Below are 143,679 nucleotides of genomic sequence, written 5' to 3' on the forward strand. Positions count from 1 at the left end.
TAAAGTCTGCAACTTTATGATTTCTACCAACTAATATGAACACACCGGTAAAACGGAACAATTTTGGATTATATTTATCTTGGGAAAACAGTGTCTTCAGTCAGAGGCCTCTCCAGATTCACTGTAATACAGACTGCTGCAAAAGATCTGTCCTTCCAAAAGCCGTAACGATCTACAAAGCCTTTTTGAAGAATTTGAATTAATATGACTTTATTGATTCCAAAGTTCCCTTTACAATCAATAAAGTCTTTTTTTAATTGAATTGAATTGGTGAGTAAGTTACAAATCCATTTTTAATAAAACTAACCCATTATAGATTGCTTAAAATGCTCCTAATAAATCTTAGGAAGGCATCTTTTTATGATTAGCAAACAAAACAGAAATAGATTTCTCTATTTTCTTTTGACCAATTAATCCTTTTTGAAAATGTTTTACCAGTTTAAATGTATATTATTCTGAGTTAGATCATGAAATATTATTGCGCACGTGTTGCATTTTAATTTTACATAATTCAAATTTCCCTTCGAGAAACAGAAGTGCAATACTGACTTCTGGCCAGCAGATGTCGCCCTTTATACACAGCCCCTGGAACAAATTTACCTTATTATAATGTTATATATATTATAACGTGGTCAGAAATATACATCAGCAGCAAACATTCACTCAGAGTGTAGATGAAAGAGCTGGGCATCATTGTCCACCATTTTTAGATAAAATCTCTCACCATGATTCACTGGAGTCTCAAAGTCTTGTATCACTTTTGAGTCTGATGTCGACGACTCTTCCTCTTCTTTTCTTCAATTTCTTATTTTACTTCGGTTATCTTTGTAAGATATTCAAATCTGACAAAAAGAAAAAAAATCAAGGACAAAATAATGAACAAATGTGTGATGATATAAAAATCAGATCAGATTTAATCAGTTAGTTGGAATTAGTTTGAAATATTATTTTAAGACGCAATTAAAATTAAAGCCAAAATTTTCTGACAACCTATTCTGTAAGCCTTTTTTGTCATATATAAACCTCAAAGCAACAAATTATCTGGCTTTCTTGATCTGCATAGTTGTACAATGTAATATAATTAAGCAAAATTACAGCAGCCTGGGAAAGTAGCTGAGATTTTTTTGTATAAAAAACTGAATATTCCTCTTCCACTAAAAGTGTGGAGTGTTCTTGTTTATTTTGGTTTTCTTCGTCATGCAGCCATGCCGACTGCTGAAAGATATTCTCAGTTCATTAACTCTCCAGTCTACATTTTCTCTGGAATTTCTGTTTTGCTTCAGCAGCAGAGTTTGGCTCCTTGTCAAGGAGAAATGCATCCCTCCTGCCAGGCTTATCAGAAGAAGGGAGGATTCTCGTCTGATATTATTTATGTATCTCTGAAGGTCCTAATTTACCACTGCCATGTTCTCAATATATTTATTAGCCCACACACAACTTACTGTTACCCAGTACATGTTTTATCCACATTGGCAATAATTACAGTAATTAATTCTCTAGTCTATGGTTGCCTTTACAGAATAAGAATTATGCCAATTATACAGTTAAAAATAAAAGAGTTAAAAATTACTATAGCAGTTTTTATTTACATGCACAAGAATTCATTAGGTTTCCTGCACGTACTGTTCAAAATGAATCAATATTGAGTTTCTCTCTGCAGAAAGTGAAGAAAGAGGAAATAGAGAGTTTAAATTTTATCTTGGCCTCAAACATTTTCTGTGGAAATTGAAACATGCGTTCCTGTTGATTGCTACAACTGAGTCGTGAAATTACTGTTCCGAGAAAAGCTTCACACCAGCATTCCATTGCTTTTTTTATTTTATTTTCTTCTCAAAAGCACACATTTTCACCCAACTTTCTCAGCTCCGGTGTTTTGTCCCTCCTGATCTCCAGCCGACCTCTCGTGTTTCACTACCAGTTCCTGAGGCTTCCTGTTGCTCTCTGACGTTGGCTCCTGCTGCCTTCAGGTCGCCCTCCTGCAGTCCGTGCCTCGCCGAGGCTTCAACCCCAAACTACTCATTTGTGCTTTTGTACCTGGCCCTCCTTCCAAGGAACTGTCTCAGAAGGAACGGGATTGTACTTTGTACTTTAGTACTTTGTCTTGGCATTATGTGATTTTTATACTTTGAATCTTTGCACTCTTTATGTTTGAATATGCATATTTTGTCAACCTGGTTTGTTTTGCATACTGTCTTTACTTTTTGTTTTAAGTGTTCCCTACTTTTTTGGATCCGTTGCCATCCTAGCCACAGTTGGGTTTAATCATGCGTTGTTTAATTACTTTGCTGAGCTACTTTCTTTTGCTTTATCATTTTAGACTCAGACATCTTGCTTGCTCTATTGTCAACGTTTTGTCTTCAAGAGATCCTGGGAGAGACGAGTGTCAGTCAGGCAAGATGGTGTAACGTTTAGCAGATGTTATCCATCAGAAGTTCTGCACTTCTTTTGCATTTGTTACATGTATTAAGTTAAGAATCAAAACTTAACACTTTAAGAAATACCATATATATTGTTTATTCATAATACTTTATTAAAAATAGGTTACAAAAAGCAATATATACAAATCTCTTCCAAGCTTCACAAAAGCAGATATATATTTAACTCAACTTTATTTGTCGAACAAAATCTAAAATGTTTCACATCTGAAAATCACTGATATGTCTGACATAAAACAAACATGAAAAAAAACCATCCTTAAATTGTCTCTCAATAAAAGGTAGCATAGGAGCATAAATAAAAACCCCTTGTTTAAGTGCTAAATTGATAAACATAGAAACAAACAATTCATCCCCACAATTTGATTATGCAACAAACCAAGATTAATTGTGAATATGAAGGCATACATTCATTTAATCTATACTTCTATTTACATTTTCAGGTTATTAGAGCCATAAAGTAGCATTAAAATTCAAATGAAACCAGGAGGGAGTGTGGTGATTTTTCACTCTTACTGTCAAGGCACCAATCACGTTCGCTTGTGTTGGAATAAAGCAACCACGAAAAAATTCCTGTTGGGGTCAATTCCCCAAAAATGGCAAAGTCTGTGGCATTAAAACACTGACACACTCATTTCTTCTGGTCATGTTACACTTTCAGTTGCATTAGAAATACTAGGCTGGTGATTAAAAACGTCTCTGGTTCAAAGTGTGCAACAGAGACGGTTAAAAATACATTCTGAACACTTTAGCCATCACATTTATTTTTTTGTTTTTTGTTACATAAAAAAAATACTTGTTTTATCAGGTTTCTGGCAAGGTTTGAGGCCCATATTAAACAAGTAAATAACATGATAAAATACATAAATGTACATGTATATACAATACACAACAATGTAGGAACTTCTGTTAAGTAAATCACCTGGCAAGAGATTTGGCAAACTATAAAACATCCTGGTTAAGTTACTACAGCCTGTTTAATCCTCCAGCAAGAGCTTTGGCAAAAAAAAGTACACAATAAACCGAAAACTCTTGATTTATTGTCTCTAAAGTAGCTTCCTAGTTCTGTTTAACATATTTGTTGAATGCTAGACAGTTTTGTAACTAACACACTGTACAGAGCAGTACAGCAATTTACTTATCTGGACAGGCAGCGTCAGACTTAAGTAGAAGTGCAACAATAACAATGAACAAAACAAAAAAAAGACGAGTTCCGAAATGTTTTTAAATGACAACATCAGTGCAGATTTTGTTGCCGCTGTAGATCTTTGAAACTCTCTGAGTCAAGTTGTTGGTAAGCAGCTTGGGAAGCAGAGAGTCCACTTTCTTCTGTGGTCCAGATTTCCTCCTGTTATGAAAGTACAGTTTGGTCTTTAGTTTATTTTATATTCTGTTGCCCTGCAAAAGTAACGATCCTCCTTCAACATTTATTCGCTGCAAACTTCAACTTATTTCGCAGGGTTTTTCATTTCAGTTACCAAGAACAACTAGTGCACACAATTGTGAAGCAAACAGAAAATGATGTAAGACTTTCTAAATCTTTCAGAAATAACAATGTGGATGATGTGGCATCTGTGCTCAGTCAGTTTCCAACCAATTATTATTAAAGATCACTAGGTTATAATAACAATATAATGTGTTTTGGACATCTTAATGGATCAAGTTTTGCACTGTGCTTAACTATAAACCTGTCAAGACAAAGCACATTGTTAGAATGACCCAGTCAAAGTCCAGAGCTAGCTGACATAGAGAATCTCTGACAGAATGATGTTTACAGATGTTTTCCATTCAATTAGACTGAGCGTATTTTGCTCCAACAACGGGCACAAATTTTAGTCTAGACATAAACCTGGTAGATATTATAACCCAAAAACCGACAGGGAAAGAATGAAAAACAAACAAATAAATCATGTTAGAAAACAACAGCAAAGGATAACGCTTCACTTTGAGTTAAAACATGTAAACTCACCAGAAAGTAAGAGGAATAAAGAGTTAAGAACCTTTAATAAACATGAGCAAGCTGTTGTTTGTGCTTATTAATATTGTCAATCTTTTTGCAAAGCCCTGAAATCACATGTGTGTGTGTGTGTGTTTAAACTCACATGTTGACTGCTGCCCACACACACAGACACACCACCAGGACGACGATGATGACGACAGCGATGTAGATGTAAATCGACACAGAATTCATTTCTGGTCCCAGAGTGGTTTCTCTGCTATCCACATCTAGAACAAGAGCAAATAAAACCAGGTTTGTTACAAAGAGATACTTGATTTTAATATTTGATTAAAAACACATGTTAATAAGTAACAAAATCCACAAAATCCTAAAAGCAAATCAGCGTGATAACAGTGTAATATATTAATTTCAATAGTTTTGGAAATCCAAGATTTTGATCCAGTGAAAGAGAGAACCACCTGCAGGTGGCGCTGTAAGAAAGGTTCATGTAACATGCTGGATTACATCACACAACCACAATAATCTGAAACCTTACAGCCACATGTTGTCTGATCGTAGAGGAATTAAGGAACAATTAAAACTCAAATTCAGGCGCTTCACACAGAATTTTGCTGCATTGCCCCATGTAGCCACAAACGGTTAAATCCAAAACAGATCGCATTCAAGCAGCTGAAGCAAATTTCTGATTTATTATAAAAAGAATCACCCCAAAGAAGCCAATCCAGATATTTGGCAGATTTGGTAAATGTAGGTTAAGAAGGGAAAATTATATTTATGCTGAAGCCTAAATCATTTTAGGGTAAATATGGTTTACAGCGTCATTAGGACTTTCTGAGATCAACCCACTCTGGTAGCAACCATTCAAAGTTTAATGGCTTATTTCCAGAAAACATAAATGTTTCCCATGGATTTAAAATGCTTATATTTTCATCGCTGCAGAGCAGTAAATCTAACTGTTTAGAGGAGTATTTTACACTTTCATTTAATAAAAAATCTGCAGCACAACTTTGGTAGTCGTCCATCTTGCCATTTTTATGCACAACAATTTTCATGCACAGCATCAGGTGCGTCTGTTGCAGCTTATTACATCAAAAGGCAATTTCTCAATTTTAGTACCTCAGACTGACTCCATCTGTCTGGATCATTTAACAGTAGCTCAATAAACTTAAAGCGTAAAACAAATTACATTTCAAAAGATTGTCGGTATTTTTATTTATCTAAATAGGTTTTCATGCAGGGGTGCACAGATTTTAGAATCACTAACCTGGATGGCAAGTTTCATGGCTCCAGTCACTCCAGAAGCTTTGGTCCACACAATAAGAGTTCAGTCTGGACCGAACCTTGAAGCAGTTTCTCCTACTGCTGTTGCTGAAAGGCAGAGTCAGGCGGGGCTTCTCGGTGTGAATGTGGTTCTGTCACACAGGAAAACAAGTAGTCGTTTTATAAAAGAAATGAATGACACAAGGGGAAGGAAGTAATACGAAAAAGTGTCATTTTAAGAGCTTAAGAACAAGTATCTGATGTGATTTAAACATTTAAAAGTGGCTCAAGCTTTGGAAATTCCTCAAAACATGAGACATGAGATTTCAGGGCTCTAATGCCGAATCTTTCAACAGGATTTCCTGAAAGAACATATAAGCTGATGCAGTGAGTCTTATCAGAAGGTTCATATCTGATCAACCATACCAAAGATATTTTTCCGTCAGCGCCCACATGATGGTGTCTCACTTCCCACTCCAGGCAGTGTGCAGGAAGCCTCCCAGTGGGATTCTCCCAGTGAAACTCCAACTCCGTGTCAGAACTCGTCTGCAGATGCAGCTTATCTGGAGTTGTAACCTTCACTGCAAAAGCAACAACATATCACCAAAGGAGAAAGGAGGGAAAACCTGATCTGGTTTAGAAGAAGAAGAAAAAACCCCCAAAAACAATGACAGAGTCAAAATATCACTCTGTCTTTATGACAGAGTGATATTTTGCTGTAGCAGCTGTCATGTACACACCCTGGTTTTGAATCTGCAGGGAGAAGAATGTTGCCTTCAGGGGCCCTTCACGGGAGGAGCCGTTTACACAGAAGTAGATGTCAGTGAATTCAGGAAGAGATTTTCCTGGGAAGTTGCAGCCCTTCCGGACTCCACCTGACAAAATGTAGCTGGGGCATTCAACTGCTTGATCCAGGGACCGATGCCTGGGAGAAAAACAAACAAAACAATCCATTCATCCAGGACATAAGGTTTATGACTAATAAAACAAAAGAGTTGCAGCCAAAGTACACAACATTTACCTGCAGTGATTTACAAGACAAGTATTGAGGTGTAAGGTGGGAAAATTAAGGAGTGAAAGTGGAAGAACTTGTGGGGCATGACAGATGAGTCACATTCAGAAAGTTTCCAAAACGTTCGTATGCAGTATGCAGTCGTTTTTCACTAGCGAGAACCGCTAGCTACAAAGCATTCGCAACAAAAGCAATTATTTGTGAGCAAGCTAGCATCCAGCCAAAAAGCTGTCTTATTTAAGCAGGTTACGTACCAGACATAGAGGTTCTGCAGTGCGCTGGGTGGTGTCTTCAGGCCGCGTGTCCAGCTGCACTCCAGATTCTCCATATTATGGTACACGCAAATAAACGCTTTGGCTTCTGTACCCAAAAGTCCTAAACACAACGATAAAAAACACACACAGCAAATGTTTCTTAAAACTTACAGCCAGAAATACCTTTGGATTTTATGTGAGAAATCAACAATAAAGTATCATCATTGTGAAGTTAATTGGAAATTGATGCATGGATTTCAATTTTTAAAAAAGGAAATGAAAAAAGAAATCACAAAACAGTGCAGAATATTAGTATTCACCCACTGGGAGTCACTATTATTTTGCTAATTTTGTTTTGCAAAAGAGTCCAACCTAATATTTGACTTCTATCAACTCTGACCAGCTTCCCGGACTCTACTGCAGCCCCACTTCATGTTTCACATGCCACATGACGGTCGCATGTTTTACACGCTTCTTGCATGTTCTACATGCGACCGTCATGCGGCATGTGAAACGGTGGGAATGTTGTGTTGAAGGCATCCATTTTCCACCACAGCATTTCGAATCTGTCTCAAATTGTTCCATTGTGTTTATATCTGCTAAAAAAGTTTTTACTTCCACTTCCTAATTATGCACCAATATATTTTGGCCTATTACATACATTCACAATGAAATGCAGTCAAGTTATAATGTCTGTGATCAAATTCAAGGTGTGTCAGTGCGTCTGCAAAGCACAGCATTTAGCAGCTGACCTGTGCTGGGAGGTTTCAGAATCATCTCAGTGCAGTTTTTGCTCATGATCATCGTGTTGTTGGTACACTCTCCATTCAGGATGGTATAAACTCTTATGTGGACGTCTTTGGACGGGTCAAACTGGGCGCTGTAGGTCCTGCGCGGGGTTCTGAGAATCTGCCAAGCCAAACATCCAGACATGTTGTTACACATCAGACCTGAAGAGTTTTAACACTTTGTGTGCATCTACGTGCAAAGACAGCTGAACTAAAGGGATTAGTGTTAGTTGTCTCCAGGTTTTGATGGAGTGGCCTCTAGTCCAGAATTGGCAGCAACGCAAAGAGTTTTTTTGTACTTTTTATCAGGAGGTAACAGTTGAAGTGGCGAATATCCAATTACTTTTCTTTACCTCAAAGTTACAACGCCAATCCTTCAAACGGTTGTTCAGAACAGGTTTGACAGTAGAGCCTTAGGAAATAATCTCTTCCAATATTGTACTGATGTGCCATTATCGTCCTTGACGGTGATTGTAAGTCCTGATTACTTGCGTGATGCGTCATCTAACTATTGTGTCATTATTCTTTGGAAACAATTGTATGACAGCATGTTTGTGAGTCAGCCTGGTTCAGATCAGCACTAATGACAAGGTTGTGAAGGCGTCATTCATGACATCTTAATGGCCCAAACAAGTGTGAGTAATTTTCCATTGCCAGACAAGATCACGTTTCAAGGTGCCAAAATGACAACATGACTTTAAAATATAGCATTAAACAATTCAAGTGTTTCCACTCGATTAAGCGCTGCGTCACCAAAATATTTTCATTTAATTCATTTATGTATCGTTTTTACTACATTATTTTAAAGATCAATATCCAGAAAGTCAGTCCAAGGCTCTGTTAGACCCCAAACAGAGGTGCAAATTTATTTTAGATGCACTTTGTCCTTTTTTTTTAATCTTATTTTTAATCTCCACATCCATATCCAAATCTATAATCTTACAATTTATCTAAAAATGTGATTATCTTTTGTGGGGTACGTCTATAATGTCACCAGTATCATCTCTCTATTTGTTAAACCCCTATTTTTGATTTTGCCGTTGTATCAGATTGTTCTCTGATCAAGGATGAAGTAAATAAGATCCTGCGGCCTCAGATGCTCTGCACCAATTTGGCTCTTCAGCAGGAGAGTGGTGAATCATCACGTAGCGAATGAAGTTGCAAACCCGTAAAACCTGAAGGAATTGTAATTAAAAAATTGTAACAACAATTTGTACTCCTGCAGCTACTAATCAATTTCAACACCACTCTCCAGTAGACAGTCACTGACACTCTTTACGTGGAGGGTAAGCCACAAAATGTCATTGTTTAAAGAGCTGGTTGTTCACAGTTTTGCATCCAAGCATATTAACAGAAAATTTAGTGAAAGGAAGAAGTTTGGCAGGAATAGGTGCATCACCAACAAGGAGAGAACTGTAACCTTGGGAGGATTGCCAAATCCATTCCAGACACAGACGAATACAAGACATGGGATGCAAATGTTGCATGTTTGGGGTTTCATATCATCTGCTGGTTTTCTGAAGTCCACATTCACAAGGTTGTGAAGGCGTCATACCAGGAAATATCAGGAAATTCCCCCAGCTGACAAGCTGTTTTATTTTCCTGCAGAACTTGCCACCTGGACACAAGGTACCAAAAGCTGGGACTGTGGTGTTCCTGTTCTTGATTAGCCAACAAATTCCTCTGACCTTTAACCCCATAGAACATCAACCATACCTAATAGGGCAGATACTATCAAAGCAATCTGGGCTTTAATTACACCGACGCACTAATAAGCCACAGCCATTGATGCATTAATTCATGCAGGAGAAAACCCAACCTAGCATTGAGTGCATAGAAATGTACATACTTTAAAACTGACATTGGTGCTTAAAACCTCTGTTTTTGGTTGGGCTGATGTGATACTCTAAATTTTGGGTCTTCTGTAATAATCTCTATAAAATGACCATTAAAAAAAAATATTGCAAATATTTATACATATGAAAATGGAAATGGGATCAGCACTCACTTCCCAGTTGTTCTTGTAGGTGTTGAAATACTCCAGCTGGTACTGAGAAAGGCACTCGGTCATTTTCGTCAGGCAGCTTGGTGGACTCCAAGTAATCTGCATTTGTCCGAGGCGACCAGAGTCCAATACTGCAAGATCCTCTGGGGGATCCACTACAAAATAAAGAGGACATCTCCGCTTATTGAGCCTCTACAGCATTTATGTCCTTTCTTTTTTTCTTTTTTCTTTTTTTTTTTTATCACAGCAACAGCATTTTAGACATAATCATCCATACTACAGCTCTCTTAATCATGTATATTAAAGGATGTTAACCTGTGATTGCACAGCAGCGCATGCTCCCCCTCCAGGTTATGAAGATCAGCATCAGTGAATGAAGAACACCGGATTTATTAGCCATCGGTGAACACCAACAAATCAACAACAACAACAACAACAACAACAAAAAAAAAAGAAGAGTAGAAAACAGAAAAATACTATAAAAAAATAAATAAAATCCTGAGAGTTGTGATGTGACCGTGAGCTGCTCCTGACTCAGCTGGATTTAACGACTATGAGGTAAATGTGCTGAAGCTTTATAAAAGTAGGCGGGTTCCGTCTTCTTTTTTTTTTTTCCTCCTTCTGCTGGTTTAAGGTGAATCTGAATTGTCAGCATGACTGTCTAGTCTTCCGTTTGGACCGAGAAACAAACGCATTTTACTCTTATTTCCCGTCCTCCCGTATTACTTATGTCGCGTAAATCTCCCGTATTATAATATAACGTAAAAACAAAACATCCCTGTGCCTCTCCAAATTGAATTATTTCACCAGCCTCCTGAGAACTGCCACCCAGGCTGCTGCAGGTGCCGACAGCGGGAACAAACCAGGTGTTGTGCGCAAAGTGGTGACCTGAAAACCCACTGATCGGGTGAGAGCGGCCGGGTGCGCGCCAGGGAAGGAGCGCGCTGCGGGAGCGCATTCAGCCTCTCCTCCAGTCGGTTTTAAAGTTTTTCTCGTTTATTTCTTTAAGACAAATTATGTTAACGCCAATAAATTCACATAAAGCTATAAAAAAAAGGTTAAAAGATACACAGTTTCTGCATGGAATGACTTTGTTGAATATGTAAAATAAAAAAATGTACTTCAGTTCCCGTCGGCTCTATGATAGGAAATGCATGTGAATTTCCACAGTATTTTAGGTAACAAAGGTAAACTTATCAGATTTCAGTTTGTATGTGGCTGACATGTAGATATTTTAGATTTCTTGAAAACCTGTCTGAAAACGTAAGGAAAGCTGGACCTCAGTCGAGTATTTTAAAATCCAAAACTTGACAGGCATGTGAAAAGATGTATTCATTTCCATATGAATGCGTGGATTATGACGAAAGAGAAAGAGCGCGCTCTAACCTCACCCCCTTTATTATAATAATATTGATTATTATTATTATTATTATTATTATTATTATTATTATTATTATTATTATTATTATTATTATTATTATTATTTCTTTTATATCCTGCCCTGCAGGCACTTCAGTTTTTCCCCTTTTCCTTATAAAGACTTTTGTTTCTTTTCAGCTGGTAAGTAGGTCATAAACTGAGTGAAATGTATGATGTCACTGTGTCCCAGTTCATTTAAGATGTCAAGTCTTGGCAGGTTTTAAGTGGAGAAGCCATGTATGCAGCAGGTTTGGTTCAAAGGCAGAATGTCACCACAGGGTTTTTTTACTTATTTATTTTTATTTGTTGTGGGGTGAGATTGCTCCCCTGTTTCACTGCATTAAATCAAATTAATTAAAAAGGAGCTTCAGCTAAAAGCCCAATATGACAGGTTGCTGTGCTTTCACTCATTTCATTAAACAGACTTAACCTCCCAGAAAAGCTCTGCCAGAACTCCTCTTTACAATCTCATGGTCTTAGTTCATCCTTTGAAACGATGAATGCTGATGCTGATGCTGGACTGAATACAGTAATCATGAAGACATATATTTAGCATGCTAACATCACAACTTTTTATGTATACGTAGCCTTTTCAAATTTTAGAAAGGTGGAATTTTTAAATGTAAAATTCTGAATTTATATCAGTGAAGTTTGAGAGAGGGCAATACTGGAAGAAAGCTGAAGGAGAATCGAGCTGCTGCAATAATTATACAGGAAAAGTTAAATAGAAGATGGATATAAAAACCGGTCTGCTTCTTCCCTCATTTTAAACTAATTTCTGTTATAAGTCTTTTGAATCTTTCACATTAATATGGCCATGTTCTCTTAATATTCAAAACAGAGATTTTAATCATTTATGATAAAAACCTGAGCCTGCTAGTAACATACAAGCAGATAGAAAAGAATGATTTAAATTAAGAGTATTAGTGTGTTAATGGTGCAGGTAAAGCACAGACTTAAATTAAACCAAGATCTGAAAACCAATGTTCTGGTATCCGTCTTTAGCTGCCAATAATAATCACATTGCATACTTAGAATAACACTAAGATGGATAATTTAAAAAAAAAAGTAGAAACATGTGGAAACTTTAATTCATCCCAAGTTAAACAACTTCTATAAAAACAACAGTTCAACATGTTAATTACACTTTGTCATAAACCAGAACAAATAAACGCACATGTTTTCTACCTAAGTAAGGAGTGTCAGTTCCTTGTGGTTCAGACTTAATGGTTCGTTCTAGCTAATTTGTCACAATGATTGCCACTCTTTTATTGTGTTGTTTAAGTATGTGGTGTGACATCAGGGGAAAAAACAGATCCGGATTTTTATCAAGTTTGCGTGTAAAGCAGCTCAGAAACCGGACAGATGAGTTGAACATCTCAGCGGTTGCTGAAGGTCCAATCAGGACAATGTTGATAGTTAATCAAACTTTGAATTTCAGGAATGCAATTTGCTTTACGAGAAAAAAAAAGCAAGTCCAAAACGGGGATAGTCTGTTGATCCATGGGACTTTCTCTGCATGTTTTGAGTTAGTCCTGTGTTTTGTTATTCGACTCTCCCTGCTTCTCTATAGTTTAGTTTCTTCTTATCTCTTCATGTTATCCAGTTTTGTGTAAACTTGCAATATTATAGACTCCCATTCTCTTAATATAGAATGAACTTTCATCCATCTTTGTCTGAATTTCGTTTCGACATCTATCCAGAAGTCTTTGTCAATGCTGGCGGCTCGCGGTTGAGCAACGTGGAGACGGGTGCTGGTGTTTTTCAAGAGGCCCATCCTCCTGGGAGCATGCCGTGTCACACATACATTAACACCCAGTTTGTCACTCACCTGCTTCGTGTGGATCTTTTATGTACCGTAACAAGCCTGTGAAACTTTTCAGTCCATCGAGTCACAAGCTCTAAATGAGTCAGATGAGTGATGAAGTTTGTTTTCCATCTGACTGGGATTATTCCAAGGAGGATGAGAATATTCACATAAATAAATACCAAATGATGATTTCCCTGAAAGCTGCAGTATGTAACTTTTTTTTTTTTTTTAAACAAAAAAAAAAAAAACATGTTTCTTTTTAAATAAAAGTTACATCCTGCAGCTTGAAAACGATTCTAAGAGGAAGTGTGGGCTTTAATTTCCTTCACACTAATGAAGGAGCAACACTATTTACCATGCATTGCAAACTGGTTAAAGCTTTTTGGGGAGTATTAATTTTTCAGATAGGGACAGATTAGTTTGGATATTGTTCTGACTTTTGTCGATGTTTTCATTTTTTAACCTACAACAATTTATCAGAAAATGCTTGCTGCAGAGATCTAAGCGTTGCCCTCCGTTCAGTTCTGTTGAGACTGTTCACTTAACGACCTTTTGGAAATAGTTGACAGGGTTGTAATGTAAGTCCTGCCTTTAAATATCTTCAAAAGATTCTGGGTCATAAATCAATCCCTCGCTTTCTGTCAAATGTCTCAGAGCGCCTAGAGATCTAACCACTTCACTTGTCATGTGCTTGAATAACAATGTTTTTACTGCGTCTTGCCATGCAGTGAGATGATCTGAGTTTGTATTTAAAAGCCTCTAATTGGGTCATGCTTATTTGTTGTCTCGACTTATTTCATGACACTTTTTAATCCGGTTCTATAAACATTAAATGCAAAACAGAATTTTATTGTTTGTTCCGATTTTGATCTCTCTTTTTTTTTTTTGCCTCCCGTCTTCTTTAAAATGCACATAGAAAATGTGAACTGCAAACAGTAGATCTGAGAAAAACATGGTCTTTTATGGAATACAGCAACACAAACTGGTGTGTAATTACAAACAACAAGATGTTTTTATTAAAACTAAAGAAAAGTGTTATCTGCATTTGCTGCTTTGTAGAATCATCTGTTTGTTTCTGTCAGCCATAAATTTATAAAAGAGTGATTTTTTTTCTCTCCTTTACAAAAAGCTCAGGTTGGATGGAGAACAACCATCATAATTTTTGAAGTCCTGCCACAAATTTAATCGATTTTAGTCCTGGACTTTGACTGAGCCATTCTCCTCCCAGCAGGGAGTCTTTTGAACCCGACAGATTTTCTTGTGACTCATATAATTTACACATCTGCCAGTTCTGACCTCATCAGACCAGAGAATCTTTTCAGAACCACTTACTGCTTTTTCAACACCAATTTTCTTCAGATTTAGTGCCAGATGGTGCATGATATTGAACATCAAGATCTATTTGGTGTTTGAAATGACATGTAGAAACCTCCAGTAGGTCCAGGTTCAGTATTGGTGGCCAACCAGGATCAAGAAGTCAAAGCAGACACACAACAAACTCCAACACTTAGTATTTTCAACACTGGGGCTGGTGTTGAGGTTCTCTCAGTTTTGGACTGAATATTGTTCATATGTCGTCTCTTGCTGCCAGTTCTGCATGGTTACCACCCTGTGCACACTCTTTATTTACTGTAAAGTGTTGAAAGTGGCCAATGATAGCTAAGGACATCATTCTCATTGAATACAATTATCATTCATCCTCTGTGTCACTGTCTGCCTGATGGGCTCAGCCTGGAGAGCATTTTTAAGAATCAAGAATCTCAGTCTGTTAAACTTCAACACAATCTGAATTTTCTAATTATACAGCTGGTGATGAGAATACATATGACTTTTATATTGTAACATAATTCAAGCAGATTATGTTACAATATAAAAGTAACATAACAATGGTCAATGTGGAGCATATTCCTACATTACTTATCTTTAAGCTCCGTCTCATCTTGATTTCCACTGTTTACGGGCCAAAAAATGTCCTAGGGTTTTGTAGGACATGTATTGACCTGAAATGGAGACTGCCTCAATTAGTGGGAGTTTTACGTATGTCTTTGCCCCACCTCAAGACTCCTGCCAGTTCAGAGCACCAAGGAATCAGAGTTCAGAAGATCTCTGACTGCTGCTCTTTCATGCACTATGTCGCTGTTATGTGATTATCTGTTCACTGTTTGTGTTAACAAGCAACAAACAGGTGTAGCTGAAATTTCTCTAATAATTTCTACCTCTACAAGAAAATGTTTGTAGCTACCACAAGCTCCAGAAGCTTAGTAGTAGCTTGAACTCAAAGGAGATAAACACCTTCTCCAAACTGAGATCTTCCAGCTTGACTGAAATTTACTGCTGCCCTCATGGACTCACCAAATGCTTTCAGGAGAAATGTTTATGACCAGATGAGGCAGAAAAACAGGAAAAAACACAAAACTAGACAAAGTCTTACATTACCTAATGAACCTGAAAGATGTAAGCCCAGAACAATCTAAAAACTCAGAGCTGAACCTTCAGAGGTACATAAAGACTACTACAAATCCGGCCTTTTATCACCTGAGGGACCCAACAAGATCTAAAGAAACTCATTATCTTTAGTCAGATTTGTTACTGTAGCAGTAACTTCACAGGTCTCAAAGGTAAAACTGTTGAAACAAAATCTAAATCCCACCTGTTTGGAGTTGCTTTGATTAATAATAAGTTTCTTTATTCTGACTCTGTCATGTAATATTTGTTTTTTTTGTTTATGTATTGTGTTTTTTATTATATAAAGCACTTTGAGCTGCCTTTTTGCTAAAATGTGCAAAACAAATAAACTTGACTTGACTTTACAACTGGATCAAGAACGATCAACTTTTAAAATAAGTTTTAATATGGGAGCTTTCTAACCTTATTTTTGCAAATTACACACATGGGCAAAGTTGTTGGTACCCCTCTGTTAGGGAACCAAAACCCACAATGGTGACTGAAATGACCTGAAACAGGTAAAAGTAATAATAAATACAAATAAATGAAAAATATCCAGTGTGAATTGATGAAACAAGCCTGGTTTTAATGGATATTACAAAAACGCAACGATGAGCAGAAGACGTGAAACCTGCTTAAAAAAAATGCATCAAGCTAAAATGTTAGAACCAAGTTTTAACCTGTATCCACCCGTGCATTCGCCTGTCAAGCTACACTCTGGCTAAACACTTTGTTTATTTTACTGTCCAAACACTGCATGCTTGCTGCATTTAATGACAATAACTGGATTAACTTTCCTGCCTGAGTAAAACCTCTCGGTCATCCTTACGCTAAAACATCAACGTGAGGCGTGAGTGAAAACTTTCAGCAGCTTAATGAAACAAAAGATGGAAATATAAACACTGAACTTCTGTAAATATTTCTCTGCACAAGTCTAAGTTATTCTGGATGTATTTTGTCATCCATCAAATAGAGGTGTGTGTCATTTAATCAGGATAAAATCAACACTGGAAAGTGTTGATATTATCTGGCATCCATCAGCTACATGTGTGGTACATCCACCACCTATTATTCTAGGAGAGGAATTATTCTTGTCAGGAGTTAAAATTGTGTTTTTCAATCTTTAAATAAAACAATTAACAAAAATTATTTGTAAAAAAAATAAATAAATAAATAAAAAAATACAGTATGGCGTAGTTATGTTTTGTTTTATGAATTTATCTACAGACTTAACGAGACTTTCTTGGAGAAATGTTTTAGAAAAACATACAGGAAATATTCTGCTTCTTTGAGTTTGATTATGTTTGGGTGTAACAAAATGTTCCTACTTTTTCTGACAATTTGTGTTCTTGCCATTGACAGCAATTTAAATACCAACTACTTTTTTCTCGGTTTTTTTCCAGTATTGTGGGGTTTTTTTTTTCTTTTTGATTTGAAAATACCTAAAAAATAAATAAATAAACATTGCCTTCCACACAAACATGTAGCTTACTCTGCACGTTTCTTAAGGTTTAAAGGAGATTTAACACTGAATCGTGTTCACTTATACGTGACAAGAGATACTATCCGTTTTGGTGGAACGTGATCAACAGAAACAAGTCTGAAAACCGTGAAGGATGACGTGTTTATCCAGCTGCTGTAAGTCGTTTAACTAAAAACCTTTCAAAACTCTCTGAACTCAACAGAAGTCTAGAGATTGGTCTGTAGCGGTAAAAAATAAAGACGTTTCCGAGATGTTTTTGAAGAGGGTGGATAATAGCAAACCTAAAAGAGATGAACAGAAACACACAGAGAAAGAGAGCAGGATTTCTTCTGGGGACAATCAGTCCCAATGTCAAACACTTTCAGTCCTGTAACTATTTAATATAAAACAAGCTGAATTTGGGTTTTACCCTGTTTATGACAGATGAGTATCTGAAATTGATTAAGAAAAATATATTTTGATTAGCGAACTGCCTTCTCAAACGTCCAGTCAGTCATGGCAGATGAGCTCTGCTGGAGGTTTCTCCTTGTTAATTGTTAACTAGATTCTTCAAATAAGAATGGGCAGATTTCTTCTATACACAGCAAATTCAAAAGTGTTCAATGTTTTGGTGTTAGTAGACTTTGTGCAAAAGCAGAGTTAATTTTACACTTATAGAGTCACATTCTGTTTATGTAAGTCTGGGGTGTAAATTATTAGTAGTTAAAATCCAGTGTTAAAACAAAGTGTTTCCGTATCAAATCTAGAGGTGTTAAAAGAGAATCAATAACTCTTTACTTCTTAACTCTGAAGTAAAGAGAGTTAAGCGGCTCTAACACTGAAGGAGTTAATTCACTGACTCCGCCCCCAGAATCAGATTCCCACCGAAGCGAAGCGGCAGAAGCCAAGTCATTTCAGGACTATTTACTTTCCACATGTCTGAGTTATTTACTGCGCTTGGTAAGTCATTTTTTTCTGAGATGGTTTATAACTATTATTTTGAGTTGAGCTCAACCTGTATGATAGACGTCACGTTCGCCACATGGCTCGGTGTTAGCATATTTAGCTTAGCATGCCGAATGTTAGCGGAGTATAAGTGTTGGAAAAAATCAAGCCGGTGAAAAGAGTTAATATTAAGGTCTAACACTGAATTAGTGTTAGTAAGTGTTAAATGATTAACTCCAGCAGATTTGATATTTGACACTTTATAAGAGTTAAGGTACTAACTCTCCAAAAAGAGTTAAATTAACACTTTCTGGTGTGGACTCATATAGACACTTTAAAAGTGTTGAAATCAAATCTGACAGTGTTAATCTGGGCCTCCTGGATTTGCTGTGTACCTTACCAGAGTACTTTAATAGAAAAAAAGAAGTTATATTGTAGGTTTTTAAAACCAGTCGATGAAGGGCCGAATACTCAACACTAACTGTATCCTTACTGTTCATATGAGCTCAGAGAGGTCACATGAGGTAGGAAGGAAATACCAAACAAGTCTCAAACCTCTACATATAAATTCCATGTAAATATACTGTCATTAAAAACCTAAAGTCACCATCATCAGCTGTATCATATTTTGCGGCACAAAGGCCAGCCACGTTGTAATTAACTCGCTCCGGTTTCGTGTGTGAGAGGCATTCGTCTTTTCCCTCTGACAATGCAAACACTTTGACACATTCCCAGGAAGCAGCTTTAGAAGCCAATTGACTGGGATCACACTCTGACAAAGGGACAGATAAAACATGCTCCAACACAGAAATGGACAGCCCTCAAAAGAAACACGCAGAGAGAAAAGCGAGCTTATAACAAGCTTAATTATGTCCAAACATTAAGGGCTTGGCAGCAGATGTTCTGGTGCGTGTAAGACAAACGGAGAGGCAAAAATGTTTTAACGAACAGGTTCAAAAGAGTTATGGGGCATTCATGCCCTGCTGAGCCATGAATGCCTCATAACTCCTGAACATTTTTATAATTTATTATACGGATTGCACGTAAAATGTAGTTTGACGCTAACAACCACAAATTATTTCAAAGGCTGCTGTAGTTCCTTCATAAATCACTAGCATTAGGTTTTTATGATGGTTTTTTAAAGTTGTTTTATAACCCAGACGCAGTGCTGTGTGTAATAAAGACACCCATAACCTGAGGTTGCAAAGAATTTGATTTATTTGTACATCAACATGAACTGTTTTAAGAAATCCTTGGATTTTTATACAGATTATATTTACAGGGGTTCATTGTCAGTCATTCAGTTGTCTTGCATGCATCAGATTTTTAATAGAAAAAAGGTTTTTGTACATGAAGTTTGACTTGTCTTGGCAGTGTAGTACTCAGACATGACTCGCTCTGTCACTTATGGATCCGTTAAATCACAAAGTGAAAAAAAAGGCTAATTAAGTTGACAAAGATGAACTCAATGCATAGAATTATCAGTTATTAATAGATTAGCACCAAAATAATTTATTCTGTTTTCTTCCTAGTACTGAGATTGCAGCTTGTTCTGCGGTAGCTGCTGGAAAGAAAGCGTAAACCTGGACCCAAACCTCATGCAATTCAGAAATGAGTATAAAAATATGTGATAAAAGTTGCTTTGAACTTTTAGAAGTTTCCATATTTTGCTATCTCGACCTTTCTTTAGATCAGGTTTCATTTTTCTGCCTACAGAAACCGAGCCAGAGGCTTAAAAGTCGCTGATTTACAACAAAAAGCCCAATTTCACACGTTTTTTAATTTGCCGTTACTTCAAAGTTTGTGTTTGATCAAATAGAGGTTTTTTTCCCCACATTCCATCACGTATTGCACGCATTTAAAAACAAAACCTTATGCGTGACGACGGAGTCAAAGTAGATATTTATCAGTCGTTGCATTTCTCCAGTCACTGCTGGCCATGATTTAAACACGGATTTCAAAGAAGTGCAAAGTAATAAGTCTTTGTTCTGCGTGAAGCTACTTCCTTGCGGTCTGAAATTTCAGGGTTTTGTCTTAGTGTCCCATTGTTTCCTAAACTGCTTAGTACTTGTCAGTACACGCAAAACCCCCCCCCAAAAAAACAAGAAAACAATGGACCTTTTGGAATACACCCTGTTCTTTCTAACAAAGTGCAGGTCATATTGATTTCGTCTGGAGTTTGGAAACCACATTATTTAACATTGTTGTTTTTCTTTTACTGTCTGGGCAAAACTAGCCGTCTTTATAGCCTCAAAAACATCCCAGAGTATTTGTTTCTCCTTTCAACAAGCCTAATTATGAACGTACACTTACACACTTGTACATCTGTGGGTTTGATTGTATGTTGCCAAGCTATCTTGGCACAGATGTGCAGCAGTTTTTGATACGATTAAGACGATCACCACGGAAAGCGTGTTTACCCCTACGGAAAGGAATGCATGAACAACCTGCTCGTGATTTTGGAGAGCGACTGGAAGACGGTTGGGTAAGCACCACTGGAAGTCACCAGCATGTCTCGTTCTCAGACATTTGAAAAAGTGATGAAAGTTTTCCGCACAAGCAGCAACTGACTTTGCTTTTTTATTTCTAATAACCCGATAAGGTGACGACAATCCATTCATTATCGTTTCCACACCACAGTACAAAATGCTGCTGTGAGAAAAAAGGTTAGCTTCACCTGTTTAGGCTCTACAACGCAAAAAATCATTCAAATGTCATCGTTTCACTTTGAGTCAAATGGGATTTTATGTGACACACCAACACAATGTAGCAAATAATTATGAGATAGAAAGAAATTAATACTAGTGTTGTTGTTTTTTTAAAATAAATATCCATTTACATTCAGCTCATCTGATGCCAAAAGACTTGCAGGTGCAGTCACAGAAAAAGTGGGTTCAGAAAAGTACTGACTCAAGAGTTTTATTTTTAAGAAATTTTGAAAACAGTGTTTACTTTTGGCTTCCTCTTCTTAATCATGTGCTGCTTTGTGCATAATCACAAAAAATCCCCTTAAAGCGTAACAAATTTTGCAAGACACCGTTAGAGAGAAACTGAGCTAAACTATACTAAGCAAGACTGGAATTTGAAATCTGCGCCACAAAACATTTTGTTTTAGGTGAATCAAAATGCATGTACCAGCAAGTGACGATTGACAACCACAAAGAAAAAAACAGAGGAGCACAAGTACTTCTATTAAAACACCTTAGCGGTGTGACACACCTTCTTATGGGCTTTACAGAGAGAAGTAAACGAACACACTCAAACACAATGAGTCATCTTTTACAACAAAAAAAAGCACAAACGCAGACCCAAGTTCTGCCCCAGTACTGGCCTCCAACACCAAGCAATTACCTGAAGTTCTTCCGGTAATTTCAGTTCAAGCAGCTTGTACACTGCTCTCCTTTTGTCTGTGCAGAAATGTCAGAATAATTGCACTACTTAATCCTTCTGGGAAAGTCATCGCTAATCATACATTCACACATACAATTTAATGATGATTATGTAATGTCACCATGAGCAATTATTATATCTTTTTTTTTTTTTTTTTGCTTGACTCGGATATGTTTAACTTCCAATAAATCATTTGAAAAAAGAAGCAATGATGGGCCACACGCAAGGCATCAGAACTGAAGTATAAATCAGAGCTGCACATTGTTTTCTTGTGCCGTAAAAGTCGTTTTGCATGGCCTGGCAGAGCTGAGACTTTGACACAATGTGAGGAAATACTACAGTTTATATTCTTATCAACTGATGCATTAGTTCAATGATGCACCGATGAATATGAAAACTTCACTGTAGTCAGTGGGAGGAATTACTCAAACTGTGCAAAAGAAAGTGTTGACTTCACACAACCATAGCACAGATAAGAATGATAACTTTTAAGATTTTTACTGATTTTCTGGTAAAGTTAAAGAGATTCTGTGGTCTCCATATGTATGATAAGCAGGATGCTTTGCATTGTTTTGTATATATACAGCTGCAGTTGGAAGAAAAGGTCATGCCATGCACATGAGCCTGCTGTGTGATGATGAGAAGAGCTGCAGCAAAACATAATTTGGCATTTTGTTGTGTTTTTTTTTACAAGACATTTATGCAGGAAAATTCTACAAACATCACAACACTTCAAGCCATAATGAATCACTTTTTTCTCCTCACTGTTTTTGCGTTTGCTTGTTCGCTGACTGTTACTATTTTACAAATTGTTAGACACAGTAAAAGACACAAATGTGTGGAATTAATAACACCCAAGAATCTGTCTGGGACGGGGAAAATAAGACTGGCATCTGAATCAAAAACCAAAAAAAAAAAAAAATATTGCATGCAATGCATACAGAAAACACATCTTTCTTACTGTCTCACATCAGTCTTAGTTACGTTCGATGACCAAAATTAGTTCTGTTTGCTAAATGTGAGAATGATAAGAGAGAAAATGCTTTTGGAGAATGTTTTTCTTACTCTCATCAATTTCAGGAGTTTATATGTCAAGATTAGTTCAACTTTAATAAACAGCTTGGGAAGCCAACATGATGTCAGAATGGATTTCAAATCAGGCACAATGTCTGTAAGACCGTTCACCCCTGGACAAAAGCAAAAGTCCAGGCTAAGATGTTGACTGAAGCTGATAAATGTGTAATTATTCACAGAGAAATGAGTTCTGGCCACTCAGCGAGGAAAGAAGAAGTTATTACTACAAAAGCAAAATAAAAAAGTTTTCTGCAAATGCGAAAAATAATCTTCGTTACCATTTAGAAAAAACGAAGACGCTTGCGATCCTGACATTACCAACCCAACTGTGAAGTAAAGAGGAAGCAGCACTTACTGGTGCTCTTCACAAGATAAATGGAATCATGAGGAAAGAACATTACATGGAAACGTTAAAATCTCTCAAGACATCAGCCAGAAAAATGAAGCTGGAAAATGATCGTGGGAATGTAACCAACTTAACTTCAAGGTCGATTAAGGACAACAAAGTCAAGGCTGTAGTGCGGATCACAGATCTCAGAGTTAAAAGGTTTGTGGGAGAAACTCAGCTGAAACTACTGACAGAACCCAAAATGTCTGGATCAAGTCAAACAGCTCAGACCCAAATCAACCAAAAGGGTAAAAAAAAAATAAATAAATGCAGCATCCAAACTATACATACAAATATCTCTTTCATTACTTGCATAATTAGCAAACAGAAATATTTGTGGTGTGAAACAGAAACATTTGAGTGAAAACAATGAGTAACAGAAGGTTGTGTATCTTTGCAGAGTGTAAGCTGTGGTGTAAATTTCAGCTGTGTTTAGATCCAAAGCCCCTCCTGAATAGATCTGAGTTATGCAGATATTAGAGGAAAAACAACAAAGGTACATTTTAACTGACAAAAAAATATAAATAAAGCAATAAATAATAAATATCCCTCGATTAAGGCACAGTATTCCAGGTTTTTAGATGCTCTGATGGTAAATACAGGAAAACCATCCTGACATCCTTGGATGTTTTCAGGAGCTGAAGCTTTCCTACATTAGAGATTTGGAAAACTGATTTGCTACATCTTCACTCGATTCCAAAGCAGCTCTTCGCTTTCTAACATTTTAGTTTGTTTTTTTTTTTGTGGTTTTAGTTGCAAACATTTGATGGAATTAGCAAATCAGGTGATGCTGAAGATGAAAATCAACGAGTGGCACGAGAGAATATCACATCTTCTACAGATCATGAAGTGTTCGGTTTCAGAAATCAGTATTTGACCAGGACGACACTTTGTTCTCATTATGGTTCAAAATAATCTGACAGATTATAAGTGTGCCAAACATACATACGGCTCCATCAACAGGCAAAGATGTGCACCGTGCCTCATAAAGGCATTCCTACTATTTACCAGTAAAGCTTTTTCTAATATATTCTGTCCCTTTTAGTCTTATAATTTGAAACTAGAGCAACCAGTTGACTGTCTAAATATGAAAATACTGAGGAACAGCTACTTTATTATAATTTTTTATTATTTCCTGCCCTTTATATAAAGTAAAACAAACGTGACTTGTTGGAATGACTTTTCCATTTGTGAAAACGACTCAAAGTGAGCAATTCTGTGAACAAATTCGAAGGTAATTTAATCTAACCCCCTCTAGATGACCTCATTTTCCAAGGTAATTCCTTTTATTTGTGTTGTGATGTGCTAATTATTTCCACTGTACCACTTGTGCCTGAGGGAATGCTATCATGTAGTTAAGACATGTTGCTGCAAAGGCGCGCAACTCCCAATGTGAAAGAAGGATTCTGTTTTATCAAACATGTCGAGAAGATAGAAAACACTTTTGAATTTATGCTGATTTGATTCGTTTCATATGACAACCAGTGTCTTATTTTTGCTTTGCTTTCCTGAGATGACAGGAAACTGTGGGTGTAAAGGTCTGACATCTTGGTGTAACTACTAAAAGCCTGCATCCATAATATTTAAGTCTATTTCATTTTTTTAATCCATAAATGCTTTGTTCAAGCTCGTGTTTGCCATATTTGCATATTTGCTATTTTCATGTTTTGAGGTGTTGCTACGATCAAAAGCTATTCTTCCCTTTTGATTTGTCAGGCAGGTTTCTCAAGCTGCAGGTGAGCTGAACCTCAAGCCGCTGGAAGAGTTCAACCAATGACCAGAGGAATCGGTGTGTTTGCTAGCAGCTTATCATAGCATTTGGTCAAAAATAAATGTTCTGCTGCACCTGAACAACTCGAAGAGGTCACGATGTCCGACCGAAAACATGCACAAGTAAAAGGGTTAAATAATTACAACAAATACATTTCACTGAAGTAGATCTGAAACCGTGCACAGCAAGCTGCCTCGCTGTGCACGGTTTCAGAGCGGGAGCTTTGAAGGAGGATCTCTGAGCAGCAACATTAACATTGGCAACATTTTCTCAATTGAGGTCAGAAAAACAATAAAGATTCCAAACTGATTTGTGTGCAAATCATAACAGGCAATCAGATACTTAAACATTGAGGAACACATAAACTTGCACGTACATTAGATCGCCTTGGCAAGGACCATGCATGCATAATCACAGTGGTCAAAAACGTCACCTCCCCTGCAAGCAAAATACAGTGCCTTGCAAAAAAAAAAAAATATATATATATATATATATATCCCTTGAAACTTTTTCACATTTTATCACATTACAATCACAAACTTCAATGTATTGTACTGAGATTTTATGTGATGGAAAAAAAGGAAGCATTACTTAATTGTGAAGTGGAAGAAAATATCTGGCTTTTCCTTTTTTTAGTAAAAAGAAAACTTCAAAGTTCATGTTGTATTTAATCATGATAGTCCTAAGCAAAATCCAGTGGACAGAGTCCGTATGGGCTTTATTTAATTTCAGTATAAATTTAGCTGCTCTGTGAAAACCTCATGGGTTTGTTGGAGACCATTAGAGATGGAGCAGCATCATGGAGAACCAGGAGCACAGCAGACGGGTCAGTGGAGAGGCGGAGAGGTTTTAAAGCAGAGTTAGGTTCTAAAAAAATATCCAAGGTTTTAAAGTTATGTCTGCACAAGACCCTGAGCAAAAAGCTGGTAAGGATCAATAGAAATACAGCAAAGAATATCATTGCTTCATCAAAATAAGATTTTTTTTTTTGTCAAACATTTCAAAAACTATTTATTAGTTTTTGTCCAACTCAAAATTATGCCCTACTTTGGTGTGTTTTGGTCCATCTCGTAAATACCCAATAAAATACAAAGAAGTTTGTTGAGGACAAATTGTGGAAAAAAGGTGTATGGATACACTAAGCACTGTAGCTCCAGTACAAAATAATTAATGGCTTTTGCAGCCATTTAAAGACGCTGAAATGAATCAGAACTTCAGCATTTGTTGTTGGTTTTCTACAGAACAGCACCAAATCCTACTGGAACCTGAGCTTGATCTGAGAAAGAAAAAGCAGAGTCCAAAGTTCATGGCAGCTATTTCCCTGACTCAGGGTTTAAGACGTAAGAACATGGCAAAAATACAATAAAAACTAAGGAAACCAATGAAACATTTCGATAAAAAAAAAAAAAAATCAAAATGTCATCTTAAGTGAAACAGTGAGTTTTGTATGTTATTTCTTTGCCACGCTGTGCTAGAACAGCGTGAACGTCCAATCTGAAGTGGCACTTGCAGAGTTCGTGGTAACAGCTGAGAGGGAGGTAAAGGTCTTCTGATTAACCCATTGTCACATCCGCCTTTGCATCCAGGTTAGCAGTGCAGCTGAAGAATCTCGCCGTCACGTTACAAATCCACTCTCAGCCCAGAAACGGGCAACAAGGAACATGTGATAATGCGTTGGACTGCAGCCGGTTGCCGACCGACTTCATTTAAGGAGAAATTTTGCATAATCCCGTCTCCTTTCTCAGTCAGGCAGAAGCAGACCATCACAAAGCCACAAGCCACAGAGTCCTCGCCCCGAAAACAGGGGTCCTAAGTCCCTGGCAGTGTGGATGTGGGCTGATCACTGCGGGATATGAGCAGCATTTACTCTCCGGGGTCAAACAGAGGACAAGTGAGTGGACTTTGACGTGGGCAGGTCCAGCAGAGCCTGGACGGTCACGCCGACCTTTACCAGACCTCGCTCCTCTAAGATGTGATGTGGCAGACACAATTTGTCCTGAATTAACAGAGAGATCATTCATCAACATCACTGGCAAACGACTAAGGCTGATGTCACTCGGCATGCGCTTGATGGATGCATATTTGTCAGACAGATTTTCCTAAATGATAAAATGCACTTTGGGGTGAAAACACCAGTCAGAGTCTCAGCTGCAGGAAACTTGAACGACAAGTGCATGAAAGAACTTGTAGGCCTCTTTTAGGCAGCTTGGTAATTTTGTCATTTATCTTCTATGCTCAATTATTGATATCACTTGGCACTCATAAATCCTAAATAACTAAACAAATACAGAGTGAAAAACATTTACAGTAAAAAACGTGTTACCTGTGAAACTCCAAGCTTCTTGCACGCTTCCAGGAAGTTTTCAACATTCCTGCGGCATTTTGCCATGCTTAGCTTTGGCTGGAAGCCACAACATTAATCATGTTAGTTTGTTAAACTAAGCATTTAAGCATTAAAATGTCTGTGAAGCAGTTTAGATCAAATAATACATTTATACAGTAATATACTTACTACTGCAGGTGACGGCACGTGAATGCTGGCAACGGATCGGGGACAAATGTGATTGGCTAGATGGCAGAGGACCACTCCATCCATCAGCGCCGCACCGACATCATCTGGGAGGAGGACCTTCAGTCGGGACTCAATGTTCTGCACACATTAAAGATAACACGATAATGTCGAATGTTGAATAAGAGAAACGTAAGCGGAGCTGAGCGAAGTACGCCCGAGCGTGTGGGAGTCTTACGGGAATCCAGGACAAATTCTCTTTTCAAAAACAGCGGGGGTTGAGCTCAATTAATCTGTTTTGGATTCCTTGTTTTTACCCCTAACATGTCAGATGTACAGCGAACTGCTTCCACCTGCTTCAGTCGTCCAGTAGCCGCAGTCAGAAATACCTCGTCCAATTCCTCTTGCAGAAGTCACTGTAGGTGCTTCTTAAATACGACAGAGATTCATCGGTTTAGCGTCTCAGGATGACCTCTGGTTCACCTCTGGGATTATTTTGAACATGTCTAAAAACACAGATGAATTAAACTCTTCTGGACTGTCTTCAACTATTTCTAGAAGTGTCTGGAGTATTTACGTCGGAAAGCGTCACCATCTCATAATAAAATCTGTATTTTGTGACCTTTGTCATTGGAGGTGAGGGGAAGGTTTAAAGGTTACATCAGAAAGCAAATTTTTCTGTAACATGAACATTTTCTGTCACATTTAGAGTTTCCTTCATCGTACTGATGATTTGTGCAGTATAGACACAACTTGATCACGGATTAAAAATTTAAAAAAAGACTCACAAGCCAAAGGTTGCTTTTTGCAATTATTGAAACATGTGAATGACGCCCAAAAGTCAGCATGTTCGAACCACGCTTGGTTTTTTTGTAAAAAAAAAAAAACAAAACAAAAAAAAAGAAAACGCATCTTAGCTGGTGTTTGTTTGGAAAATCTGAACTTATCTCACAACTCGCCATCATCGTGGGAGGACAGGGAAATGCCTTCTTGCTCAAAGGTGAAAACCAATTCAGGACTTTTCCAATTGCTAACAAACATGTTAGACAGAGACATTTTTTAAATATTTGCACCATTTTACCATTGTTGTTCATTTGTGGTATTGAGTCAATGAAAGAAAGTTTGGTTTCCATTAAAACTAGGCTACAAACTCCATGAAGTTATAATTTTAAACATTTAAAAATGTAAAAACAGATGTAAAAGCCTCATTGTTGGTGAGTTTGTTAATGACCATTTTGAATGAATATATTTAAACAATGGCTGTGATAGCTACTTACAGTAGGAAAGCATCTTGTAAAAACTAGTGAAAAAAAATACATGTTGAAATGTTTTACTGCAGTAATTCCATATAATTTTTCTACTAGTTGTTGAGAAAGTCATATATTCTTTTAGCTGTGGCATTTTGAGGAATATATACAATAAACATAAATATATATTTCTATTTTATACAGTGGGAATTTCATGATTGTGAAAGAGTTGCAGAAGATAGTTACAAAATGTGTGAATATCCAAACGAACATCCTGTTGACAGTCATTCATTGAGAATACATTGTCTATGTGGACATATTGAGCAACATCCCTTTCAAAGACTACAGGAGGGTCAAAGACAAAACTGACAGAATTAATGTCTCTTCTTTTTATGTGACCAAGTTTAATGTATCAGAAAGAAATACTTGAACCTTTGTTCAGTTGCTCACTGACTCTGGAGAATGATCTCTACACAAATCAACTCTTTTATCAATGTGAAACTCTCATCTGCAGTGTCTTTGTCCCTCCATCTTTTGTGACCTCCAGTTCTCTGCAACTCGCAATTTTTCCCTGGGACAAGAACAATGAGACTTTGTTTTGTTTTTACCAGAAATTACAATGATTTGATTCAAAGTGAAAAGAAAGGGCCTTTGGAAGGAGAAATAGGGAATCAATGTAACTACAGTCAGGAATATGTCAGAGACCTTCAGAGCTACTTTATGTGGACAAGCACTTTTTGAAACTGGTTGAAATCGATGCGGTTTCTTGTTCTACTCATGATATGTAACAAACTCTAACGCATGGTAATCGAGACAGGGCGAGTTTGTTGTTTCCGATCTTGTTCTCTGTGATGTGGTGAATGGCATGTTGGCTCTTGTATTTTTTCGATCAGAACAACAAACGCTGCAGAACTAAATAAGATTTAATCTGTTGTTATCTTATGACAAGGTGGGACACAGCGCAGGTGAGTGGGTCTGGTCCTTTTGTTTTCAGAAAGATGTTAATTCCTCAGAAATCTTGGTTTATAACTCGATAGCATCTCACAGTTATTGCAGAATTGTCAGCTGCTCATCCATGATGGAAACCTCCTCCCAAAGGTATTCCAGTGAATTGAGATCTGGTGACTAAAGACGTTATTTACGGAACCACAGATAGTTCATTCTCACGTTCAAGAAACCAGTGTAAGACAATTAGAGCTTTGATTATCTTGCTGGAAGTAGACATTGGTAGACTGTGGTCACATAACTGCAACACATAAAGCAGCATTAAGCTGTGGTGTTTAAACAATACTGAACTGATATTAAAGAGGCAAAGGTGACTCCTGCTTGTTTTCCGGGGTCCATGCTTTCATGTTTACACCAAATCTTGATTCTACCATCTGAATCTTGATGCTGAAATTGACACTCATGAGATCAGGTATCATTAATCTTGTATCGTCCAGCTTTGGTGTTTCTCAGTTTCTTGTTTCCCAGTGTGGTCATCTGCTGTTCAGCCCGTCTAAGGTCTGATGTGTTTGCCAGTTGTCATATACTACCTTCGTGGCCCATCATTTCATTTCACACTGCAGCCTGAAGTGACCCAATTCAGATTTGTTTGATGTAATGAGACCTGTATCTGATCTCTTCATGACAGTCTGAACAATAGAGGTCAAATTTTTTTCGAATGCGACCCAGGCCACTTGGGTATCCGATACTTATCTGATTCAAATGTGGCCTGATGTCCAGGGCGCATTCATCCGACCTGAACGTGATACTCGCAAGCGGGAAGAAACACTTAGAGAAAAAACTTGTTAAAGTGCCGGCTGCGGTCGAACAACAACTTCAAAATCATAAGCTATGCTCCACCGTTAGCACCAACGTTTACTTCCGCAAACACTGAGCACTTCTTCTTCTTCTTTATGGTGGTTGGCAAAACACCGAGCACGCTGACGTTATTGCGCCCTCTACTGCGCATGCGGGACACTTCCAGGTCGTTTGCCGTTCACACAGGGGAACATGTACAGCTCGCATATGTTTGGAAGTGTGAACAGCCACGCAAAAAAATACGATTTGACAAAAAATTGGTATTGGGTCACTTTAGGCTGCAGTGTGAACGCAGACTCATTCTGATATCTAACGTCAACCACTCATTTTCATCGACACAACTGCAACTCACTGAACTTTTTCTTATTTTTTATTACACAACGGTGAGTGAAAATCCCAGTAGATTGGCACTAACTACGATACTATTTAAAAAAAATACAACTTAGTCCCACAAAGCGCAAATAAATCCTGATACTTTATATCTTTTTAACTGGTATTTGTGCTACGAACCTCTCTCTCCAATGGTGCAATTATGAACCACATCAAAAATCACAAGCATGCTAAATATCAAGCGCTGGTCTAAATCCTAACTGTACAAAACAATTTTTATCTTTTCAGTGTTTTAGTTTTTTTGACTTTTCTTAAATGACCTGCAGGTCAAAGGTTTTCTTTTTCAAATTTTTAAGACTCTTTATTAAAATTGTTGGCAAATGAAACTTTGGTCCAACAGACTAAGAAATTCCAGATAATCACCAAACTGTGATTGGATAACTGGAAAGCGATGCTCGTGGCATGTGTTGTGAAAGCGCTCGTTATTCCTGGCAGTGTTGCTGTGAATAAACCCGTCGCTGATAACAACCCGACTCCTGGATTCCATTATGATGCTTCACTATGGCCTCGGGTTGGATTCAACACTTCTTTTCCAGATAAATGTTTTCCAAATGTCCCAAACAGTCAGAAAAAACAAATAGTTGCAATTTACCTCTGTGTTTCATTTGGAGCGTTGGCTTCTTAGTGGCTCTATTTTGTCATAACCTTGTCAAAAAGTGTCACTCCCACTGATGTGCTGCCAACTTTGAGCAAGCTCTGCACTGGTGTCAAAATGATTTGGACCATTGCTAGATGCAAATTAATAGGTCTAATCTACTTTGTATAATTGCTTTCATTTAGCCAGACTGAAGGATTTTTTCAATTTTTAGACTTGACTCAAAGACGTAACCTTTCATTTTGTTTTGTTTTTTTTAAATTATTTTTATTAAGCTGTTCAGTGGTGTTCTCGGTAGAGTTTTTCAGGTTAATGTCTTGCTACATAATGCAGGTAAGCTTTAGCTTAAATTCATGACATAACATTGTGTTCCAGAAAGTAAACTGCCTGGTTCAAGTTGTCCACATCCAAAAATAGCAACGTAGCCGCAGATCGTCACAAATGCTGTCAGGTTTACAGCACATGTATTGGGTACATTTGTCAGAATACTTTCTCAAAAGTCTTGAGGATCGTTAAAAAAACTCAAGTCTAGGTAAAAAAAATCTTAGCTAACAAAAAACTTTGGTTCAGAAAAGTCTTTTTTATTCACCCTTCTCATAACGTCGGGTGTCTGCAACTGTTAAGAAATAACATAAACTCTGCATGCAGGTTTTGATTAAGGAGACACGCGTCAGCTGATTTCTCTGCGGGAAATTAATTAGATGTATCAGCACACAGGCGTAAAGGTACGTCAAGCTGGAATCAGGTGCTGCCCTCCCTGCCAGACTCTGTAATTTTAAACTGAGATGTCAAGAAGATTAGATGGGAGACCCAGAGGTATGACCCACTTCATTATCATTTAAGACTGACTGGGCATTTTGCTTGAGAGATGCATAAGAGCCTTGGTGTGTCCTGATGAGCGTTTGGGAAATGTTTACGCTTCCAGTTCAGCGTTTTCCCCCAAGCGACCTTCGTTTCTCCTTCCAGCTGCTCTGTGGCTCCGCAGAGATGAACAGAGTAGAGATGAATCTCTACTGCCTAACCTGCATAGCGTTGGAAAGCTATGGAAAGTAGCGTTGGCTCCTTGAACTCCTGAATAACTCATTAATCTGATTTTAAAAGTAATTTTTGTTTCCACTGCTGGGAACGTTGCTCCGTGTTTTCCATGTTTTTTTCCATTTATGAATAGTAGTTCTCAATATGGTTTGTCCTAAAATAGTTTAATCTTCTCAAGATGTTTCAAAGATTGGGTCTGGCTTTCTAGACCCAAATGTAACCCGGGTGTAAAATTCTAGCTTTCACCTACTAATTTTCTCCGGTTTCTCCAACTCTTTATCAAATCACATGATAATCCTGATAATGGAGTCGCTCTCACGAGACTATGAAGCAACCAATCACTGCTCAGTTTCCAAGGTCACGTGTAGTATTGGAGCCTATCGGCTGGCTATATTAATTGGAGCAGAACGTTTAAACACTAGATGCATTGAGGGGAGCAGAGCTACAGGTTTGTCGAGCGTCGTTCTTTATATTCTTCGCCTTATTTTATTTTGTACAAAAATCGTCCAACTATAAGGACACCATAGGAGCTGACCACCACCAGACCAGACAGGAGAGATGTCAGTTATATGTAGAACAAATGGCGGATCTGGTGAGTGTTGTTTTGACGTAGCGAATAGCAATATGCTTGGCTGTGTGGGACTGAATGAGTCCACACTGGGTTGAATAATGAAGTGTTTTGAATGTTAATGTTTGGTTAACATTCTTAAATTGCATATTGATTGACTTGATAATGAACTTGATAGTTATTGAATATAGATTTGTGTACACATTAGAATGATTGAATTGGATTTCAATGCTTATTGGTCCTGTTTATTTATACAGGCCAGAAGATGGCGAGCTAAATGTCCAGGCCTAGAGCCATAAGAAAGGATTCCACTTATGTGTTTAAGATTTCCGCTCTCTTGCCAGGATGGTAGGAGGCTCCTTGTAGCCTGAGAACACTTTCTGTCTCCTCCTGTCTCCTGATTTTCCACCTTGGACCTATACCACATCAAGTCAAGCACCTTACCCAAAGCCAACTTGTCTTGGGATTTGTTTACCCTAGCTTGGGGTCAAAGGACTGAAGGGTGTGGGTTTAAAAAACGGTGGGATTAATTTACTTTGGTTTTATTTATTTTAGTTTTTCTTTCCTAGTATTGCGCATATTTGTTTTATTTTTATATGGCCTTTTAGATGTCTGTTTTCCTTGTTGAATTTGTAAGTATGTATAATCATTGTTGTCTTTCACCGTGAATATAACGCACTGGCACACTGCAAATCTTCAGACCCCGTGTCTCTTTCATGAGCCGAATGCTAGTCTTCTGAGAAACCAGCACAATTGATCCATTTATTTAAATTGCAGTATACTACATTCTTTAAATATACTACACAAAGCCAGACCCAATCTTGGCTTTTCTCTACTATAAAAGCTTTTCACTACTGAAAAGCTTTTATAGGCTTTGATTTTTCTCTATACAGAGTAACTTTTTTTTTTTTTTTTTTTCTTGCTAACTCTTTCTTACTAGCATTGTCTGGAGCTCTTCCCATTAAAACCAAGGAGGTTCTGTGGGTGAATTGCCAGATTGGGCGTCTCAAGCAGTTCTGTGGTAAGACAACCAGTTTCCTATGCCCATATTTGGTATATGACAGAGGCTTTGCATTTCCTTTAACAAAATTAAAAAATCCTAGTTCTTGCTCCAAACAATAAACAATCCTAAGTTGTTATTTGATACTATTGCCAACCAGTTTGTCCAATTACTTCAAATGATGACTGTTGAAATGGTCAGAAATAGGATCTCTTTCCCCTAACTTTTTAAAAGGTACTTAAAGGTTTACTTTTCTCTTAGTCACCTCGCTAAACTAGTGCACCGCTGATCATACTCGCATTCAATTTCTAAAGTATTTGTTCCACAGAGTTATAGAAAATCTATTGGATCCTGTTTGAGTGTACATTTTCTCCAGTTCAATTAAGAAAAACCAGAGTAAACTCTGTTTACTCTTTGGAAACTCCAGGCGTTGCAACACAGACAGGATTTGGCAGACTGTACTCCTCGTATGACTCATCGACTGGTGAAAACTAGAAAAACATAAACAGGCTGGGAAGCGTCTGACCTGCCGTAAAAGGCCAATCTGCTCAATTTCCTCTCTCAAATGCTCCATCTTCCTCCTCATGGTGAAGCTGGGATCTGTCGAGCTGATGTCCTCACGGGTTCCACGAGTGAAGGCTGAAATGAAAAATAAAGAGTGCTGCTCCAAGTTCAAGATGATACACAGCGAAAGGTGTCAAGGTCCAAGGATGAAATGTTTTTGTAAAAGTTCCTAGAAAACTGCAGTGATTATGCAACACACAGATCAGATGCAGAACATCTGGAATCAGCTTCTTCTCAGTGTGATAACAGTAAACAGGTTTTCACACACGTTTTACTTCTATAGATGAGTATATTAAAACATTTTACATTATATACAAAGCAGATATAACAAGGCTAAGAAAAAATTTCTTTCACTTATAACCTTGCTTAAAATTGTATTTTATCAGCTCTAATCAAAACTACAACATCTGGACATCTTATGCTTCAAACATCCACGTAGTTATTGAGTGAAATGGTGAATTTGTATTTATTTACATATGAATACGACCGTTTTTGACCCTTTGTTCATTTACATAAACTCATCCAAAGTGTGAATCATATTAATTTGGGAGTTTTAATGATTTATGAATAGCAGTGGAATAATTATGCAACATATAAGAAAAAAAGAAAATTGGGACTTTTGGTTAAAATTTCTCTAATGCACAAGTGTGATTGCCAACTTCAGATACTAAATATATCTTTTAGAAGCAGTTCAGAAACGGTTATGTGCATTTCCTTCCCATGCAACCTCACATCAGAAGAACCTGGGACAGCATGGAAAAACCATTATCTGTAGACATGAAATTCAACAAAACGCTCAAATGGCATTGCATCAAGTCCGCCATTCCATGCTGACACAAGCTCTTACGGAAAAGCATTTCGGTTCTGCTTGCAATAAATCGGATCTTCTCTCTGCTGGTATAAAATAGCTGATCTGTGCTCCAGATTAAAGATAAAACGGAACATTTTGGAAACTAGTGGCAACAAGCCTGAAGGCATGACAGCAAAAGATGCATAAACTGAGAGCAGAGTTTTAAAAAACATATGTACCGTTGCAGAGCAGACATGTTTGAAAAAACAATGAGTCAAAACGGCACACCAACAATTTTACAGTTGGGTTTGGACATAAATTGTTATGACATGGACTGGAACATTTATAAAGTTTAAAAACTGGTAGGATTTGCTCAATAGTTAGAGTTAAATCCATACATCAGGCATTTCCCAGATGAAATCAATTTCTGGTTTTCCTTGATTGCAGACAAGTTAATTCAGACTTTGGTGGATTTTAATGTTTGTTATTTTTGCATGGGGAAACACAAAGCAACATCTGCAGAAGGTTTCAATGACTCGGGTCCTTCAAATCCAACAGAAAATGAGGGAAATTCAAGATGATCCCAATCAATAAATACAGCCAAAAATATTCCCTCAGCAGATTTATTTTTATTCAAGCAAAAAGTTTAGATAGAAATGAGTCAAACAGCAGAGGAAAACAGAGATCACAGCCGGTCAAAAGAAGATGCTGCTAGAGGTGACATGGTCTGTATCTGACACTTTTCTAAAAGATGGACCAGAAAAGTTAATGACATATTGTAAAGTATGAAATCCTGCCATCCTAGCAAAAGTAGCTCTTTGCAACCTGGAAGCCAAGTCAGAAGCACCAACATGATTGGATCTTATTTAACACTTTAAGGGGTTCATGCAATATGTGTTGACTCCTCTCCCGCTGTGGCTAAACCCCCAGGTCAGACATCAAGAAAGTTTAAGTAATCTAATTAAGTAAAAGGTAAAGACAGAGTTCATGCTGCATTCCTTCCATCCAAGAAAGCTGAAGTCCTCCATCAAGCCAGAGGTTGAGAAAAGTGGGGCCTATATTTATCTTCAGTCAAGAAGTTCTTTAAACCCTTTCCTTTCAGAACATCTGCCCCTGCTGGGGTATGAAAAACCTGATACGTCCTCCAAAAGCCTCCATTAAGAACTCTTTTGTTGCAGCATTAGGAAAAGATAGGTTAGTTAGATCTTTCATTATTATTTTTCTGTGCTACTGAATCAAAAGCTTAGAAAAGTATGTGGGTCACTGTAATCTTATGATGTGTTCACACCAAACGCGTTTCGAGCGTCTAGCGCAGCGCGATTTGAACCGTTCCGAGCGTCAGGCGCGTCTGGTTTACATTGAGAGTCTATGTGGAGGCACATCGAAGGCTTGTACAGTTTTGGTACAAGCCTTCGAGCGTTTGGTGCGTAAAGAGCGTTCGACGCATTCAATGCTCCACATAGACTTTGAATGTAAAGCAGATGCACCTGATGCTCAAAACACTTTTGGTGTGAACGCACCTTTAAGTTCTTCAGTAGAAGTAAAACAGTCTGAATGCATGGATTGCAAATTTGAGGTATCAATCGGTTATCTTAGCCCAGAAGGATTTAAGCAACATCCCTGGGACTCCCTACGAGTCACTAAATCACAATCTGGTTCAGATCCAAGAGCCAGTTGCAAAAGAGGGAGAGCAGCTGGCTGATGACTACTCGGTGTGATTAATCCATGTAAGGAAGAGGTCTGAGACATTCAGATGAAGGCTTGTAGAAATCCAGGCAAGTCTGAAACCAGCTGTTCTGCCCGGAAATGTAATAATGAATGTTGCTCCGGGATGAATAAAAAGGCAGACAGGATGTAGCACAAATAAAAACGCTTATTAACAAATAATGTGTCTTGAGCTTCTTGAAAGAAGCAGGTTAGCACATTTACTAGCGTAAAATCAACAAACAAATGCCTTCTCTGAAATAAGTTTGTTTCGTTATAGAGGCGACATGGTCTTTATCTGACACTTTTCTAAAAGATAGACCAGAAAAGTTAATAACATATTGTAAAGTAGGAAATCCTGCCATCCTAGCAAAAGTAGCTCTTTGCAACCTGGAAGCCAAGTCAGAAGCACCAACATGATTGGATCTTATTTAACACTTTAAGGGGTTCATGCAATATGTGTCCAAAAACAAGCTTGGCAGAACTGAAACCAGGGGTCACAGCAGACGTGCTCACCTTCCTCTTCTTTGCTTTTTCCACACGTCTCGCTCAGAGCTAACAGATATTTTATCTCCACAACAGGAGTAAGCAGAGACTCAGACAGGTCAACACTGGAGGATTTTTCAAATGCCTGAGATCCTGTCACCGCACAGACAGGAATCCGATCAGGAACAGTTTGTTCTAACTTGTCCATCTCTATAAATCGTACCTCTCATCATATCATCGCCCTAAATGGACATCATCAAAAGGGAAAGACGTGGGAAATATTCCAGAAACTAACCGTGTCTGTACATGACGGCGATGGAGGGAAGCAGGCACATGGCTCCTTCCTACCTGCCCATCTCACAGTTGCATGTGAAACTCACTAGCATGTTGCCACTGAAGTGCAACACGCTGCACATGATTAGGGACTGGAAACTCCCATAGTCCCGCAGTACATGAGTCAAGTGCGGATCCTGTGAGAGAAATCAGCCCTTCAAAAACAAGCTCTTTGAAACCATCATCCAGTTTGCTCACTGTTCTGTTCCCATTAGAACCTGTGAAATTATCTGGTTTTACACTCAAGAAATATGTTTCCTCAGAAGAAGAAACCATCTCACTGCTAACTTTATATGGATGAGCAGTGAAATCATGACTACTCAGGGTAATTTCATGAGTCAGGTCAAACTCATCTGCAAGAATCGCAGCTTCTTTGGAAGTGGCTCCTTTTTGCCAATTCATCCAGACATGCAATTATTAAATGGTCCAATAACATCAACTGCAGGCGGGGATCAGCATCCTTATCTTGACATGATGACAACCAGCGTCAAAATGCAAGTTTCTTTCAACATGGTTTGCCGTTGGTCCCTACTTAAGTGGCAGAAACGCTGCCTGCAAGGATCTGGTACCAACCCAAAATAGCAGCTTTCAATTTGCTGCACAATATTCCTAATAGATAGCGAGGCACAAGATTTCTGAGCCTTTCCTGTGAGTTTACATTGTAAAAGTGCAAACCCACAAATCCTGTGGCCAGTTCAATGCAGTTACTATTTGTTCGGAAATGTTCAAATATCTAGCAACTTCTGCCTCACGGATCACTAAAATAAGGTCCAATCTGGCTAACTTTAACTAACCGTGCATTTATCCGAGGAATCACTGATGACTCCACAGAGAACAGATGGTAAAGTGGCAAAGTAATCAGTTTATCCTGCTCTCTCAGGAGTTTGACTCTCAGCCCGCCACCGACTGACCTCCACCCTCTACAGCAACTCTAGATGTTTCCCCGACATCAGGCAAAGAAACATCATCTTCAGACAACAAATGTTCAGCAGCTGTGGTTTCCAGCTCAGTTACACTATAATGCTAAAATCCTTTGGAAACAAAGTTGCGAAAACTGGACTATTTAGCCCTTCACAAACCATAGCTAAAGCTAATAATTTTCTCATTCAAGGATCCCGGACGAGCCCCCATTTGTTGCGTCCCAGATGGTGTCTAGGAGGTGAGGAAATATGTTTTGGGATAAATAAAACTTTTATTAATAAACAATGTGTCTTGAGCTTCCTAAAAGAAACAGGCTAACACATTTACTCCTCAAACTAGAGTTAGAAGCTCTGCAAGCAGCACGTGTCCCTGAAAAATGGCAAAAGAGAAACGGTTCAGCTCCGGTCAGCGTTCTGTCAGAGCTGCAGTGTGAAACACCGGATCTACATCTGCAGTTTTTCTTTGCTTGGATTTTCTTTTTAAATAAAGTTCACTCGTGCATATTGACTGCATCTTCTGACTGCATTACCTAAATACAAAAGGTTTCACATATATATATATATATATATATATATATATATATATATATATATATATATATATATATATATATATATATATATATATATAGATAGATAGATAGATAGATAGATAGATAGATAGATAGATAGATAGATAGATTTATATGTGCAGCAAAATAATCAGCTGACCTGAATTTTTTGTTTCATTATGTTTGGGCCAGTAATAAGACAAAATGAAATATCTGGGTTCATTTGAACCTCTAGGTTCTTGCTTGCTGAGGGTCGCTGCAAACGTCATTGGAGAGTCGTACGCAAATGCTACGTGATCCCAAAGACACAGGCACAATACTGAGGAACAGACCGTAATGGAGAAGCTCACAAGTGAAGTAGAACAGGACCACAAATTAATCAGTTGAAGTGCGAGATTCTCTGATGACAGTTTAAAGAGCTCCTGAGCTCCAAAATAAATCCTTCCTGTATGTTTTGGAAAAGACAGGAAGTGCCACTTTTGATTCATGTACGTGGTATTTAGGTGAATGTCAAAACATTCACCTAAATACTGTGACTTTAAAGCTTGTGCATGTGAGGACTGTGGCAAATGATACAAGTTTTACGTGTGTGGAGTCGGTTGGAGCCCATTTGTAAACACAAGGGTTAAACAGTTTCACAGCAGAAACAAACTAAATGATGCAATCGCTGTTCCTGAATTGTCACCACTTCAAGTGTAGATGTCAGCTGTGGTTGTCTGCAGAGGTTTGTGTTGTGATTTAAGAGTTTTTGAAGCTTTTCTGTGGTAATATGTCTGCTTGTACAAATAAGAGGAACAAATATTTGCTAATGCACTTGTACTACTGTATGACTCACAAAAGCAGTAAAGATAGGATGTATTTGTAATCTGATATTGAGAGAAGGAGCAAAATAAAAAAAATAGTCTGCAGTGATTCCACAGAAAACCCTTCCCACTTCCAGAGAAATGCCGCCTCATTTTTGCTTCAGGTAAAAATGAAACAAACCCGAGTCTGTGCTTTGACACTTTCACTCTGCACTTATTGTTCAAACGTTGATCTCTACAGATGATAACTAAAGCTGTTTGCTTTTACATTTCCCATTAATCTTTGCAGGGTGTGATTTATTACAAAATGCATACCACATAAATTCAAATGTTATGTTAGAGCCACAAACTATTTCATTGGATTTATTTTATTTATTTATTTTTTAACCAAAATAAATTGTAACTGACAGTTACAGTTTTCAAAAATTTCAACATGTGAAAAGTGCCTGCATCTGTGTCAGACATTAAATAAAATTCAGTTCAACCACTTAAATCTACTTTGTGCACTTTTTTGTTTTTAGATTTGCATATTCAGAGACAAGATTTTGCACACTGCTCTTTGCAAAATAGCTCAAGCTCAGTCAGACTGGACACCAATTTTACGTACTAGATTCCTCATCTAGTTTTTAAACTCTCCTCGCCCTGTTGGATTTATAATAGAATTATAAACCCAACAGAGTTGCAAGTGCAGTAAAAACGGAAAAAGAAGGAAAATTGAGGCAGAAGCTAAACACAGCAGGAGCTTAGCACTTTTATATTACCTGATCTTGGTTTGAGTCCAAACACCGTCAACGTGGTGCTGAAATCAGCGTTGCGCAAACCCTCCTAAGGACACAGACGTTAGTTGGACTCAGAATAGATAAGCATTAGGTGGGATGTGAGCACACCAGACAACCAAACCCACCTCACAGTCTTCATTACCGCTGGAATTTTTACGAGCGCTCTGACACTTGTACTGTCAAGAAAAGCAAAACATTTTTATGATTTGTTTTTGTATTTTCTTTTTTATCACAACTGTATTTGACATGCACAGGAGGAGACATATGTTTTATTGCAGTAACAACATTTCCCACAATAGAAAATTATGACCTTTAATATGAGGATATTTATGTGGTAAAGTAAAAAAAAATCCACAATTATTTGTCTTTGCACAGTGTTTTTAGATTATCTAATCTTTTGATCTCCTTTCCTCACTCTTGTTTTCAATAGCCTGATAAGTTTGACTTTGATTCTGGCGAAATATTTCTGTGTTGATTTGGACTTATGCTTCGGATCTGTGCTGCAGAAACACTTAGAAGGACCATTTTTTATATTTCTAGGAAATAATAAAACAAGAACACAGGGAAATAAAAAAACATTAGAGAGGAAGAAATCAAGAAAAAAGTAGAAAGAAATGGGAATGGAAGCATTAAAGAAAAAAATGAAAGAAGGAACGAAGAGAGACAACAAAGGACAAAAGAGGAAATAAAGTCACGATGAAAAAAAAGCGATTAAGGAAATAAATAAAAGAAGGAATGAAATACGGAAAAGTATAAAGTTAGAATGGAGGATAGAAAAAACAGGAGGGTCACAAAGATGTGACTTTTAGACAATGAGAGCGAATAAAAACTGTAAATACAAATCCTTTTTCCAACTCCGATTGGCAGAAAACATAAACATCACTCTCCAGAGATTGCACTTTTTAAATAAATACTAAATATTCAAGCTAAAGGTTGGCTTGCCCTAAAATTGTCCATGTGATTTTCCGCTAGTACACAAAAATAATCTAATATTTGACATCTTTGCATGCTTTTGTTACTAGATGGGAAGAGATGCTGTAACCACTACATGACAGCGCACTGTTGAGAAGATGCACATTAATTAATTAACCACAGCGACTGAAATCACACGACCGTGACAAAATACTAGAAAGATTCAGCCGGCCTTGCAAAGACAGGCGTAGGTAACTGGATGCTGTTGCATGGCCACACCTTCAGGTAGTCCTTCCTCAGGTACTTGTTCCGCCTTGTTCGATCTTCGTTCTGGTTGAGGACGGGAGGAATTTCGGGCCACTTTGGATCGCAGTCTGACTGTTCTGATTTCAAGCTCCCATCAAAGGAGCAGGAGGAGGAAGGCTGAAACACACAAAGTTAACATTTAAACCACTCCCGCTGTCAGACCAAAACAGACAGAAGTGCATGAATTTTGGTATAATTGTGCGTAAGATCTCTCTGTACCTGCCCACTCAGCACTGAAGTGCCGCTACTTCCTTCATCCAGAGAGGCACTGAAAAAAAAACAGTACGAATAACATTAAACAAAAACCTTTTCACTCATCCAACAGAATAGAAAACATTGTGTGTTATTTGCCTAATTTTTAGCGTCACAGGAGGCGTAACAGATTAACCGGATCGAGGCTTTGAGAGGAAATTAAAACATCAATATTGTGCAGATTAGTTGTGTGATCAACCTTGAATCAAGTCTGAGTCAATTTCAGCTTGTGTTCATTCGATGTTGCATTTATTTAGTCTTTTCTTGTAATATTTTATTCATTTTTATCTCTTTTTGGTTGGATAAAATCAGCTGCTACCCTTTAAGGTGAGTAAACTTCACTCGGTGGATTTGTGGCTTTTCTGGCCAACTGTGACTCGTACCTTCTTGCAGCCTGAGGTGGGGGCCTCGGTTTGCTGCTGGAGCTCCCTGAGTGGCTCAGAAACCTGCAGAGAAAAACAAGCGCATGCATACTTAAACTTATACCAGTTTACTTCGCAAGTAAACTGGTAAAACAGGCGCGCTCTTATGAAACGATGCAAATCCAGTAATTCATTGGCAATGACACAATACTTTTCCAAATGGCTTAAAATACACACTGTCGGATATTCGCTGGAAACTTGAGCAACATGGGACAGCACCTAAAGAGTGAAAGTGATAATGCCCCCTTTGTGTTTTATGTTTCTTTTAACAATGGCACTGATTCACATCACAACAACTCAGATACAACCGCCGCGAGGAGACACTCCTTGGCAAGAGTGACATGCAAACCGGCTGTGAATGATCAAGAGGGAATAACCTGCGTACCTGTGCGCCCTGCCAGTCACCCTCCGCCGGTGGATCAGACTCTCTGCTCTGCAAATTAAGGACCGTCGTCTAAGACATCACACAAGCCAAAGTAGAAGGAAGAGAGAAGTAGAGGATCATCAGAAGTAGGAAGAGGGAGATTACATTTGACGAGACAAACGAAGGAGATAGAAATAATGCAGCAATGTTTGGGGAAACGAGGGGAAATATCGGCCAGAGTGATCAGAGACAGAATGACACCAAAACACTTTGGCTTGATACAAGCACACTTTAATGGATTTCTTAAAAGTTACTTCTTGTGATAGAGCAATAGAAATAAATACATTTCTTTGCATGAAACAGATGTGAAACATCGTTTTGAATATTCTTAGACGGTATCTCTGCAAACATCTGAACTCTGAGATTTATGCTCATTTTGTTCTTTGTTAAATAACAGAAGTTCAGTCAGAATGGATAGTCTGTAAACACAAATGTATTTCTGTGAGCAGATTTTTCCTTAACTATTTTGACGCTTCTAACGTTTAGGTCCATCCATCCTCCTGTTAACTCTAACTTAGGCTAAAAATTGGAGTTTCTGAAAGCGAAGGAGTTTTTAAAGAGACAGAGGCCTAATTTGAGGGCATTAAATCAGAAAGTAAAATTTATGTAACATTTTGATAACTGAAGAAAACATAGCTACTTGATTATGCCATAAAATGGCACAATGAGAATGGAAAACACACAATACTCCCCCTTTAAAAGGTTCAAGAGAGAAAAATATTCTTTACCACCCTTGTGCTACAACCTCAACCTCATCTATACGCACCTGCTTGCAACATAAAGTAGAGCGAGGAGCGAGGAAAAGAGTAGAAATGTAGGATTACAAAAAAAGATGAAGATCTGCCATGTGTGTCGTCACGGCGACTCCCACCCACCTGTTCTGCTGTTCCTGCTGCAGAAGCTGCACAGCGATCTTCCTCAGATCCAGCACTTCTTTCAGCTCATCATCCTCTTCCTCAGCAAGCTGGTCCTTATCAGAACTGTGAAAAGATGAGCTTCGAGTTTACATTAAAGTCTTTATTGCAAACTTTAAAAAACACGCAATTCTGGACCTGAATTATAATTAAATGAACTCATTCTGTGTTTATCCATCTAATGTATGGTTTCATAAGACAGAAGGACTTCACATGACTGCCTCGCAGCAGGTTGCATTTGTTAATATCAGCAATAGGTGGGGTTGTGTTTACATAAAGGAAGCCAAACCGCCACATTAAATTAAACTTGGCAGCTGCAGAAGCTGGAGCGTGCAATCTATGTCTGAACCAGACGATCAAATGAGAAGACACCTTCAAGGCCACTAGATAACTGACCTGGGATTGAAAGCGTTAATCCTTATGATCTGGGTTTTGTTTAAGTTTATTTGAGTAAACGCTCATGCGTCTGAAACTACTGCAGTATATATAAACATCAAGAGAGAGCAAGAATAAACATGTTTTAAAAAAACAATGCATAGCTACAGTTGCCTGGTTCTGTTTATTCCCATTACTCCACCCTGGTGCAGCAGACAAAGGGCCAAAATATAAAGAAAGCAAGGCTGTCTTGCTTTAAGCCATATTTAAGCAAATGAAAAAGCAATAAAAATCCCTCCCTCCACTTTCATGCTGTCAGCTCGATTGCACAAGCATTTCAGTTTCTACATGTTGCTTTTGACGCAGTGTGGATTCATCTTGAGCAACTAAATTTGCTTTTGAATGCCGAAAAATTCAAAATATCGCTTCTGTCCACAACTTTGAAATCAGATGATCTGAACGAAACATCCAAAAATAACACCAGAAAACTACCGGAGTTAATTCAATCTGAAAATCAAACTTTGAGTGACAGAGGAACGCTCCCTGATCCAACAAGGTCAAGTGGAAAACCATTTTCCCAACCAAACTGGAGGCAGAAACTTCCCTTTTGTATCAGTCAACTGCTCAGAGAAGACATTTGTGGTGACACTAGTTTGGATTAGTGTTTAAGACAGAGGTAGAGTTAAAACCTGATATTTACATTCAATGTATACAAATTTGACTAAACTTTTAGGGTCTTGGGTTAGTTTTTTAGAATTAAAAAATATATATTTCTTCTTGTCAAGTGTGAGAATAATGAAAGGCCAAACATTTTCTTGGTATTTGATATAAACCCCTTTTGAATTATACAACTTGGGTCAAACTTTCTTGTGTTTTCTTCCACAAGCTTCTCACAGCAGTTTGCTGGGATTTTGGTCCATTCCTAAAACAGAGCTGGTGTAACTGAGTCAGATTAGCAGGTCAACTTGATCACAAACACCTCTTCAGATTTCATCACTAATTTTCTAGATGAGATGTTGAGATTTGTGATGGTCACTCCATAAACCACTTTGCAGCTAACATGGCTGTATTTTTAGAGTTATTGTCAATTTGAAGGACCCATCTTTGCCTGAGCTTTGAATTTCTGGCCGATGCCTTCAGATATAAACTCCTCCCGACACTGACAGAGGCAGAAAACACTGAACTAAAACCCTTTTTAAAGAGCTTACAGGGTCCGGCTGTGTTTGGTTTATCTCAGTTTGAATCCCAACTGTTCTGCGAATGCCTCCGAGGTTTGATGGACTCTTGAGATTGCAAAGATTATTAAGTTGTCATAATAAAATCTTTAACACCTTTTCACTGGAATTAAAGAGCATATGAATACAAGAGTTAAGCTCTTCATGGCTCCAGACTGGTTTTCTTATCTGGTGTGTTGAGAAGTACCTGTCCTCTCAAACCGTAAACACAAGCTCTCTGAAACAAAATGCGCTCTGTTGTTCCTCACGGTTAACAAAGGCAGATGTGTCACAAACTCTCTCTGACTTCTGGAAGTTGAGTCTGCGTGCGGCGGAGAGGAACGTGAGATAGTGAAGAGAGAAACAGGGATGGACATTTTGGCTCCGTCCAGATGAGACGCACCAATGAGAAGCACGTCCAGCTGAGTTAACGAGCGAGTTCGACCCTCTTGTCTTCAATGCAGCTGGGTGTTTTTATTCACAGAAGGACGGTTTCTGGATTACGTCCAACTACGTTCTCAAAAAGAGGAACTGCCTAACAATCGAATCCGTCAACGCCCATGTCGAGACCACGGAGGCCCTCCTCCCCAGGCGAATTCTTTTGAAAACCTTCGCCAAAGATAATTCAGAGAGAGATTTTTTGATAAGGTTAAAATTTTATTAGCTGAATAAAACGTAAACATTCATTCTCCAGCATTCTTGGTGTGACTAATAGTTTAATTACTGATTCTTTTAGCGACTAGATCCAATATAATCACTGAATTTAGAGCTAATATCGTCACAGTAGTTTCCTCTCGTTCCTTTCATGAAGTGCACAGTTTAGGCTCCCACACAAAGAAACTGTTCCCTTCAGAAAGACAAACTTGTGATAGATTTGAGATTTATCACATATAATTAGATTTAATGAGATTATAAGATGTGCTGACGCTACCCAGGCATTGTCTTCTCTACATATGTAAAGTTCTGAATCTGAGGAGTGCTGTAAAGTTCTCTCTCTCATTTTTCTAATATCATTTTTATTCTAGTGACTGGTAACATTTAGGTCCTGTTTTACACCTGTTTTATGAAAAACTACTTAGCAGACAATCTGCTAAGCAGTTTTGAAAATAATATGATTTCTGTAAAATTAACAATAACTGGCTGCTCACCAGTTGATTACTGATGATGCATCATTAGAAGCATTTTCTGCCAAATGTAATGGGTTTGTCCTGTAGTTGAACCCTTAGCAGAGGTCGTGCTGCAACGTGCAGAAAGCGGTTTCACGTTTTCTTCTTCTTACTTTAATTTAAAAGGCCCTCCCAGAAAGGTTACCGGAGCTGAAGTCCCTCTGTCTTGTGTACGAACGCAGACATCCCAACGCATCCCAGCTCGGGGCAGCATGGCGATTCAAAGCTTAAGTTCAAGTTCAAACAATTTTATTTCTGTTTTTAATATCGTTTTCTGAACTTCAGCCAACACGTTTAATTTTCCTGCTTTCTGCCATGGAATACTTTGCAGACACAACACATGACGGTGACTTGATTTTTGCGGATGCTTTAAAACCAGTTTATGTAAATGAATTTCCTAATAAAGTCTACATGTGCTTCTGTTTTGGCCAGTGACCTGGATGCAATGGCCGGATCACACTCCGGTGTTTTACTGGAACACTCTCAGTTTTGCTCTGCATTTGGCCGTGTGTTGTTTAGATTCATCATACAGCGTCTATTCAGAGTTTCGTCCTTTGCCCGACTTCTTGTAGATCTTGAAATAACAGAAGAGCATAATTCGTCTCCTTTAGTAAGCCTCTAAGAGGTTTTGACATTTAGATATCATGTGAGTAAAAATTATGTTTATTCCTTTCTGATCTGCTGCTTCCTTTCATCAGGTTGGGCTTAATAACTTCCCTGCAGTCCTTTGCCTGTTTCAACTCATGTAGCCCTTTGTTCATACTGTTTACATGGACAAAGTTATCTGACTTTTATCAAAACAGGAAAGAACAGAATCAAACTCCAGATTTAGAGTCATATATATTAGTCACTAATGTTTACAGCATGTCAAAACAACAGCTGCACAGCATCTGTACATGCTGGGTTTTTCCTTGTAATGGTGCTGCAATTCACAGTGAACTTTTTCACTGTTGTTATGTAATAATCCCAAACTTTCAAGAATTTTATTGGGATTCTGTGAAGCAGACCAGCAGGAAGTTCTTTAGTGGTTTTAAATATTATGAGAAGAGTACTAAAAAGGAGAAAAGTTTATTTTATCTACATTTCCTAGGCTAAATAAAGAATAAAATCCAACGCTGCTGCAGTTCATCTCAGTATGTATGCAGATGGTTTGTGAAGGATTTAGAGGTTTGTTGGGAAATATTAGGAACATGGATACGAAAAACAAGGCTGTAGAAAGCAGAAGCTGAAAATCTGGTAAATACTCCTGCAGCTGTAGGTATAGAGTGTTAAAGTTTAGATTAAAGTCTAGCACATACCGCAGCCAAACTTTACACACAGATGCTGAATTTCATGTATGACCAAGTATGCACTAATTTGCATAGAAAAGTATGGAAAAATGTGGAAAGGTTTGGTAGCCATACCCCAACAGGCTTGCATAAGTAACTAAAATGAGTTCTGACTCAGGATGACTAAAAAAATTCAGGCCACACCTATTTTTTATTTTTTTCTGTTAAAACATGTATTTTTTTCTTCTTCACATCACTATATGTGAAGTTTGAATGAGTAATAAAGATAAAAAAAAAGAACAGATGTCGTGCCGTCCTGTAAGCCTGCGTCCACAGACAGTGAGTCACTGATGTTTTAGGCATTTATTGTTTCCAGAGAGCCCCAGCAGTTTTCACGTAAAAGTGATGTGTGCTCATTTGCTGAATAAGAGAGTTGAGGGTTCAAACTCACCCAGACTCCTCCTTCCAGCTGTCTTTTTCTTTACATTGTTGGGACATGTTTAAAACTTTCTCCAGCTCCTGAAACACACCCAAAGCAACACTGCATGAGGATCCGGACAGCAAAATTTCTAGATTTATTTCTTCTTCTTTTTTTTTTTTAAGATCTCGAAGAAAACACAAACAGACAGAGGTACCTTTATACAAGACACATGGCTGCTTTGCTGCCCGTCATTCTCTAACAGAGCAGGATCCTCGTCGGGGTTGGGCTCTATAAAGTCATACAGATCCTGATCTGATAGAGGGAGGAAGCATCCGCGTTCGTCACACAACTGTCACATTTTAGGCACTTCATTCTATAACTCCCACGTGTCTCTGCTATTGCTGTCAAAGGGAATGTGTGATACTTATTTTGGGTAACCTTTGCAGGAGTCCATTTTGGAGAGCAGGGACAGAGCGTCGGCGCGGGCCGTCTCTGAGACCTGTGAGTGGAGGCTGACGGTGTCGTCGTCTGAGGGCTGCGGACGACATTTAAAAACAAAAACAGCCTCATTAGAAATGACTATTTTGTTGCTGGTGATGCAATACAGAACATGTGTTAGTGTGAAAATGATACAACGTAAAGATTCTTTTTACTTTGTGTATAAAACGTATTTATTTGTCTTAACCTCCATCGATCACTAACAGACGTCTGTGCTACGCTGCCTTTGACATGTTGCAGTTCCTTTGCTCCACCGCACAAACTGAAATATTACCAACAGGTGGATTACATGTGGTTTGATTCCCTCCAGTCTCTCCTGTCTGTTCTGATCAATTTTATTATTCCAGTAAATATTTTCCGCTGCCATCTGCCGTTTCTCCACGCAGCGTTGCAGTCATACACAGTTGAAACCTGACGTTTGCTGACACAACATACAAAGACACATATGCATTTTTTTCCCACACTAACTGATGTGAAATCAATACATTTTCCAGTTTTAAGTGAATTACCAATATTGTTTTTCTATTTGCTAAATCCCAGAATAATGAGAGAGAGAATTTGTTAGGCAATTTTTATTACTTTCTTCAAAGTCAAAATACAAACACACTTCATTAGTATTTGGTACCTCTGCCCTTAAACTGTATGATTTGGAATATTTTTTATAAAAGCTTCTCACAATAGTCGGCAGGAATTTTGACCCATTCCTCCTGACAGAACTGGTGTCGGCCATGTTGGTAGGTCGCCTTGCTTGAGTCGCACATGATTTCAGTTTTGCACATAATTTTTCATTAGGACTGAGATCCGGGCTTTGTGATGTCCGTTCCATAACACTGACTTTGTAACCTTTGAGCCACTTTGCAACTAGTTTGGCTGTTTGCTTTGGATCGTTGTCCATTTGGAAAACACATTTGCACCCAAGCCTTTACTTCCTGTCTGTCCAGAAATGACGGTCTTTGTCCCTGTGTGCATTTTCAAACATGAATCTGTTGGTTTTTTTATGTTTGTTTTGAAGTAATGGCTCCTTCCTGGCAGAAGTAAGGGACTCATTTCACTGAGGATAATCACACATTCTTACCATCTTGATAGGCTCATTTCGGACCACAGAATGTTCCTCTCTGGGATTTCTTAAAGTGTATTTAAATTTTTGATTTTGAAGAAAGTAATAAAAACGTGTCTTCTCATTATTGTAATCCTTGGTAATCCTAAATGATCAAAAACACGAAGCATTTTATCTGATTTCATGTCAGACAGCGTCAAAAAAACGCAGATGTCTTTTCATATAATGTATGTAAACTTCTGATTTCAACGGTGCATGTTGTGTGATTGACGTTTGATGTCTCTATTATTTCCTTTTTACCCTCTGGTGGTTCATTTTAATAACCACCTTCCATTTTTTTTTTGCTTCAGTATTTCTGTGCCTGCTGGTTTTGTTTTAGCAAGTTCAGAGCTAGATTGACAACTTAAAGATAACAATGTTTTTCTCTTCAGCTCTGTCTGACGAGACCTTGTGTTATTTCAGCTACCGCAGCCTTGGAGTTTTTCCGTTAATTATTGTAACCATGAAAATAACAAACCAAGTGAGAACAACAAACCTTTGACATCAGAGTAAAACACTCTAGTCCTAAAGTGCCTTGCAAAGTATGTATTGCACTTTTCCCACATTTTGTCATGTTCCAACCACAAAGTTCAACGTACTTTATTTTGATTTTATGTGATAGATTAATGAAGTTGTGCATTATTAAGTTAAAGGACAATGAGAAAAGTTTTTCAAGACTTCCTACAAGAAGGAAAATTGGTATGTGAATTTATTTTTGCCTCTTAAAAAACAAAATAGAAAGAACCTTAAAGCTGTTTGGGACTCCTGTTTTTATCTAATAATAACCATGACCATCGCCCTTCAATGTGTTTGAACTCTGACCTCTGTTGTAGACAGCCTCTTGTCACCATTGTCACTACCAATTCCAGAGTCAGGCCCATGATTCTTACTGGGATAAAAATCTTCCATGCTGGAAATACACAAAGCAGATTGAAAATGTTAAAACGAATAAACTACTAATTAGGTTTGGACACAACATAATGATGAATCTGTTGTTGCCTGTCAGTGAGGGGCTGTGGAAGACATCGTTTGCTGAGAGTCGGGAGGTCCAGGGTGTCTGGTTTCTTGTCCGTCCTACAAGCCTGGATGTTCAAGTACTTGAAGATGTGCACTTTGCCCTTAAGGCAAATCTGAAACGCAGAAAATCCAAAACTCAGCTCAGCTCACTGTCAACCTGCTGTTCCCACTGCAGAGAGAATGATCTCCTCTCAACCACTAGATGGTGCTCTCGCATCAGGTTCATTTCATTCTTGTTAGATGTTTACAGGTGAACATAAGCCCGTCTTACTTCGTATATGAGCAGAAACGCGACGCTGGAGTGAAATGACACACCTGTGCAGGAGGAGACTGCATAGGATTGTTGTCCAGGATGATGTACTCCAGCTGCCTGAGTTTCCTGAAAGCTGGAGGAATCTCTGTGATCTTATTGCAGGAGAAGTCAAGTCGGATGAGAGGCAGATCTGCCAGCTCTGAAAAGGAAAAAAATGAAACCCTGACACAAACAGCAGAATGTACAGAGGTGACAGGAACGTAGCGAACCCGCTTTTCAACATTTCACCAAGTTCAAAAGTCCTCTGACTGGCTCCCTGTAGCTTAAAATCCTGTTGTTTATAAATCACTGAAACACCAAAACACAATAAAGCTGAAAGGTTGCCATAGCAACCTTACAGATCTCTCAGAACCAAAACATGGAGAAGCAGCATTCAGCTTCTGTGCTCCACAAATCTGGAACAAGCTTCCAGAAAACTGAAAAACAGCCGAAAACCTGAACCTAGACTAAAAACCCGCCTCTTTGGAGTTGAATGATGTGGTTAGTTTTAACAGTCTTCATGTTTAACAAAAATCACCGCCGCGAAGGAGTGTAAGGATGACCATTAATTATCCAAATAAATTCTGACTAAATATGAACCCCAGTGGATTTAACCCTCTTTAGAGGACATTTTCTAACTTTCTCCAACCTAATAAAGCTCATTTCTCTTTTCTAAGGCATTTAGGAGCCTGCTTTGCTTTTACCATGATGCATTATGGGAAATTACTGAAGCCACACAGAAGTTTTGAAAGCATTTCACAACTTAATAAAGCATAGGCTGTAAAATCGTTTGTTCTCAAAAATCTTTATGTCTCACCAAATGTAGATATTTCAACACTGACAACGTCTCAGGTTGCATCACCAAAGTAAACCAGTGGAAACAGTTGATGCAGGTCTTAAAAGGCAACATATGCATTTATTGCAATCGATCTTAATGGGTTTTTATATAATAGTCTGCTAACAGCTGTGTCAGCATTGGCTGAAAACACTTCATTCAATCTAAATTTATTTTTGATTAATAAAAAAAGAGAATAAGATCAACACAGATTAAAAAACAACAAAGGAAATGCAAGAAAAACAAACACAATGGAGCTGGTGGAAGAAGGCTTGCCTGCTGAATGTAGCTGGTGTTTAAAAAAAAGCCGATAGGGCCCCCTGCTGAGCAAATCGATTGCCAGGGAGGGTGGCTGCAGTCCTGTTGACCTTAAACTTCTGGATAATATGTGGAACTGCAGTCACATCAAACCGCATAGATTTAGTCCTGTAGCCTCTACCTTTAAAATGCTTGACTACAAATTTATTTCTAATCTGCTGAGACTTTCAACATGTTGTAGGAAGCTGGAATCAACTTTCCGTATCATCGCTGCACCTACAGATGGTGGCCAGATCTTGTTAGATATACATATTTTCACTAATATTAACATTTCGACTCCCTGTAGAAACAACAGTGTCTCGTACGCCCTTGTTAGACCTGATTCAACAGTAAGAAGTTGATTCAACAGTAAGAAGTTGAAAAAGAAAATAAAACTTGACTTCATGCAATGTAGGGCCTGGTGTAGAAAATCAGGGAATGTTTAAAGTACTAGACTTTTTATGACTGCCCTAATTGACATACATGAAAAGGGAATAAATTTGTGTTTTGTTACGAACGCATACGGGATCCAGTTAAACTATTTCAACACTCCAGTAACAGTTTAGTTCACACTGGTCTTGGTTCTAGGGAAACTGCCAGGAAGATGTTTTTTAAAGGAGTCCCGGGGACTGAGGTGCCGAACCCGTTTGATCTCGCTTGATTCGACGACATTCTTTTCACAGTGGTTTACATTTCATGACGGTTTTGATTACTTTCTGACAGCTTCTCATGAGCGAACCTGCCTATAAAAATAACTAAGCTCGCTTCCAACTAAACTCTGTCAGAAAGTAGATTTACTGTCCACTCAATCAGATTCTCATTCATCCGTAAAATGTAAAAGTATTTTAACAAGTTGCATTCCTCTTGAGTTATTACTTATGTCACACAAATCACATTTTTAATTGGTCACGCAACTATTAATCAAGTTTAGAAATTGAAAGCGGGATTGCAAAAAAGAACAGACAACAGACATGACAGGAAACACAAAACAAATCCTTCCAGCCAAGTGTTTTTGGCTCTAAGAGGTCAGCCACACTTGCCAAAATCCACAACGCGGTGTTCCCACTACGCAGCCGTAACTCTGTAAGAGCTGCACGGTGAGACACCAACAGAGCATCTCAAAGTGATCACTGACCCTCGGGCAGCATGTGAAGACAGTTCTTCCTGATGTTGAGTTCACGTAAGGCTTGGAGCCTCCCCACCTGCGCTGGCAGGACCTGGATCTCATTGCAGCTCACGTCCTGGAAGTGGAGGAAAAATGTGGGAAAGCAGAAATACTCTTGTCTGTCAACGTGCATCACGTCATCGGGTCAAATGCACCGATGCCTACGCAACGCTCACCAGCTCCATCAACTCTTTGGCCTTGCCAATCTCTTCAGGGATGGATACCAGCTTGTTGTTGCTCACAAGCAGGACTTTGAGGGGGAGATTGAACAGGTATTTTGGTAGAACCGACAGGAGATTTCGGCTGTGGAGGAAGATAAAACATTGACCTACATATCAGAACTGAGCATAGAGGTACTGGGAATTGAGTTTCAATATAAAAAGAGGAATTGTCTCCTGTTCGTGCAGGCTTGTTTGTGCGCAAAAAAGCAGAACAAGCACCTCTACGTACACATAAAGCTGCAAAACATTAGCTCTTACTTTGACTGAATGCAATAATAGAAACTCATGGCTCACCTGATGTCAAGATAAGTCAGCATCTGCAGATTGATAATGGCTTCAGGGATGGATTTGATACAGTTGTGGTAGAGGTTGAGTGATTCAAGTGGGGCAAAGAGACAGACCTCTGGGGGGATTTCTGCCAGATGATTCTTGGATAGATCTGCAGACAGAAACAGAGAAAGTGTTTACTTCCAACATGCAGAGGTAGGATACCCGTAAAAGCCCTTTTACGGTCCAGGCAGCATCCCCAGTGTTTGATTTAAACCCAAGAGGCCACGAGCTAGAAAGACAGATCAATACATCTCTGTGACAGAGCAGTGGCTAACATGTCTGCTTCATCGAACAATGGTCTAAAATTACAGAGGAGTCTGAAGCTTTGACTGTCTGAGTGCTGCTACGGCTGTAATATGTCAGCACCTCTATCATTGACCTGAGAGGCTCACAGCCTTAGACTGAGCTGAACTCAAGTCTTTTTCTTTGTTGGAAAGCAGCAGGTCTATTGTGTACTGTTGAGTTGATCATTTGTGGTAAAGTTAAAGAAATCGGAGGCCTTTCTTCTTAATTATAACGTTCAATTTGCTTAAAGCGCATGTCTGACAGTAAACGGAGCCCAACCCATAATGTTTATGTGCAACCCATAGATTGCACATCCATCAGTCCATCAGCTCAGTCTTGCAGAGTCACTGGGGGTTGGTGCCTGCCTGTAGCGGTCACTGGGAAAGAGGCAAGGCATACTCTAAGCAGATCACCAGTCCATCGTGCGCACACACACACACACACACACACACACACGCACACACGCACGCGCGCACGCACACACACACACACACAGACACACACCTGAAGACAATTTGGAAAGACTAGTTAGTTTGGACTGTGAGAACTGAGAGAACCCAAGCAAAGCACAGCAAGAACGTGCAAACTTTACACAGCAGACCAGTACGCCAGAAAGCTAGATCAGTGTCAGAAAATGAAATCACTTAAATGAGCTCTTCAGTTTCTGACAAGAAATATTCTCTAATATTCAGCTACAACTCTTCAAGAACCTTGTTGGCAGCTCGAAAAGTGTGTAATTTCAAATGGTTATAGCAAAGGGAAATTATTCCGAGCATTTTTTGGCATGTATGTAAATATTTTACTCTGTGTATAAATTTAATCTGTTTTATGGATAATATGTCTGTTGTGGATAAAATTCAAATCAATTTGTTGAAGTTGTTTGTTGTACAACAAATATAGTAGATAAAACTAGTATATTTATGCTAGCGAAGGATGTATGTAAACACTATACACAATGGTAACAACTGCAAAGAAAAGTAGAACTGAAAAAAATCATGCATATTTCATGCATGGTTTTTTTCATGCATGAAAAAAACCATGCATTTTTTTCTACAATGCTTTAAAAACTGTATTGCTGCACATCTGTTTTACATTTGTGGCCTGAGGTTGAGTTGCTGCTGTTACCTGTAATGCTGCAATGGAAATAGTGGATCTGCAAGTCAAATGCCCTGGTCAGATCTGACAGGGCAGTCTGATGTGTTGCCTTGAAGTACAGGTAATAGAGAGGTGATTGTTGATATTAATTTATTTTTGCTCACTCTCACTAAAGGAAGAACCTCCTGCAATCTGCAGTAGGTTTTGCTCCTTTAAGAAGATAAAAAATCATCAGTTTGAGTCAGCAGATCTGCAGAAGGAAACAAGCTCCCTCCATGACGGCTAAATTAGAGAATATGTGTTGTGGAAAGTCGTGCATGAGAGAGAAGACAACTCCAGATTGCTTTGCATAAGATGAAATAAGCTAGTCATCTTCATATGCTGACTGAACCTTATCATAATAACATAAAGTAAATGTTGTTTAAGCCACTGAAGTTTCATTTTGGTAACACAGGCAGAGAAAAACAAATAAAACTGAATTTTAACAAGCTAACAATGCCAATTGAAGAGACATTTACTAAATGTGCTAATGTGCAAAAGAGGGCATTGAATACTGAGGCGTAAAAGGAGGCAAATGGCACTGCTATGAACTGTTGGCTCGCACCTCAGACATTTTTTAAAACACGTTTCTCTCCGAGCTTTGAAAATTATCACAAGCCTAGATGACTTAACGAATTGAATGTAAAACCGAAAGACTTTCAAATTATAATGTAATATTTCAAGAATAACTCACCATATTAGCAATATTTTAAGCTGGCAATATATTTATAGATGACATTGTTACAACTGTAATAATCAATACATAATATTATTTTAGCAACAGTACAACAGTGGCTCTTCAGTTTTAAATAAAGGCAACTTCACAGTTCAGTTTTGTTTCTTTGTATAAACAATCTAATGTGATATTTTCACTAATGGCCATGATGACCAATGAATATTTAATAAGGTTAAAAGATTCTGCTAACATGTTCAAAACATGTTAAAACTCTTGCTGAAATATAAATTAAACTACATTTATTGGTGAGAGCCTTTTAATAGCTGGTTTAATATAAGTTTTTATGATGAAAAGTGCTGACTTACATCATCACTTACATCCAGACCTGGATGTATTTTCACATCAGAACGTATTTCAAATGCTTGCTAATTTATCACAGGATGAGACACATTGGAAACTGCTGAATGAGGTCGGGAGGGGAGGGAGTTATAAATTGAAGCTGATATTTTAACTTGCATGCTAAACATTTCATAGCAAGAGGAAGATGCAAATGTAAAGCTGGACTTAGATCCAGTGATTTTAGCTCCATGCTCTTCTTACTGAGCAGATAAAGCCATTCTAGAGTACAGATGCAGATATTCGTTAAACAGAATACATAAATGAGAGCATTTGAATTTTTTTAAGTATTAAGCACTAACTTATTTTATTTCTTTGGTTCAGAGTGTGTTGAATGCAATGAAAACATTGGACACTGTGTCCTTTTTTTAAATTAGCATTTCAAGGCTCAAGATAATGTGAAATTCACATCAGCTCCACTTGTGACACAAACAGGCGTAGATCGTAATTTGAGTTAAGATAACTCAAATTGTCCTCCTCTTTATATTCAGTGATATTCAGTAATTATATAGTAGTCATAATAGTAGTAGGATTGTGTGTGTGCGGGCTGCCATACATTGAAGCAATCACTTTAAAACAATAATTAGCTAGTAAGCAAGGAAGCTAGCACATATAATATATTACTCCAATTCTCTGACATCGTCTTTGAAAGAATTTAAACCTTGATACCAGTTTTCAAGCCATTCCTAATGCTTAATAAATTGTATTAAACTCAGTTCAGACCTTGTGTAAAAGTGAAGAACAGATAGTTGGTTTGAAAAATAAGCTAATTTATGTTTCCTTCCAGTCATTGTCTATATGCCCTCTCATCTTTGCAGGGTCACGGGTGTGAGGGACGCAGTCATTGGGTGAGATACAGAATAAATCATGTAAATGCCACCATATTAAATCCTAAAATTTTTCTGCTGCCTGTGTTGTTTCTCAAGGTTCCCAAAACACACACCTAAGATATTTCCATAAACCTTCTTGTAAATACACAAATAACTTGTTTCCATTTACAGCAGTATCCATCCAAAACAGGCTTCCTTACATTCACTTCCAATAAACATTGATTTAACGGGTAGAAGTGTGTGTGTTTGGGTGCGTGTGTGTGTGTGTGTGTGTGTGTGTGTAGGTGTGTGTGTGTGTGTGTGTGTGTGTGTGTGTGTGTGTGTGTGTGTGTGTGTGTGTGTGTGTGTGTGTGTGTGTGTGTGTGTGTGTGCGCGTGTGCGCGCGTGTGTGTGTGTGTGTGTGTGTGTAAGTGCACAAGTGCGTGAACAATCTTATTTTCTGAATTATCTCCGGCTGACAAGATAATTAGAAACCTCTGCAAAGAGCTGCGTGGCCTCAGATAAACGGAGAGCTTTCAATTATTCTGTCCCGCCACACAGAAGACCCCCATCCTTTCTACTGAACGAGTAAAGACTGCAGCGCTCCCATCGTCTTAAAACCAGCCATTACATGTGGTTACCACTTTATTAGACAATCAGGCTGTGTGCGCTAAAAGCAACCACTCTAGTTTGGTTTGGATTCGCTTCACGTTTTAACAAGATTTGACAAATTTAGAAACCCTCACCACTAATTAACAGCGAATATATTCACAGACCTCTCAGACCTGAACTCTAACAGCAGCCAGTGAGCAGAAAGAAGAAGCGAGCGATGACAGTCAGTAGAGCAAAGACAAAGTAAGTGAAGAGCTTAAAGGAAACAGAAATTACCACAAGGAGGAACACCTAATGGGAGGTCGTGGGGTACGCTCGCTCTCCATTAAGAGTGGCCGCAGCCTCTCCCTGAGGCTCTGATTGTGATGATGTAACGCAGCTGTACACAGACTATCCACCTGCCCCACAACTGGGGATTCCTGCTTAGCACTGGAATCATGAGGGCTGATGATAGCACGATACGGGAGGAGGGATTCAGGGGTCTTTTGTACGCGGGTTTCTGTCTCCTCCTTTTCCAGACTGTGCACCATCTGCAGGCCGCAGCGGGTCTTTAATCCACCTGCTGGTTTGCTCAGAGCTCCCACAGGACAAAGCCTATGAGGCAGAGGAGCACTCCATCACGGATCCACTCCGCTGCACCCTTTACGCTGCATCGGCAATACATTCATTAAGGTTGGAAGTGCAGATAATACCCTTTCTTCCTGTGACACAGCAGAATCTCCTTTAATAGATATCCTATCAAGGTTTAAAGCAAACTAAATGACAACAAGCATTACTTTTTTATGAAGTACCTAAAAAGGGATTAGGAAGAGGTAACAGATTAATATTGAACAGTGAAGGCACAAACTTCCTGGAAAGAAACACAATAATTAACCTGCGGTTAATTGTCAGGACCCTACAGCAGAAGTGACCAGCTTGTCTCTCTGGCATCCAGTTGCTTTTGTTCCTGCTGGTAATATGGGTCTTTGTCTATGGGGCCACTGTGTCAGGGGGCTGCTCAAAAAGATGATGAACCTTCAGGATACCATGTATTGTTTATTAGCATGTTCACTCACTGTGGAGTGGGCGTTTCCACGTATCGTGCACACAGTAAGTACAGTAAGAATTGTAAGAAAATACAGCTGCGTACCTCAGCGGTTAGACGTTTTACGGACTCTGGATTTCATCAATTCTCTGATGGTTCAATACTAAGTGTGTTTATTAAAACACGGTTTGAATTTTTAATGCTGTTTTGGCCTCAAAAAACACACATTTGATTGGTTAACACTGGACTGCTTACTTTTACAGATTCTTCAAAGCAGAAATCAGTCTTGTGGAAAGAATGCAAAAAAGTAGAAAAGGGTTAAATCCCTTTCCTCATTCTAGGGACGATAGTTTAAATCATAAGAATCCAAAATAGGTCTCATTTTGTGGTCCGGTTGACTGACAAGGTGTAAAATAAATATCCAACTAACTGAAAATATTCAATTTGTTGTCTTAGTCACACATTAACTTGGTTCATGTCCAGATCAAATACTTCAAACACACTTCGTAAAATATTTAGCTGCCTTTAGGCCATTTCTAGATTTTCATCTTTTCTCTAATCCAGAATCTGTAAGCGTTCGAGGGCTTGTGAAGGAATAAAATATAGGCTGAACACGAAACTCTGCAGACTAAGAACACAAATTCCCACATGTCTCTGAATCCAGCACAATTCAAAACATTTAGCAGACCGTCACAGCAGCACTAGTGCAAAATCTTTATTATTCATCAGCTGCAATGCTTTCCTGAAAGTGTGCGAGGACTGTAAAGGGATTATGTGACCATGCATGAGTAGCTCAGTCAAAACTTAAAGGAACAGAAGCACTTACTTGTGGATCTGCAGAGTTGCAGCTAAGGTAGCCACAAGGACTACAAGAATACTGCGTCTTGTCCTTGTAGTATCGCTGTTAACAATATTACTACCCACCCACCCATCTATTGTCTTTACACGTTAATCCTTACACGGTCATGGAGTGGAAAGACCGCAGGCTGGGATTCAAACCAAGGACCTTCTTGCTGCAAGTCCACAGTAATAACAGCTGTTCCACTATTAATATCGCAAAGAACAGCTTGCAACGCAATAACTATCGGCTGGTTTATTCTAAGAAACTTAATGCACATTTTGCATGGAAACAAGGCATTCAGCCTTTTGGATGGAGTTTGATCAGTAGATGATAGAGGAAGGAGTATGGAATTACTGCAACTGGTTTTATCATTGCAGTTTTTATTAATAATATAATCAATAAATAATTTTTCACATGCAAAATGAGCTAGTTCTTTTAAGCATCTGAACTTGAAATGCTTCGCACATAAAGAAGACGTAAAAAACAGATGCCAAAGAAACTGCGTCTCATTCCAAACATTTTTTAATTGAATTGGAAAAATGGTGGATCTATTATTTCTTTGTTCTGACACAGTTATATTCTGACGTTTCTGTTTATTTGTGGGCAAAAAAAAATCAACTGACCATCTGTCATCATTATGACAGATTAAAAGCCAGGATTAATGGCTGGATACATGAGACTCGCGTCAAACACAAGTAAAGCAATGAGACGTTTTCACTCTTTGTCTAATCTTTTCTTAATGGTTCTCACTCACACAGTTTGTGTATCAGTCGACCAATGCACATGTTAGCTCTGTAATATGTCACCATGACCTCAATACTCTGCCTGTCGTTGAGACGATAGAATCAATCAGAGCTGCTGTAACATGAGAGTCATTAATGAAATGTTACACCAAGGTCTAAAACAAAAGTATATTTTAGATTTTCTTTTCCAACAAGCTCGTGAAATATGATTTTTCTGCCTCAAGCGCTGAAAATAATACAAAATATGAAGTCACTGCTGACTAAAGGACCACTCATCTGAAGACCAATGGAATATGGTTACATTTTGATGTAAAAAAAAAAAACAACTAACTTGGCAGCTCATGGTCAGTGGGCGAGAGGCGGCAGACACCCTTTATAGGCCAGTCCACCGCAAATACAAAACGTGATGTTTTTTTATTTGTAATAAAAAAAACTCAACTGAACAATTTACTATCTATACCTATAAAAAATAATTGCTTATATTTCTGCTTATATTTCTAAAATAAGTTCAGTTCTGAAAACAAAAACGTGAAGTTATAACTCTCAGAATGAGTCCTGAAGATTAAACCCTCGATTGAATCCTGTTGTGTTTTTAGCAGCCAGGTTTCCCAGAGCCCTGTGCAACGGCTCTGCCTTTTTTTTTCTTTTGTTTGCAGATAAGAGGCCTTCACAGTGTTTGCATGGGTTGATTATTAAATTAAGGAATTTGGCCTGGTTCGTGACCTTGTGCAGAGGTCACCTTTCAAGATTCCAAGATCCCAGGAATGTGGTGACGACACATTGTGGGACTTACTCTGTTCACTCCACACTAATTAAAGGTACATAAGCTAAGCACATCTGTTTCAACAAAACCTGTTGTAGCTGTGAAACCCCTAAAGCAAACTCCCTCATTTGATGATTAAAAAAAATCACACTCTTCCTAATTCGTTCCCATTCATTTCACTATTGGTTTAATTTTAAAACCTCGGCATATAAAATGAGGCTAAGAGGTTTTCTAAATGTAGAAGGATTCTGTTTACAAACTAAGGTAACACTTTATTTGCATGACACTGGCATAATACTGTCATAAACATGACATATCACCTGTTATGAACATGAAGGAGTCTTCATGAATGTTTGACTGTTGTCATGAAGTGTTGCTCTGCAAATAATGACACTTTTAATGCAAAGTTGTACTAAAACTTCCATAAAAAGTCCATTAAAAGTCATAAAGTGTTACCCAAACAACAATCTCTATCAGGAGCCATTTAATAATGTATAATAATGTGTTTAATAATGTACTTCTTGGCAGTTGTTCTACTCTATAAAGTTGACTGCAAACCTTATTATGCACCTCACTCTCCCTCAGTCGGGAAAAAGTACGTTTTGCATTTTGTTGTGTCACAATCACCAACTTTAATGTTTTTACTGGGGTTTGATGTGATAGACAAACACAAAATGGTGTATAATTGTGCAGTCAGTCTGTTTCCTTTGTAGTTATCAGATGTGCACAACACAAATTTTGATCAAAGTTGGTGGGAAGTTGGATGAAGGCAAGTACGGGCAATACTGAAAGAAAACTTGTTAGAGACAAAAGACTTAAAGTCTTACAACCATAATGAGATGGTTCATATCAAAACATATTTATGTGCTGGAATATGTGGTAAAGGCTTGAAAATTGATGTTTACAGATGCTCTCTATCCAACTGTAGACTAAAACAAACTCCCCAGCACTCTTTGTGCCAGGTGGTTGTGTAAACTCACAAAACTCTTTATAACGTTTAGCATTTGGATCAAAGCCAGTAAAAGGCCATCCAACCAAGGACAGCTGTGGAAAAAATTAAGAGACCCCTTAAAATGACCAGTTTCTCTGATTTCACTCTCTGTAGGTAAATGTTTGAGTAAAATGAACATTGTTCTTTTATTCTATGAACTACCGACAACACGTCTCTGAAATCCCAAGCAAAATAAAGTATTTATTTGCATAAAATGACAAAATGGTCAAAATAACAAAAAAGACGCAGCGCTTTCAGACCTCAAACAGCGCAAAGAAAACAAGTTCATATTCATTTAGAAACAACAAAACTAATATTTTATCTTCAGAAATCAACATTTGGTGGAATAACCAGGAGGTTTTCAATGGGGTCCAGAGCAGCGGCCTCTTCATTGTTTCCACTCTTCTTAATACCAACATTGTACATGCAGTGACAATTATGATTCATCATAAAGCTGCATCAAGGCAGTGTGAGCTTGTTCTGTTAACCTGGGTATCTGGCCTGTTCGTTGTGTTGCTGTCCTGCATCACAGCACAAGCTGAGGGCAGCGTCACAGAGAGCTGCTGCTTTTTCTCATGGGAAAACAAACTGAGTGGCGACAAACTGCTAGTAGCACACGGCAAACAGGCACTCATGTGTGAGATAGCCTCTCCGCTCCAGCTGATAGGCGGACCTTACAGAGGTCGCCTGTTAGTTTCTGGAGCAGCCATGTTTTAAAGTAAAACAAAACACGTCATAATAGAGTTAAGATTAAACAGACGCATATTACAGCTGATGAAAGAGGACCTAAAGTTAAAGCAACTCACTTTTAAGAGCACGGTGTTTGTTTGCAGATGGAGAACAATTAAAGCGATCACTTCTCTCAGATTAGATGTAAACGAGTTTCTTTCAACAGTTAATCTGAAATGCAGGCACGTAACACCTTTTGTTGCTGACGTACAGGGCGGCGTTGATGTCTTTGTGCAAGTGAAAGTGTGACTTCCCTCTAGCACAACCCTTTATTCAGAGCACCGACACGCCGACATGAAATGAAAGTGAAGACACAGCAGTTTTCTCTGTCGTTGGATTAGGCTCTATGGAAAGTAGAGGCTTTACAGGCGTGAAAACGTCTGTTTATATCTCTGATTTTCATACCTGGAATATGCCATGCTCTGGAGATAACAGGTGACAATCACAAGTCTGGATTTAGATCAAAATGAGCTCATTGTTACAGCAGCATGATGAACAAAACACCCAGCATTTTAGACAAAATGCAGGCCTTTGGAAGTCACTTTATTCTCTCTTCTTGTGCCAATCTGGAATGAGGAAAAGTTAATAAAGCCAATCGGAACCTCTGAATAAAAAGAAATATTTATCTAAATCTTTAAACTTCTTTTCCTGCTCTAGTCAGAAGCTCATTATTTTTTATACAGCTTCTGGTGCTTCTTTTGACTTCAGATGTGTCATTAAAAAAAAAAAAAAAAACCCTGCTTCGACAAACTCCCTGGGGCCGAGGGGTGTAACGCAGGCCAGGGGCTCGTCAGAGGAATAAGCTGCTGATGATAAAGTGCCGCCATATGGCAGGTGGACACATCAGAGGACGAGACGTTCGCTGTGAGAGTCAGCGTCTTCTGGATAACAAGCATAAAGACTGACAATGTTTTGTAACAAACATTTTCATGAAGATTATACTCATGTTCTTAAGTTTTGCTTATTTAATGAGTAAGATTTCTTTTTCTGTGTTTGAGCAGAGGTGATCAAAATCACGTTAAAGTATCCGTGTTTGGTATAGTAATAAAGAAACCGTGCACTTTATCTTACACTTTCCAGGCTCTAATTTATGTCGATACTTTTAAACTTAATTTCTGTTTGTCTACATTTATAATGCAAATTTTATTACCAACTGAAAAAGTCAATGAATCAATCAATCAGACAAAAATGATCCAATTCCTATTGGCCCATCTCTACTTACAGATAACATAATTAGGAATAAGTTCAGCTTTTTTGTTTGAAAACCAAACCTATTAGACTGTATTATGCAAATTGTTGTTAATCTCTGACTAAATACCATGAAATCTAGGTATTTTTACTCAAGGTTATCCTACCTTGAAAATCTCATTCCTGCCAGGCTCTCATGCGCAGCGCTATAGAAGCCCAGTGCAAAACCCTGAATACCAAGTCAAACTTAGTATGTGTGGTAACACAGCAATAAGAGAACGTGACTGACCTACTGACTGACCTGACTGCAGCATAAGGTCACCTTTCAGGCAGAAACCATTAAAGAACAAGCCTAGAGAAAATAAAAAGTCAGACCAGCTCCCCTCTTTCTGTTTGGCACATTCTAAAATGTATGGATCTATATCAGCGAAGGCATGCAGGCAGCCAGGGGGTGAGGCTCTGAGTACCCTTCATCTTTTGTCTGCCCAAAACGAAGAAGCACCCTCAGTGCCACATGCGCCGCACAAAGGATACGAAGCGTGCAAGGCATGTGTAACTTGGTTCATTCATAATTTGCTTCCTGGTGCAAAATGAACTGAGCCTTCAGTCCAAAGCGCTGCACAGCGCCTGCTTGTTGGGTGCGCCTGCCGTCTCATTCATGTCTCCAGGGGAGATATAATAATGAAAGCTACTGGCGTCGGGGAAAAAAAAGGCACTCAACAAGAGTCCGCGGAGGAGCGCAGAGGTGGGATATATGACCCACTGGACGGTAAATACAACGAGGATGTTGAGGTTTAACACGAGTCAGTCCAGCTTCCCCCATTTAGAGGCTGCGCCCCTATTTATTCAGGAATTAAAAAAAAAAAAAAAAAAAAAAGCAGAAATCTACGCACAAAGCGAGCATGCTGCGTTCATCACCCTCCCACCGCTCTGATTTGGATCTGCAGGCTCCAGAACAGCGACTCACCTGCTTGTGTCGTATCGGTCAGATCGTAGTTGATCCCCGGGTACTCCCTCAGCTTCCTGCCGCTCAGGTTCAGGATCCCTGAGCTCACGGCATCTTCCAGAGCCCGGTCCAGGCTGCGGGCAGTGTGGTGCTGCTGCTGCTGCTGCTGCTGCTGGTGCTGATACTGGTTGACACCCGGGCTCCAGTGGGGTCCGCTGGGGCAGTCATGGTTTTGTAGAGCAGTGACAGCTCCTACACCTCCCTGACCAGACGCCATTTTCGTAAAAAAAAAAAAAAAAAAAGGAGAAATTACTCGTATAATAATACGAGCGCACAGCGGCAGTTTCTCCGCCCCTGCGCATGCAGGGTGCGTTCCCCGGACCGACGCTAGGGGATGGGCTTCGGAGGTGATGATGATGCTGCTGGTGATGATGATGATGATGATGAAGAGGAGAAGGAGATTGAGGATGAGGAGAAGGGGGGTGTGGTAGCCATTTTAGGCTTTAACCCCCTTTTTGCCGCCTGGTTTTAGAAGAAGCAGAGCACTGCAGGAGGTAGGAATCAGTCACATATTCCACGACAGTGGGTGATCATGTTACGCCCTGTTTCAAAATAACATCCATCCATCCATCCATTTTCTTTACACTCTTGTCCCTTAGTGGGGTCGGGAGGGTCGCTGGTGCCCATCTCCAGCTAACGTTCCGGGCGAGAGGCGGGGTCACCCTGGACAGGTCGCCAGTCTGTCACAGGTTCAACACAGAGACACACAACCAGGGGTGAAAGTAAGGGGGTACGGCAGGGTACTGCGTACCCCTAAAAGATTTAGAGGGGGTACGCAGTACCTGCAAGAGAGAGGAGCGGCTGTGTGCTGTAAAAAATCAGTGTTCACAGTGCAGCCGCGTGTTCACCCATTAATTACCCGAGACTGATTCGTTTTTCAAGAACAATCTAAAACAGACTTAATCAGTTAATAAATAACTTTTTTCCCCCCCCCCATTTCATAATGTTTCTGAACTGTTCGTGCTTTGCTAGAGCAGCGGTGCAACACGTCGATCGCGGAAGGCATTAGTACAAACTGAACGGCGCCAGGACGCTGAGAGCAGAACGTCCTCCTCTGGGTCCTTATCAAAACGTTCATAACTTTATTAAAGAACAACAACAACAAAAATCAACAAAACGTGCTCAAATTAATGATCCAACAACAATAATAATCTCAGTGATTATTGTTTCTACAAGGTGTTGCGCAATTCTGTGCGTTTCGGTTCCATTACCAAAATAACGAGCAGAGCAGGAGTTGAAAATGAACTAATCAACCACCGCTGTGTTCATGAGAGGCCTGTTAATAAATATCAAGCCTGCAAACCTAATATCGTAACGGATTGAATGTTATGTTTTTAACTGATATCTGGTCGGCTTGTGGAGCGCAGGAGGTTGCCATGGCAACGGCTGTGCTTAAATGACAGAGACAGAGAGTAAAAATGTGCGAGTGGTTTAGAGTTGATCACCTGTTCGGGTTGTTTACCTTTGCTGTGGCTCATCACAGCCGCTGTAGTTTCTGAGCATTCAATAAACGACACTTTTACTAATTACCTCGTTCTTTGTGAGTATAGTCGATCACAACAAACATTAAACACGACAAATATGTTTCATTAAGTATTTAACAAACAAATGGCTTCTACCGCGATAATTATGTGAAATTAAATTAATTGTCTAATATAAAAAATAGTTTGGTGCTGTCAGGCTCAGAGTCTGAGAGGCTTTTCCTTTAACAAACAATTTTGTTTTTTGCCTCTTATTTAGTGGAAATATTGATGTTGATGAGACTTTCTCCAAAATAATAACCTTTTTCAACCTTTATAGCACCACTGTTAAAAATGAGGCACTAACATTCACAAATGACATTGAAATAAAATCCAGTCCAACATCTGGTTTGAGGTGATTCCTCTGGAAAATGTTGGAGGAAAAATATCCCAACTTCAGAAGAAGAGCTTTAACTTAACAGAGCTCTGTGGTTCCTCCTGTCAGTAAGAGAGTCAGGGTGAGGAGGCGCCATGTTAGGAAGACAAGTGGAAGCTGCAGGATCTTCAGAACAAACAGGTCATGATGCTAAGCTACTGATTATCCCTCTGTCTGGACACAGGATCAATAGAACCAGTTTAAAATATAAAATGAATTATTATATGCCAGACATGGAAAACTGGGATGCACTCCGTGCCATGATGTTCAGGATTTAGGTCTCATGGCATCTCAAGGTGTCAACATTGCAGCCAGTGGGCTGAGGGAGGAAATACAGCTTGTAGCAATTCAAGTTACCCAGCTTTTATTTATATATATATATATATATATTATTTGTATTTATTAAAAAACAGAGAAGACAATTGATTATTTTCTTTTATCTCCAAATTATCCATCATGTTGGCCTGTTCCAACAAAAATACATTTTTTTTTTTTTTCAAGTTTATTTGATAGGGACAGACACACATTTACATAGACAAACTGAATAAAACAGCAGTCCCATGTTAGCATCATGGTGCAATAGCAACAGCTAATTCGCAGCACTTGTCCCCAATCAATTTAAATTTGATTTTCTAATGTGAAAAGATGAAGGTTGCAGCTCAAACCAGCATTAAATTACCCGTTAGTGTGAAGCTTTGAAGTTTTCCGCTCACAGAGATCTGTATCTAAAAAACTAATGGAAAGTTGTGAGAAAGGAAAAAATGTGGAAAAAGTAGCAAGAAGCCACAGGTGTAACCTAAGCCTTGAGAGGTTTTTGAAGAAAAGTCAAATCAAGACATTCAAAGGGAGAGATTCAAAGATGTACCCTATAGCTGGACAAACACAAATCAAGTAGAGGGATTATGTATGACTTCTTGAAAGACAACACATTGGGATCACCCAGAATGATCTGAGTGTTGCTGTAGAAAGTAAAGTTTTTCTCCGGGAACTTTTATCTTTGCTACCTAATCTCACAGGCGGTGGGAAGGTTAACGGCTTTAGATATTTTAATGTGCTTCCAGTTAATGATGTGCTGCCAAAACTTACAAAACTTATTCTACTTTACAAATTTGGAGCATTGGAGACAAATAAAAGGGTTGCGCTGCAGTGAATGTTTACAAAAGACAGGTGTACCCTTTAGGTCACATGGACCCAGGAACTATAAAAAGGTTGAGAAAATGAGAGATAATCTATTAAATTGACTGAGGAGAATGAAGATGGAAACTAAAGAGTATACAAATTTTTTGTGCATTTGTTAGACATCTGCTTTTTATAAATTTTTTTAGGATTATTTTGCCTCTACTGGAGTTTATTTGAAAGTGGGTGGTGAGAGAAGGGGGTAGATATTTAGCAAATGGTCACTGCTTTGCCCATGTGCTGCCGCCACCCCCCCCTGCTGCTTGTTATTTTTAAACATTCTATATAATTGTTGTGTATTTTTGTCCATGTGCTTAAAAAGTGAGCTATTATTGTCACATGTTAATTTTCTATGCGGCAGAAAAGTAATTTTTAGGGACGCACCGATGTAAAAATTTGGGCCGATATCAATAGCCAATATTAATACTGCTGCTATGCCAGCATGTATCAGTATCTGTATTTATATTTGCCTACAATTTTGTAGAAGTGTAGAACCAGAATCCTGCTCTGCATTGAATAAATACCACATGGCCAACACCCTCCCCATCCTGACAAACATACACAAATGGCAACAAGATGGATATAAACATATTGAACCAGATATACTTATCAGAAATGGTAAAAAAAAAAAAAGCCAAACATCGGTTGATACTGTTGTTGATATCAATATGCATCATTCCTAATAATTATTTCCATTAGACTTAAAAGTCATTATAGTACTTGTGAAAGCCGATCTGAAGTTTGTTAATTTACTATTCCTTCTATAGAGAAGGCACATTTTAACTTTGTTAAGATCAAGAGTCATCAGAGTATGATTGAATTGAAGTGTTTCAGGTCTGAGTCAAGTGTCCTCGTTTTTGTAAATCAAAATAAGATGTACTTTTAAACATCTGTAAAAAAAAAAAAAAAAAAAAAAAAAGCCAGTCATTTTTTACAGCAATCTTTCCTCTCTAGCAGTGAGCCGTCACTGACGTTCAGACTGAGCAGGCGTCCTGCCCCCACTGAGGAGCTACACTCGGGTATCTTCTTGCATCTGAGTATCTGGCTGTGGCAGCAAAACCCCCCCAGCAAAAAACAAACATATGTCATAACCAAAATGGTGGAGCATTAGAAAAAGACCCACAGAGTTTCTGGCTGAGGTATGACTCTGTGTGCATGCGGCGGGTCTGAGTGTTTTTCCTTGGATGGTTAGTTGGAGCGTTGTGGCGTTACAGCAGGGGGACGGTTGAATGTTAGCTAGCAAGCAGGGATGTGTTTGTTTCTGTAGGACACCCCCTAGTTAGAAGATGGGAACGATTAGCACCACTGCATGTTTGTGTTAAGGCAGCTGTGTTATTTGATTGAAAAATGTACATTCTGTGCAGCATTGGTCGTGAAAAGCTACGGTTAGCTTCATATTTCAGCAGTCAAAGAGCTGGTGGCTAAGCTAAACATTAGCTTAGTGAAATTATGGCTTTCAAGCTGACCAGGCCGATTAAAACTGTTTATTTTTTATAGAAATGGTCTAAAATACGTATGTTTCACAGGAAATGTACTCAGTTAGGATATGTATGCATTATAAATTTTTAAAAATCTACATTAGTTTTTAAAAGCTCTCCTGAAATTTGTTACATGTCCAAATGTGATGTTTTCAGTTAGCAGAGAACAGATTTGGGCTTTGAATGCATCTTATAATGTGTAGTTATTGTTTTAGGATCTCATAGAAGTCCACCCATTTGTTTTAAGATACATTATTACACCCTGACCCAGACAAGGCTGCACTAAACCTATCTATATTCACATCCTGAACATGGTATTGATACATATAGAGATATATTATTCAATGGGTCAGAGATCAGATCAGCTAGTTTCTCCATCAATCAGCAGAGGACAAACAAAAAAGTCTGATTTATTTAAAACTATTACCTCTTTAAAAGAAACAGCAACACATTGTTTCCCTGTATGTCCTATATATATACTTTTGCTTCACCAGAATCATGTTATGGTCTATGTTGAGGTTTTTAGATGTTAGTAACAGATTTAAACTGAGATAGGCTATGCATGGGCCAGTGTAAGATTATCTTAGTATGTCAACCTTGGGCAAAAATACCACAGTTTTACAGTATCACTGTATTTAGAACAAAAAAATAAATAAAAATGTGGAATAGATCTAATTGCTTAAACAGGAAAATAACCAAAATTTTATGGGAAATGGGAAAATTTAGGAAATTTTCCCATTTCCTAAAATGCCCCTCAAAACATTGATTTTTACAACATAATATTGCCAATAATATTATACAAAGACTTCATCAAGATTACAAACAATAACTACTGACTGATAAATTAGTTTACTTTTAGCTTCCAAGTGTTTCTAATGTATTTTCTAAGGTTATACAAGTATAACAAGCTGATATCAGGTTAAGTAGTTGGGCTATCTGCTCATGGAGTCAACCTCCAGTTGTCTCCTTAACATAAAAGCCCTTGTAGCTTCCCAACTATAATTTCAAACAGTGTTAAATTAATAAGAGGGATGGATCACACTCATTTAATTTCCAATCCAATAACCTTTTGTCTTTCATGACTGAATTTTTTTTTTCTTAAAAAAATTAAAATTAAAGTATATTAACCTTTTTTCAGCCAGTTGGCTAGCGGTGCTTAGCACCATATTGGAGGAGGGTCAGTGCATTTTAGCAGTGTTGAATGAATAAAATCTTTTTATACAATAAAACCTGCAAGCAGCTGTGGAGCCGCCTTTCAAGGTCAAATACAGTCACGTGTCTACACACAGCACATTCACATACTTTCACACAACGGCCTTTTATCTGTAACAGATACAGAAATTGAACAATCTTCTCACTCCCATCTCCAAGGAAATAGAACTTAGGTGACGCAAAACATCGCATAACCACAGGGCGTGTTCTTCGATCATAAGCAACGAACCTTTCCGTTTCGATCAGACGCTGTATAGATTCGGTCACATTCACTCCTTGTCTGTAATGGTAAGCGTCTCCTCGTTTTTAGTGCAAAAAAAAAAAAAAAGAATAAAACACGTAAAGTCTTGAGTGCATCTAGTTGGCTGATTTTCTGCTCCGTGTGTCAGTACATTTTTGATTCATTGGAGACGACTCCTAGTCTTATCACAGCCCATGTGTTTGCTGGAATAATTCACCAGTATTTTACTGCTGGTTGTTTTTAGCTCAATGTTTTCAGTTTTATTTATGTCCTGCAGGTTAAGCATGGCGGACAGAAAAAGAAAACCAGCCGCTTCCATCAAACCGATCACAAAGAAAGAGAAAGTAGAGCTAAAGAAAAAGGTATGCTTGCATTAGCATCTGTACTGTCTCTTAATGTGTTTTACTTGAAGATAACAGTCATGCCCATGTGTATCAGTTGCAGACCAATTGGTTACTGTTAAGCTTTGTTTCTTTGGAAACTGTAAGAAGAGGTAAATTAGACATGAGTTTGTGTTTTTATCTGTCTGCGTGATGCTGCAGGAGGAAGAGAAAGCTGCTGAAGTTTTCGAAGAATTTGTTGCATCTTTTGAAACCAGTGAAAAAAGCAAAGGGAAGACTTTTGTACGTGGGGGAATCGTAAATGCGACTAGAGGCGAGTATGGACTTTTCAGGGATGTTTGGCCTCTGATTGGAGACTTCAGATGATACTTCCTTCTTTTCAGTGTCTGGTGTAATGCACGTGTTCATTGTTTCTGTTAAATAATACGGACCATTAATGGAAGTGTTAAGTGTTAAACTGTTTAGGATCTAAAGTTTAATCTTCTCGTTACTTGGAACTGACAATGTAGGACTGCGTCATGTTTACTGCCATTTGTACCTTCATATGTTTTGTCTAAGAATATAAAAGTTGGTGTTTGGTGGGTTATACTTCCTGCAGAGGAGGAAGAAGCAGAGATCAAGAAAAGTAAGCTGTACCGACCCGCCACCAAGTTTGTCCCTGTGTCTCAACATGCCTCACCAACGTCCTCGTCTGACAGCAAAAAGTCTGTAAGTTTGTACTCTTCACATCTTTGCTGTGTCGTAGTTTCAATTCATTTTCAAGTCTTCAGAAAGTGTACCATAAGGCAGCACTAAACGCTGTGTTCGCTGCCTGTCTGATGAACAGGCTTTCAAGAAGAAGTCAGAAGAAAAGAAGAAGAGCAACCTCGAACTTTTTAAAGAGGAACTTAAGCTGTAAGTCCGACACATTTTTTCCAGCTTTATGCCTAAGTGTCATATGAATAATACATTATGTGCACACACAAGCTTGTTGTTTTTGCATTGAACATTTTCAGCATACAGGAGGAACGCGAGGAAAGGCATAAAAGGAAGAAAAACGACTCTGAGGCTGGAGGAGAAGGAGGCGGATACGGAGATCTGGACGTTCCGTTATCGGGGCGATCAAGTGAGAGTTGTTTGTTTTTCAGGTCTGATTAAGTGTAGAAATGAAAATAAGAATGAGAAAAATCTTTGAATTTATTAATTCTTTACTCTATTGTTTAAATTGTGTCACCTTTTCCTCGAGTTTGACATTTTTCTTGTCCCATCTTACTTATGTCCTTCTTTTGTTCCTTCCTCTATTTATTCTTGTCCTTCCTTCAATACTTCCTTCCTCATCCCTCCATCCTGCCTTCCTTTTTTGTGTCTGATTTTTTTCCTTCATCCTCCTTTTCTTCCTCATCTCTTAGGCCTTGTGTCTTCTGTCTTGTTCTTTCCTTACTTGAGGCCTTCATTTTCATCTCTTGCTTCTTTCTATACCACCTTGTCTCCTTCTGTCATTCATTCCTTTCTTGTTTAATCTCTTTTTTTATGTCCCCTCTTTAGATTGTCTCTTTCTTTCAATTACTTTCTTGCCTGCTTGCTTTCCTTCATCCTGTCCTGTCATGTCAGTGTCTTGTTTTGCAGAGTCTACGTGCAAGTCCCGTTGTAGAAGCAGCCGACGTAAAGTCACTGTGAACTTTTAATTACTTATAGTTTAAATGCACATAAAGGACAGAAGACTGTAAAAAAGCTGAGTCTGGAAATGTTAGATGAGAAAAATGCAGGAGCAGTTTTTATTAAATGCCCCCTCCGTTCTGCCCCACAGTGCTGTACGACGACCTGACGGCCCCGGTCACCACTAACCTCTACATTAACTGCATTAGCCCCAAGGTAGCAGGAGTGCACTCAGTTTTACTGGATTTAATGGATTTACATGTGCATCTCTCACCTCTGCGTGTTTTTTTTCTGCTCAGATGAACGAAGACCTACTCTGCAGAGAGTTTTGTAAATATGGCCCCTTGGCCAGCGTGAAGATCATGTGGCCCCGAACGGACGAGGAGCGCTGCAGGACTTCGAACAGAGCCTTTGTGGCGTTCATGACTCGGAAAGATGCAGAGAGAGCCATGGCTGCTCTAGACGGTGAAGTGGACCTTCGAACTTGGTCCCAATTTATCGAACTTTCATCCTTTTTGTTAATCTCTGACAGCAATGTGTTTGGAATCACAGGTAAAGTGATTATGGGCTTTGAAATGAAGCTCGGATGGGGCAAACCAGCCCGCATCCCACCTCAGCCTCTGTACACACCAGCTGGGGTGAGGGTGGCACCTCCTCCCCCATCTGGTCTCCCTTTCAACGCTCAGCCCAGGGATCGCTTCCGCAACGACTTCACAAAGCCGCTGGGCTCGTCCAAAGCAGAGCTGGACAAGGTAAAACCTCCTCGTCCGGCTGATGGTGTCAAGCTGAAAATGCGTTGATCAAGATAATGTTGTGGATTAGGACCTGAGGAAAGCATTCGCACTCTTTGAACCTTTTCACATTTTGTTACATAATGGCCACAAGCTTGGAGATGTTTGCATCTCTGTGTGTAAGCGACAGAGACGGCGCTTTAATCTCCACAACTTCCTCCATTTTTTTTTCTCTAATGTTCTTTAACAAAACCTCTGAGACCTTCATAGATCAGCTGGGTTCATAGTGATATTAAATTACACGTAACTGGACTCTATTTAGCAATAAAAAGCAGTTGGTTGCACTGTATTTCATAACGAGATTTCTAAAAGGCAGCTGAGTAGAAATGAATACTACAGTATCTTCAATCCCATTGAAGATACTGTAGTATTCATTTCTACTCAGCTCCAAATCTGTGCAAAACACAATTTCACTATTGCGGCATTTGCTTTAAATAACATTTAAAATCACACGAGAATACATTTGTTTTTGCGATGTTGTTAAAAAACATGCTGCACCATCATCATCATCATCCTTCTACCCCTTCCTGTCGTCTTCTTTGTTGTCGATCACTTAACTCATGTGATGCGAGATGCAGTTTTGCAAAATATACACATTTTGATACAACTGCAAGTTTTCCTCCAGAAAACTTGGCAGTCATTTATCCATTTATTTAGTTTTTGAGTTAAAAAATAGTTAAAGTTGAAAATATGACTTGATAATTATGTGTTTTTGTAATACTAATACCTAAACATGAACTATAAAGTCTTAAAAACATTTAAAAAAAACATAAATAAATAAACCATGCTAAGCCTGGTGGGGGCACAAGTAAAGCCAGGTGGCCCGCCAGGCTTATAATACAGTGGGGGAAATTATTTGGCAAAAAATCAGGGTTTTTTTTCAAAATTGGTGTGCTTCCATTAAGCAAATAAATTTTCGGAATTCCAATTTGTGCAAAATGTGAAACAGTCTGTCACATTTTTATTTATAAAACCTTTCACGGTTCTTGAGTACTTAATGTTGATTTTTATGTTAAAATCCCTACGAGTCAGATTTATTTGTGTAACACATTTCAGCAACAAGGCAATTCAAAGTGCTTTACATGAAATATAAAAAACACAATACAGTAACCAATTCTGAAACGAGCAATAAACATTTCATTTTGTCAAACGCCGTCATCAAGAATCAAGAATAATTAACATCAAATATACCGATAAATGTTCCAGTTATTATTCATCAGAGGCAACTCTAAACAGGCGGTTTTTTAGCTTCGATTTAAACTAAGTAAAATACTAATTTGTGGTCATAACTGACTAAACGTGTGAAGGTTTAAGGCGTCTGAATACTTTAGCAAGGTTTTGTAGATGAGTGTGAAAAAAAAGGGTGACAGTTTGTTCGTAGATCTCTGCATGAAGGTTGAAAATTTGGCCTTCATGATCATTTCAGTCAAGTTGTTTCAAATATTACCAGGCAGCTGATCCAAGAAAATTGATCATGAATTATTAAGTGATTTAAAAAAAGCATTCTGTTACTTGCTCATCTGTTCCTGCATTGCAGTTTTACAGGATGCAGGATCGTATTGAATTTCTCATGCCCTCTTTGGGCGCACGTCAGTAACTGAAGCTTTTAGTTTTGGGTTCCGTAACAGTTTTTCCCCCCCTACATGTTGAAGTTTTTACCATCCCTCCCCAGTTGTCTGATCGTGAATGCCTCCGTTGTTTTCTATGCTGTATGTATCCTGCAGTGTTTCATCTGTACAGGTACTCACTTTTTAATATCTTCACTATTTGGTTTGACTTCACAAACAGACTCTGTCCGAAGCCGTAGTCAAAGTGGTTATCCCAACCGAAAGGTACACACACTCTTCTTCCTACGACTGACCAGCTGTCATAGCATTAGTGTCATAGGACAGAGGCTGAGGTGCACTCATCTTGTAACCATCCATATTCAGTAGAAACTGCATTTATTGCACTTTGCACACTCACAAGTAAGTCACGTAGAAAGTGGGGAGTTAGTAAACGTGCAGATATACTCTTTAAGGGTCGGGGGGTTTCGCATGGGCTGGCTGAGACACTGCAGACCGATACAGCTGGAAGGCAGATAGCTTCAATGCTAACCCAGTCAGGATGTAATTAGCATTTAGCGCTAGCTTTCTAGTACAGTTCTGTAAATAATAGCACTTGCTCAAGGGTACAAGTAGGTGTAGATGATGCAGATCTAAATTTGCTTTAGTGATTGGGCTCCAACAATCTGCAGGAGCTACCCAGGAAATTTTACCTTTGAGTCGTTTCTCTATTTAACCGTTTCATATTTGATCATTGTGATCGTGTAACTTTTGTTAAAGAGCTGACTGTTATTTCATTGAAATGCCCAAATATAGCCATCCCTGCAATTAGAATCTGCTAAGGTTTAAATTAGTATCCTCCACAAAAACTGGCACTCCTGAAGAAGCCTTAATACAAGTAGTATAATCTCACACAGTAAAATGTAGGAAAATCGGCCTGTTAAAATAAATGTTAAATGAAATACATTTATTTCGTAGGTTAAGCTTGGATCTTTTTTATATTGTTATAGTTTATAAAGATCCAACCATGACCCGTTCTTAGTTTTCTGGTATCTAATTTTTATTATTTCATAATGCCATGCAGTTTTTCTACATTAAAGTTTGCTTTAGTTCATTTTATTTTATAGGAGTCGTTAGAAATGATGATTTTGTTGAAAAATTTGCTGGGAATATTTTTTTTCCCCCACTCAACAAATGTATTGATTTTGAAGGTTAGATTGATTTTATTGTATTTATTTGTTATTATTGTTCCGGAATATGTTACTGCGATAAAACACAAACAGGGTTTTACACATTTTTATCAGGGGTTCCTGCTATTAACGGCCCCAATAATAATGTGGGGATAAATGTTTGAGGTCGAGAACAGTTACTAGAGTTTCTTTAAGCCTAAATCAGAGCTAAAACAATACAGTAAGGCAGTTTTCATGGACCTGTAGTTTAGTAAGGAGGTGATTGGTGTCTTTATGTTGTGTTTGACTCTGGGTTTAGTGTGTATTCTTACTCATACAGCCATTTCTCCCCACAGGAATCTGTTATTCCTTATTCACAGGATGGTAGAGTTTGTGGTGCGTGAAGGCCCGTTATTCGAAGCCATGATAATGAACAAAGAAAAAAACAACCCAGATTACAGGTAGCTATGATAAACTGTCACAGAATCGTTCCATTAGAACAAAAATCAAAACAACACGAGGTTTATTTTTGAAACTCTTCTTTTTTTCCCAGGTTTCTTTTTGACAACAAAAGCCAAGATCACGTGTATTACCGTTGGAAACTGTTCTCCATCCTCCAGGTGAGTCTGCATGACTGAAATGTGTTTAGAAGTCTTTGGTTTTATATGAAATAACTTGCGTGGATTTAACGTCTCGCCCCGCGTCCCACAGGGCGAGTCCCCGACAAAGTGGAGGACGGCAGAGTTTCGGCTGTTCAGAGGCGGCTCCTTGTGGCGACCCCCCATCCTCAACAGCTACACTGAGAGGAGCGACGAGGGAGCGGAGGTCGAGGAGGCCGCGCCTCCCGAGGAGGAGGTGAAGAAGGGCCAGCTCAGAGCCGAGTACGTCTGAATCCGGGACGCACGACGGCTTCCGACTTGATCCGAGCTGAATGTGTCACGTTCCCACCCACTCCAGGCACCGACAGAGACTGGAGACTCTCGTGGAGGAGCTGACTCCCAGCAGGGAGGATATTGCAGGCGCCATGTTGTTCTGTCTGGACCGGGCAGATGCAGCAGAGGAAGTCGTGGGACACATTTCGGAGTCCTTTAGTTCGCTTCAAGTTCCCCTTCAGAAGAAGGCGAGTTCTGCTGTTCTACAGTATTCTCTCACATTTATCATGTTACAAACATAAGCAGAGATTAAGTTCAGTTGGTATTTTATGCAGAGAAGCAGAACATTGTAGAACGATGCTAGATTGGAGCATAACTATGAAATGGAAACATCCTGTCAGCTGCTTCTGATTGATTCAACAGGAGCCATAACTGTAACTCCTTCCTGTCTACTGTAAAATATCTTCTCATCTTTTTGTTTTGTCATCAATCCCCACAGATTTCTAGATTATATCTCGTGTCGGACATCTTGCACAACTCGTGTGCCAAAGTGGCTGGGGCGTCATATTATCGGAAATAGTAAGAGGCCGTCTTTGAATTCACTTTTAGAGCATCCGTGTCTTTATTTGTGGAAAATCTAATGGGCTTTAAAATAATTCTCTGCAGTTTTGAAAGCAAGCTACCACAGATATTTGAGCATCTACATGCTGCACATAAAAACATTCAAGCCAGACTGCAGGCTGAGCAGTTTAAGGTAACATAAATCATTTGCTTCACCCAAAATAGAATAGAATGGAAAGCTGAAACGTTTTAACGTCTCCACAGCAAAAGGCCATGAATTGTTTTAGAGCGTGGGAAGACTGGGCCATATATCCCCAGCCTTATCTAATCCAGCTTCAGAACATCTTTTTGGGCTTCGCCAAAGCAGGAGAGGAAGAGACTGAGACGCCGGAGGTGAGCTTATCTCCTCACTGCAGAGGCGGCTGCTGCTTTGTGTCACCTCACCGGCCGGAGATGTTGACAAATACAATTGGACAAAGTGAGTTTTGTGTCTTTTTGGAGGTGGCATCTGGTGAGATTGATGGTGCGCCATTGGACAGAAGGCTTATAGACGGGCTCCCGATTGGGAAAACTCCGGCAGACGACATAGACGGCTGTCCCATGGGCTGGGACCCCCTGGACGGAGTCCCCGTTGATGACATCGATGGTGTACCCCTAAACGCTCCTATTGATGACATTGATGGAGTTCCCTGTGAGTCCACCGTTTAATGTCTATACAACTCCCTAGCATAAGAATTGTTACTCTGTCTGCTGCTTATCGAGGTTTGTTTTGTCCTCAGTGGACGAAAGCAACCTTCCGCTCTCCAGAGTGCCTTTGTCTAAATGGGAGAAGATCGGTGACACTGGTAAGACGTAGCTGGACGCTCCTGTGACTGGTTTGACCCTGAATGGTTCCGCTTCTTTTTTTTCAGTCCAAACCGACTCCAAGTGGGATACTTTAGGGGAGCAGGATGATAAAAAGAAGGTTCACATTAGGTAAGGCCGAGTATCATCAAAAGAATTTCATTTATCTGGTAGGAAAGGAACGTTTTAGTAACTTTAACTTTATCTGGCTCCAGCTGCAACTCACAGGACGAAGACGAGGACTCGGAGAGCGACAGCAGCGCCGACTCCTGCAGGTCGCCCAGCTATGAGGGGGCAGTTTTCCCCCATATGTCTGAGAGTAAAAGAAAAAGGCTGAGGGAGGTGGAAGTAAGTGTTTGCTCCATCATTTATCATAAACTGGCCTAGAGATTATCTCAGTTTTAGTCATTGTACACAAATTACTTTTAATAAATGTGTCCAATTTTCTATTTGCGAAAGAAACAAATGCTTGTGTTTGGAGAGACGCATGCAACATCTTTTAGGTAGAAAGTTTTGTTTGAAATAGGATTTTGTTTAAACAGTGAAACTGACCCAATGTTTCTGAAACAGGTAAAGGTTATGAAGCTCCAAGATGAGTTGGAGTCTGGAAAGAGGCAGAAGAAGTCTGGGATGAGCATACAGCAACAAGTGGAGAACTACAGGAAGAAGCTGCTGCAGAAGGTGAGCAGCTCCTCTTGGGATAAATGATTTCATAAGAACACGTTTAGATTGCTATCGCTATCGTCAATACCTTGTATAATTTACCATAAGAAACCAAATCAAAGTGTTCTTCAATACGAAACTGGGGAGCATCTTCAGAGTTAGGATTAGCTTATTGCAAAATGTCAGATTTTCAGCTATGTGCGCCATCTACTGGATGAAACATGAACCTACACCCTTTTACTCTCACGCTACATGGGAATGCAGTGCTAAAGTACTCATACAGCCACCAATTTCATTGTATTTTGTGTATTTGTTCAACTTTTGTTCAAATTGTCTGCTAATGAAATGGTTCATTTTGTGAAAAATCTGCAAACGAAGTTCGAGATCTTTGAGGTTGGGTCAGTTAAAATGTTTACACTACCGGCTCTAGGAGTTTCACAAAGGCGAAGAAAAGACAGAGAGGTCGAAGTCTAAAGACGGGCAGAGGGAAGAAAGGAGACACAAGGAGAGGAGCAAAAAAAACGAGGACGGAGACAGAAGGCTGAGCAGTAAACTTGGAGAAAAGCCGAGGAAATCAAGGAGCATCTCTCCATCAAGGTAAAATAGAAATTTAAAGAAAAAAACAACCTCTTATTCCGTATAAATGAGCTCAGGATCATTTATTCTGTGCTCATTTTGCAGAACAAAGTCTCCCAAATGGTCCAGACGTTCCCGATCGCCATCTCCAGACCAGAAGGTCAGCAAATCCAAGTCCCGGTCCCCGCACCGCTCCCACAAGAAGGCAAAGAAGAGCAAACACTAACCGGATTCAGGACTCCGACTTCCGTCTCTTCTCTCGGCTCCACATTCAACAACCCACACGAGACTCAGCACCTTTTTTCTATTGTGAAGTTTCACCACTGTGTACCTACTTAGATATATTTTGTTTTTAAAATGACATGTTGCTGCAAAGCGCCAACACTAAATAAATCACCGTTGGTGACGAACGTTCCTGTGGAAGACGTTTCCTGAACTCGACGGGGTTTTTGAAAAAGATTGCCAGGGAGAGTTTGTGTTTGTGCAGATTTTTTTTTTATTGAGGAAATTCCATCATTTTGTTTACAAAAGCTGTAGGTTTACAGTGCTGTCATGAAATGTGCTTCTGTTGACCAGGGGATTTATCAAAAGTAATCGGTGTTTTTCTGAAATTTTTACTACACTCAACTTTAATCATTAGTAACGTCAAACACACTGAAACAACTTATTTTAATAGGAAACTTCCAGGAATTTGTTATTTTAATCCAACTTGACATTTCACCTGAAAGACTTTGACCGTTTTGCTTTTGAAATTTGTCTGACCTGGAAACCAAGGAAACAAGGAAGGTGCTCATAGCTACTGAAAATAGATTTTTATGTTCTCTACAGTAATTGGCCACACAGTTATAAACTTACACGTCTGAGCCGAGTTGGTTTCTGCTCAACTTTCCTGGATCTCTAGATGCCAAACCGTTTCACAGTCACCTGGTACGAAAGATAAAAAAAAAAAAAAACAAGGAACCCCCACCTTGCCCACTTTGTACAGTCTCTCTCTGTCGTCGTCCGTCTTTAGGACTAATCTCTGCTGAACAGGCTTGCTTGTGAAGTGCTCAGTACTTTTTGACGTTGATAAAAACTTTAATTGCTCCCGTGAAGTCAGCAGAGAGCAGAACCTCCGTGTGATCGGTTTTCAGGGCTCCTGGGGGGGGAAAAAAGGCAACAATAAGCAGCACTGAAATGCAATTCCTCGCTCTGAGAAAATCAGATACGGGACGAAACGGACCTGATGGTATCGTCTCTGAGTCGGTGGAGTCCAGGCTCTTGCGGTCCGCTTCCGGTTTCTCTGCGAGTGTTTCTTGAGGAACAATAAGATCTGGATGGGGGGCAAATACAGCGGAGGTGACCACTGCGTTGTGTGCTGCAAGACAAAAACAAAACAAAAAAAAAACACCTCAGAGTTAAGATTAATACATAAATAAATGTATTTTGTGGGCAACACAGTAGCTACCTTTAATTCCTTCCCAGAAGTCATTGCGGTCTCGCCGTACAGACGTGAATTTGCTCAAATCGTGGTAAGTGCTCCAGATGTAAACGTATTTATCCTCTGAGCCGCTGACGATGAAGAAGTAGTCATGGCTGGAGGAAGGCATGAACAGTTTCACGATTAGTTTTCGATTGAAATTCTCTTGGAGACAACTTGACAGGCCAGCAGAGGGCACCAAAGAGCTGCAAAGATGGCTCGCATGTTTGGTCAGGCTGATATTTAACATCTGACATAAGATTTTTTTAAAGAGTTCAGGCTTTACATACAGAAGCTCCAAGAACAACGGAGGGAAATAACGTGAAATTAAAAAAATGAAGGAAGTTGAGAAAGAAGGACGAAAGAATAATGGGAGAAAAATGAGAATTTTAAGATGGGAAGAAGAAAATGAAGGCAAGAAATGAATATAAAAGAAAAGAAGAAACTTGAACAAAAAGGTGGAAGGAAAGTAGCAAATATAGGAAAAGGGGAATAAAAGGAAAGGAATTGGATGATAAAATAGAAAGAGAAACAAAAAAAAAGTTGGATGACAACTTGGAGACATTTAGACAATAGAAAAGGAAATAAAGTCAAGAAATAAACTTTAGCCTTCCTCCAATTTCTTTTTCTACACTTCCCCGTACCTTGAAATCTAATCCTAAATTATTCCAGGCTGCGTTGTGTAGCAATCATAATAATAAAAATTAGATTTATTTTTTTTAATTAAGAAGACCAGAAAGCAATTTTTAACCCACTTTTCTCTCTATGAATGCAGAAGCAGCACAGATTCACGATTTAGTGTTGAGCGTGACGGGAACGTTTCTCACCTGAAGCTGGCTTTAATCTGGCTGCTGCTGTTGACGTAACCCTTGTACTTCATGGACAGAGACAAGTCCCTCAGGTCATAAAGGCGAATGCGGGAATCATTTGAGGTAACCAAAATCTGCCGGAGCGGACAGAGTTGGAGACGTAACCACCCTCACTGGAGCAACGTTAACAAGCGTTCACAGAGGAAGGGGGCCGTTACCTTGTTCTCTCCAGGCAGAGGCTCGATGCCGGTAATTTTGCGGCCCACTTTGTTCCTCCCTCTGGTTGATCTCACGTGGATTTGCGTGTGGTATTTCAGTCGCTGTTGGGTAACAAAGGAAACCCACATCAGACTCTGAATTTGCATAAGGACCGTTGCGATTAAACTGATCTTGGGGATAAAAGCAGCGGGATGCCTCCGTGTCGTAGAAGATGCAGCGTCCGTCGTAGGTGCCGATGACGGCGTATTTTCCGTTTTGGCAGAAGTTGGCGGCGGTGATGAGTCGTGTTTGACCGTCCACCTCGTTCCACAAAGCCACCTTCTTGTCTGGAATGTTCCAAAGTCGCAGTTTGCCGTCCAGAGAGCCACTTAAAAAGTATCTGTCATCCTACAAACAAAGAAGAAAAACTGCTCAACACAGAACCGTTGAATTTATTCACGGTTCCTAATATTTCATACACGATCAAACTTATGCACATCCCTATTAATATTTCATTAAATGTCCTTTTGCAAGTTGAGCCACACGCTTTTTGTAACCATCAACAATTTCTGTGGTTCACTTCTGACTGAACACTTGACCTCAGTGTTTGGCAGAAATTGTAGCACTAAATTAAGAAGGAACAGTCCATAAATACTTGGGAGATTTAAGGTAAGATAGGGTGATTTTATTTATATATCACATTTTCAGCAGCAAGGCAATTCAAAGTGCTTTACATGAATCAAAAGGAAATACAAACAAACCAAAGGAAAGAAAAAAAGAGGAAGGAGAGCAAAGAAAAACTAATCTAAGGTAAGAGCCCTTCCAGTCTGCTTCATCTAATATAAAATCATGACACTGTGGGAACAACCCATTTGATTTCAGGAGACGTTGAAGAGTTTGTAGATGTTGTAGATGTACTTATGTTTTAAAGATTCACTTCGACTCATCCAAACATTCTCACAAAATCTCTGTTCTGTTCTTCTACCACAACACAGCTGCAAATTTCAGCTGGGATTTACGCTGAGGTCTCAGTTCTACTGAGAACAAATAGCGAATGTTAAAAAGTCTTTCTGAGTCTGGAAACAAATATCCAGTGAGGATTATGCTTATTGGTTGCTATAGTACACCTAAACAGGTGTAGCGGCATTGAAAGGAAACATCTGTGCAGACCCCACACATGCTGAACACAAACCAATGATCATTAAAATGTGGTTAAAAGTCATTGATTTCTGTGGATTAGACAATGTTCTTGTTGTTAGCTGCTCTCTGATGAAAACTTAATGACATTCATGAACTTCTAACTAGCACAGCACAAACGATTTGTGCCAAGACAAACAGGCGGCGACCCGACTTACCCTGGGGTGGAAAGCGATGGCTGTGACAAAGTCAATGTGCTGAAAGCAGCAGAGGCACTCTCTCCTGGATATGTGCCACAATCTAACCGTCTTATCCATGGAGGACGAGAGCAGGAAAAAGTTCTGCACAGACCACAGAGTGAGTCAAACGTAAAAACACAAATGTGTGTGAGGAGGGGGCAAAACGGTAACGGTACCGTTATTACCTTTGACCAGGACAGGTCCAACAGGTCGGCTGTGTGACCCTTGTACTTGCAGAAGGGGACTTGGCGGAAAGGGGCATTTCTGTCTTCGGTGTCTGGGTCCTCTGGGGCAGAGCTTGCCTAAACAGTAGATAAGTCGTTTAGGAAAATGTTCATGTAGAACGCTGCTCTATATCTGCCATCAACACAAGCTGTTGGTGAACCAGAGCAGACGTTGCTGCACTCACCCCTGGATCTGTGTCAGATTTAGACGAGCACAAGCTTTCCTGAGAAGGAGAAGGAGAAACTCGACCTGGAGGACCAAAAACACCTGGCATGAACTCCGGAATCGGTCGTTTTGCTGCATGTTCGTTCACCAAAGAGCGCAACAATCCACATTACTATGGTGCATACCTTCAGTGTTGTACTTTAATCTCATATTATTGAAGTAGTCAAAGGCGGTCTTCAGGACCCAGATGCGAACAATGTTATCCTGGCCTGCAGTCGCCAGAAGTCTCCCGCAATGAGAAAACTTCATCGTCCAAACGGCTCCCTTCAGAGTGAGACGGACGGTTAAAAAAAAAAACGCCAACGACGATCACCGATTTAGGAATGATTTAGTCTTACCGTGTGTTCTCCGCTCAGATCCTGCACAACCTTAATCTGGTCAAAGTCGAAGGGCCCCTTGAAGCTGTGAGCTGCCTTGAACTTGGCCGGTCTGGTGTAGGGCATACCCTCGTCGTCACTGGAGGAAGGATCATCGGGATCCGTGTGGAACACTGAAGAGCAAAGCAGAACTCAGATTATTAAAACAGTACGAGATCATGTAAACACAAATCTTACTTTTAAAATCATCTAGTCGTGAAAGTATGTTAGCTAGAGTGAGGAAATGCCTTTCAAAAGTATTGACTTAGTGAGGCTTAATAAATACACACATTACAGGTGTATCTTTGAGAAAATCCAACCCAAGTTTCCTTCTCCTTAGCAACGTTCACTACTCTGTCTTGGCCTATCACATGAAATCTCCATAAAACAGTTTAAAATTGACAAAACATATAAAAAGTAGAAGGCGTATGACTGGAGGCTCATAAATATCCCCATAGATTATGAAAGTTATTGTTAACTATCCATATTTTAAGATTGCTTGTTCACACATCGCTAATCATTTAGTTTCTGTACCTTCATCACGCACGCTTTTCACTTTATTGACGGCTTTCTCCCCATATTCCTCAGCGAGGTGCTTGGCTTTCTTCACAGATTTGCCCAGGAATTTTTTTAGCTGGGTCCTGGTTAAAAACAAAGACAAGTGGATTGCAATGTTTTAAATTAAATCACGGAATGTAAACAGAGCAGGAGAGAGAGTGAGAGAAAGCGAGGTGAGGGGTGCGGGGTGGAGGCAGATCGGCAACATTACGTTCTCTGCTTCAGTTTTCCTCCGTCCGTGTCCGTCAGCGGAGCCTGAGACTTTTCATCGTCGTCCGACTGTGCCACGTCGTTACTGAGGAGAAGGGGGGGGGGAAAAACAGCAGCTTCCTTTACGTATAGTTAAAATGAACTCAAATGTAATCGGTTGTAATTCGACTCACGTTATGTACTCCTTGGTCCTCCTCATGATGTGCAGAGTGAGAGGGTTGATCCCTGTGGGAAGTTTCTCCTCTGCTTGAATCAAGGGAATCTCCTCTCCAGTGTCCAAGTTCTTGATCATGACACTGGCCAGTATTTCCTGATTAAAATCACATAGAAATGGGTTTTAATGGCAGCGGAGACTCTGGCTGTGAATGCGGAGCTCTTGAAAAAAACACAAATATTCAGCATAAACCTATTAAATTCTTGCGGCGTGTAGCTGGAACTCCGCATTTGATTTGAACAGGAGTTTATAAGTAAATGATTTTAAATGATGCAGTGCTGACTGTGGTCGGTCACACATTAACTTAGTGAGAAACAGCCTGGATAAAGACCGCAGCAGCAGCACCATTTCCTCTTATCGCAGAGCGTCGGGTAGACAAAACCACACAGTTTGATAAGTGTGGGAAATCGAAAGTCACACTTTCAGAGCATCGACTGATTTCTTGTTTCTTCTTTTTCCAATGTGAGCGAGTCGAGAAAAAGAGCAGCAGCCAGTGAGAACTGAAGTGCTAGTTTGAAGAAACGGGAAGGTTAAGGTGAGAATACTAAATATTCCACGTGGTTTTTGACTAATATCCATATTTTCCCTGCTGAATATAAAGCATCTCCACAACATGATGCTGCCAAAACAGTTTTTCACAGACTGTGGGGATGACTGTGTGTTCAGAGTGATAGTTTTACATGTAGCTCTAAAGTTCCACTTGCAACTTCAACAGCAATTGGGCAAAATTGCAAATTAGACTTCTTAAGCTTTCTTTTAAAAATTTAGTCTTTATTCTTTATTTATTCTCATTCTTGCTACTCTTCAAAGTCAGATTAGTGGAGTACTACTAATGTACTGGATTCCCACAACTCCTCTGGGCTTTTCTCCTCCGGATCGGTCAGTTCAAGCAGACCAGTCAGTTGTATTTTCATTTAGAGGCAACAGTGTAAGGAGGTTAAAACACTCTTTTTTTTTTTTTTTTTTTTATAAAAATAAAAACCATGTATAATCTCACTTCCAATTCACAATTTTACACTACAAGGTGTCATCTTATCACAATAAAACCTCTGATAAAATTTGAAAAACTTCAAGGGGTAAATAAAAATCCTATTTACAAATATCAGTAAATAGGATTTACTTTTTTAATTATCGACACAACAAAAACGCATTAAAACCGGTGACACCTCACTTCACTACAAACGGTAACATAACACTAAAACAGAACGAGTCTCACCTCGTCTGTCAGTTCTCTGCCAGAGTTGGAACGCGGACGCTGAGGGCCGGGGGTTTGTCCTCCACTCTGGGATGAGGCTGGTTCATCCTCATTTTCCTAAAGATGAAACAAATGAATAAAAAAAACCACAACGCAATAGCGCATTAAAGAGATATACCTAATTTTGTGCAGCAAAAAATGAATAAATAAATAAATAAATAAAAGTCCTGATCTCCAGACTCACTGACCTGTGCCGTCACCACCTTGTCTCCACTCGTGGCGCTGGCCAGATCCAGGGAATGCTGCAGGTCTTTAGTTAGACACCTCACTGTGCTGGAGGGAGACATCAGGCCAGGCGGCTCCAGAGTATTGCTGCTAACCGAACTCACCATAGATACTGGGCAATCAGACAAAATAAAGTAAAAAATAACCCCACACGTTCTCAAAATCAATGTTAATTGTTTTAACGTTTATGACCTTTCACCTCTGTGGGGACGAGCTGCACAAAATGTACAGTTTTGTTCCAGTTATTGATGGTTGCCTGCATTTGGTTCCTGACTAGCTTTAGTACAATAAGCTGATCCTTAGTACCGTCTCTGCAAAATATAGGTTGAGCTAAGTATATACACATAGATAAGACTGTCACAATTAATTAATATATTAAATTAAAATAAGATCGATAATTTCCATTTTTATAATATTTTTCAAAGGGCAATTTAGTTTCCAGAGATTTCATAATCCATTTCATTAATGGTTTTGGTTGTGTGTGGTTTTTATTTGTTGTTTTTGGTTGTCGTGTTTTATTTTGAATATTTAAAATGTCTGTTGTTCTGTGGAGCGTTCTGTACAAAATTAAAGTTGAAAAGTTGAAAATGGTCTCAAAACGACATCATCGTTGGTCATTTTGAGATTTTCGGGGCCAGTTTATCGTCCAGCCAAGTTATTCTGGTAGGTTTACACATGGAAAAGTCTCAAAATCCCATCTAGGACAGCTACAGGTAGGTGCGAGAACTGAACAGAGCAAAGATGCGGAAACCGAATCAAAGGTGTGTCAGCAGAGTATTGATATCTGGGTATGAGCTCTTATGTAACTTAATTTTTTTCCCCTCATATTTTTCCAGCATAACAGATAATTCTCTGATGAATTATGTACCATTCTATTCACCGTGTTGCATTTGCTTATATCCTAAAAACCTGGAATTTTAACAGGCGTGTGTCGACTTTTGAGATCACTACAAAGTTATTAAAATCTGAGCTGGGGAGTAAGTGTGTGTCAGAATGTCACACTGTGACATGTTTGAAGAAATTAGAGCAATATTTACTGCTGTTCCGTTATTGATTTACTCGTGCTTTGACTTGTTCAAACAAACCAGGAGCGCAGTTTCAGACCTTTTGTCTGCAAAACACGTAAAACCGCTTCTACATCAACGACGAGTTCAAAGTTTTCACTTCTGTTTTTTGAAGAATCATCCAGTAGTTCCTCACCTTCCAGTCCACTTGGCCTCACACATTCCTGAGACATCCTGGAGGGTAAAGTGCGGCAAGACGGTGGCGGAGGCCTGGGCGGCGGACCCCCACCAGGAGGCGGCGGCCGCGTGGGAGGAGGCTTCTTTGTGCTGGCTACGATATCGGGTTCTACTGTGAATTGTCGGGGGGGCTTCAAGGGCCCCGGCGAGTCTGTTGGAACCGGCCTGTCTGTTAAGGGAACTTGGTCCAAGATGTCTGCCGGTCTCTGTTCCTTCTCCGCTTCCGCCACCAGAGCGGCGGCAGCGTCCGCCTGACTGTGAGCGATGGTGCTGGTGAGGTCCGGAGGCTGCACGCGCTCTCGCGACTCGGCCGATGGTCCAGGCAGAGTTGGGAGTTCGCCAGCGGCTAAGGAGATTTCTCCATTTGTCGTAACGCTTTCCTGTGGCTCCTCCGACCCCATGACAAGTTCAGGTGCGACGACCAGGACGGTCGTCTCCAGGGGAACGCCCCCAGCTTCCGACTCTTCCTTTGGCTCGGGTTTCACATCAACCTGCAGCTGATCCAACAACTCGACCACCTCGCAGACATCGATAGCGCATCCCTTTTGACTCTCCTCGATGATGCTATCGATGATCTAGGAACAAAAACAGAAACGGGACTTTATTCAAGAACGACTGCAAATACTAGCTCTCATGTCAAACTAAACTGCAACAGAAGAGTATGATTATTTTTTATTTTTTTAAGAAATGTATACCTGCAGAGAATCATCCTGCTGATTTTCCGATGAGGCAGAGGTCACATTTTCTGCTGGATTCACCAAACCCTCTGACGTCTCCTAATAAACAGAAATAAACAAATTTAGGCGTTAAAATAGCAAAGCCATTTTTTGTAATATTTCATTTTGAAAGCAACATTATTCTATATTTTAAATATATACATTTGTAGGTCTACTTATCAGGAATAAATAGTGATACCTTTGTTAGCAGTTTGAATATGGGCAAGGCTAAACAAACCCAAATTATCCATGTTTGCTTTATCCAGATATGGCAAGTTGGCTTCTTACAAAATACTTTACGCGATTGTATAGCTAGATATCTCCACTTTAGTCGAATTTGTGTAAAGGAATTTATTAACTTTACAACCTGTCTGCAAGAGCAATACCCGTTAAATCTTATTTTCGACTATATGGCAACACAAAGGCCTTTAAAGAGATTTAGCCTTTTGGTTCTCTGAGCGTTGCACAATTTGACCCCAGGATGAACATGTAGAAACATGAACTCCTGGGAAACTGGTAAAAGTATGGCCTCCAAAAGCTTCGGAAGCAACAGTTGCTTCTCTAGAATCATTGAGAATTTATCAAAAACATTTTTACTCAGTGCCAAAGCAACTAAAACTGTGAAATGTCCTACACTTTGAAATAATTACAAACTGTCAATAACACTCAGAAATCAGTCAAGTGCTTCAGATAAATAGCACTTGCGTTTTAGTGTTTATATCTTTGGAAAAAGCAGAGAAGTATTTGCTTCCGAAGAGTTTTGATTTAAAACAGACATACCTGAGGTGAAGGAATGACGAGCTTTGCAGGTGTCCTAAAATGATAGAGAGTTGAGGTAATAAGCGCAGCGAAGTGCCACAAAATGAAAAACATGTCAACTTGAAATATTAAACAGAACAGAAATTACCCAGACGTTTTGTATTCCTAACCAGGTTTCAGGGGGAAAACATATGAGAATAATTAAAATGGACTTAAAACTGATTACAATACACTGTGGTACTCCAAATTATCTTAAAAATTCTCTTGTGAATATTTATCATTTTATCAGTCTTGTGTACAGAAATACGAGTCTAAAATTAAAACTTTCCCATTGTGAACAAGTAAAATTCACTACACCAGTGCCACTGGTACAAAATAATCACATTCAATCATATTGTGAACAATCAATGAATGCAGCTTTTACTGAATAAGCTGTAGGAAAGTTGGCAGCAATGGTAATAATCCCAACATACAGTCAGTTTTTTTGCAACTTGCAGACATCATCACAGGACTCTTAGTTTGTTTTTTTAACCCGGTAAGATAAAGCATTTTTGCTCTTATCCAATAGGAATGTGCCTGGCCAAGTTTATTTGCCAAAATTGTTGGGCATTATGTTGAAGTTCAATGTGTGAATATGACTTCAAACCCTTCCGTCTGATATTTAGTAAACAGGATGGGAGAAAAAGATCAAGTTACAAGTGAACAAACCAACATCCTCCATGCCATGTTTAGTTGTTTAGTGTGTTTTATGTTTTTCTGGTTAATCCTGGCAGATGTCCTTTTGCTGTGTTTTGAACTGAAACAAGGAAATTTACACAGTAACCTTATCCTTCTGTTTGAGACCTATCCTATCATGTGACTCACTTGCTTAGCCTCTCCCTCTTCTAACATTTACCAACTGCTCAAATGAAGTACAGTACAACAAATTAAAACGTTAAGAAAACCAAACCGGCTAATCTTTTATTGAAACAGCTCATTTTAAAATAAAGCAACACGATTTGTACATTTGATTAACTAATATCAAGTGACAGATTATTTTTTTTAAATACCAGTTATGTGTAAAATTAAATTTCAAAAGGTTAGCTTACTCTTTTGGAGACAAGGTGACGTCCTCTGGAGCATCGTAGAATTCTTCGTTGTCACTTGTATCTGACGCCATGCTAACGCCAGTTTAGCTCATCAGCTAGTCCAACTAAGTCGTTAGACAGCTTTGTACACGCTTAACCTGGGACTTTTGGGGTGACGTACATATGCGTTATCTCTTTATGCACTGTCTTATCAAAATTAGCAATTGTGGCCGACGGTTCGGCGGAACAACCACTTTCCTGACTAACCTAACGCCATAATGTTAGTCTATGCTAACCAGCTGACAGGCTAACAAATGTATTCCGATGCTAACGTAGCCTTCTGCCTGTTTATAAATCTTTCTCAATCACAGCAAAGCGCCCACCATGAAATCTAAAGTTAGAAGACACTTTCCGGCTGCAGCACCACTCTTGGAGAGCTGTACAGCTGACGATGAGGCAAGGATCTACTTCACAAAGGAGCCGTTAACCTAAAACAACAATATTTTAACGGTGATTCCATGAAGTGTAAACGGGTGGGTCAATAGGCGGGGCGCAGCTGCTTCTACTCCCCTGTTATGACAGTTCGGTGTAGTTTAGAGACATTACTGCCCTCTACTGGGGTCATTAGCAACAGCAAGAGAGAACAGCTTGTCATCAGTAGAAATATAACAATAAAGACAGTAAAAATGTAAAAAGAAAATCTTATATTATATTATATTATATTATATATATTATATTATATTATATTATATTATATTATATTATATTATGTTTTTCTTCTGAGTTGTTTCTAAGGTAAATATTCCCCAGGTGATACGTTGAAATGTTTAATTGCAAGCTTAGATTAAAACTGAGTGTTAGACATATGCAGTCTGCAATATAGAGCTCATAGCACAACTCCCAAGCACATTAAGGTTTCAGAACATGCCGATGAAAATATATTAACTAGTCTATGTGATTTGTTTATTTATTATACAGCCACACCTAAAACTGAATTGAGTCAGTGAATGCACTGTGCAAAAATCCAGAAAACAAACTCTACTTCCAGATGAAGTTGAGGTTTGCAGAAAAATGTTTATGAGCTTGTACAAGTATTAACTGCAGTTACCAGTTGGGGTAGCAGCATATGAGTCAATGAGCTGGTGAAGTGATTAATTTACAAAGAACACTTCTTAAAATGACAGACCACTAGGACAACATAGGACTGTAAACTTAATATTTGATTGTCTTTAGTCAGAGGTTTCTTCAACATCCTGCCAGGCACTGTGATAGGATGCCACACCTGCAACAAGTGTTATGAACTTTCCTTGCTAGTAAATATAAGCTGTAAGTAGTATTAGAACAACAACATGTAAGTGACTCGGAATGACATAAACTCAGCTGTGAAGACATACAATCACAGAGCAGAGTCAGAGGATGCTGAGGCGCATATAGAGTGCAGAGTAAATAGCTACTGACTTCCAAAACTCACACAGCTTTGAGATTAGCGAAGGAACAGCGTGTAAAGAACTTCCTGTAATGGAAGCAGCTGCATGCAAGCATCACTTGCTTTGCATTGCACTTGGTGATGTGTAAAGCTCAACAGCTGTGTAAAGCACAACACAGCTGCTAGAACATTGAAGACGTGCTCTATGAACTGACGACTCAGTAATCATGCTGCTCTGACTGGATCTGTGTTCAGTAGTTGCCAGGAGAACAACCTCACTTTATTTGACCAAGTCAGGCTGTTCTTCTGAAATTGGACTCAGGTCAATGGTTCCAGTGAAAGGAAATCATGAGTGCTCCAGCTTACCAAGACATTTTAAAAATGTCATGCTCCTAAGATTTTGCGAACAGCGTTGGGATGGTTCTTTACCTTTCCAACATGACTGTACACAAAAAAAGTCCATAAAGATGGATGAAAGTTTGTTGTGAAAGAACTTGACTATCCTCCACAAAGTCTTGACCGCAACCCAGTAAAACCACTTCTGAGATAAGTGTTGACTAGTCTTCTCACCTAAAACCAGTGTCAAACCTTACAAAGATGTTTCTTGAAGAATGGTCACAACTTTCTAATATCACTCTCATAAACCACATGGAAAGTCTTCATAGAGTTCAGGCTGCACAGATTTTACTCAGATTCATGTTTGTGAGGGCAAGTGAACCAATTTTAGGCAATAAAGTACAATTCTACTTCAAAATTAAGACAGTACTATTAAACAAATTTTAAAACTGACTTCCCCATACATAGCTATGAATAGTCTCTGATTAACATAGCTCTCTGTAGTACTATTGCATAAATCTTACTTCTGCTTTTGGCATTATTACAAGTTATGTGCTGTTTACTTTAATGTAAAAACATATCTGAGCTTTTGGGGAAAAAAACAAACCTTAAAATATTGTAATACGGAGATGTGAACTGGATAAATAATAGTCTGGAAATCTACCCATTTAAAGAGCACAGCAGTACACCCTGTTCAGTCAGCCTCAACGTGCCGCACATGACAGGCTCTTCCTAAAACCACTTTATTTAGTAACGGAAGTTTTGAGCCAATGGCAGAAGATTGCCAGACTCTTCCACCAATGGGAAGTTTCGATGCTCCCTGCTCAACAGTAAACGACTATAGCATTGGGTTATAGGGAGAAGAAGGCGGCTTCAGCCTTGTAAGTGGATTTGAGGGGCTTGGGAAGGAAAACAAGGACGCTGGTAACGTTATCGTGCTTCGAAAGGTAATGGAATATGTTACTTAAAAGTTTACGTAGTGTATGAAAAAACATGTAAAGTGGTGGGAATATCGCACGTTGCTTATTTAACTGAACAAATGCCAGCTGACAGTTGGGCTCAGGCATCTGCTGGCTGTTGCATATCAATCAAGCAACTAGACTAACTAAACCAACTAAATTATGATTTGGCACCGGTCAGTTACGGCTCACTAAACTAACTAAACCTGCTTAGCTGGATTTGGAGAATTGTTTCCAACTTAATAATCATGTAGTAGTCGAGTCTTTTACCGAGATTTTAGGCTAGCAAGCGGTAACGTTAGTGTCGGCTAAGCTAGTTAGCTAGGGCTTGAATCCCAGAGGAGAATGGACCGACATTGTGAAGGCAACAACATGACCAGAAAAGCAACAAAGATTTGACAGTGTTGACTGGTTTTGTCCAGCTACTGTCCTAGGTTGTTTTAATCGGTTTTAGTGCTAGCAAATAAGACAGCACTGTCGCTGAGAGACGACTTTTAAAAACAAAACACACCTTAAGTTTAGATCCGCCTGCAGCTCTCTGTTGTTTATCTTTGCTAATCTTAAAATCAAATGTCATAACAACCGAGATCAAATTTAAATAAGAAATAAGTACGCAGATCACATAAAGAGAGAGCAGCCTTTATTTCCCACTTTGAAAAAGCTAAATTAAGTTTAAAAACAGAAGTAACTTTATTTTGATTACCTATTCTCACTGTAGATATTTGTTTACCCTTTAGTCTAGTAATACACAAAGCCACAAGTTGAAAATATAGTTCTTCAAACCTTTTCTTCTGTTTAACGTTTAAATCAGTTAAATACACAACTGTGTTCTTTTTTATTTAAAACATATATTGATGTTAATTTTATACTTTGAATTATCAGTTTCAATTTTTACTTAACTGTTTTCAATTGTTATTTTTGCTTTTTTTTAACTGTGTGTGCATTCTGATGGATGTGTTTTATTTGAACTCTTGTTTATGTTGTCCAGGGCAAGTTTATTTATTTATTTATTGAGGGAAAACCTTAATATGCGTTTTCTTGGTTCAATAAATCACAACAAATTAAAAGTGGAAAATTCAGTATTTTTTCTTGTAATGAATAAATAAAAAGTATTTGGCATAAATGTACACACCCTGTTACTGTGCTAAAAGGAAGCAGTCATCAATAACTGGAGAAGATATGTAAAAACGGTGACTACAAAAACAACAAAGGTCAGAGAGGCAGCCAAAAAGTACTGGTTGTTCATTTTCTGTATTCTCTGATTTATTTTCTTCAAAAAAAAAAAAAAAAAAAAAACTTATAGGCATGACCAAAATCTTCCTAATCCTGTGGTAGAATGCGTTATGAATAGATTAAACCAAACCTAAACATTTTTATCAACGTTTCATAAGCTATATTCGGCAAGAAAACATCTATTGTCTGTTCAAAGTCTACAGCATGTGTTTTTGGAGAACTGTCAACAACTGTCCATCTCTGTTACAGCACATCTGAATTAAATGATTGGTCCATTACAGAACTTGATTAGATGCTAATGAGTTCATTTGATTTTAACGTGCGAAGAGTTGCATTTATATTGCTGTTGGATTTTGACTCTTGAGGTATTGGATTTGGATATTGCCTGGTCTAAAGCTCAATTTAAAAGCACCTGTGCAAAAGAGAATTTGATAGACTTAAATAACTTTTGCTATGCAGAGTTTGAAAGTATTGCCAAGTCCAGACGTGGCGTACTGATATACCAAGGAAGTCTGATTGCTGCACCTGAAAAGTTTCTTCAAGAAAGTAGTTGCAGAGATTGTTGCACCTCTACTTTATTTTCATTTTTGCTTTAACGAAGAAAAATCTAATGTGTTTAATATTGTTTAATTTGACTTGTAACTCACAAGAAGAACTTTATTCATGCTGTGATTCGGGTTGTAATGTGAAGAATAAAACGTATTGTAGAATCGTCTAATTGCAGGCATTTCACTAGTTTTTCACAAATACAGAAAGTACACGATCCGCAACCATTTAAATAAGATGAACCCACAAACGCACATTGGTGTGTATATTATTTGTTCAAAATGTGTGAACAGGTGTGGTTTATTTATTGAAGAGAAAACAAAATGTTCCTGGACCGACTAATCTTGGTCTTCTGTATCTCCTGCCTCTTGGAAGAAGTTCAAGTAGACGGTGTTCAGTTTTTTTTAAATTATTTAAATTGTTGAACTTGGATTTAACCCTGTTAAAAACTTTGCTATGATTTCTTCCTGTTTTTGTCCAGGTGTGCTTTCGGGGAGGGTATGGATCACCCTGCACACAGAGGAGAGACGATGCCTGTTGGACTACATGACAGGTAATTTAATGTGTCACACTGTCTCATCATTTCATAATTCACTGAGAAAGTAAATCGATTGTTTTAGTTTTTTTTTTTTTTCCTTTAATGATTTTCTACTACTTTTTAGCTGGCAAACTGTATAATTAAACCAGCAGCAGATTGACATTAGCATTACAAGAGATGGTTTAATCCCTGATTACTCAAAAGCAGACCTCGCCGCAGACTGACCAGGACTGAGAGCGAGCTCCAACAGTCTTACTGTAGTACCTCCGATTCCTGGGAAAGACCTCCAGTTTTTCCATTCCAACAGCTCGACAGTAAAAGTCATTCATGCTTGACAGACTCGCGTTTAATACTGGCTAAATTTGTCGACATTTGAGTGTAGTAACGGTGGTGTTTAAAAAGCCTTTGACTTGTTGCCACACTTGGCTCGCGACAGCTGAATAGTTTTAATAAGCCTCTTGCAATGTCGGAAGCGTCAAACAAGAACACTACAGGGATCACACACAGAACTGGGGGGATTGTTTTCTGTTGTTATTTTCGTTTCTAGCATTTACGGCCGGCTGCATCTGTGAGGCGACAATATCCTCTTGGATCTGATTGAGAAGCAGTTAAGAAAAGTATTGAAAGAATTGAAAAAATGAACAGCTTCTCAGACACAAAGCTACAAAACCCCCCAAAAAGTCATTTTTGTCTCCACATTAAATGCTCAGAGGTTTCTCAATTTAAAGACTGCTAACTAAGTGAAGGATCATAATCTGTGTAACATTTAATTATTGCAGTCTTTTCTTTTTTTTTTTGTCTGTATGGGTATATTTTACCTTTTGAGAAAAAAATATTTTTTTCTGGAACTTCATATTTTACCCCTGCTATTTCATTTGTATATTTCCATTGTTGGGTACAAAACATTTCTCTTCATTTAAACTCTGTATGCTATTATGTCCAGCAATAAAACTACAACCAATGAATCTGTCACAGCGATTACAATTTTATAGTTCAGATGACGTCTCTACAAACCCTGACAAACATTACAGGGGTTCCCTGAATTGAGAAGAGAACGGGCTCAAGTCACAACTAAAAAGCCAGCAGGTGTTCTGAAGCCATAATTAGTGATTGTTTACCAGCATTGACAGAATTATAATTACAGTCAGAGGAAGTTTGTAATGTCAACATTTTTTTAATTAAATATGTCCTGTGTGATGTTTTTCAAAGCAGCGTTAATCATACACAGCAGCAATGTGCCTCATTTCATAACTTAAAATCTGTTGTGGTTGTGGTTCTTAGTTTTGCCTAAAAAAAACAAAAACAAAAAAAAAGCTGACCTTATTTTTAATTAACTATGCACTTGGATTGCAGGGTTTCCCGCAGTCCAAGTGGCGGGCCACCAGGCTTTACTTGTGCCCCCTCTAGGCAAAGCATTGCTTATTTATTTTAGTTTTTTTAAATGTCTGCATTTTATAAGACGTTATAGTCGATATTCAAATATTAATATTCCAATAACACATAATTATCAAGTGATATTTTCAAATTTCTTGTCAACGTTAAACATTTTTTAACTAAAAAACACAAAGGGTCGCTGGATGAATGACTGCTCTGGCACCCAACCACTGGGCTTAGCAAGTTTTCTGGGGGAAACTCTGGACTGATTTAAGTGTAAAATGACAGTAAATGGGCAGAACTAAATAGAAAATGTATTATTTGTCTTCTTCCAAAATATTACATCATGGTGTGACATTATATATTTTTTTCTTTCCCATTTTTCCATAATGAACAAAGTCATCATTTAAAAACTTCCCCTTTTTCTCCACTTAGATTATTTCTCTTAAAATAAAATTAGCTCAGTCTGACAGAAAAGCAACAACAAGAAAACTACCAGGGTGCAAAAGCCTCTTCACAGCAGCAGTACAAGCTGCTAATAGGTGCCTGGTAAAGTTTTCCAACAACAGCTGTCTGATTTTGTTAACTCTCTGCATGCTAGGTCACGTTGCTCAATGTTTTTAATTAGAAATCTCCTGCAAAAGGTCAACTTGTGCGATCTAGACAGTCACCGGCTGCAGCTCTTGAGGAAGTCTGTGGTTTCTGCTCTTAGTCACCCTCTTTGTTGTGGTTTGGGTTTGTGTGGCTGTGCTTCAACATCTCTGAACCACGTTTAAAAGAAACTCTTGTTGCATATACCGCACTCAATTAGAGGTTGCTTGGCTTTTATAAATTGCAGCAGATGTCTCACAGGAGTTTGGCAGCGATGTTGCTACAGCGAACTGTAAATTCTGTCTGTACATCGATGACGCAACATCTTTACCTCCACCTTGTTGTTGGCATTGCACCTGTTATGGACGAATTTATCATAGCATAACAATGACGGAGCCACAAAAGCAATGACAGTGCTGTCATCTCATGATTGTAGTCATAAATGATTCAGTGATAGTCTGACTCTAAATAGGAAACCATGTGCAAGATCTTGGTAAATACTTTCTAATAAATTTATCTAAAGAGTAGTTCTTTGTGAACACATTTTTAATTACCTGCTCTAATCAGAGTTTGTTCCATCTACAGCTGTTTTTTTTTTTTTTTTTTTTTTTTTTAAGTACTTCCTGGTCTCCCAGCAACTGGTGGCCAACTTGGGAGTAATTTGTGCGTGCCTTATGCCTGTGGTGGGCAATGCACATGCTGCTTCCTCTGTGAAAGTGCAGAGACTAAAATAGTGGAGCACAAACTTAACGTCTCTGTTATTGCAGGGCATAACCAGTCGCCCTGTACGGGATACTGTGGACTAGTCTATTACAAAAAAAGGGTAGTCCGCCTTTAAGTTCTAGGTTTCTACCATTTGCACATACCTAGAGTTTTGGGGCACATTTCATGTTCACAAAGTTTTAGATTTTTGACTAGATGTACCCAAGAAATTAAATCAAAATCTATAATTTAATTGGTCAACTGGGGTTCAGTGGAAGAGTAGTCAGAGTTGTGGGTCCAATTCCAGCTTCCTCCTGCACTAGGCTGATGTACCGCTGTGGAAGGTACTTAGGATGTTATTTATAACATGTTTTTATCCATGACTCAGGGTTTCTGTACAGTCTGTGAAAATCTTGAATTTAATTTCAATATTTTCCAAGTATAGATGATATCGCAAAAGAGAATCAGACTATAGAGAAATGTTTTTATTTGCTAACCCATTGCCTGTCCTTCCCTCATACTTCCCTTATCCCTTCTTCCTTCCTTGCATTCTTCCTTTCTTGTGTTCTTTCCTCCCTTGCTCTTTGCTTTCCTTTTTCCTACACCTTCTTGTCTTTAGTCAGTTGCTTTCTTCTTTCTGTTCTTCCTTTTCCTCCTTTGTATACTTTCTTCCTCCATTTCTTAATTTTCTTTGTACTTCCCTCCTCTTCTTGTGTGCTTCCCTCCTCCTCTTCCTCCTTCCTTTTTATTCCTCCAAGAACTGCACAATAAATGAAATTCTAGTCATCAGCGGCACATCACAGCCTGCGATTTCACAAAACACACTATCATATATCACAAAATGTTATCTTATTACAGCAAATGTTCAGCCCTAGTTTTGGTCTGTACTTTCTGTTCCCCTTTTTTTTTTTTTTTTGCCGATGGCATATTTAATGCCCACCCACCTGAAATATCTGCCAGAAGGTCCTATTCAGTTTATTTTACAATGAACATAAAAGATTGTAGAGGAACCCCGATGACTGTACATGCAGATACCTCTGTAGTTACTTTCCCATACAACAAAAGAACTGGCCAAGTGGCATAATTAAAACATAATGTCATAAAAAGTAATGCGTTTAGCCATTTTGAATCAGAATGTGAAGTTTAGAAAAGAATTTAAACAGCAGTAGTTGTCTTCAGCAGTAAACGGCTGTATCATTGAGAACAGAATGTGCAGAGATCACGGTGCACTAAATGGCCGTATTTACATAATTTACAGATTTATAGAGGGTGTTTATGGACATTATGTAATTGAAGAAGTTGTTTATAGGCGGCATGATTTATGGGTTAATAATCAGTATATACAGAAGGGCAGTAGAAGGTCTACCTGTGAAAGAGAGAAGAGTTATTGTGCAACCGAGGGGTGAATGAGTTGTAGGAGCCTACGACGGCGCTCTGCCTCAGACGAATGTCGTGAAACTTACTGTGAGGATTCTTGCGTTCAACTCCCCACCTTTAAAAAACTATCTGCACTCGGTTTGGCTCCAAGCTGTAATCCTTACCTCTGTAACAAGGTGGCGGTGTTGCCCAGCAACGGTGTTTTCAGAGATCCTGAAAGGGTGATGGAAGCGCAGCGCTCCCTCCCTCCCTCCCTCCCTCCTTCCTCCTTCACTCCCTCCCTCCACAAGACAACTGTGAATGCAGCAGGGCAAGCAGTCGCGTCGAGCGCAGTCCATTGGCTTCTCAGTGCTAAAGTCACAACCCCGACTGTAGCCCTCGCTGCCTCCACCAGCGTTCCTCTGCAGCTGCTGGTGCCACCGCTGCTCTCCCTCCCCCTTAAATGGTGTGGGCAGAGTGGGATGGAAGACTGCATTGGGAATCTTTTCATGGAAATGGTTTTTGCTGCTGGTACTGCTGTAGCACCATCCTGGTGACAACAACATGCCGTTGAAATGGAAAAGCGGTTCTCCTGTCAGCTGGAAATTCCCAGTGCCAGTCCTTAAGACATCCAGGTCCTCACCCCTTTCGCCTGCCTACATGTGAGTAAGAGCTTAATGGGATTTGCATTACACAACTGTGGTAGTGTGGCTCTAAGCCACACTACCACAGTTGGTGGATTTTTGTCTGGTTTTTATCACTGGCTTTATTTATTTAAATAGATTAAGGTGCTATTGTATACATCATGCCCTTTATTGGGTAAACTGCGACTGAGCTTTGTGTGAATTCAGAGATTTGCCCTCGTCCAACATGATTTTTATGGTTCCACCTCAGAATGCCTTTCATTTTCCGTCAAAAAGGCTTGTTGTGCTGCAAGTCCGGACATGGCAGGCACCACATCCCTGACTCTTGCCCTCTTCCTGTGGCTGTGTGTGTTTGGGAGCTGGGAATCAGTAGCTTGGGAGGAGTCTGCCTTTGTCAGGATGTCTGACATGCCCTGGTTTAGAAGCTATTGTCATCAGCTACTGTTCATGAAGGGGGAAGGGTAGAAAGCGTGTGCTTCACACAGCCTCTCGCCATCCTTGCTTCTACCCCTCTGTCAGAGCGCCGTTCGGTTCTTGGCGTAGCTTCGACTGACGGAGCGGAAGAGCTGGATTTTGAAGGGGAAAAGAAAAACAGTTCTCAAGGCAACCTGTGCTAAGTGAGCTAACTCACTGCCTGTAGCAGATTTCTTATACTAGCACAGTAATTAAAACGTGGATGGATTTTCACTAAATGAGGTTTTTCCATCCTCCAGTTGTCTTGTAGGTTTACTCGTGAGTTTAGGAGCGCTTACTTAAGAATTTCCCCAGATTTTTTTTTTCTTTTTCTGATGACAGTAAAAATGTCAGGTTCTCATCTGTTTATCCTATTTATTTTGTACTGTAAATCTCTACAGGTATCCTGAAGCTACAATGAGCAAACAGTACACAAAGTGTCAGCTTCCTGGCACACCTTAACAGCTTAAGGTTTCAACCTTCTTAAAACCTGGTAACTTTTTTTTGTTGTTGTTGTTGTTGATCTTATCCCAAATGGAAACACTTAGAAAAGTTCAACTTTAATATAAATACTTAATTGAAATTAATGTTTCACTGAGTAGTAATCAATTTTGGGATCATTGAACTAATTTATTCACATTAGTTATTGTAAGCGTTTGTCAGCAACTCTGAGCTGAGTGTAGAGCAAACCCTTTAATTATTTCAAATAAAATGACATCAATTGACCATTTGCATTAGTACATTCCTCCTGTTGTAGAATAAAGCTGCTTTAAAAAAAAAAAAAAAAGCAGCAGCACATATAAAAGTTAATGTATCCAAGCTGCATGTTAGTCTTTCATATCTTTATAGTGCATTGGAAAACTCTTGTCTTTAAAAATAAGAAATGGGAGTGCTACTACTTGACAGCTCTTCCAGGGTTTCCCCCAGTGTATTATAAGCCTGGCGGCCCGCCATGCTTTACTTGCCCTGCCGCCAGGCTAAGCGTTGCTTGTTTTCATTTCTAGGGAGAGAAAATAATTAAAAAAAATTTTTTTTGTTTTGTTTTTAAAGCCGCGCTGCAGGCGTTTCTTTAGCTCTTAGCATCTCACTAGCAGAGCAGATTTATTCCTAGAGGATAGGTTTATAATAGATAGGTTTATAGTTTATGCATTTAAACCCGACAACGCGCGGACTAATCACACAGCTGCCGCTGCTTTACCTCAACGCGGATCGTGCTCGCCTCCTTTCACTTAAACTGGACACAGGCTGACTTGTATGGATATTTACATAAGCCTACTGTGAGGAATTATGATCCTTTGGAGAACTCTTGGTAAGAGTTTAAAACCCGCTGCGTTAGCTCTGGTTGCGCAGCTCAATGTGAACCGCAGGAATACCTTGTAGCGAATTCAGAGGTGCGCGTTGTGGAGTGGTGAGGATAATTTATCTTTGTGAACAAACAATTATATGGTGCGTTTACATCTCAACGCGCTGCCCAGCGAGTGACTCTTTGTCTGTCTTTCCTGTAAAGTTTATGTCTGTGGTCCCGGTTGGCCGGAGGCTTGTGGATAACAAGCAGCGCTAACCTCATCATGCAGGTTCAGACTGGTGAGGAGCTTTCGTGCTCTCCTCGGAGTCACACATCACGCTGATTTTATATTATTTTATTATTATTTTTATTATTATTTTTCCAGTTACACGATGCATCAAACCATATCAAATGCGTTGTCTACTTAGAGTTAATACGCGCGGCCGCAAGGAGTTCTGAGAAACTCATACCATAAACTCGACCAACCAGAATAGTTTCTGTGACGCTTATTAAAAACTCAACAGACACAAAATGGAAGAGCTACTAAAGCCACATCAGCAGCATTGAATTAAATTTCTTGTTCGTTGCGCATCTCTGCGTAGTGCAGCAGATTACAGGGCCGGTCCAAAGTTGTTTGAGGCCTTGAGCAGAATTTGATTTAGGAGCCCCTTTTGTTGCTAAAAACATCAGCACCTCTAACAGCTTCTGTGTTAGATTTAGTGAAATATGGGAGAAGGGAGTAGTTTAATTGGCCAGCCTAAAAACCAATAAGTTATATTTGTATTTGTAAATTCAAAGATTAAACTCACAGCATCAGATGGTTGCTATGGTAACAAAACAATCTAACTATGAATATTGTTCTTTGAAGTTTTACAAAGTAACATTGCCAGCTCCTTAAAATCTTGTATTTAAATGTTAAACAATTTAAAATAATTAAATTTTTATTTGCCTAAAGAACTGAATAAAATTTACCAGCATTGATCATCTCAATAAACAAGTGTTAGATTTATGTATTTGTGGTCTGTTTTAAAATATTAGTGTTTATGGGGCCCCTGAAGCCCTTGGTGGCCTGATGGAGCCGCTGACTTAATTTGGATTAAACAGAAGTGCAAATTTGTTGTTTTTAGACTAATTGTGGGTTTAAATAGCATTTCACTGGAGATCTTTTCCCGTAACATATAATTACACAGTAATACTTTTACATTTCCTGTCAACTTAACATCTTTTAATACAAAAACACGGTGGACCGCCTCGACGCCCCGGCCACCGGGCTTAGCAAGTTTTCTGGGGGATACCTTGTCTTCCTATTAGGTTGCAAATCTTAAAGTACACCAAGTGTGTTTAATTGGTTGTGGAAGTGGCTACACACAGTAATGTTATGGTGAATCATGTGCACACGACGACAATCGAAGTGTACTGAAGCATCGAGATGCTGCTTTACTTTGCTCTGTGTTGCTCTGCCTGCTCATACCACTTACTATTTTGAAACCTGAATAGTTAGCTGGGATTTTACAGGCTGATATTTGGGGTTAGTCTGTGGTAAGGGAGAAGTCACTCTTTATAAACCCGCTGTCCATTTGCTTTAAGACATTTATAACCGGGCTTGCTATGTTGGTGGGGTCATTTTTGTGTGTTCTAGCTAGCGACTGATGGAGGACACAGAAGAGTACGTTTTTAGAATATACGAGGTACATTGCGTCCACCAAGTTAACAGCGGGAAGCATCTCTATTAAGAGTCTTTTAAAATTATTTATACTCTTTAAACATTTTCATGTACTGCCGTGTTACAACCATAAACTTTCATGTGATAGACCAACACAAAGCAGCACATGGATGCGAAGGGTGTAGCCTAATAATACCAATTACCTTCAGAAGTCAGGTAATTAATAAATTTGGTCCACTTGTGTGTAAATTGAGCTGTCCTGTGAAGACCTCAGAGGCTTGGTCAAGGACATTGGTGAAGAAACTGCATCAAGAAGAACAAGAAACACAGCAGACAGGTCAGGGAGAAAGTTGTGGAGAAGTTCAAGGCAGAATTAGGTCGTAAGAAAATATTCCAAGCTTTGAACATCTCACTGAACTCTGATCAATCCACTGTCTGAAAGTGGAAGAGAGTCTGAAACAACTGCCAACCTACTAGGACATGACAGTCCAATTAAACTGGCAGGCCGAGCAAGAGAAACATTAAATCAGAGGAGCAGTTAAGAGGCCGTTGGTAACGCTGGAGGAACTACAGAGATCCTTGGTTTGGGTGGAAGAGTAGTAGGAAGGTAATCAAACTGGAAGAAAGCCACAAGAACACATTCACACATTCGAAGCTTCACACGAACCTTGTATAGGACACAGCAGACTTGTGGAAGAAAGTGCTCTGTTCATACGAGACCATGTTTTAAATTCATGGGGTCATGCTGTGGGGATACTTTTCCTTAGCAAGGACATGGAAACCAGAGTTGTTGGGAAGGTGGATGCAGCCAAGTACAGTCCTGGAAGAAAATCTGTCAGAGGTTATAAAGACTACAGTAGGGAAGAGGTTCATTTCCCAGCAGAACAAAAAAAACAAAATATCCTTGGGTTGGAATGCTCACTCTAGCCACTCATAGGTTCCAAACTGAGAGGGTTAAATCACTCACAGTTGTGAGTTTAAAAAAATAAAACCAGCATTGCAAAACAGGAAGATGTGGTGAGGCTCAACACCTTCCATAAAATCACAGTCGGACGTCTTCCCATTCAATTATTTTAAAAACAATAATGGGAAACAAGCTCAGTGTTGTTGGCTGAGCAAATGCTTATTTCTGGTATTTCTTACCCTTCTATGTCCTTCGGTTGACAGGTTGCAGACCATACGTTCATCTCCATCTCTATCTTGAGCGATAGCCTTGAAGTGTCTTCTAAAAGGGATTTAAGTCCTGACCTAATTTCAATTTCAGAATCGGTGGTATTTTCTCTTCACAAATGCTCTCCATCCAATCTGACTGAACTTGAGCTACTTGACGAAGACAAATGAGCCACAAATTGTGGATCTACAAAGTGATTCACATTTTAAAAATCTATTATTTCTATTTGATAAACACCTACTACTCTGTGCTGGATTATCACAATCCTAATGTTGAAGTATGTGGTTTTTAACTTGAATGAGGAGCAATTTCAAGAAGCATGAGTACTTTTACAGGACACTTCTACTGCAGACGGTCTTCTACAGACACTTATGAGAAATGATTTCATTTCACTGAGAGTACAGACTGGCTGTTATTTATATTTGAATTGTTATTGCCTTGTGTTTTGTTTTCATTCAAATAAAGTCAATAAATACCAAGTGTAACCCGGGGTGAAAAAACTGCCCTTAGTCCCGCCTTGCTGCCCCATTGGTTAAGAGTGACAGTCAGTCACACAGTGCATGCAGCCAATTGACACACCTGATGTAATTATTTAGGCTTGCTCCAGCTTTCCCCAGTCAGGTGTGAGGGGGAGAGCTGGAGACAAAGGAGCTACAGGTTGGTGTTTCCAAACAATCGGTTACCTCTTTGTTTGTTATGCACTTTTTTTAACCTTACAATATAAAAATCATGTAGATCTGAAAAGATCCAGTGAGTTTGGAGCCCTGAAGCTGCCATGCTCTCTACTGTTAATGGAATTGGTGAGTAGTGGACACAATGTTGTTTTGTTGTTTTAGCATGTTGGTGGTAGCCAATGCTAATTGTTGTATGATCTAATGTCTTAAATTTAACATGTTTAAGAAAATGAGATAAATATTACGTTATTTGGTCTGACAGATTAGATCTATTGCATTTATCTCTATGTATAACTGAAAAGAGTCTAGTTAACTAGCAGGTTGGAAATTTACTGGTCCTGTTTATTTTAATACAGGCCAGGTGATCCCTTTGTAGGGTTAAAGGATGGCGAGCTTCTGAAAACTGGCTGGGGCCAGGAGAACTTGAGAATCACTCCATACTGGTCTGGTAGGAGGCTGGTCTGTATCATTTCCCCCTCCATCTCACCATTCGGACACACAATCCACTATTCATCTCTTCATCTGAAACGACTTGCGCTAGGACATTGTCATCTCAAATATCTGGACAATTCAACCATGGACTTTTTGAATGTGTGTAGGTCAGACACTGTGCTGACCAGTGGGGAAATTTAAACCAGTTGTGCACAACTTAATGAAAGATCTACTGCAGTACTGTGTATATTTAATTTGGGGTTCTATGTATGTTTGTCTTGTGCTGTTCACTTTAATTTTCTTTTAAAAATACATGGTATTGAAAGCAGTTCTTTTGCATTGGTTTTATTGATTACTGACAACAGCTCCAGTAGACGAATTCTAGTCTTCTGATTTCTTCCATCCAGTCCTTTTACACTTTAAATAGTGCTACATTATTGGCGAGCTAGCCAGGAGCTGTTTGATCAGTAATTAATAGAAACTGGTTTGAGTAAAGTTGCACAAATAAGTCTTGGTTCCTACTCACCAATTCAATTTCCATTATGGAGATTTTTGAAACTCTTGGTCTAAAAATCCCTAATACAGTATTGATTGATGGAATCTTGGAGAACCCCACTGATGAACTTATTGATTTTCTTGAACAGTATGGTGATATTAAGCAGAGAACTACCATCGATTCGTGTGAATCAGAATTTGATCAAATGTTCGTTGTTGAATTTGATTCTGGATTGTCTTTAGCACGCTTATCTCCAATATTACCATATACATTTACATCAAGTGTGGGTGATAAATTTCATATTGAAAGTTTATCTGAGATTTATGCCTCAAAGGTTGGTGGTTTAAAGACAAACAAGTATTTGGACGATTTACAAGAAATTGCCAAAATGTCCGGAAAAAATTACACTCAAGTTCTCACAGAAGTGATGTCCCAGATACAGCAGTCTATTGCAGAGTTCTGTCCTGTGGTGCAAGAGAAGGCAAAAGAGGAACAACTTGCAGATGAAGATGGAGGGCAGCAGCCATCAGCTCATGCCACAACTCAACTCCCTTTTCCTCTGTCATCCCTCTCGCAGTCAGTTCCTCTCCAATCCAGTTCTGCTGTCTCCAACAGAGCTGAAGTGCCAGGTCAGGAGAAGCGGTCTACACCCATTTCCGCTGGTGATCTTAATCCTCCTGAGGTGCAACGGTACGTTGTGGAGCATGTTGTTAGGAGTGGGGACAGCTCTCTGCATATGCACACGTCCCATAGACTGAGAGCATTCTCTGGAAAAGTCCCCAGGCCAAGTCATGAGACAGACTATGACACGTGGCGTTCAAGTGTTGAATTAGCTCTTCAAGATCCCTCTATGTCACAGTTGCAATGTACCAGACTAATTCGTGACAGTCTACTTCCACCTGCCTGTGATATAGTGAAACATTTGAGTCCTGACACGTTACCAAAAGTATACATGGAACAACTTGATTCAGCTTATGGAACTGTTCAAGATGGAGAGGAGTTGTATGTTAAATTCATGGACACCTATCAGGACAGTGGAGAAAATCCATCTGCCTATTTGCAGCGTCTGCAAGTTGTGTTACAGCATGCAGTAAAGAGAGGAGGTGTTTTGGAGAAGGACATGGATGCACGACTGTTGACCCAATTCTGCAGAGGGTGTTGGGACAACAATCTAATCTCAGAACTTCAACTTAAACAAAAAAAAAATTATCCACCATCATTTGCTGAGCTTTTGTTGTTACTTAGAACTGAAGAGGACAGGGAAGCAGCAAAGACCTTGAGGATGAAGCACCATTTGGGAACCACTAAACAGAAGGTTGCATCTCAGGTTCAGTTTGCACATACTGATCAGGAAACTAACCTGTGTGTCGCTCTGAATAACATGACTAAACAGCTTTCACAACAGATGGCTGCAATACAGCAGCAGCTTACTGTTTTAACAGCAGGTCAAATGGGCACTAAGCTACCTTTTGCAGGAAAAGTTACTTCAAAGCCTAGTGTGAAAAAGACTGTTAAAGATGTAAAATTCGGCATGTCTAGCTCTAAACCTGGGTTTTGTTTCCGTTGTGGGGAGGATGGCCATATTAAGCCTCAATGTGATAATGAGCCCAATTCAGCATTGGTCAGTGCAAAGCGGAAAATATTTATGACAAACAGAAGAGACAGGGACAAAATCCCTCTCCTTCAGCACATTTAAACTAGTTCCAGTTCCTGTTGAGGGACGAACAGGAACTGAGCTGGACCAACTTTGTCCCACAAAGAGAGAGTCTGTTAAGTGTGCAAAGATGCAGACAAAAACCAAAATTAACTTACCAAAAGGATTAATCGGATCCAGATGTACAGCAGAAGTCAACATTGCTGGGCATAGCTCTCAATGTCTTTTAGATACTGGCTCTCAAGTCACTACCATTCCAGTTTCTTTCTTCAATGAGCATCTCTCAGGTCAACCAGTGCATTCATTAAATGACCTACTTCATGTTGAAGGGGCTGCAGGTCAACAAGTTCCATATTTGGGTTATGTTGAAATACCAATAACTTTTCCAAAAGACTTTATTGGGAGTGAACTAACAGTTGAAACCCTTGCTTTGGTTGTTCCTGATGTGAGACCTGGATTTCCAGCTTCAGTACTAATTGGCATGAATACACTTGAAATTCTCTATGAAATGTTTTGTTCCAGTGATTGTCCCACATTCCAACCTACCTCATATGGGTTTAAAACAGTTCTGCATCAGTTAATGCATCAGCAAAACTGTGACAATCATTTGGGTGTTGTGACTCTCCATAGCAAAACCCCTGTACTTATTCCAGCTGGTTGCACAGTGGTGGTCGAGGGTCGTGCCAAGCTTTCTTCTACAGCCAGTCAGTGTGCTGTCGTTCAGCACCCGGTTTCAGGCCTGCCGGGTGGCCTGGTTGTCAGTAGCTGTCTGGTTGCACTTCAAGCTGACTCACTCAGTAAGGTTCCAGTTGCTGTTTCCAATGAAACAAAGCAAGTTATTTCCATACCAGCTTTAAGTATCATTGCTGAACTGGAAACCTATGCAGGTATCATCTCAGAGCACCATGTGACCAACCATATAGCTGAGAAAACATCAACAGCATCTTTGAAAATCAATTTTGGTGAGTCTCCAATACCATCAGAATGGAAGGAAAGAATCATAACAAAGCTAAATGCCATACCTGAAGTTTTTGCCCATCATGATTTAGATTTTGGTTGTACCAAGCAAGTGAAGCATCACATTAATCTTCATGACAATACTCCTTTCAAACATCGAGCAAGACCGATTCACCCACAAGATATAGAGGCTGTTCGCAAACACTTACGTGAACTTCTGGATGCTGGTGTTATCAGAGAATCTGAATCCCCTTTCTCATCTCCAATTGTTGTTGTTAAGAAAAAAAATGGAGACATTCGACTGTGCATTGACTACCGTAAGCTTAATTTACAAACTGTCAAAGATGCATATGCCTTGCCCAACCTGGAAGAATCATTTACAGCTCTCAGAGGATCAAAGTGGTTTTCAGTGCTTGATCTGAAATCTGGTTATTATCAGATTGAAATGAATGAAGCAGATAAAGCTAAGACTGCTTTTGTTACTCCACTTGGGTTTTGGGAGTTTAACCGAATGCCTCAGGGGGTTACAAATGCACCATCAACCTTTCAAAGATTGATGGAGAAATGTATGGGTGACCTGCATTTGAAAGAGGTATTGGTTTTTTGGATGACTTGATCATATTCTCAAACAGTCTTGAAGAACATGAAAACCGTCTGCTGAGAGTTCTAAATCGTCTCAAAGAGTTTGGATTAAAACTTTCTCTGGAAAAATGTAAATTTTTCCAAACGTCTGTCAGATATTTGGGTCACATTGTTTCAGAAAAAGGTGTTGAGACAGACCCAGAAAAGATTTCCACAGTGAAATCCTGGCCAATTCCTACTAATTTGAAAACCTTGAGATCCTTTCTGGGATTTACTGGCTATTATAGACGTTTCATAAAAGGATACGCCACTATTGCCAAGCCTCTTAACAATCTGACCCGTGGGTACCCCCCAACTAATAAACCCTCAAGAGTACGATCTTCTAAGTGCCCACAGTTTGATCCAAAGCAACCTTTTGGTTCCAGGTGGACTCCTGAGTGTCAGCTGGCTTTTGATACCCTGATTGACAAACTTACTACTGCACCAGTCCTGGGGTTTGCTGATCCTGCACTACCTTACATCCTTCACACAGATGCCAGCATCACTGGACTGGGTGCTGCCCTGTATCAGGAACATGAGGGGAAGCTCAGGGTAATGGCTTATGCTAGTCGAGGTTTGTCAGCCAGTGAAAGTCGTTATCCAGCTCATAAACTTGAATTCTTAGCACTGAAGTGGAGTGTAACAGAAAAGTTTCAAGATTATTTGTATGGAGCAGATTTTACAGTTGTCACTGATAATAATCCACTTACTTACATCCTAACCTCAGCTAAGCTGGATGCTACCAGTCATCGTTGGCTGGCTGCACTTTCTACTTTCTCCTTTAAGTTGCAGTATCGAGCAGGGAAACACAACCAGGATGCTGATGCACTCTCTCGTCGTCCCTGTGAAAGTCCTGTCATAGATGAGGTTGCACATAAAGATCAAGAACTTGTCTCTCAGTTTGCTCAACAACATCTTTTAGACAGCGGCAACAATGAGATATCACCTGAAGTGATGGATGCAATCTGCCAAAGTCGTCTGGTTCGGACCCAAGTTGAAAGTCTTTTGGTTGAATCGCTCTCAGTCAGGGCAGATATAATTCCTGTGGACTACTCTGAAGAGGCACATGGACTTCCTGTTGTTCCTGCAATGTCTCATTCTGACCTAAAAGACCATCAGAGAGCTGATCTTAGTGTCAGGGAAGTTATCCATCAGTTGGAGTCAGGTGAAAAAATTCCCCCAACAGTCAGGAGTGAACTTCCAGAACTTCATCTTCTCCTTAGAGAATGTACTAAACTGGAGATGATTGATGGCATTCTTTACAGGAAACGGCAAGAAAATGAGCAACATGTATATCAACTGGTCCTTCCAGAAGACCTCCGTGAATCCGTTCTTCATAGTCTTCACAATGACATGGGCCACCCGGGAATAGAGCGAACCCTGGATCTTGTTAGAGCTAGATTCTATTGGCCTAGAATGGCTATGTATGTGGAGCAGAAAATAAAAGCATGTGGACGTTGTGTTCGTCGAAAGACTCTGACCGAGAGAGCTGCTCCACTAGTTAACATTCGGACTTCACGTCCATTGGAGCTTATTTGTATGGATTTTCTCAGTCTTGAGCCTGATACCAGCAATACCAAAGACATTCTCGTGTTGACAGATCATTTCACCAAGTTTGCCATTGCTATTCCAACACCGAATCAAAAGGCAAGAACTGTCGCCAAATGTCTTTTGGACAATTTCATTATCTATTTTGGAATTCCAGAAAGACTACATACAGATCAAGGATCTGATTTTGAGTCCAAATTGATAAAAGAGCTGTGTGCTATGACAGGAATTAAAAAGTGTCATACAACACCATACCATCCCAGAGGAAACCCTGTAGAAAGGTTTAATCGCACACTGTTAGCAATGTTGGGAACTCTTGAACCAAAACAGAAGTCAAAATGGAAAGAATATGTTAAACCTCTCGTTCATGCGTACAATTGTACCAGAAATGAAGTGACAGGATATAGTCCTTATGAACTTATGTTTGGACGCTGTCCTCGACTCCCGATTGATCTTGCTTTTGGTCTTCCTATCTGTGAAGAGAAATGTCCATCACATTTGCAGTATGTACAGAACCTGAAGTCACGGTTGAAAGAGAGTTATCAGATAGCATCAAAGAACTCTGCCAGAAGTGCTAAAAGAAACAAGACTCGGTTCGATCGGCGGGTTCTACCATCCAAGCTGGAAGTTGGAGACAGAGTACTTGTGCGGAATGTGAGACTCAGAGGTAAACACAAACTCTGTGATAAATGGGAGCAAGATGTATTTGTAGTGGTGAAGTGTGCTGGAGATCTCCCAGTTTATACAGTGAAACCAGAGTGCAAAGATGGCCCACTACGCACTCTACACAGAGACCTTCTTCTTCCATGTGGTTTTCTCCCCATGACAGATGTTGAAAGACCAACTGAGACAGTTCCAGTCACAAAACCCCAGACACGTCAACACACCAAGAAATGGCAAGAATCTTCAGAGGACTCTGCAGAAGGTGAGAACTGTGAGCAAGAAGAGATTCCATTCTATCTAATTCCACCTCCAGTAGAATTCAAAATGGAGAAACCACTCAGACAGTTGTCACTCCCTGATGATGTAGAAAACTCTGTTGTTCCAACAGTTTCTCCAGTGGAAAAACAACCTGTTGAAGTTCTTTCAGATTCTGAGAGTTTGAAGTCAGTTGTTGAAGTGGAATCAATTGAACCAGAATCTAGTGTCGAAGAGCAACTTGATGTTCTGCAGAACAAGTTCCACCTCATCCTGAAGACCTACCTGATCCAGGCAGCCCAGTTGGTGAAACTGTTCCTGATTCTGAAATTTCTTTGAACAGATCCCCAAACCTTGATGGCATAAATCAAATTAATGACATCTCTCCAAGACGCTCAACACGTCACAGAGTGGCGCCTAAACGGCTTCAATATACTACTTTAGGCAATCCGCTTATTTCAGTTGTTCAAACTTTATTGCACAGTTTGTCTGATGCTTTAGTTTTGACACCCACCACTTCCAGCAATGTTCACATTGTTTAATGTTTACATGTCACGGGACGTGCATGATTTAAGGGGGGGAGGCTGTAACCCGGGGTGAAAAAACTGCCCTTAGTCCCGCCTTGCTGCCCCATTGGTTAAGAGTGACAGTCAGTCACACAGTGCATGCAGCCAATTGACACACCTGATGTAATTATTTAGGCTTGCTCCAGCTTTCCCCAGTCAGGTGTGAGGGGGAGAGCTGGAGACAAAGGAGCTACAGGTTGGTGTTTCCAAACAATCAGTTACCTCTTTGTTTGTTATGCACTTTTTTAACCTTACAATATAAAAATCATGTAGATCTGAAAAGATCCAGTGAGTTTGGAGCCCTGAAGCTGCCATGCTCTCTACTGTTAATGGAATTGGTGAGTAGTGGACACAATGTTGTTTTGTTGTTTTAGCATGTTGGTGGTAGCCAATGCTAATTGTTGTATGATCTAATGTCTTAAATTTAACATGTTTAAGAAAATGAGATAAATATTACGTTATTTGGTCTGACAGATTAGATCTATTGCATTTATCTCTATGTATAACTGAAAAGAGTCTAGTTAACTAGCAGGTTGGAAATTTACTGGTCCTGTTTATTTTAATACAGGCCAGGTGATCCCTTTGTAGGGTTAAAGGATGGCGAGCTTCTGAAAACTGGCTGGGGCCAGGAGAACTTGAGAATCACTCCATACTGGTCTGGTAGGAGGCTGGTCTGTATCATTTCCCCCTCCATCTCACCATTCGGACACACAATCCACTATTCATCTCTTCATCTGAAACGACTTGCGCTAGGACATTGTCATCTCAAATATCTGGACAATTCAACCATGGACTTTTTGAATGTGTGTAGGTCAGACACTGTGCTGACCAGTGGGGAAATTTAAACCAGTTGTGCACAACTTAATGAAAGATCTACTGCAGTACTGTGTATATTTAATTTGGGGTTCTATGTATGTTTGTCTTGTGCTGTTCACTTTAATTTTCTTTTAAAAATACATGGTATTGAAAGCAGTTCTTTTGCATTGGTTTTATTGATTACTGACAACAGCTCCAGTAGACGAATTCTAGTCTTCTGATTTCTTCCATCCAGTCCTTTTACACTTTAAATAGTGCTACACAAGGACCATATTTTCATTTGCTGACCTAAGCAATAAATTCTCATACTTTTTTTTTTTCTGCAAGCACTTGGAATCATGTGCCTGATGTGTTTTCATCAGAATTGTTTAGTTGTCATCTACCTGCTAATGCACCTCAGAGCCAGCCGCATCAGAAGAGACGTTATCAGTATGTGTAGGTGTGAACTGAGAGGTGAGGCATGAAGTACAAGGCTCTAACCAGTGGTGTTGTCGCCTCTCAGCTGATTCAACAACGCCAAATGGCTTTCCTGTAGCGCTTAGCTTCCTTTGTTTGGTTTAGATTAAATACCAAAGGAGAAACTGTGGTGTCTTGGTGAGTAAAGGCATTTTTTGTGTCAATGAAGCATGACTAATGTGTGAAAAGGGCTGTGGTGATCCAGTAGTCAAACTGCCACAATTGCCTGTTGATTCTTGTTAGCACTTGTCATATCCCTTTTTTCTCCCTCCATGTGTTCTTCTCGCTCTTTGTCAGCAGTCTAATGGATGCAAACTGCAGAAAATCCAATGAGAGTAGGAATGCATGTTGTGGTTGGGCCTTTTTGTGCTTTCTATTTGAAGTTTTTATTCATTTTAATAGTGAGAAGTGATTGATTTGGGTTTTTAAGACCTTTTTTCCCTTTTATATCCTTCAGTTAAAATCTTGGCTCCTTGTAAAATAGCTTTCTAAGGACAATGTATTTTTTATGTAAAAAGTGTTGAGATTAAAGTAAATCTGTGACTGAATAGGTTCCAAAGAAAAACAATCAGTTTAAAATAAGAAAGGACACCAAAAAAAAAAGCTTTGATACTCCTTGTTTACCAGATTGCTGCAGAAAATGCCATATGTCTTATTTGGCTGCAAAGTCTGCAGCTGATGACCATATTTTCATTTGCTGACCTAAGCAATAAATTCTCATACTTTTTTTTTTTCTGCAAGCACTTGGAATCATGTGCCTGATGTGTTTTCATCAGAATTGTTTAGTTGTCATCTACCTGCTAATGCACCTCAGAGCCAGCCGCATCAGAAGAGACGTTATCAGTATGTGTAGGTGTGAACTGAGAGGTGAGGCATGAAGTACAAGGCTCTAACCAGTGGTGTTGTCGCCTCTCAGCTGATTCAACAACGCCAAATGGCTTTCCTGTAGCGCTTAGCTTCCTTTGTTTGGTTTAGATTAAATACCAAAGGAGAAACTGTGGTGTCTTGGTGAGTAAAGGCATTTTTTGTGTCAATGAAGCATGACTAATGTGTGAAAAGGGCTGTGGTGATCCAGTAGTCAAACTGCCACAATTGCCTGTTTGATTCTTGTTAGCACTTGTCATATCCCTTTTTTTCTCCCTCCATGTGTTCTTCTCGCTCTTTGTCAGCAGTCTAATGGATGCAAACTGCAGAAAATCCAATGAGAGTAGGAATGCATGTTGTGGTTGGGCCTTTTTTGTGCTTTCTATTTGAAGTTTTTATTCATTTTAATAGTGAGAAGTGATTGATTTGGGTTTTTAAGACCTTTTTTCCCTTTTATATCCTTCAGTTAAAATCTTGGCTCCTTGTAAAATAGCTTTCTAAGGACAATGTATTTTTTTATGTAAAAAGTGTTGAGATTAAAGTAAATCTGTGACTGAATAGGTTCCAAAGAAAAACAATCAGTTTAAAATAAGAAAGGACACCAAAAAAAAAAGCTTTGATACTCCTTGTTTACCAGATTGCTGCAGAAAATGCCATATGTCTTATTTGGCTGCAAAGTCTGCAGCTGATTTAATTTATCCAAGTGAAATTTCATTTGAAGATGTTTCGAAGCCAACAGAGTCAATTAAACATTTCATCTTTTTGGAACAAATCACAGAATGGTTGGTATAATATCCGACGCCGAATATCAGCTGATTTTCTTCTCCAGGAGATTTGTGTGTGTATATATATATCGGAGTTGAGTTTAAACATAGCCTTCTGCAAGGGAGAAAAAACATCTTCATGCTTAAAAATACATAAATCAGATTCAGTTTTTTTTTCTCCCAAGGATGCTGTGAGATGTATCTAAGCCTGCCTTAATTAAAGTTATTCAGGGATGATATGCCAGCATTGAGGTTGAACTTATTTGGCTGTTCCAAACTACTGTAATAATATTTTAAAATCCAACATAAACTGAAACACTAATATTGGCCTACTCTAGACATGCACCAATCAAACGACCAGAGATGGGGCTTTTTCAATTTTTCTTTTATTGCCTCTGATTGTGGCTGGCAAGGGATATACTGGAAAAATCTATAAAAAGGAGCAAAACTTAAAAACGCCCACCATTTTTGGGCCCTAAATGGATTAAACAACTGAATGTAGTCTGATGCACTGTTTCTTTTTTAAGTTCAATACAAATCAGATAATGGATGGAGACATTAGCTTTGATGCAAACACGGGGATAATCTTATAATGCCTGCATTTCCGTTGGATTCAAATCTCCAAACCTCTACCTTTCTTCCCCAGAATCAAAATTTTTCAGAAAACCAGAAAAAGCCTGAATGGTACAACTCTAATATGAACATCTTACCTGTTTCATTTACAGTCTTGAAGGCGACACGCATGTAACAAAATCCATTAGTTGTGTTTTCTTCTCGAGTGCCTGGCTTGATGCTGATGATCACCGTTCTGTAAAAACATAAAATAAAGCTTTAGTTAATCTCTTTTGTTGTTTGCATGACAACAACCCAACATGAAATGCTGCCTTCCTGTGAGAAACATCTGCTGCTGTTTTCCATAATGAACTTTTAGTTATAGTTTTCATATTCATCTATGTTAATCTTGCCTTGCGCGTAGACACAACGCAGCTTTATACGCACGCTGATGGGGAAAATAGTTTTTAAGGTTTTAGTACACCTGCCCTTTGAAATGGACATTGAATTCATGCTGATTTGTGGCCACTTCTCATAAATGGCAACAGCTGCCTGGGGGATTATTTTATTTTTATTGAAAGGCCAGGGGGAGGTACAGACCAACTCAAGTGGGTTTACTCAGGTGAAGCTGTCATATCTGCACTCATCTCACTCACATAGACACACGCAAGCCTTTTCAAAGGCTATTTACGATGAAGAGGAGTTTGCTTCCACAGAAAAATGGATTACCAGCCAGGATCCATCATAACTGAGAAAATAAAGGGAGCATAAAAACAGATGCATTACAGAGGACTGACTGAATATCAAGTTTATTAAATCAGATCTCTCATGTTTCAGTCTGAAAGCAGAGCAAACGCACGCGTGGACCCAAAACCTACGGCCGACTTCACCTCGTCTGTTTATTGGTGCCTTTCTAAAACGTTCACATATTGCAGATTTAAAGACATAAAATTGAAATCAGATCTGTTGCCAAACATAGAAACGTGTTTCTGCCAGCGAGTCAGATCCAAGCTACCTTTATGTTTGCAACTTCTCTCCTCCTGCAGCCGCGTTTCAAGGAGGTGCAAAGTTTCTTCCAGCCTTTCTCATTAAAGTCTAATGCCGGGTACGTTTTTGGTATGGCGCTGGCATAGCTGCACTTTGAGGTCATAATTAGCCTCATATAATGACAGGTGTGCCCCACCAGAACATTCAGGGTAATTGAATATGGAAATATACTATAATAATGCTGACCTACGTGATTATGACATGATCTGCTACTAACTGTGCATCCCTATTTGTGGAGTGACAAATTAAGCTCCTTTGTATGCGGAGCTGTGCCTCCACTCATTTGAATACAGGCTAGCCTAGGTTTTGCTGACATTTTTCATATCTTTTTATGGCTTTTGCACGTCTCCTGCTTCTTTGCTCAGATTCTGGTTCGGTCTTGGAGTAAACATTCACGTATTCTCTCCTAATTAATGGCTTAAGAGACCTTTTCATGGAGAGCATTACTTATTTCTAGACAGGTTCTTTAAAAAAATAAATAATGCAGTTTGTTTTACAAAACCTGCAGCTTTTTCTTTGGCTTCACCTAGTGTCCTACTATTTTATCTTCGGCTTCGGAAATATTGACAGGGTTGGTGCTTCACTTGCTGTCGCGCATTTTATAAAAAGGAGTTTGGCTTTATGACTTGAAGTTTATATTGAAACATAATTTTAATATTCAACACTGGGTACACCCAGATACTGCTGAGATAAGGTTACTGCAAGTACTTTGGAATTATTTTGAGACCTTAAGATCACAGATGGTCTCTCAGACGAAGTGAACGCCATGCAAAGGTGAGAGAATATTGTTGGTTTTTTTTTTTTAACGTGAACATATTTCTGCAGGAAATTGCATAGCTTGTAAAATGTGAAAATCAAATAGTTTTACACAATTGTATGCTGCTGTTTTTAGAGCTGTCTTAATTTTCCGGCTAAAAATACTTGTGGAAGTGACCTGCAGACGGCCTCATTGAATCGAGTCACGGTGAGCGCGGCAGCCATGCGAGTCGTGTGTCTTTCTGTGGTCAGAAGTTGGTCGGCGTGTAGCTTTATTGCATTTCTGTGGTCGGTGATTGAAAGGACTCTCGGTATCAAGGTCTTTTTATTGCTCTGATTAGAGACAAATTGGGATTTCCTTCCCGGCTCAATTTGCAATAACTCTCAATTCAGAGGTTTTCCACTCAATCATTGTTCATGTGATTCTGCTGCTGGGTTGTATGTTCCTTAACTCTGCTGTAGTAACACTATGGTCTTTTTATTATTTCTTTTTTCTTTTTTTTTTGAGCAATACACATACAAAGCTGACGTCAAATGAAGAGGAAGAAGTTAGATTTCATCATGCTACAACAAATTAAGAGAAACGTAAATGTGTTGCTATCAAATACGACAAGAAAAATTATTTTCTTAATTGTTTCTCAAAAGCTCTCTGGCACATGCAATGAGGAACCAGTTCCCATGTTTTTTTTTTGTTGTTTTTTTTTTCAGTCTTTTAGACAACGTCGAAGTCATAATTCTTTCTCTTTCACCACTAAGGGCCAAATCTCCGTTCAGAGATGATGGGAGCCATGTGATGACTACTATATCGAGCGTTACAAAATGTTTAAGTGAAATGGTCCATGTAGTTTTGTCTGGGTTTTTTTTTTTTTTCTTCTTTTTTTGTCCACATTCAACCCAGGAATGGCAGAATGAATGAACGAACATGACCACCGCAGACTTTTCTATTTGAATTCATTTGAACAAAGCTGACGTTAATAATTTTAATTCCAATTTTCTACTAAAGTGCAAAAACATGAGAGCAACCTTGTGACAGTTTAATCAAGCTTTTGAATTTCATTATAACAGAAAATATTTTACACAGAGGATGATGCAAATCAGCCTTCAGAAATCAATCAGAATTGCAAGAATGGTTCTTCTTGCTTAGCTATGCGCAAAGACTTTCTGCCAAATGAAAACTTTCTTTTGTAAAATATCATTCTTAAAGTAAATTAACACACTGAATGTGTCATGAAGCTGCTGAAATAAGACCTGTAGATGACCAGGGTTAAAACTTCAGGTTGAATTTTTCTTTTAATAATTGTAAGAAATTGCTGTTAGTCTATATCTGTTGTCTCTTTAAGTCTTAAATTATACCACACAATGTGTTTTATTGTCTATTTATTTCACGACTTTGTTCATTAGTCCACCCTTCAGTTCGTCCACTTTGTGTTGAATATGATTTTGCTTTAATTTAACATTGAAAATTAGTTATAATCAATTGCAACGTAGCAACCAATAATGTCACAATGGCCAGTAAATATAATACCTTTCAAATAACCTAATAACTCTGATCGCTTAAAATAAAGCCAATAATGTAAAAACGTCAGAATAATATATCAGTTTTGAGCCAGTAACGTGTTACATTACATATTTTTCCAATATTGTAATAAGTTATTGCGCTGTGGGTGTAATACTGAGTAAAAATGCTATACATTTGGGTCAATAAACCACAGTGTTCTACAAAGTATTTTTAATAACCTACCTGTACATGAAATTGCATTACTTTCATATGTAAACCAATTCACACAATTCTAAAGCAATATTTTCTGCAACACATAATTCTCCAATTGATTCATTAAACCCTATTTAGGACAGTGCTACATAGCTCAAATACTTGAGTTAATTATTATTATTCGTTTCAACAAAAACTTAACTACCATGATAAATGAAAAACTTTTTATTGTGTTATTTGTAGTTTATTGAATTATGGTTGGCTTTATTCCATGTGAAATGGCCGAAATAATGATGAAATTGCTTTATTGGCTGCTACGCAACACCACATTTCTGTTTTTAAGTGGTTCACAAGTGAAGCAAAAGGGGGAGACATTTTTTTATTAATCTGGCTATTTTAGCCTAAATTTGCCATGTTGTAGTAATTTTTGTATTAAGTGTTGAGTCCCACTTAGAGACAACATTGATGATGATGATGATGATGATGATGATGATAACTTTAAGCATTCGTAAAGTGTGAGATTGAGGAAAGCAGAAAGTTGATGCTGGATGCTGTAGCTTCTGTCTCTCTCTTCGTCCCGGCAGCCACCAGCACTCCTTTATGGTTTGGACAACCCACTCTCTCCTCGCTGCCTGTCCGACTTACCACCTGACGGGGTAAATGTACAAGTACATTGCTTGTGCTTTGTGTCACCGTGATTGTGACTGCTGTTTAAACCATCCGTGTTTAGTGGTACTGCTCTTCACAAACTCCTGCTAGACTTAGTGATTCATCATCATGTCCGTGCAAGACGTGACCTTTTTACCAGTCCCATTTTTGAGTGTTGCCCATCTTGTCTGTAGCAGACCTCCAGCACATGTGGTCAGATCTTGTATATCTATTTTTAGCTAGGTTTCCTTACGTCTTCTAGTACAGTTTGCATCTTTATGTGCTTTTTTCTTTTTTTTTTCTTTGCATTTTCTGTGAATTTACCTTTTTTTGGCCTTCCTGAGTGTTCTTCGGTTAAGCATGTCAGTGGAGTTAAAGGTTAGGTCAACCTGATGTTTCCTAATGTTTATATATCAGAAGCTTGAAACGCCTTTGACTTTGAGGTGAAGCCTTGAAGAAAGACTCCAGGCGACTTTCAGTCGCCTCAAATTTTCATGATGTGTTCAAGGGCAAAGACCCGAAGTGAACGGAAGGGACACACGTTTGATTAATGGCCTTCTGTTGGATTTAAGGGTCACTTCAGCAGATCCGAGCCATAAAGTTCAAGCTATTTGAAAATAAATTAGAAGTTTCCATCCCCTTTTTGTTTAATAACATTCAGTAAATGCTCAAACATTATTACATTCTTCTCATTTCAAGTCAGCAACTTGGTTATACAACAAAAACAGTTTTTTATTTCTAATTTATTTTTGAATCTGATGACGTAAAAGTAATTTTCTTGCTTTTTAGACGGAAAATCACAGTTTGGGATGTTTTCTTTTGTAAATTTATACTTTATTTACAATGCTTTTACTGCAGTTGCTGGAATAAAAGTTGATTGCAGTTAAAATAGCTTTATTGATGACATGTTTTGTTTTTATTTTGATACATAATCTTTGGAAAAATTGAAGAATGTTGTGGTTAAATTAATAATTTTTATTGATTAATCAAATTATCAGGTTATTAAGATTTAATTTTTGGAAAATCACCTGTTCACTCTGGGTTTTCGTAATTAATGATGTCATATCACCAAATTCCATCTTGTTTTCCCACCATGTTTTAAAGCTCAAATTTATTTCAACTTTAAATTCAGGTCATCTTGCAAAAGGGAGAGTTGGAAAAAAAGTACGTTTTTGAAAATATTTACGGTCATTTGTAATTACTTTAAGAAAAAGCAACAAAAAAAATCGATTAAAATCTAATTTATTTTTAAAAACAGCAGATTTTACTTTCAAGTCTTACTTTTACGTTAGTTTTCCACCTCATTACATTTTATTATTGGACCTGGAAGAAAGTGTTCCCCATAGTTTAATTTGTCTTTGCTTTGAAGTAATGAAGCAACCTTCTTTCAGCCAGCTGACCAGCAGTATGCGAGCAGCACTGCTGAGGAGGATACAATAGTTTAAATACATGGTGCTATTCTGACATTTAAACTCTTAACAGTAGAAATGAAATGTTCCACTAAACCTCCTCGCATCTTGATTTTAAAAGAAAGAAATGAAGTTTCCTTAAAAGCTTGGTGAATCTCTACCAGTGTTTAAAAACCTCTCAACTGTTCAGCCAGGCGAACATTTTGAATTACTTCATTATATAAATAGTCCATTCGAAAAGCATTAGTCTTCTCCATCTGACGAGCGCTGCCTGCTTATAGCCCCGTTTGAAGACTCGCATTTAAAACCCTGCTGAGCCAGACATTTGTGTCGACGGATATTTGATCAAAACCAGGCCTATCGTCTCATGGAAACGAACACTTTTAAAACCACCATGCAACATTCATTCACTGCTCTGTTATCTCAATATGCTCCTTGGGGAATAGTTGTAATATTTTAATCCTGGTTTTCATTCAGTATTTATGCACATCCTGTGTGAAGAAGCTTTTAAGCATTTTATTTTATTTTTTTTAGATTTCTTTTTTCCTGTGTTTTTATTGAAATGTTTCTTAAAACAAATGGGAATGGCTGACCTGTTTGGGTTATTCTGCAGATTAGTTGTTATCCAATCAAAATGAGCTCCATTCTGTTGTGTGTTTATAGTTTTCTGCATAAATGTTTGCCCTGTATACGCGGAGAATATTCCCTTCGGCACAGTGGGACATTTTTCACACATTTATTCTCTGTGGAGAAGTTAGACTTTGCACCATGTTACATCACAGTGTTGAGGTCCTACTGGTATCATAATCTTTATCCCTTTACATGCTTTTAGTTACACAGTCATGGAAAAACAAGAATGTTGTGATTATGGAAAACAGTGCAGTACAACCCGACAGGTCTTTACTAGCCAGATTGGACACAATGTCGCGTCTGAAGATGTAAACGCCGTTTGAAATCGCTTCCAGAGTTTCGTCGGTTCCTCTCGTCCGGAAACCTTGACAAACGCACAATACCTCACGTCTCAGTCGTTCTAAAAATATTTGGTCTTTTCAAATTGTTTTTCATTTTCCAACGTAGCTCGGAGATGATTTACTAAATAGAGGAGCAGTTTATCTAAACAGAACGCTTCCTCACTCATTAGTATTCTGCTTGAGTCAGAGGTGTTGCCACATGTGGAAAAAACATCAGTATGGTTGGTTTATCAGCAGCGATTCCACTATTTATTCTTATTGCTGATTTAAAAAAGAAAAATCCTTTGAATTCAGCTTTATTTTTAATTAATTACATAATGGATTAAAGTTTTGCAAACAAAACTTTATAATAGCCTAAAGCAAGTAAATAATACTTGTTGAAAATTTTTGATCACCTAGTGTAGAAAAAAAAAAGAAGTACAAAAATTTATAACAAAGATTTAAATCATGATGAGAATAAAGAAAATGGAAAAGACTTATTATTCCTTCTGCTCCTAAAATAGTCTGACACACTCATATCATTTGTTGTTCGGCATTTTGATTTTCATTCTTGGACTTAAACAAGAGCATTAAAACAACTACTTAATTTAGCAAATGTTTATTCTAAGGATGTATAATTCTTTGTTTTTCAAAGCTGGAAATTTTGCCTGAGGGACTTAGAGTAAACCTTTACTGGAATACATTTAGAAGTTAAAACACTGAAGGCTGACTGTTTAATAAGGATATTTAATGTAATTGGGGAATGTTTTTACTTAATGTTGACTAAAATGACAACATTCATGCAAGTTAATTTTACTGACCGTCATTTCTCAGTCACACAGGCAGCATACTGCTTACTGCACGCAGCATTGAGGCCACACCCCCTACATGCACTGCATTTCTGCAGCTCATAAACAGATTTATTAAAGCTTGGATTACTGAGGGCACCTTCCACAGCCTGCAGCGCAATACCTGTGTAGCCAGACATTTGAGTTCATGGATTCCATACAGTTCATCTGCAAAGTATATGTTGTTAAATATTCAAAAACAACTAGTATAAAGTGAGCTCTAGTTAGACTCCTGCTGGTTCCAAACGTCATTCCTTTACCAATGATGGAGACCACTGAGCTCACTGGGACCTTTAAAGCCACAGAGGTTGTTCTGTTTCCTTCCCCATTGTGTCTCAAGACCATCTTGTCTTGGAGGACCACAGACAGTCCTTTTGATTTTATGCTCGGTGTTTGACCGATCTGACCTACACTGTCAACTGTGGATCCAAGACAGGTGTGTGCCTTTTTCAAATCAAGTTAAATCAGCTGAATTTACCACAGTTGGAATCCATTTTAAGGCATAGAAACATCTCAAGGACGATCACTGCAAAACGACTGAACTTTTAAGCAACGTTTGTGAGTGCTTATTTTAATGCGATTCGTTTTCCCCCTCCCCCCCGTCAGTAAAATTTGCAAAACCTTCAAAATTTCGAATAAGCCTGTAACATAAAATATGAGAAAAGTTCATTCTTGGCAGACGCTCTGTAAAGTGAAGTTTAAAATTATTAGATAAACGGATCTGTTGTGCAGTTTGTGTCAGAAATCCTCTTCAGGAAAAATGGCATTACTCTGCATCGAACAGCTATTAAAAAAATGAATAAATACTAGCTGTTTTGCTTTAAAAGATTTTACGAAGGAAAAACTGTATCTCTGTTCAAGACGTTACTTTTTACTTTGGTACTGGAGTTTTGTCCATTTCTATGAAACGATACCCAATAAAACCAGTAATAATGCCAAGATTGAAATTAATAATATTGCATCTCAGTATAAATCAGCCTGTTTGGTTTGTGAGATTTTTTTAACTTGTACACAAAGTTTTGAAAGATGCTTTTGGAAGTTGAGCTTTCTCTGCTTATGAAACCAAATAAAGGCCTTTTCTAAGTGGCTCTCCCATTTGTTTTATGTTTCTGCCAATGTTGGATAAAAACTACTGAAATCAAATGCTGCTAGAAAAGGCTTGTGTTTACAGCTTTTACGTTTCATAACGGCGCTGAGGAGAGATTTGCAAATGGGAAAACATTTTTCCCACTGCAAATTCCCTCGGTGTGCGTTTTGCTGACAGTGACGCAGAATGTTTTCTTATCAACGTTGAAGTCTGTTGGAAAATTGGTTGATCGTTTTCTTCCTTGGTGTTCAGTTGGTGGGACGCCCCCGCCCGCCGCAGTGGAAGTGTTTAAGAACAGGAGAAAGGGGTCGCTCACTCGGTACAGCTCGCTTTGGATCTGCAGTCAACCTGCTTAAGAGAGAAGGTTGGCAGCAAAACTGAACAATCCCTGAGGTTCAGCTTTTTATTTATTTATTTATTTTTTTAATTTGTCACTCATCAGGAGCGCTTTAGAGATTAATGCCTCATCCAAGGACACTTTGATGGATTGAGGAGGAGAATGAGACCGAAACACTTTGATAGGAAGGGTCAGAAACCAGGTTTATTCAGTATATTTCTACATTGGAAATATTTTATGACAATCCAGCTGCGCTTCTTTTTACCACAGGTTGTTTTTTAAGAGGTTGTCGTTAAACATTGTAATCTGTTTTTCTTTCAGATCCCTCGTGGAGGACGACGACGCTCACATGAAAGTCGCTCTGGGCTACGGTGAAATGGGCATTCCTACTCACCTTCAAGCATCGAAGACTGGAAACACTCGGTTTTTCACAAGCAATACACACAGCTCTGTGGTTCTTCAGGTGAGAGCGCACACTACTTTATGGAAAAAAAAAAAAGAAAGAAGAATGATCCGAGTTTAATTAGGGCCATTAGGGATTTGCTTGTCTCTTGGTTTAGTGAGTACAGCCTGAGTATTACACTTTACTACAGGTAGGAGATGTTGCGTAACTTTAAAAAAGACTTCCTCATCTTCTATACATGCATATTGTACACAGGGTGGAAGATTGTGGAAAAATTTGTTGGCACTGAAGATGTAAAAAAATAAATAACTTTAATGTTTTATTGCAGTAGTATAATCTCACACTGACCTTTTAAAAAAAAAATTAAACCTACAATTTGAGTATTTATTCAGTGGGAAAATAATTGTTTAAAAATAATCTTTGTGAAACAATTTCGGCTCTCAATATTTTGTGCAAATGTCGTTTTCCCGATGGGATGGTCCTCTCTTCACATTTCACCAGGTTGGTCACACAGAGAAGGAAATATGATCTCTGACTCCTGTTTTACAAGCTGAGCCCAAATGGCAGATTTAGATTTAAAGTCATTTTTTATTCAACTGAGAAGTTTGTTTTTGTTAGAAAATGGCAGAGGTGTCTCTCAGAAGATAATAAAAAAATCTAGAAGTTGTACCAAGTTTGACGTTTAACATTTTATTTTAAAAACATACAACTTATAACCTCTTCTAACCAGTGGAAAAATCTCTCTTTTTTTGTGGCATTAGACCAGTTAAATTCTGTTCATAACTCCTTAGCTGCTTTTTGCCTGTTTCTGCTTGTGTTTTGAGGGTTTAATCTTTGGTGAGTCTTGAGTCATCAGGTGAACCTTTTTGTTTAGGCCATAAATTCCAGATTATTATCCCCCTGAAAGATCTAGTGACAACATATTTTGAGTTTTCTGTCTGAGGGTAGTAGATTTTTATGTCTTGCTGTCCGGAAGATGTTCCTTTAGCATTTTAAAAGGAAAAAAGTCCCTCAGAATCACAGATCCACCACCGTACTTTACATATTTATCCGCTAAAAGCTAAAAAGGCTTTCAGTTTTATTTCTGTGGCCGTAGAACAGAAAAATATTATCTGACAGTATATAGTGGTTGTTATGGAGAGACAACATGTTTTATGTGTATTTGTGTGATGAATTTGATTATATTTGACAAAATCTAATGTTTGTTACTCGTTCCGCTATTGATGTTTTCATGACGTAAATCGCTTTGAACTGCCTTATTGCTGATGTGTGCCATACAAATAAACTTGACTTGAACAAGTATAAACGAGCTGAAAGGTAATTATTTAGAAATTTAAAAGGGATTTTTGTGAGTTGAAACAACTGAAATTGATTTTGTTAAACTATTTCCCAATATTTGATATGTTGAATAAATGCTTTCAGCCTAAAGGCTGGATTTTTTTCAGCCCTTTTGGTAAAACATAATGCATTTCTTGGCTTGTGTTTTTCAATGAAAGATTTATTTACTTTAGGGTTTTTTTCGGCATTTATCTATGTGTGTGTTTAGAGCCTCTTTTATTTTCTGCAGAAGGAGTGTTTATTCATGTTGATGGCTAACCCTGCACGTCAGTATTGATTGGTGTAAAGTGAGGATCGGCCTGAAAATGTGGCGGTCCCTGCTGTTTGCTGCAGCGGTTGTCCTTGGTCACCAGCTTTCTTTCAAAATGAGAAACCGTTGGCTCCTTTTGCTGTTCATTATTCTTTGCTGTCAAAGCACACTGCGGGGGAATGATAATGATTTTTCTAGCCTATCTCCCACCTTATACCCGGATCCCGGAATGTGTTTGTTTCTGGTGGTGAATTTTTAAGATAAAATTCACCCAGCTCTAGCACCATCGACTTGTTTTTATGCTTTCAGATTATTAGCACAAGCCTCCAACCCCCCCCCCCCCCCCCCCCCCCCCTCCGTGTCTCATTTGACGTAGTAGGTAAAAAAAAAATCGGGTTCGCAAAAGCGAGGGGCAATATCAATTATTTACCTGAAGAAATTACAAAACTGGCGAGTTAATTTTATTTCTGTCACCAGGAGCTTTGGTGAGCACGTGATCTTCTCAGTCTGTTATTGACTCAGCTGAGGAGTCACTGGATGAGGGGATAAAAAGCCGCTACTTAATTTAGGTCCCCTAAGCTGGGAGCCAGAAACACTTCCTGCTCGTATAACTCTCACCTCCCTTCCCTTTTGGATTCAGGGATTTGATCAGCTGAGAATAGAAGGTTTGCTGTGTGACGTGACGCTGGTTGCTGGGGACGGCGACGAAGCTTTTCCTGTTCACCGCGCAATGATGGCCTCGTCCTCCGACTACTTCAAAGCTATGTTCACAGGTGGGTCTGCAAACTCTGCCTCTCTGACCAGCGCGTGCACGCGCTGGTCAGAGGGGCGTTGAAGCAGGAATTAGACAGATGCATGTCACGTATGTATGTGGGTCAAGTTTTACTCTGAACCCCAGTTACTGCATCGAGAAATTCCTCGATGTTCTTCCCTGTATTAGGAATTATTTTAAATTGAGGTTTTTAGCAGTGTTTTTTCTGTGCAGTAAAAAGAAACTGGGGTTTAAGCTGGAAATTCAGTAGTAAAGGAAAGTTGAAAACCTTTAATCAACATTGTAAAGTTTATTAAAGGGATAGTTGGAACTTTTTCAAAGCGACATTCTGTGGAAATATGATCAGTAAAAGTTCCCTTACATTCAGTAGATGGATATATTATTAAAGAATTTATAGGAGAGTGAATTTAATAAAATAGTTTGTCTATATAGCACCAGTTGATGACTTAACAGTCAACAATGTATATGCATAAATATATGATTGAGTCACTTCTGTTCATATTTTCATGTATAGTAACATACATTCCAGATGTATTTAACATTTAATCAACTTTTAGATAATTTTAACTGGTATAATAAACTAGATGCAAGAAGTTGATTTTCCTCATTTATAACAGACAGCAGTCAAGTGAATGTTATAAATAATTACAGATATGAATATACTCAACTTTTTCTATTATTAAATTCCTGTAATGACTTTTAAAAGCTCTTTAAGAAGTCAACAAATCATTTTTTAAAGAAATGCAGAAAATAATTTTTTTTTCCTTTTTTTTTTATCTATTCTTGTATTGGTTTTATTTGGTAATGTTCGTCTCTTCAAAGGTACCAACAAATATTATTATTATTATTACCTGTATGCGTTTTAATGAGCAGGAATCACAAAATGTCAGTAAATTTTTTACTTCATGCAAAATGTAATTTTTCTCTTAACTTGACACCCCAGCACTGGAGAGTTCCCATCATGCAGCATTATTATGTGGGGATTTGGAGCCTTCTCCTCTCCCCACCTCGCCTGCATCGGAGCATGTTCAGCTGGTCTCACAGCTATGTATAGCTTCTATAGCTCCATCTATATGTGTCTGAATAGCTTCACACATTTGTGGGTGGTGGCAATACTTCAAGCTGCGTTGCCAAGGAAAACTCTGATCTACAGATAACTCTGCAGTAGGGCTGGAAAATTGTATGGAAGTATGATATTGCTAAATATTGCGATAGCAGTAAAGATTGAATTTAACCCACATTTTTCTCATGGATCTTTTTGTCAAAATGTTCACTTCAGCCATCTGTAGCTCATGTTACCTTGATCAGGTTTGGGAATAAAAGACGGTGAAAGTTCATAAAAGTGACCAAGTATGTTGGCAAACAGACAATATAACCAGCTAAACATTTCACTCCAGCAGTTCTCAGTATTTAAAATATTTGAATTGCAAAGAAGACTATTGGGTAAGATGTATTGTCCACATATTGCTCTACTCCCCTGTGTAATTTACTCTCCTTTAAAGCTGCAGGGGACAGTGGTGATAAATCCCATCGTCTTAGCAACACAGATCCACGTCTCAAGTTGCTTGTCAGTCCACTTTGAAAAGAAGTCACTATTGTTTTCTGATTATTGTAATCATGCTTAAGATTCTATAAAGTCCAAAGTAGTTGATAATATAATGAAATGTTCAAACACTTTCTGTCAACACCTTAATAGCATTCTGGTTAATTTGTCACATTATCTTTGAAAAGCAGCAGTGTATAAATGCAATGCTTTTACGTTTTTTTCCCCCTCATTGAGATCCCACTGGTCTTCACTGTAGCTTTTCTGCCAACCCGTATGCCGTAACAGGCCTTTTTCAAAGTAAAATTCAATACATTTTTTTTTTAACTTGGAAAAGTGGGACCACGTTGAGGCCATGGATCACCTGCTAGTTTCAGGTCTTTCTAAAGTTCTCCGAGAGCGCCGCTTGTCTCTCGGAGAACTCCTTTGATTATTATTTTGACCTTTCTGTCAGAAATCGGATGAGGAGCACCGGGCCGTGGGTGGCTTACGCTGAAATGATGATCTCTCCATTTCAGGATTCCGGCTCCAGCAGCACTCACTGGGGCATCTGCCAGTGCTGTTAGAATATTTAGCAAAAATAAGAATTTTACCTGAAAACTTCTTTACTTTTACCAACCGTACCACTCTCTGAAGTACCTTTGTAATAAGAAACATTTAATAAACCGTGAGTTAATAATAAACCAGCCACTATTAATTAACGTTTCTTGGGTTTCCATTTCATTTTTTAAAAAAAAATGTTTTTACAACTTATTTCTTGTGTCATTCTGATATTTACCCGTAACTTCATTTGATAACTAATTTGCTGCAGACGTCCGCTCAGAATCTCATGACGATGGCTTCATCAGAAATACTTAAACTGAGAAAATTGTTGTTGTTTCACACAGTAATTTACCCATTACTCATTTTTGGCAGCATTTAGGCTACATGGTGACAAACAGCTACAGTTTAAAGAGCTTGTGTTAGTAGGTGTGTGTTCAAGAGCTGCTTGGAGTGAAGGATACCGGTCTCCAGTGTCTCCCGTCCTTGTTTTGTTATTGCAATGAGTAGAACCACATTTAGTAATTTGTTTTGTTGTTGTTTTTCCCCCGCCCCACTCTCCCGTGATGCAGGTGGAATGAAAGAACAGGATTTGATGTGCATCAAGCTTCACGGAGTAAACCGAATAGGCCTCAAGAAGATCATCGACTTTATCTACACAGCAAAGTTGTCACTCAACATGGAGAATTTGCAAGACACACTTGAAGCTGCAAGTTTTTTACAAATCCTTCCCGTGTTGGACTTCTGCAAGGTTTTTCTCATTTCTGGGGTAAGAAGACGACAAAGGAGCTGTTGCATGTAAAACAAAAAAAAACTTTGTGAAGAGCTTCAGCAGCTCGTTTTAAAAAGGATTTAGATGTTGTCGACACAAAGTGTGAGGGAGTGTATGGAAGTCAGGATAATCCCAATGAATACTAAAGAATGTGTTCGTGACTAACCACAGGCTATTTAAAAGTACAATAGCTTCCATACATCTATCTTCAAGATCTTGTCATTTTATCACAGCCACCAACTCCAGTGTGTTTTCTCAAGGTTTTATGCGATAGACCAACACAAAGTAGCGTTTGTGCATAAAAGGATTTTAAAAAGTAGTCTGTAGAGACACTTTTTAGTGTGTGAGATTTATAGCTGCAAGTCTATAATAGCTATAATAGCTATTTTTGCTCCTTTGCAAAACATTTGGAGCTTAGCCTCAGTATATGTATGGACGTTAATTTTCAAGTATTGCTAATATTTTTGAAGTAGATGTATGTCTGGACTTTGACTGGGCCATTGTAACACAACATGCTTTAATCTAAGCCAGTCATTTGTAGCTCTCGCCGTATGCTAAGGGTGCTCCGTGTCTCCAATCTGGTGCTGGCTCCAGCAGGTTTTCTTCAGGATTGCCCCATGCTGTGCTCCATCCCCATGGCATGATGCTGCCACCAGGTTTTAGTTTTTCAACAGTGGGTTGAGTTATGCCTGAGATTAGATTTAACTCATTGGCGTTATTATTTGCAGCGAAATTTGTTGCCCTGTGTTTCATTTACAGGTGAAAAGGAGGCTGAATATATAAGCATGCCACACTTTTCAGTTTGTGTAAAAACACAAAACATGCTGAAAAGCTTGTGTTGCTCTCTTCATTTTCCATTTATCAGCTGCTTTATTATCTGTCACATAAAATCCCCAAAAACAGAAGTTTTTGGTCATAAAGTGACAAGATGTGTAAGTGGATTAAACACCTTTTTTACAATCTACAAACTCAATCTAGCTCTTTCCCTTAGTGACAGCCAGCCATCTGAGCTGCTGCTGATGGTGGCTGGGTTTCCTACGACTTACTCTGCTGCTGATTTCGCAGGTTTCACTCGACAACTGCGTTGAGGTGGGGCGAATTGCCAACACGTACAACCTGACAGAGGTGGACAAATACGTCAACAACTTCATCCTGAAGAACTTCCCCTCCTTACTGGGCACAGGAGAGTTTGTCAAGCTCCCGTTTGAACGGCTGGCCTTTGTGCTGTCCAGTAACAGCTTGAAACACTGCACTGAGTTAGACTTGTTCAAGGCCGCCTGCCGCTGGCTGCGCTTCGAGGACAGTCGCATGGAATATGCTGCAAAGCTCATGAAGAACATTCGCTTCCCCCTCATGAACCCTCAAGAGCTCATCAATCATGTACAGACAGTGGATTTTATGCGCACAGACAACACTTGTGTCAACCTTCTCCTGGAAGCTAGCAATTACCAAATGATGCCCTTCATGCAGCCAGTAATGCAGTCTGAACGGACAGCCATTCGCTCGGACAGTGCCCACCTGGTCACTCTGGGCGGCGTTCTGCGCCAGCAGCTTGTCGTCAGCAAGGAGCTGCGGCTCTTTGACGAGAAGGCCCACGAGTGGAAGGCGCTGGCTCCCATGGACGCACCCCGCTACCAGCACGGCATCGCCGTCATCGGCAACTTTCTCTATGTTGTGGGCGGCCAAAGCAACTACGACACCAAAGGAAAAACGGCAGTGGACACGGTGTTCCGGTACGACCCTCGCTACAATAAATGGATCCAGGTGGCGTGCCTTAATGAAAAACGAACCTTCTTCCACCTCAGCGCTCTCAAGGGACATCTCTACGCTGTAGGTGGGAGGAATGCTGCTGGGGAGCTTGGTGAGTTCAAATCCGCCATGTGGTTTATTATCAAGCACATTGTTTTCAAAAGGGCACCACGAGTATGACGGGCTTTTGTTAAAGAGCAGATCATTAGGTGAACAGAATTATTTTGAAATATGAATCGCAACAAGCTCCAAATCAGTTCAATTTATATTGTGCCAATTTACAATCATATTTTAAGCTTCAAGACTGAAACGCACAGTACAAGAGGCCACCCAAAGTACTACATAATGCAAACAAATCAACAGTCAGGTCAGAACTTTATGAAAAGCAGGAGCAAGAGCAGAATGAGGCTGATTCCAGGTCTGATAAAGTTTGGAAAGCAGAAACCAGCCCATGTTTCTCTCTAGATCAGACTCATTTTCATTGTGAATGTTCTAAAGGGACGGTTGTCTCAGAATATATTGATGAAACTAAAAAATATATATCATCAATAGAAATGTTTGTAAGGAGTTTTTACAATATATGCGCTAATGTATGATGTTAAACGTGACTTTTTATCAATTATAGATTCAATGTTTTTGAGGAATTTTGAGAAACTTTGCAGTAAAAATGTGGAGATTTGTTGGTTTTGTGTGAATTTTGCAGAGTTGTGAAAAACGTGAAGGACTTGTTGATGTAATTTGGAGCCTAGAGGGCCACATAAAGAGTTTGACCCCTGTGCACTAGATGTTTAAAAAAAATCCAATACAAACTAGTTTCTTCTTGTGCTTTTGATAACTTGGAAAGCTCAACCATCTCAAAACAGTCCAAACACATCAGGTTTTATAGTGGCACTCGGTGCTGACTCACTCACTGAGGATGAAGTAATCGCCTTCGGGAGAATGCCAACAATTTTATTTTTAATAGAATCAATTTTATTTAAGAAGAATCCCATAAAGCCATTACCGCTGAGTGCCGGGGGGAGTTGATGGCTCGACTGAGCTATGGCTGTAGGTTTGGCAACTGGACTAAAAAGAAACCAAGGATTATTCTTTCTCTCCTTCATGAATAATGAAAAATATAAAGTTGCGGCTTGGCGAGGGGTCTTTTTCTACAGCAGTAACTATTTTTTCCATGTTAAATGTGACTCCAATAGACGTGTAGAAAGACATTTTTTCAGCTGCTAGTAACAGAAGTCGTCGTAGCTGAAAAATAAAACTAGACTTGCAGCTCTGAGAACTGAAAATTCACATCTTTAAGAGCACAAACTGAAAAATGTGTAAGTTCTTGTATTTTACAATATGTTAACTCAAGCTATAATCATCCTGGAACCACAAGCCGTTCTGTTCTCTTTTCCTTTGACTTCAGGGGAAAAAGAACGATGACAGAATAGCTGCACAATGATTAGGGAATTGGATTGTGATATTAATGCTTCCAACACTCTCTGACCTTTAGCATCTTGGGCGCTATCATCTGTGCCGGATGTTGGCATCTGCTGTGGTGATACTCCATCCAACAGGCTGAATATTATGTTGGCATTCAGAGGATGCATTTATGATAATTGGAAATGCCAGCAGACAAACATTGCTTTCCAAACTGTCCTTTAATATTATTAAAATCCACTAACATTGCGATATGTCAGAAAGCTTTTACTTATTTGTCCACGTGTTGTTAAAAATTCTATCTTTCCAGTGAATCTTTCCTTTGTTTGCATGATGTTTGGTTTTATCATTTTCTAGTTCTGGTAAAGTATGGAAAGCAGAAACCAGGATGAAAAGATGTTGGTTCCCATCCTTTATTGTTTCTTCTCTAAACTAAGACCTTTCAACTTGACCTGGGTTAGGCGTCAAACCCAGGTTTTTTAACAAACTGAGGCTATCGGTTTGTTAAATTTTATAGCCTAAATGTGTTGAAATCTGCTGTTTTTAGTGTAAAATGTAAGAATTGTTTTATTTTAAAGTGGATTTAACTTTACAACATTCTTTTTCCATGATTTGTAGAACATACAGACAACAAAACGCAACTAAGTAATTACATTTTAATCTTTAAAATTTGAGTCTGGAAAAGTGTAGAATATTGAAAATATGTAAGTGACCCAAGAAAAGAAATTTGTCACTTTCAAGATGAAAGCTGTTCAGATTTCTGAACATTTGAGTTTATTATGTTTTTTGTTGTTTTTTCCCGCACAATGGGCCAGTACAAAATATCTGAAGGACTGGTCCTGGCACAGGCGCTGTAATATAATATAAATCAACAGGCACCTTTAATTTGACATGAATTTTTAGTCTTTAAAGTGCTTGTTTAACATGAGTAATCTATAAGTAGTCAAATAAATTTCCTCAAATATCCTCGCAATCTGCTGCAGTCGATTACAGAAACGCATCAGTGCATAAGATTTCAGTGACTTTGTCCTGGAGAAGTGTTTTTGCTGCTGTTCTTCTTCTGTGCGTGTGACATTGAGACCGGCCTGAAGCTTTGACAGGATCAGTACTGACAGCGACTGACGTGCCCTTCAGAGCTTTAAGTGTTGACAAAGTCGTTCCGTCTGAAACTTCCCGCTGTAACATTGTTTTCTTCTATTTTAATTCTTAAAACCAGCTTTATGAGCGGATCAGTCTATGTATATGTTTGTTTATATGTTTTCCTTGCAGTCGGTTGGTGCCTGGTAACCAATCGGGGACCTCTGCAACCCGTAGTCTTAAACCACAAAGAGGTGCCACCCAATACTTAAATCCGGCCGTATAACTCCAGCAGACCGGGAGAGGAGCTGTCTTCTATTTTGGGTTATAATTAGACCAAAGAACAGAGCCTGAGCTCAACGACTGTCTACACAACTGCCTTATTCAGCTTTACGTTCCACTGCCTTCGCGCTGCATGTGGTACAGGCCCAGTGTATTTCTGGATGTGCCCTTCCCCTCCGCCACGTTTGTTTACTCTCGACGGGTCGTATGGGTGTGGTTTTATTGTTGCGTCTGGAATGCCCTGATTTTTAGAAAAGGAAAGCTTAACAACGTGAAGACGGATTCACGGGGGGGAATTTCAGCTTTAATGAGTACACACTGAGTCTTTCTGGCTCGCTTTACTGCCGTTTCCCTCTAGGTTAATTTAGCTTCTTAAAATCTGAGAACAAATATGTATTTTGCACTACGTCTACTACAGTTTTTATTTTTTATTTCTGTAACTTAATTTATACTCAATTTGCCAGTTTTCTAAACTTAAATTAGAATATATGAGAATACAGACAATTAAGGCCACTGAGTTATTACTGGCAGCTTCTACATTAGATTCATTCTCATCTGCAATTGTCTCATTGATTTCACAGAATCCTCCAAAATTCTCCAAATCCACCTGCTGCTCTTTCTGCTCACCATCAATCAGTTCAGTTTAAAACGACGTCTAGTTAAGCACTCGTGTCCTGAATGCAGTAAATAAAGCCAACAGGTTTCCATCCTGTGATTACAGGAGAATAACTTGCTCATGTCTTTTCCATCCATGGCGATGAGGAGCTATTGATGGCAGAGACTGAAGCGTGCTTTGAGCCTTGTTATGATCTTATTTCAAGCACAAGGTAATCTTGTTGACGCACCCTTGTTGCTTGTTATGGGGTCGTAACAAGCAACCGATCGCTCGCCTGTGATTATCGCTCGTGAATCCCAGCGCCCCTGTTGTTGGATATTTCAGATTTCTCGCTAAAGTATCCTCAGGCGCATTAGGATAAAGGATCTAGCAATCTCCCAATTTCCTGCGCAGTCAGTGGACGCAGCAGCGGTTGGCGGGCCATGGGGTGTGTACTGTATTTAAATCTGAGTTTTAGATCCCACACTGAGACCCTCCAAGGCCTCATTTGCTGCTGTTTGTCCTCTTTTAGTTGCGTCTTGACCCACTTTCTTCTAATACGGTCTTCTTCTTTCTTTTTTTTCTCTCCCCATCTCAAAGCTACTGTGGAGTGCTACAACCCAAGGACAAATGAATGGACGTATGTTGCCAAAATGAATGAGCCACATTACGGCCACGCTGGGACGGTGTACGGTGGTTACATGTACATTTCAGGTGAGTGTGTGCTGAGAGTTTGTATTAACCTTCTGAAGAGTAGAAAAGCAAAAAAGATGCAACATTTTGTATAATTAGCTCTCAAATTTTATGACTACATTTAGCAGGATTTTGCTCATTTATGAAAGTCAAAATGAAAATAAATGTTGAAACATTTAATCCCAGGTTTAATTATATTGCAATTACATTTTCAGGACACTTTTCTTTCTTTCACAAAATTTCCTGCAGTCTCCACGAACTTCATCAAACTTGCTTCTAAATATATCCATCTGGCACGAACGTAAAGGGCCTTTACAGTCCATCCAAATGGCCAAATACATCACTAACATGCAGACCCCGGATGCTCAACACTTTAAATATAATACCTTACCAAATATGGCAAGAAAGCAGCCTTTACGACTGCGACATTGCACACACTGGTATTGCTATGACAATTGTGATTCAGTGCATCTATTGTCTACTTAAAAGCTCAGTTTGGGATCAGATGCTCGCTTTTGTCTGCTTGACTTGCCGAGTCCTGAAGAAAGTAACCCGTTGTTGACACTCTGGCATCACGCTTATGTCATGGTGGAGGGTTTGGCGCGTGCGGTGGACCTCAAGGGAATCACCGCCTGCTCTTTAGGCCTCACATTAACACTTGTTCCTGCGATTGGAAGCGAATCCCGCGGTATGGAGATGAGCCCTATTTTCTCAGTGTGACTAATCCAGAGCAGCACGACAAAAGGGGCGAACGTTTCTGCTGGTGGAGGGGAATTCAGGAGGATGGAGAAAGGAGAACTGAAGGAGGTGTAGGAGGTGTAATACACAACACTGTTAATCCCTCCTGGCCACAAGAAAAACCATCATCTTCCTCCTCTTGCAACACATGAACGCGAGCGGCAGCGGCGGCAGTTCAAAGGCGTAAGAGCTGATCCCTGATGCTGAAAATCCACGTTTCACAACAAACATTGAACAGCGTTAACGTATTCCAAAGATGTTTAAAGTTTTTTGAATGAGGTGAGGCGATTTGTACCACCTACTTGAACCAAAAAATAGCACCCCCTAGTGTCAGTCTGTGAGTGGTTCTTGTATCGATTATGGAGGTAGGTTTTTTTTTAGACTAAGCTTATTTACACAAAACCTGCATTTACCCCGGATATTTTTGTTGTTTTTTTTGTTTAACGAGGACATGACATCTAACTGGTAGTCTAACTCTAAAGTGCAACCTGCCTACTTGGACATGTCAAACCTGGCTTGAAACACTAATTGGTAAATGGCTGAAACACTGCAGGGGGGGGTAATAAAGGCCACAAAACTGCCCTTCTTCCTGGAAAAGGCTCCTAAAGTAAAAGCACACCTATAATTAAAATTCTTTACTCGTTGCGACTAAAATGTCACAATGAGTAACCTTTACATTTTTCCAAAATTTTGTTTCAGATTTAGACACCGAGTTGTGTGGAGAGAGTCAAGTGGCACAAGAATTACACGAGTCAGAAATGGGACTAAAAAACTGCTCACTCTAGTTAGTTGCTGGGTTGAAATGAAGCACAGTCCTGGATCAAACCAAAGCTGTTTGAGACGGCTACAGAAAAATGAATAAACCAAAGAAATATTTCTATTCCTTTTATTACCTTCACATGTTCATCAAATGTTTGTTGATCAATTTCCTAGGAAACTCGTTTTTTTTGTTGTACGTTACAATTGAGTCGAGCTGTAGTCAGCACAGTTGGACTAAATGAAGTTAACTGGGGCAAATTTTTAATTATTCAATGTTTCAGGAATCGGTTTCTTATTTGATCCTACTTGTTGCCGTGGGAAATATTGACAAGTTGGCAGAACATGTAGCCCTTTTAATTTGATCCAATATTAGCCGAGACTCGAAGGACGGCTGCTGGCACCTCGAGACATGATGGATCATTTTCACTTCAAGCTAAAGAACCAGAGAATATTTAAAACCAGCAAGAGCAGAAGATGCTGATGGTGCAATAGTCAAAATTATTAATAATCTCACTGCTAATAACTGAAGAGAAAGAGGCTACTTTTTCCCTCCGCTCACCGTTTTCTGTTTTTATTCCTCCTTCGTTGGAAATACAGCTTTACCACGTTGATATCAGGCGAGTCGGGCGATAAATTTTGTCTTTGTGAGAGCAGGCTCCGTACCCGTACCGCCTAAAAATATGAACTGTTGGGCAGTGTAATATCACAACACAACTTGCTTAATGATTGCAGCTGCTATCAGAGAGGAATCGAGCACCACACATGAAACGTAGCTTCAATAAAAATGCTCCAAGAGGTCGCTAAGAGGCCTCTCTGGCTCCCACAGTCTCCGGGGGTTAGAGTCTTGCGGTGCAAGGTGACCCACGCCGGAGTGCACTTCCTTGTCTGTCTGTCACAGCACATCAGGTCACTTTCTCCGACTGTGCTGCTGTGCTGTCTGAAGGTATTCTGTCAGCTGGATGAACCTGACAAATGCACTCAGTCCACAGGCCGTCACAGCCGCAGCGCCTTGGCACAATTCAGACATTACTAAACTACTGCCACGCTTTGTTTTCCTATAAACAAGCCCCCCCCAGCCCCTTTTTTTTTTTGTTTTTCTTTCTGTCGTTTTTTTTCTTTTTTTTTTTTTTAATGCTTCACTGAAACTAGACGTCTGCTCTCATACTCAACCGGTTGAATCATCTTTGGCTGCATCTTCTGCTCTGAACCCTCTTGGGCATGAAATAACATGAGCAGCTGAACACACCTGGATTTGGGGATTATCTGCCATTCCTCTCTGCAATCCCCTTGAGCTTCGTCAGTTTGGACATGGCTGTCAGCAGACATCCACTTTCTGGCCTCCTGATGGATATTTAATTGGCTTCAAGTCGGAGCTTGGGTCGAACCTCTTAAAGACATTTTCGTGTTTGAAGGAGAACTGCGAGGCCAAGAATGCTCTGGAGCAGAACAACATTTTTCTTCTCTCGACTTTTTCCACTCGCTGAAACATTTCTTTATAACCGCCTGTGGAGAACAGCCCACAGCGTCATACCGCCACCACTCTGTCCTGCTGTGGGCATTCGTATGGACAAACATTCAGCTGCATCTTTCCTGCAGATGAGAGGGGAAACCAATAATTGTTTTATTGAATAAGAGCCAGTAGACTCCGTGGGTTCTACGAAACGGTCAAGCTGTCTTTGGCGACAAGCAGATCTTGATGCTCAATACCGATTTTAAGTGTGGTCGTTTATACTACTAAGTAAGAGTTCTGTGTGAACGGTTTAAGTCCCCAAATTGTGTCGCATGCACAGAGGAAGAACGTTAACATTAAGCAAATGAAAGCACAACTAACAGCACCGACCTTTTGTGGAGCATTGACTGCAGGGAGGTTTGTTTGGATGTGTAGTCGGGTCCAGAGGTGGTTTGGATTTAAACGTTTGGGTGAAAAAATTGTGAATGGGGCTCTGGAGCTCTCAGACTGTAGCGAAAAAGTTGAATTTCATCTCGCTGTGATTTAATATCAGGGATTGGGGGGACAGGGAAGTTCAAGTTGACCTGCTGTCGGTTACACGTCTCCTCTGGACCCGGAGAAAGTCACAGTGATAATTAACCAAGCAGGTGTGAAGTGGGAGGCATTACAAGCAGCTGTCTGTCATAACTGGAGGCCCTGCTGTCACTCTTTGGGTTTGTGATGGTGGCTTTGTTTACACAAGCACACATTGTTGCGGTACAAGCCGTCACAAGGCTTCTGTGGTCAGTACTGTTTTCTGAAAAGGACAGAAGTATTACTCTGGGAAAAAGTTTCCATCAAGTTACTCTTCCATGAAAGGAAAGAAGCAGGTTTACCTCAGGGAAATCACCAGCTTTATGATTGAGCAAACAGAGCTGTTTTTCATCTCTATTTTTTTTTCCAGGCATTTTAAACTATTTCTGCTTTTAAATTCCTCTAAAAAGTGAGTTGTGCTCTGGGAAAGGATGAAGTTCTGGAGTTTCCAGTGGGTTTTATTGTCCTTACAGAACTGCATTCACGATAACGTAGCCCTGTAGTACGACTGATCGATACTCGCTTATCTCTGCCATTCACCTTTGAGGGATGTAACGTCAGAAACGAGTGCAGATCGTCCGTGGGCGATTTATTTATTTATGCAGGATCTCAACTCCTCACACCTGCGATTGTTATAGGACGTTTATAGAAACCGTCCTCTGTCGGTTCACCTCTCTGTCCATCCTGCGTCATCCAGCCGGAGTCCCGGGTGTGCCGGCACTCATTCATCCAGGTCACTGCTTGTACAAAACGACTCCGCAGTTATTCAGCGTCCGCTCGGCTGCACAGGGAAATGCTTTGAAATAGAACCATATGGGCGCACATGGCATGAAATACAATAACAGTCCGTCCTGTGGCGACTAATGAAGGGCACTGGCTTCTAGCTGGTGTTTGAAGGTTGAGATCGGCTCGGTTAAAACGTGCTGTGTCCCATTGCCCCTCTAATGTTGCTGATTAGACATCGAGACACTGGGATCCCGATCAGACGACACCGTATCAAAGAAAAGGCCAGACCCTTTGAACTGGATCAAAATAGCAGCACAGCCCCCTGAGGAGGAATTACAAAGATCCGGAGTTAACTCCAGCGCTGTTTTTCTTGTTGGGGGTTCATAATGGCTTCGTACAATTGGTGGATAAAGTAGTCGGGCTATCTCTTCATTTGATCAGTTAAGAAGGTGCAGCATCACAGATCTGAGTCATGGCAGCTGAATACACAGATTAAGCCGGAACAATGGACCGAACACACGATCGCTGGGCGGCAACAAAAGGAGGGATTGTGCCTGAGAACGGCACGCTCCACAAATCCTGCTCTGCGTTTGCTCCCCGCCTATGTGTGTGTGGCTGGGGGAGGAGGGGCGAGCTGGCTCCCACCCAAATGCATGCTGGGATTGTGTTCCTCTTTATTTTAAGCCTTCCCTGTAGACATGCCCTGTATTTTTTTTTTTTTTCCTCCCTGTTTTTTTTTTTGTTTTTTTTTTTTCCATCAGGTTTTTGTGTCCCGGCGTCTCCCGTCTGTTTGCGCATATGTTAACAGGGGCTTTGAAACGACGCACCGCTTTGTGCCGACTGTTCACAATGAGTGTTAAAAAGAGGCTGAGCAACCGCTGATGTTGCTCTAGTTTGTATAATTACTGTTTAATCTGTTTATTGGCTGAATTTGCAGCGTGGGGATCATGGAAGGATGAGTTTTAAAACCATAGAGCCCGGGGCAGCATTACAGGCTGGTGCTAGAAAGATGTTATTTAGTGAATGACTGATTAACAAGTCCATAAAGTGTTTTCCTCCCCAAAGATGATCAGACTGAGGATTAATTTTAGGGGTTTTTTTTACTGTCTTTTTTGCTGCAGGGGGAATCACTCATGACACTTTCCAGAAGGAGCTGATGTGCTTTGACCCAGATGCGGATAAATGGACTCAGAAGGCGCCCATGACGACGGTCCGGGGCCTCCACTGCATGTGCACGGTGGGCGACCGGCTCTACGTGATCGGGGGCAATCACTTCCGCGGCACCAGCGACTACGACGACGTGCTCAGCTGCGAGTATTACTCCCCCGCCCTCGACCTGTGGACGCCCATCGCCGCCATGCTGCGAGGCCAGAGCGACGTCGGCGTCGCCGTGTTTGAGAACAAGATCTACGTCGTGGGCGGCTACTCGTGGAACAATCGCTGCATGGTGGAAATAGTACAGAAGTACGACCCGGAGAAAGACGAGTGGCAAAAGGTTTTTGACCTGCCCGAGTCGCTAGGCGGGATCCGAGCCTGCACGCTCACAGTTTTCCCTCCTGAGGATATCTCGGGCTCGCCCTCCAGAGAGTCGCCCCTTTCAGCACCTTGATAAATAACGAGGGGTTGGCTCGGGTCTGCCCCAACCCCCGTTAACCTTCCCCCATGCAACCTTCTCAATAAACACTCCTTATAGACATTGTTTGCACTTCTTTCTCAGACATCCGTTCTGCATCCCTGAGTCCACAGCCCCTACAAACTGTGCAGAAACCTCTCCCTGAGTGATAAAGTCTACATAGGACATGGCTTGGCAACCTAATTACATGTCAACGTTGCATACTCAGCATATTTTGGCAGGAAATACCTTGACTTGAAACTTGACTTTGCAAATCAACTTTTCTACCTGATGTCCACAGAGTTTTCTTACGTCCCGTTTCTTTTGGCGTTCTACCTTGAGACGTTGACTACGTTGTGACTCTCTTCTACTCTATGCCAGGTTGAACTACAGGTGACCCCAGGCGACAGCGGAATAGTGACAGAAGAGCTCCAGAGCTGACGGTTTTTAACTCAGGGGTTGGCCCGGGCCCCATCTGCGTCTCCTTACAGTTTCAGCTCTTTCCTGCTGTTGGTATGAAACTGTTAACGAAACAATGTTTTCTAAATTTAATAAACATGATTTTAAAAAAATAAATAAAAAATGGGTGTTGTGGTTATTGACTGAGGCAGATTTGAGGTGAAGGTCTCGACATCTAAAGCTGGAAGTTGATCAATGAGAAGAGAGTATGTACAGATTATGGAGTCATTTTACAACAACTTGCGTGTTTTCTTCTTTTTGAAACAAGAATTGCATGGACAGGTTTGGATTTATTGTGCTTTTTCTCTCATCTATTCAACGTTGTAAATATTCTTACTTAAAAATATAGATTGAAGGACTTTTGTTGACTTTTAGTAATTTAAAGGAAAATGCAGAAATGTTTTCAGTTTGTGACGGGAAGAACAAGGCATCAAACTAAGAGACGATCAAACCTATCTGCAACCAGTGACGATCTCATTTCTTCACCTTTGGGCCCCAAACTGTGAACTTCAAGATGCCTAAGCTCGCTCCCA

At 39.3% G+C, this 143,679-nt stretch overlaps 5 protein-coding genes and 1 long non-coding RNA gene across 14 annotated transcripts; 2 read left to right on the top strand and 4 right to left on the bottom strand.

Moving 5' to 3' along the window:
- Positions 1-2,507: 2,507 nt before the first annotated feature.
- il13ra2 (interleukin 13 receptor, alpha 2) lies at positions 2,508-10,575 on the bottom strand. Its single transcript, XM_008427742.3, has 9 exons — positions 10,030-10,575; positions 9,718-9,869; positions 7,674-7,830; positions 6,922-7,042; positions 6,396-6,580; positions 6,082-6,236; positions 5,660-5,807; positions 4,538-4,661; positions 2,508-3,783 (listed from the first exon to the last, which is right to left on the bottom strand). The coding sequence occupies exons 1-9, from the start codon at positions 10,112-10,114 to the stop codon at positions 3,660-3,662; spliced, it is 1,251 nt and encodes a 416-aa protein (XP_008425964.1). The 5' UTR covers positions 10,115-10,575; the 3' UTR covers positions 2,508-3,659.
- An 8,415-nt stretch (positions 10,576-18,990) lies between these two features.
- Positions 18,991-65,428, bottom strand: lrch2 (leucine-rich repeats and calponin homology (CH) domain containing 2). Its single transcript, XM_017308608.2, has 21 exons — positions 65,079-65,428; positions 53,885-54,029; positions 53,546-53,672; positions 53,340-53,445; positions 51,096-51,232; positions 50,763-50,893; positions 50,586-50,673; positions 48,608-48,704; positions 48,384-48,481; positions 48,200-48,267; positions 43,687-43,791; positions 42,773-42,841; positions 42,349-42,411; positions 41,933-41,981; positions 41,687-41,830; positions 40,621-40,671; positions 40,478-40,541; positions 34,092-34,204; positions 26,931-27,068; positions 26,742-26,819; positions 18,991-26,414 (listed from the first exon to the last, which is right to left on the bottom strand). Exons 1-21 carry the CDS (start codon positions 65,332-65,334, stop codon positions 26,295-26,297), a joined length of 2,247 nt encoding a protein of 748 aa, XP_017164097.1. The 5' UTR covers positions 65,335-65,428; the 3' UTR covers positions 18,991-26,294.
- Positions 65,429-69,156: 3,728 nt separating this feature from the next.
- LOC103475826 (U2 snRNP-associated SURP motif-containing protein) lies at positions 69,157-80,529 on the top strand. The gene is made up of 24 exons (XM_008427737.3): positions 69,157-69,328; positions 71,398-71,482; positions 71,663-71,774; positions 72,060-72,169; positions 72,288-72,355; positions 72,457-72,566; positions 73,248-73,312; positions 73,396-73,561; positions 73,649-73,848; positions 75,676-75,719; positions 76,957-77,061; positions 77,154-77,220; positions 77,312-77,481; positions 77,558-77,720; positions 77,972-78,051; positions 78,139-78,226; positions 78,298-78,426; positions 78,535-78,724; positions 78,813-78,878; positions 78,945-79,008; positions 79,092-79,224; positions 79,447-79,557; positions 79,970-80,136; positions 80,221-80,529. Exons 2-24 carry the CDS (start codon positions 71,405-71,407, stop codon positions 80,339-80,341), a joined length of 2,607 nt encoding a protein of 868 aa, XP_008425959.1. The 5' UTR covers positions 69,157-69,328; positions 71,398-71,404; the 3' UTR covers positions 80,342-80,529.
- Positions 80,530-80,587: 58 nt separating this feature from the next.
- On the bottom strand, positions 80,588-91,571 carry wdr44 (WD repeat domain 44). The gene is made up of 20 exons (XM_008427740.3): positions 91,030-91,571; positions 89,963-89,996; positions 89,162-89,242; positions 88,426-89,041; positions 87,189-87,337; positions 86,962-87,057; positions 85,705-85,841; positions 85,533-85,616; positions 85,298-85,404; positions 84,746-84,897; positions 84,533-84,671; positions 84,367-84,431; positions 84,143-84,259; positions 83,937-84,059; positions 82,798-82,989; positions 82,602-82,703; positions 82,402-82,517; positions 81,563-81,690; positions 81,338-81,472; positions 80,588-81,253 (listed from the first exon to the last, which is right to left on the bottom strand). The coding sequence occupies exons 1-20, from the start codon at positions 91,098-91,100 to the stop codon at positions 81,165-81,167; spliced, it is 2,733 nt and encodes a 910-aa protein (XP_008425962.1). The 5' UTR covers positions 91,101-91,571; the 3' UTR covers positions 80,588-81,164.
- klhl13 (kelch-like family member 13) lies at positions 86,222-142,771 on the top strand. 9 transcript variants are annotated; one of them, XM_008427735.2, is made up of 10 exons: positions 93,533-93,717; positions 95,990-96,061; positions 125,312-125,423; positions 125,502-125,598; positions 125,718-125,859; positions 128,028-128,160; positions 130,815-131,011; positions 132,080-132,875; positions 136,737-136,850; positions 142,197-142,771. In XM_008427735.2, exons 5-10 carry the CDS (start codon positions 125,746-125,748, stop codon positions 142,682-142,684), a joined length of 1,842 nt encoding a protein of 613 aa, XP_008425957.1. In that variant the 5' UTR covers positions 93,533-93,717; positions 95,990-96,061; positions 125,312-125,423; positions 125,502-125,598; positions 125,718-125,745; the 3' UTR covers positions 142,685-142,771. The 9 variants fall into 9 exon arrangements, with proteins under 9 accessions (XP_081472029.1, XP_081472030.1, XP_008425957.1 ...); XM_008427734.2 differs by having other exon boundaries at positions 125,502-125,586; XM_081615903.1 differs by lacking the exons at positions 93,533-93,717; positions 125,312-125,423; positions 125,502-125,598 and adding exons at positions 86,222-86,280; positions 120,702-120,773.
- Positions 99,184-105,493, bottom strand: LOC145554943 (uncharacterized). The gene is made up of 2 exons (XR_014091002.1): positions 105,258-105,493; positions 99,184-99,473 (listed from the first exon to the last, which is right to left on the bottom strand). It is a non-coding gene; the product is annotated as an uncharacterized LOC145554943 (long non-coding RNA).
- Positions 142,772-143,679: the final 908 nt, after the last annotated feature.

This window comes from Poecilia reticulata, chromosome 14 (assembly GCF_904066995.2).
Source record: "Poecilia reticulata chromosome 14, P_reticulata-male-v2, whole genome shotgun sequence".
NCBI classification, from domain to species: Eukaryota; Metazoa; Chordata; class Actinopteri; order Cyprinodontiformes; family Poeciliidae; genus Poecilia; species Poecilia reticulata.

Excerpts from the sequence above, each read along its gene's own strand:
- il13ra2 (XM_008427742.3), bottom strand. The coding sequence starts at position 10,114 with ATGGCTAATAAATCCGGTGTTCTTCATTCACTGATGCTGATCTTCATA. Across the intron at positions 9,870-10,029 it reads GCGCTGCTGTGCAATCACAG|TGGATCCCCCAGAGGATCTT; the intron begins GTTAACATCCTT and ends TTTATTTTGTAG. Across the intron at positions 4,662-5,659 it reads CCATGAAACTTGCCATCCAG|ATGTGGATAGCAGAGAAACC; the intron begins GTTAGTGATTCT and ends CTCTTGTTCTAG.
- wdr44 (XM_008427740.3), bottom strand. The coding sequence starts at position 91,100 with ATGGCGTCAGATACAAGTGACAACGAAGAATTCTACGATGCTCCAGAG. Across the intron at positions 87,338-88,425 it reads GAGGCCAAGTGGACTGGAAG|TATCTATGGTGAGTTCGGTT; the intron begins GTGAGGAACTAC and ends CTGATTGCCCAG. Across the intron at positions 85,405-85,532 it reads GGAAAACTGAAGCAGAGAAC|GACCCAGCTAAAAAAATTCC; the intron begins GTAATGTTGCCG and ends GTTTTTAACCAG.
- lrch2 (XM_017308608.2), bottom strand. The coding sequence starts at position 65,334 with ATGGCGTCTGGTCAGGGAGGTGTAGGAGCTGTCACTGCTCTACAAAAC. Across the intron at positions 53,673-53,884 it reads CTGACTTATCTTGACATCAG|CCGAAATCTCCTGTCGGTTC; the intron begins GTGAGCCATGAG and ends CTTCCTCCACAG. Across the intron at positions 41,831-41,932 it reads CTTCAGTGCTGAGTGGGCAG|CCTTCCTCCTCCTGCTCCTT; the intron begins GTACAGAGAGAT and ends TGTGTGTTTCAG.
- LOC103475826 (XM_008427737.3), top strand. The coding sequence starts at position 71,405 with ATGGCGGACAGAAAAAGAAAACCAGCCGCTTCCATCAAACCGATCACA. Across the intron at positions 71,483-71,662 it reads AAGTAGAGCTAAAGAAAAAG|GAGGAAGAGAAAGCTGCTGA; the intron begins GTATGCTTGCAT and ends GTGATGCTGCAG. Across the intron at positions 78,227-78,297 it reads TGCAGGCTGAGCAGTTTAAG|CAAAAGGCCATGAATTGTTT; the intron begins GTAACATAAATC and ends ACGTCTCCACAG.
- klhl13 (XM_008427729.3), top strand. The coding sequence starts at position 100,634 with ATGCCGTTGAAATGGAAAAGCGGTTCTCCTGTCAGCTGGAAATTCCCA. Across the intron at positions 100,732-120,701 it reads CCCCTTTCGCCTGCCTACAT|CCACCAGCACTCCTTTATGG; the intron begins GTGAGTAAGAGC and ends TCGTCCCGGCAG. Across the intron at positions 131,012-132,079 it reads AGGTTTTTCTCATTTCTGGG|GTTTCACTCGACAACTGCGT; the intron begins GTAAGAAGACGA and ends CTGATTTCGCAG.